This window comes from Athene noctua, chromosome 5 (genome assembly GCF_965140245.1).
Source record: "Athene noctua chromosome 5, bAthNoc1.hap1.1, whole genome shotgun sequence".
In the NCBI taxonomy this organism is placed as follows: domain Eukaryota; kingdom Metazoa; phylum Chordata; class Aves; order Strigiformes; family Strigidae; genus Athene; species Athene noctua.
In genome coordinates this window covers 30,408,249-30,548,533 of record NC_134041.1, presented here as the reverse complement: position 1 = coordinate 30,548,533, position 140,285 = coordinate 30,408,249, and the positions used below count along the sequence as shown (strand labels likewise).

Genomic DNA, 140,285 nt, shown 5'->3' with positions numbered 1-140,285 from the left:
TTCCAGAGACATGATTATACCTTCAGCACCTCACACACAGTCTCTCCTTCCCCAGAAATGCCAGACATACAGTAAACAGATTCACTGTTGCAGTGGTCCTACCAACTGCTGACAGCAGGCCAGGAGACTGACAAGTGGTCAGCTCCCTATCAGGAGACTGATGAGCTGCCCTAACTAGGAGACCCCAGCACCTCAACCAGCCTAGCTGCCCATTTGCAAGGCTTTAGTGAATGACAGTGGGTGGGAGAAAGACCCCAAGAATGGCCTGGGCCTTGGGGTTCTGGACCCCGTCCAACAGCTGCAGCACAGCAGGGTTTAGCTCTGTATTGTAGTGGGCAGCTGGATGGTCTCAGTTTGTAGTCAGTGGGATCTCAACCAGTTCTAAGGCCTGAGCTCATGGTTTTGTACCAAGTCCGAAGTGACTGAATCACACACTCCAGAGTACAATTGGGATGCACACACAGTCACATGGCATTGCACATGCACATGGCAACACCTTGCCTTCAGACAGCCAATACAGGGCACTGTCAAGTACATGGCTGAGTGTGAACCCAAGTTCCAGTACAGCACAGGATTAGGCTTAAGGGATAAGGCTCACATTGCAGGATCTTGCAGATGCATATCTGTGACCTGCTAACACATCTCCCTGCATGACTGTGCTGTCACCTCCCTGGATGAGTCATGCGAGAACAGTGGGCAGGGTCAAGAAGGATGCATAAAAAGGAGCTTTTAGTCAGCACTGATGACATCCCAACAGCTGAGGAGGCTGTGTGTCTGTCTGACAGCAGGAGGGCAGGCCACAGCAGTTCCATCACAGTGGAACAGTCCCATGCACACCAGCAGTCCCAGGCTGACGCACTGAGACATGCTCCTGTCGTCACAGCACGGAGGTCTGGACGGGATCTCTTAAGTCATCTCCTGCATCCTCAGACACCCTGCTGTGGCTGTCAGAGCCAAGCAGGTGTAGGGACAGTCCACACAGAACTGAATTCTGCCCCAGGAGTCCCCAAATGCTTTCTTAGTTACCCAGGAGACTCAGGTGCTACATCAGTGATCCCACTCCTAAAGGCTGCTTTGAAATGAACAGCATCTCAAGTCATGCAGAGACGAGTCCCTCCTATGTCAGCTGGCAACCCACAGCCAAGCCAGCTGGTCATGGGGAGTCCTAGAGAGGGATATTCTGGTTTCTAGGGCTCTTTGCCCCTAAAGCCATCACCCCAGTGCCAAGTACCATGAAGAGGCTCCATGCTGCACTGGCTGTGCTTGCACAGACCAAGATGTACAACCAGACTCCTTATCTGCATCATCCACGATGGACACCCTCACATCCAAACGCCAGGTCCTGAACAGATCGATCAGGCACTGCCTTCTGACTGAACTGCCGAGATGCTTCGCCTTGCCCATTGCACCTTCCCTGCTGGTACCTGCTGACCGGCAGTGGCTGCTGTTCAGCTGATGGCACAAGGCTGCTGCCACAAGGACAGGTGAGGACACAGCACGCTCAGTAGTCACACTGCTGCCTCCATCAAAGGAGGAATCCAAGACAAGGCAGAAAAACCCCCACTGAATCCTATGAGACATAGTGCAAGGTGCTCTCCATTGCTATAAGCTGCCCCGGGTGACATTCTGCACTGGGGAGGAAAAGTTCCCTGGCTACTTTGCTTGCAGCAGCACAGCTCTGTGCTAATTCCAGTTCTGCTCTGGTCACCGTCACCTGCCTCTGCAACCAGCTGCCCAGATCAGTTAAGTGACACTTCTGTCCCTGCTGCACAAGGTATGCTCACCTCTGCGGGACAGCCGGGTGTCTGCATCCGTGTCTACAAAGAGCTTCATGCGGAAGAGATCCCGCACCTCCTGGCTGTAGAAGGCCAGGATGCCTTCGAAGAGCACCACATCGGCAGGGTAGACAGTCACCGTCTCCTCTTTCCTAGCAGAAGGAAGGAGAATCAAAATACGCTGGCGGCGGGGAAACAAGCCAAGAGAGGTAGGGGGAAGCAGCAGTGCTCCTAGGCACTGCTCCAACCCTGGGACATCACTGCTGCACCAGGGGAGCGAACAAGGAGAGGGCAGACCTACCCCACCGTGGTGGAGGGAATCCAAGGCATATGTACACTTCCTAGAAGGACAAACGGCAGAGCAGGAAGCAGCCTAGCTCTCCTCCCCCCCCACACACTTCGGCCAGCTGCTGCTTGCAAGTGTTATGTGCTAAGCCAGAAAACCTATGCATGGGAGTTGACCCACAGGAACCTGCATGGACCAGCTCTGCTCCCCTGGAAACCAGGCAGGCAGCACCCCACTGACACCACTGCGCTTTTGTGGGAAATGGAGCAGGGTCACACCATCCACAACCAACACAGGCATGAAAAAACAAGCTGAACACATGCAAGGGAAGAGTTACAGGAGCAAGAACGGCTGTCCTCCTCCTTTCCTGGCAGTGCCAGGCTGTTTGAGCTTGAAATACTTGTTAAAGCTGCAAACAGAATTTATGGGGAGAGAAGTGTGGATGGGGTAAGAAAAGGAGGGGGGGGGCATAATCCCCCTCTGTTGATGCCTGTATGTTGCTGGATGCCACTGCATGGCTGCGCAGCTTTCCAGACCCTCAGACTGCACCTGTATCTGCTCTGGATCCTCTAACCAAGGGGTCTGGAGTAGTTAGGATTGGAACTTTCGGTTGGTATGTTAGGTGCCTAAGAGCAGGCGCAAGCAGAGGGGCAGGTGGTTTGGGCTGGCAGGGCTGCATGCGGCACCGCAGGGCGTTAGCAGAGGCACAGCAAGGCAGGAGCAGCTGTTAGACCTGGAGTGGGAGACAAAGTCATAGACAGGAATCTGGACCGTCTTCCCTTCTGTGATCTCTTTGAGCGTTTTCACGATCAGCTCGTTGTCAAAGGCATCTGAGGAGAGAGGAAACATTACCCAAGGCAGCTCTGCAACCTCTCCCACCCACCAGATGCTGAGCTTAGCTTAGCCAGAGCCACTGTCACCCCACACTGGGGACAGACTCAGGAGGAAAGCGGACGTAGCAAGGCCCAGCTCTCCCCAGAGCCCCTGGGGCTTCACTGCTTTGCACCAGCCTGGGATCTGGCCCGCAGAGATCAATACCGCCCTTGTACAGTGGCATTGACAGCCCGGGCTTGGGAAGACATCTCCTCCAGGGCTCCAGCCCTCAAAGAGACTGCAGCAGTGTTTCAGTCTCGAGTTGCCAGACAGACACGGCTCTGTTTGCTTGGTGCTCACTGCCTCCAGCCATTGTCCTCATGGGGACGAATGACAGCAGCTCTGGAATTTCCCCACCAAGCCCAGAGATAGCTCAAAGAGGTCCTGTTGCAGCAACACAGCACAGCCCCCTCAGGAGGAGTTTGCAGAGCAGCTACACAAGATGGTTCCCTCCTTGAAGGAGGGACACGGAGCTGTTGGCTCCAGGGGGCTGTGCCAGGCCAGATCTCCCTGGTCTTGACCCAGCAGCACCAGAAAGGTTTACAAACCAGGGGATGTTTTCACAGGGAGAAGAAGAGCAGCTCAAGGAGTTTAAGGGATCACAACCTGCCCTTTCTCATCCCAAACACTCCACCCTAGAGGTAGTTTCCTTCCCAAAAGAGACAGAGGCTGTACTGCAGGGGACATGGGTGGCCCCCAGCCACCCTGTCAGGGACGCAAATAGCTTCACAAGAGCTTAACTAAGCCACCCACTCCTGCCCCATGCAGAGACAGAGTCCCAGTGTCCATGCAACACTCTGCTGGTGGACTGGGGGAATTCTGCTCCAGCCCTCACCCCCCCAGCACATGGCAGAGCCCCGATGCTGTTCTCCATTCACCTGGGTGGTCAAAATTGAACTGGCCTTTGAGTGCTTTGGATTTCTGCTCTGAGGTGAGGACCCGGTAGAAGCTGTCCTGGCTCACGATCACCACCTGCTTCTGGCGATAGTCCACCTCGTTCTGGCCCAGCAGCTGGACGATCTTGGAGCATACTGAGGACTGGGGAAGGAACAGCAAAAGAGGCAAGTGAGCAGCAAGTGGTGTCTGAGCTGCACTGGGATAATGTGCCCTGGTAACATCCACAGTGACTGGAACGCTGCTTGCTGGACATCCAGACAAGAGTTCATGGTCCCCTCAAAGGCACAGCCCAAAGCCATGGAGGGAAAAGTGCTCCAGAGGCACCACCGTGGGGCCCTTCAGTGTGAAAGCAGCACCAAGCTTGCTCCCTGCCTGCCTCTCCTCCATCCCCATGGCCTACTCACAGCTCCTATTCTGGGCACGACAGGAAACCAGTCGGCTGCTGCCCAAGTTCAGCTGCACCCCCAGGGCCCCGTGGCCAGCTCCAGCTTGCCCAGCAGCTCCCCAGGGAGCAGAGCTGCATGTGGCACCAGGGCTGAGCCTCCACCCTGGGAGGCAGCCACAGTGCCTTGGTTCCCCCAGCCCTGGTCCAGCCCAGAAACCCCACCACAGCTGGCACAGGGAGGGAGAGAGTCCTCAGAGAGGCAGAACCAGGTTGTCTTCATACCCTAAACAAAGCCCAGGATGAAAAGACACTGGGAAGAGAGCCCTGGGACTTTATCAGTGATCTCTGCCACAGCTGCCAGGGCTAGGAGGAGCAGTCGTGAGCATATCCTGGTGCCTCTTGGCACAGCAAGGCTAAGAGCACTGCAGAGCCAGCGGCTGAAGAGCCACGTGGCTCTGACTGCTGGTGCAAGATCCCCACGAGCGCTGCTGGCACAGGGACCGGCACCTCCCACACGGTGTGGAGTGGGCTGGGTGCCAGTGGCCAGCAGGGACTCTCTGCTTGCCAAGGGTCATGCTGGACCCCGCCATCGCGACACAAACCAGAGCACAGCTTGGAGGACAAATCCCAAAGCCTTCAATTGCTTCTCCTTAGTCATACGAGTCCTTGGTGGCTGCGCAACACAGCGGTGTTAACTGCATCACTAACTGGCAGCCAGCACGCCTGCACCGGCCAGCGAGAGCCAAGGTCAGGCCAGCGGGGGAGTGCTCTGCTGCCTGTGGGAGCCCTGCATGTCAGCCCCATGGCATCCACTGTTTGGGGAGAAGTGGGTGCTCCTGGTGCCAAACTGAGCTACTCCACCTCCTGCAAATCAGACTTGCTGCAAACGCCCAGCTGAGCCACTCTGGGCCTCGGTTACCACATATACTCTCTCCACTGAGTGTTCTGCTTCGCAAAGAGAGGTTTGCCTGCCCCAGCCTGCCTCCCCCAGCCTGCTTGTGGCTCTTTCCATGCTCCCACCTCCCTGCTGGCTCAACCACCCACTGTGTACCTGACTAGCAACCTCCACATACAGCACTGAAGACAGTGGTGGTGAGAGGGAACAGGGAGGGGAATGCATGCCTAGTAGAGGAGGTCACCCCAGCAGGCAAAGGGCAAGGCTGTTTGCCTGAGAAGCTGGAAGACTTGACGGCATTCCTGTCCCCAGAGACTGTTCTTCCCCTCCAGGCCAGGCTGACCTGACTTGGCTGTGACCGCTGCGCTGTGAGTCAGACCCAGCCTGGCTGGAGAGCCTCCACACGCAGCACTGCTGCAGAGTGAACCTGCTCGGGCTGCCTGACAACAGTCCCTGCAGCCCTGGGCACAACTTTGGGGTTTGCGTCAGGGATGGGGTCTCCCTGAGCATCCCACCTTCTTCTCCTGCCTCTCAGGGCTGGCAAGGTGTGCTTCCCCAGCCATGTCGGCAGCCCTGCCTGCAGGAAGCTGCTACCGCCCAGAACAAAGCACTGCAACTCAGTGCCAGCCACTTGCCCTTCAGCACGTGCAGACACAAAGCCCGAGTCCATTGTCCGTTTCCACTGTTTTCCCACTCCTCACATACTTCTCCAGCCTGTGTCAGCCCTACTGCTTACCCAGCTGTACCCCATAGGTTTCACAAAAACAGGGGGTGCACAGTGCCTCTCCTCCACTTGTCCTCCCTACTCTCTCCCCGGGATGCTGCTGCCCTCCCATGCTGCAAGGAAATGCAGCACAGAACCATTCAGCCTTGGCCACAGCTACCAAGGACACTAAACTTCCCAGGCCCTTTGCAATTAGGAAGAAATCACCTTCCAGCACAACCACACAGATCCCCAGCCTGTAGATCAGCAGTAGAAGAAACAGATCTGCACCAGAAACTGCTTTCCCCAGCCCAGGGGAGGAAGCAGGGCTACTTTACTTTGGACCAGTGAAAGCAACACACCAGTTGCACTCACACTCTCCCCTTGGACCTCAGCATGCAGATGGTCAATAAAATCATTGAGGGCATCAGACAGTTCCCGCTAGTCTTCGTTTTGCCTTATGCACACTTATGTCTCATCTACTGATCTTGGAAAGTGGAGAAAAGAGTCCCCATCAGCTCTGAAAATCACCCTCCTCTTTCACAACCCACAGCTTGAGACACGGTGAGAAAAACCCAAGGAGAAAGTAGCTCTCAGCAGCTGGAGACAGGAACATGTTCTCCCACCAAGGTCCAGGATGAGGATCAGAGCGTATCCTGGCTGCATTTACTACCTAATGTTCTGGGGTAGCAAGCGCCTCTTGTGAAAGCATCCAGGCAGATGCTATGGACCTTTCCCTTTTCTCTGGCAAGCTTTGGAGAGCAACCAGAAGTGGTGGAGAAAGATGATCACAAGGATGTCCTGCTCTCAGGTCTGAGCTCAGGGTCTGTGTACCGCATTGCCCAGGCAGGGCAGGAATGTCATCTCTGGGCTCTGGGAAGAAGTATACGTGTCACCTTGGTCCCACAGAAGGCAGAAGATGTGAGCCAGGGCACTGCTCACACATACCTGCATAAGTGCAGCAGGACATAGGGACAGCGGGGACATGGCATGCTCCTCCAACCCAAGGGTTGCATTCAGCTTGCCTTAGTGGGGCAGCAAACCTCTGCAAGGTCTAAGTTAAGAAGGTTTTTCCTTTCCTCACAAGCACTTGTGATGGAAACAAGAATGGTTCATGAGGGGCATTCCCTGATGTCAGTCTGAATGCCTTCTACAGCTGGACAGACATTTTTTCCCCTTGGTCGATAAACACCCTATGTTAAGGAGGAAGAAAAACCAAAACTGCAGAGGTTACAAATTCCCCTACGCAGTGGGAACAGAAAACTCCCAGTCTCAGGAAGCGTCCCTCCAAATGAATGACATGTCCCCTGCTTAAACCCCTTTCTCCCAAACCAGTACTGCATACATATATATGTGACTTATGTTAATCAGAACCATGAAAACCCACCAATAGACAAAAATTTTAACAGTTAGGCTCTGGGGAGGCCTGCAGATGCCCAGAAAGACCAAGACCAAAGCATGACTGCAAAGCACCCTGCCAGGGTGCAACCAGCCTGAATGCACAGTAACCCAGGGGACACGTAGTGCTGATACATGCATTCAGCACCCACTCGAAGGGACAACCTGGACTCAGATTCCTTCCTTTGCCAATTCATAACTGCTTCTCCCAGGGAAGAAGATGACAATTGTTTCTTCTCTGAAAAGCCCAGGACTACAGAGGCAAATGGAGAATGACTTGAGGAAGATGACATGATGCTATAGATGAATCCCAACACAGAAACTCTGGGATTTGAGTCTCATCCCTAGCTCTGCCCTGCCTGAAAGATCTCATCTGCAGGAAGATGAGAGGCATGACAGGGTTTCTTGCCTCTGCTCGGCCCCTTCCCCAGATGTACACTGTCTGTGCACACCTTGCCACGACCCAAAGTGAACACTGATGGTGATTCAGCTGCAGCACGCTCCTGGCAACAGGATGCTTTCTCAAGCAAAAGCCTTCCCCTCCTCCAGAACTTGTTTAAAACTAAATATAGACAGGACGCAGCAGCTTCTGAGCCTCCATGGTTGCCAAGCAGACCTTTCCCATGTTAGCCACATAAAACCCATGCAGGACTTTCCAAGTATGCAGGCAGGAAGTCCGGGCCTCTCTGCTGCTGTTCATGACTTTCCACATGCTGCAGTAAGGGGAACTCAGCTCCAGGTTTGAGCAAACTGGCTGCGACCCACTGAGCTGCACTCCCCCAGACTTTGCACTTGAGCTGCTCCCTGGGAAAGCTGTGCAAACCAACCCAAACCACACAGATGGTTGAGAGGGAGGTATCTGCACATCACAGAGCAAGAAGCAAGCTCAAGAGATGTTATTCCTGAGCAGAAGCAGCTGCAGCTCCCCTTGCAGGATTCCTCTTTTGAACCAAGCACACAAATAACCAGTGTTTAAGGAAGAAGTACAGCTTTATTCTGCTGGGAGGGTAAGACACAGAGGGCACCTGGGGAAAAGCTCCAGTTTATTTTCCCAAAATGAGAAAGGTGGTGCACAAGGGAAGAAACTCAAGAGATGGGTGTTTTGAGCCCTACCCCTGACATTTATTTGTAATATGTTAATTACATATTTAATTCATATTCACTTATGGCCTATAGCCAGCTGCTCAGATATTCTTCAGGACTTGACTAATTCCCCAATATTATTATGCAGATTATCCCACGATCCCTCTTGGGTAGCCTCTGATCAGCCAGTGAATTACGATTTCAGATGGGTATTAGAAAGCTGATGGGACAGTGCTAAAGTTAACCACCATGTGAAGGTACCGGGTAGGACACAGCCGATGTTTGGCACAGGACCCAGGTTTGCTGCAGCAGACAGGGCACTATAGGTACTTCTGCCCCTGGCTGTTAAGGCCTGTCCTGGGCTAGGAGGAATCCATATGCCTTGTGCATGTGGATATGCTAAAACCCACTTGCTCAGAGCAGTCCATCCATCCCCAGGGAGCCTGGTACTGCACAGGGACTTTCACACCAAGCTGCTCACTAGGCTCCCAATACAGCAGGAGGGAGGATTGGGAGGACGTCCCACCCTCTCAAGGACTCTAGACTAGACACCTAGCAAAAGTGACTTAGTCCGGATAAAGGGATTCCAGACTTACAGAAATACGGAAGTTGTCAGTCCCCTGGGGAGCAGGTAAAGGGGGAAGGGCTGTGCCAAAAGCAAGACCTACCAGGATTGGGGCATGTGCTGGGCTCCAGTGTGGAAGGAAGAGAGGCAGATTCCTGCCACTACTGCAGGCAGCTCACCCTGATCCAGGATGCTGCTCACCATGATGACAGTGCTTGCCAAGAAAGCAACATTACTGGCCCACAACAAATGCTACAGCCAGGACAAGGACAGACAGGCTGACTACAGCAGCCACCTCCCACCAGTGAGAGAAGCCCAGAGGACACCACTGCCATAACATAATCCCTTTCCTGTAGGATCTGGATGTGAGCAGGCTTGGCAGGGGCTGTCAATGGCTTTGCATCTGCAGGACCCTGGTTGGGGCATCTTCATCACATGCTTATGAATAAAACAGTCTCCAGTTTTGGGATCTGACAGGGTTTTCCCTAAGATCACATCAGGGACCACTGGGATTACTTGTTGCATTTCTCTGATGTCACCTGTAGCATGGTTCCCTTTCCAGGCATCACAGGGGACTTTTTCTCAGCAGTATCCCTGAAGTCAGGGGCCATGGTAATGCTGCCCTTCTCTCCAGCTCATCTCCTACAGCACACTAGTCACACATTTCGGTCCCTTCTTGTAAGGTTATGTTAATCATAGGGTATTAGGAAGTGCTTGGTGGACTGGGGTGACACACAGAACAGATACCAAATTGGAAAGGGTCCCAGACAATCTATTAACTGTCTGCCTGAAACTGCAGAGAGCTAGTTCATGACCCACACAATCCTTTCCAGTCCTAATGGAGCACATCCGTATGGCAGCACTGGGACTGGAAACTTGCTATTCTTGTACCAAAAGCCTGGGCCTTCACCCAGAGCTTTCCCAGGCAGGTTCACCATTTCTGCTTTTCCCTTTGTGAACCACAGGCCAATCAGTCTGGGACTGGGATAGCCAGGTTTCTTTTCCACTCACCCTGGGACACTGCGCATGTGATCAGCAGTCCTAGGCTGGAGCCTAAACAGGCACACACAAACACAGAGGATCTGAACACAGATTACGCACGGGGAGGAAAACAAGCCCTCTAACACAAGCCCTCCCAATCCACCGGTTTTAGACACAGGATATTTTTCTCGAGTCCCTGCTGCAAACTCCCTAGCCTGGAGCTGGCTGAGCCCACACGACTATGGCAAGTAGGCTCCATAGCAAACTCGCACATACTCAATCAGTACCAGGAAAGGGCTGATCCATCAAAATGTCCTGTGTATCAGTATGATCAGGAGCTGGCACAGAATAATGTTCTACTAGAAATTTTGACGAGTCTCTAGCACATATTGACACCAGTGTTTAACAAGTCAGACCTTGTGATTCAGGGCTCCTGCCAGCCACGAAACGAACGTCACCATGAAATGGTGCTGAACCGACACCAGACTGCTGCAATCCCTGCTAGTCCCCCTCCCATGGCTCCCCCTTGGGTCACTGCTGGGTCTCTCCTGGACTTCTTTGCCTGGCATCCAGCCAGTGACATGGTGGCAGTGACCCCAGGCTGCCTGGGGGGGCCTCAGCTCTTGCTAGTGAAGGGACTGAGCTCTGTCATGCAAGAAGCCCCACGTGGAGAGAACTGCCTCATGTGGAGATGTGCAGCGGCTGGGGCCGCTGCTTCTCCGGGGCCAGACTTCTTCAGCCTCCTGGCTAGCTCTCTTTGGCACTCAGCTCAGCCTCAGACAGTGGTTTCTGGCATCTAAAGCAGAAACGCCTAATGGATTAACAGCACCGAATACACCTGGCTGAACACATGCTGCAATTTTGGGGCTCTGCAGTATGGAAACTCTCAGGCTGCATGTTCAAACAGACATTTTCAACTTTATGTGTTAACTCAAGATTCAAATGATGCAGCCACTGGGCGAGGGTGGCACCCATATTCAGCCCTCACTAGTCTGAGGGCCAGGCATCCAAGAAAAGCATTCAGTCCTTTGTAAATCTGTCTTTTCTTGCTGCCTCCTGTCAAAAGGTAGCAATCAGCACCTCGCTTTGCAGCACGTGAGGATAAGCAATTAATGCTTCAGCCTGAATCAAAGAGCTCTCCCCACCCCTGCAACTACCCCAGCATCAGATGCTTCCAGTGCTGCTAGGAGTGAGCCACTCCAGCATTGCCAGCAGAGCTGCAAGGTCCGAGGAGCTAACCTGGTGGGAGGACACATGGAGAACTTAAGGATGCATCCCAACACTTTCCTGCTCATCTCAGTAGTCAGTTTGCTGAACTTGCAGCCTGGCTGCCTGCCTTGCATGCTGCAGTCCTTGGTAGTCTCTTGCGGGAGGGAAGAAGCTGCTAGCACAAAGACCATGGGTGTAAGAAGGAAACAAGAACTTTAAGATAGCACTTCAAGGCATATAAGGTGAAAGAGAAAATGCTACAACCAGTATTGTGAATCCCTCTGAGGAAATAAGGCAGTTGCAATCCTCTCGAGCTTTGGCACAGGAATGGGTCTTAATGCCATGTCATCTCCTCCACATCAGGAGACTGCAGCAAGCTTTGCCCAGGCTGCACAGTGCTTGAATTTCAGGGGACAGTGGGAGAAATGTTGCCTCCCTTCAAGCTTTTGTGAAGAGCCTGTCCCAGCTGAGCCAACACAAAACAGCCACCATGCAGCTGGCACTGCCCTCGTAGAGGCTGCAGCATCACAGTCTGCCCAGGACCTCTGTGGCTCCTGTTTTTGTTCCCAACACAGTCCAGATGTCTTTTAAGAGCCAAAACCAGGAGAGTGTTCAGGTTTCTACCCCCTATTTGTGTACTGGAAGTTGCTCAAGACTCTTTTGCTCACTAGGGAACAGCAGCCAGCCTTTGATTTTGAGTTCTCACCAATCTGCCTTTAAGAAATACCAGCCAAACACTCCCCCCAGCTCTTTGGGGAAGGCTGCCCGCTTCAGAAGCCAGCCTCCCCAGGGCACCACACAACACAACAAGTTGTGGCAAGCTACAGACTGGATCCCTTCCTTCCACAGCCTGACTGTGCTGGTACATCGAGAGGGATGGGGCAGGAAGGACTGCAGAGCCTTTTTGCCCACCTCAGACTCAAAAGAAGCAGTGAGAGGATCAGGGGGAAGGGGGGCTTGGAAGGCAAATGCCCTCTTATCTTTGGGCTGGTGGCTGCCAAAGGGGTGTGTTATGAGAACAACCCTCAATTGGTGTGAAGGCGACTTGGATGGAATTGCCGCTTTCCCAGGGGGAAAGGTACAAGCTTCACTTTCCCTCGAGGAGCATTTCATTTTCACCCAGAGCAGCACACTGCCACAGCAGCCTCTGGGACTGGAATTTAGCTGCAGATAAGCCCCTATCTGAGCAAACCACATAGGCCCCACCATTGCTTTCCCTGAGCACGTCTCAGTACCCGGCATCACCCAGCACAGGGTACTGTCACCAGCCAGATGGGGGAGAGCTCAACTGCACCCCTGCCTTCCAGCTCCATCCAAGGTGAATTTGAGGGTCTGTGTGCAAAGCCCCAGGTATTTTTTTTCCTGTTGCTTCTCCTCGAGAAAACTTTCCTTCCCAGCATATTTCTTGCAGTCTTTTCTCACAAACTTTGTACTGATCTGCTAGATTCCCTTCAATGGGCAGCGCTGCACAGAGGTTTTTAGCAGCCAGCAATCATTGAAGGGGGGAAATCAAAGCTGAGAGACAGAAAAATCCAGTTAGTACATCTCCCTTGCTAGAAGAGAAAATAGGGAAATGGTTCTTTCTAAGGCAGCCTGCTGGTACTAAGCATTTTCACTTTAAAGTTGAGAACAACTGTGTCATATTGTACTGTAATCACTGCTTTTACCTTGTGGGCCAGAGACACAGCGTTCAGAGACATAACAGTTCAACAGCGCCAGACACAATGTTATTGGGACAGCTAGAGAGAGGCAGACCCACGCATCAGAGAGCAGGCAAACCCAACGTGTTTGAGTCACCAGGAGCCATACTGCAGGAGCAATCCAGCTTTGGTTCCCAGTGGAGGAGATTGCATCCTCTCTCACCATCCCTCCCCTGTTATATCTGGATTTTTCCCTCTTGCAGTAGCAACAGCAGTCCAAGAATCAACAGGGTACGTAGAAACACATTCTTAAAACACTGTTACTATGGGCTGAGGTACAGTAGTTGGGTCAAGCCATCCTTCAGGAGAAAAAGGGCCTCCCCTCCAAACACGGATCAACCCAGAGATATAAGGCTCTGTCTTCCTCCTGGGGTGGCCCACATTCAGTTTCCTTAGCAAGAAATATTTCAAAGATCTTGCTACTTGCAAACCTATTCATGCTCTCTGAAAAGCCTCTTGAAAATGCAGGCAGAGTATCTGTGCTGCCCTGAATCGGAGGGCTGATTAGCTGTGGATCTGGTTTTACTGCTCTTCAAGAAGAAAAAAAAAGAAAAAAAAAGTAATTTTCTTTTCATATTAGGATAGAAAGCAGCCTACCTCAAGTTAAACAAATAAAAAGCCACCGTATTAAATAACTAAAAAAAAAGCAGCTGTAACGTTGCCGGAGTTGCCCTGCGCTGCAGTTTGGGTGTAACAGCCTTCCAGAAAAAAGCCGCATTACCGCCGGCCGGCGCGGAGCGGCTCCCCGGGGCGGCGGGGCTCCCCCAGCCCACCGCCCCGCTCCTACCTGCCGCCGCCGGGGACTAGCCCCTCCCGGGCGCAGCCAGGAGCTCCTTCTGCCGCTGTGAGTCAGCATTTGCTGCGGAATTTCTACTCCTGCTTCCCTCAAAGTTGGCCAGGAAAGGGTACACCACCTCCCCACCATACACGACCAACACTATTAAAAAGAAAATAAATAATTGCACCGCAACCAACGTGGCTTGCGGGTCTGCCGCGGGGCGAGCGGCCCTGGGGCACACCGCAGGTGAACGGGGGACGGTGGGGAAGAGCCCGGTAAAGCCACGGGAAGGAGGATTTCGCAGGGGGGATGCCACCTCCATCCCGGCCGGGCCGGGGCCCCGCACCCCCCAGCCCTGCCCGCCGGTAGCCCCCGCCGCCCCCGGCGAGGCGGAGGGCAGCAGCAGGGTCCCAGCCCGAGGGGGGTAAAGCCTGCACCCCCACCCTCCCCCTCCACGTGTCTGCGGGGCTCCTGGCCGCCGAGCCCCTGCAGCCGCCGCCCGGGCAGAGGCCTCGGCGGCCCCGCTCTCTGCGCCGGCTCCTCTTTCCCCACGCCGCAGCGTGCACCGCCGGGGCAGCCAGCGAGCCCGCCCGGCCCCGCCGCCACCTCCTCCGGTACGGCCCGGCCCGGCGGGGCCCCGGGGCAGCGCACGTGGCGGAGCGGCCGCCCGGCCCCGCCGCGCTGCCATGTGGCCGCCGCGCTCCCCCCCCCGCCCGCTCCCAACCCCCCGGGGCTCCGCCGCCACCCCCCGGGGCTCTCCCCAGCACCTTGCCGCTGGCCGTGCCGCCGCTGACCCCGATGAGGAAAGGCTCCCCGCCGCTCGGCTGCCCCTGCTCCTCCAGCCGCTGCTCGCTGTCCCCCGCCATCCTCCCCTGCTCGCAGCACCGCCTCGCCTCCTCCGCCTTCACCCTCTGTGCGGGGCTGGATTTATCTGATGAGTCAAGGGCCTTCCTCCCCGCCTGGTTCACATCCCCGGCGCTGCGGCTCCCTGCCAGGTGCCTGCCGCAGCTGCACATGCTCCGGCCCAGCCTGGCGGCGGCGCGGCACGGCACGGCGCGGCACGGCGGCCGCATGGGCCCGCACCTCACCGCCACCCTCTGCCGCCCGGGAACAAAGGCGATGCGGCCGCCCGAGGCACCGGCCCTTGCTCCCTCTCCCCACCGGCTTGGTTTGTTCCTTTGTCCTGTCTGCGTCCTGCTGCCCACAGCCTCCTGCAACCGCTGGCACCGCACCGAGGTCGTCCCCAGCAGGACCCCCATTACATGTCCCCCACTCTGGCTTCCCCCACCCTAGCCAGGCCCTGGTCCTGCAAGCACTTAAGGAACACTTATTAACGACCCAAAACCAGGAATAAAAATTACGCTTATGTCTTTGGCAAATAGGACCTATCTGGGAGGAGCCGCAAGCGCTTCCAAGGCCAGGATTCAAAGTCAAAACGCTCTTGACAAAATGGAAAAAGGCTCAGCAAAATATAGGGTGCAAGTCCACGTGGGCCAGCGCCAAGTACTGTACGTACGTTGGGGTAATGATCCATGAAAATGCAAGATGGGAACCTGCTGGCCAGCCAGCCCCTTTACAAATAACGATCCGGGAGTACAGTGCATCAGAGGCATCGCAGTGCTGCTGCAAAAAAGGCAAATGTCCCACTGGGACATACAAAAGTCAGCAGGACACAGTAGCTCACCCTCTGCCGGGTACCAATGCCACTGCCCGCCGTGTTTTGAGAAAGGTGAGGCCTGATGGAGAGACTCCAGCAGGGTCTCGGGGACAGCCTGGGGTCTGGCTTTGCAGGACTGCAGGAACTGGGCGTGTTTAGTTTGGGGAAGAGATGGCTGTGGGGACACACGATAACCGTTTCCAAAGACATAAAAGGCTGCCACAAGCAGGAAGGGAATACATTTCTCTTACCCATGGGGATTAGAACAAAATGTTGCCAGCTCAAATTGCAGTTAAGGGCACTTCAGGATAGACAGACATTCAGGGACATTTTCTAAGTGTGAGAATGGTTAAATCTTGGAATAGGTTGTTTAGGGAGAGTAAGGACTCTCCACCACTGCAGATTTTAAAAAAATGCACTAGGAAAGCTCCTGTATAGAAACTTTTTAGGAGAGTTGATCATGCGTTAGGGCAGGGAATGGCCTAAGCGGTGTCCTCAGGTTCCTCCCAGCGCTGTTCATAAGTTTCAGCAGGGTTTTTATCTTCCCACTTCAATATAGTGAAACAGGTGTGGAAATGTTTGCCAGACGTCCCACGTTCCAGCCCTCACCACACAGGATGTGAGAGAGGATCTCCTGCGAAGGTGTGGCCCCTTTCTGCCCACCGCTCCCCATTCCCCTCCAACCATGCCCCCGCGGACTGCGGCTTGTGGCACGGGGGGGGGGGTGTGGGGGGGTGTGGGGGTGTGGGGGGTGTGGGGTGTGGCACCATGCATGGCTGCTGCTGGGCAGGAAGTGCTGTATGCCAGCGACAACTTCCCCCGGGGATGAATTCCAGTGAATTCGCACGGCCTCGAGCCAGTTTCCAAGCGTGTGGGCATGAGGGCTCACTGCGGGGCCCCAGGAGCTATTCACAGATCTTTTTCCTTATCCCCCAACCAACACCCCCGTGTCTGAATGACAAAACCCCCTCAGGACGTTATGACCTCCAGGGGTTATTTGGTTCTCCTCATGCCTATGCTCACTTCTGCCAGCCTCTCTGCTGCCATGCTTGGGGACAGATCAAAACCTCTGCTGTGCTGAAGCTGTTTCAGATTGTGCTGTCCGTCCCCCTCAGAACTGAGCATCTCTGCAAGATACCCATCATGGCACTTCATCTCCAGTTCCTCTTCTAAACCAGACCCTTGACACGTGGCAGGAGCAGTCACACTTGTAGAGGGAAGGATGCCTCTTGATGGGCCCTCAAGGGGTACAAGCTAAGGATATTCAAGGCTTATTTATATATACAGAACACAAGGAGAACTTGCAAAGATGACATTAACAGCTCTTTCAAAATCAGGCCAGGGCTGTAAACAGGAAGTGAATCAAATCCAAGTCCCAGTTAGTTTCATCTTTCTTCAAAACTTATCTGAGAATTTTACACACCCTTATTCCTAGCTGCCAGTCACTAACATACTGTGCAAAGCAACTTAATTTTCAGCTTAAGTCTGGAGACTTCAGTCTGTGAAATCTGTTTGGACATGTCTCTCTCTAATCTGGTTTTGAGGTTACCTCCGTAAATATTATCTCTGCTGTATCTAGAATGTTTGTAGGCTGCACTGACCTCTAACTCACACATCCAGATCTATGTATTACGCAAATGCTTTCCTTTTTCTCATATCCCAGGCTTGTTAGATAGAATCAAATTGCACCCAACTCTTCATCTGTCCTTTACATGTTGATCAAAGCACAGAATGCTGTTTTAAAAAGGAAATGCCATTGAGAGTAATATGCCTTCTGTTGTCTCAAAAAAACCTGCTGATAAGGATCCTGGTGTGATTCAAAATGACAGGATGAAATTACAAAGAGCCCGTGTCACCTCTACCTCCAGTTCAAAGTGCAAATACTAGAGAGGAAAAAGGTTCATGTCATTGGCCATCTCCTGCTGGCGTGGCTTCTGCCGCGTAGGTATTCTGTAAAAGACCATGTTCAGTGTTGATAACTGATCTTGTGTGAATCATTTCCCATAGCGGTATAAAAGAACTATTTCCAAACATTGCCTTGGTTACTATTGATACATCTCACAGCCAGGAAAGCCAGAGAGAGGGTGGAGGATGGCATACAGCACAGCCAAGTGCATGAGGTGGCACATAGCAGGGCACAAAATATTATCACGGGTCCCGCCACACCATCATCCATTAACATCTTCCTGCTCCTCACCCTAAACTGAAATATCCATCCTTAATTTCATCCCTGTCTCTTTGATGGCTCTCACTCCCACTGGACTCCTTGTTGCTCACAGCTGGGTTCGGCAGTCAGTTCCCCCACAAATCCTGCAGAAAGCTCCCAACGCCTGGAGACGGAACTGGGACTTTCCTCAAGGCACAGAGGGTGCTTAACTGCAACTTTCAGTGATGCCTGAGTCATTGCTTTGACACCTGCACACATCTGGCTTGCGTGTTTCCTGGTATGCAAATGTCACCAGGCTCCAGAGGATGTGTTGGCTGTCTAATCTCACACCCTCACTTACTACTTGCACTGCCTTCTCTGAACTACGCTTTTGTCACTGTCTAAATGGAGTGTTTAATTTAAGGGTGATGGTGGGGCTTTTCACCTTATTCTTCACTCAGCTCTGTGCATGTAATCCCACAGGGCATCACTCTTCACTGACGGCAAACTCCTCCGTTGTGCAAGGACAGGCACAAACCTGCCTGTCCTGTTTCCTTTTCTTTATTTCTGCTTTCTAGGTCTCCTTACCCCATTACAACTTGTGGATTTGGTCTAGTTCTGTTGCTCCAGGTGTAACCACAGGAGCCTCAATAAAAGTCAATTAGTCTCTCTGCTAAATCCTTGCCATTGTATCACTTTCCTTGTTAGGTGTTCTTCTTAGCCTCATCCCACCTGTGAATATTTTATACAGGTAGATCAATGTACAATTTACTTACCTGCTTCCAGACCTTTGAATCAGTACCCCGCTGCTGGCCATACGAGGAGCGTGTGGGCCAGCAACAAATCCTGGTCAAGGGTGGGCAACAGTATTTGTAAATACTGAATTCCAGAAAATGCCTCCTGCTGCTGTATGCTAAGAGGGTGTTCACGCCATTGGCAAAATAACCCAGGGCACAATTTCAGAAACCAGGAGGTCTGCTCCAAGCCAACCCCTTCACGACTGCGAAGAGTATGTTCAACCAAAGCAAATGCCTTGTGCATCTTCCCCTGGAAACGGCCTCGGAGCAGCTCAGTGGGAGCCGTGTGGGGCACCACGGCCAGGCAAGATGCGGGAAGGGCGGTGGTGGTGGCTGGGACCCCACCGCGGGCATTGCACAGGGCCTGGGCACCACGAGGCACAGGTGTGCGGGACTCGAGGGGTGCTGGGGCAGGAGGACGGCTGCCCCCACGGCCGCTTGGAAGGCGTCTGGTCCCGGCCCCGCTCCCCAGAGAGCGCCGTGCCCGGAGACCCCTGCAGCCATGACACGGTGTGCGGCGGCAGCCGGCCGCGCCCCGCGAGGCCAGCGGGAGGGGGGGGCCCCGCCGGCAGCATTGACAGCTGCGTCACCCAATCAGAGCGGCGCTTCCTCGCGCTTTCCCCGCCCTTCTCTTTTCCCGCGGCTTCCCTCCCAGCACCGCGGTGATTGGCCGGCGTCTGCTCCCGGAAGCGCGGGCGTTCGCTTCCGGCCGTTGCTAGGCGACGTGGTCCCCGGTAGCTTCCGGGTGGCGGGGTCTATTTCCGGCAGCGCGGCGGCGTTACCGGGACACTGGGGGGAGGGGGGGGTGGTGGTGGTGGTACTATCACCATGAGCACCATGTTCGCTGACACCCTCCTCATCGTCTTTATCTCCGTGTGCACCGCGTTGCTGGCCGAGGGTGAGTGCAGGGCCCGGTTGTGGCAGCGTCCCCCCCCTCAGCGGGGCCGGTGGGGCCTGTCCTGGCTGGGCTATGGCGGAGCGGGGAGGCCTTGGGGCCGGTCCTGGCCCGGTGGTGCTGTCCGTGGGAGGCGTGGGGAGTGCTCGGTAGTAGCCGGAGGTCACTCCTGGCCTGCGTCGCATAGGCCCTGAGCGCTGGGAGGGATTTGCGTTACTGGGAAGGATGGGCGGAACGGGAAGGGGAGCGGGTGTCGGAGGAAGAGCAGGACAGTGAGGGTGTGAAGCGAGGTTCGGTTGCACAGGGCCCCCTGAGGCCTGGTGCTTGGAGGCTGACATAGGTACCCTAGAGGATAGCAGTGAACAACTCTTGAACAAAGCAGTCGGGATTGTTTCCTCTAAAAGGAGAGAGTCTATGGGAGGATGGGCTAAAAGTTCTTAGTGTGTCTAAAAGAGGATGCTCGTGGTTTTCTATAGCTATTGTAGGAAGGATCTGAAGAAATTGCCTGAACTTGCAATGGTGGTCACCTGGGCTGCTTGAAAAGCCTTTTTAAATGGTAGGGTAATGAGATAAGTGCAGCTTTTTAAGGATGGGTTGGACAGATACCTTTTGGGGCAGTCAAAGGTAAGGCTGCTCCCTCTTCCTGGCACTCACCTATATCCCCAAATCCTCTTCATCCCAGAGCTGCAATACGCTGTCTTTGGGCCTTCAAGAGCAGGGAGAGTCCTGGGTAGAATATGAATTTTGCATTTTAGGAGCCTTATTTTGTTGCATTTGGGCTTAAATGCAGTTGCCTTTCACAGCACAAAACTGTGACCTCAGAAGCATCTACAGCATTTCCTTCTCGGTAGCTGGTGATCTCTGGGACTCAGCAGCACAGCCCTGTTGTCAAACCAAAGCTAAAAAAAAAGCAGTTGTTCACAAACCACTGGTTCTGCACTTGTGGCAGAACTTGTTTTGGTCATGTTTGAGTGCAAGGATTTAGACTTGACAGTCTCTTGAGGTCTCTTTTATTTGTCTTTTCAAGATATGATACTGTTAATGGGCAGGCCCTGGTACGAATGGGAAATATTCCTTAGGCCTTAATTAGGTGCTATGAAAATGCCAAACAAAGATTTTTGTCATGATTTATTTCCTTAATCAACTCCTAGTTTTAAGGTGAGCAATGGGTGGTAAATATGAGCATGAAGGTACTGAATGAGTCCTACAAAACAGCAGTGCTCAGTAAGATAACTGGTAACTTCTAAAGACATTTATTTTATAGGCACCATTGCTATATGGAACTTGAGAAGAGAGTTTGAATGAAAGTGATGGACATAGCTTTCTGGTGATTTGTGGTACCTTTAATGTGTTATAATGTGGTTTTGTAGACAAGATGTGTATTTTTAGTGCATGTATTTGCTAATTTGTATCCCTGTTATTGCAAGAGGTCTTTACTTACCTAATTACTTGCTGAGTATTTATTTCAGGTATAACTTGGGTCCTGGTATACCGAACAGACAAATACAAGAGATTAAAGGCTGAAGTGGAAAAACAGAGCAAGAAATGTAAGTACTTTTCAGACATTAGTGAATGTGTCTTGCTTCTCCTGTTACATCCTGCTTTAGCAGATGCCAAATTGAATGGTCTGTGCTCTGAGACATTCCTGCTGCCTCTTCTGCTAAGGGAGAAAACTTTCTTCTTGGATGTCGTAGGAGCCTAATTTTACAAGTTACACAAATCCATACTGAGAGGACTTATTTCTGTCCTTAATTCTTCTGCTGGAGGGAAGGCTAGTACAAAGACCTGTTGTGTTGTCTAAATTGCCCCTCCTCTTAATGGAGGACAGGAGGGAGTAAGAAGTCAGTACTGGCATCTTTCTCTTTCTGAATATGAGTAGCTGTTGTCTGTATACGTAGATTCCTTTCGATGCCTGAAATAAGTTCAGAGTTTCTGCTTTTCAAGGGAAGTGGAGAACTTGAGATGTGTAATAAGGACGAACTAGGGTTGAGTAATGAATGCCACGAGAGAAAAGCAGTAAAGAGTGATGATTAAGGGTGAGGGATGACTAAAGACAAAGTCATGATAGAAAGGTCTGAGCTGTCAAATTATACTAGTGTAAGCTAGAAACAAATAGAGTTGATTAGAGGAAAAAAAAGTCCCAAGTTACTTCCATAGAGAGGAGATCTGTGAGGCCTGGGGGCGGTTGAACAAAGGACAAGGAAGGAAGGGAAAGGGGAGCAGAGGGTGAGCAGACAGAAGACATGCATCAGATATTAAGAGGAATAGTAAACAAGAGGGTCTGAGCATGGAGTGCTTCAGTAGAACTGTCTGTACTGGAAGCCAAGGAACAGAGGAGAAATTCAGCTGACCTTTCGAGCTCAGTTGTATGCACCCTACACAAGTTGCAGCAGTAAGAGACAGCACAGCACACCAACAACTCGGTCCAAACCTGAGCTGGTTTTACCTTAAAAATATGTCACAGTTATGTCAGTGCTCTCAGTATGTGAGCGAACAATATTACCTAAGCATGTTCTTTCCAGTCTAGTTTTTCCAGCCTTCTCCTGGACAAAATAAACTGAAGAGCTGAAGTGTAGTCATGCTTGTGTCACAGCTCCTAAATTAGGGGCTTTGGTCATCACAGCAGTATCAAGTGGGGATTGCATCTCTGCCTGCCTCACTTTATAATCCCAGTTGGTTGACAAAAATGTGTAGGGTGAAATTAGCCCCAGAAGAGCAAGTTGGAGTAGTTGAAACCCAGCTGAAAGTTTAGAGTCAGTGTCTGTAGTGTTTGTGCTGTGGAACTCCAAAAGCAGTTAGCACGGTTTAATCTCTGGGGCTTAATGATTGCTGTAAGAGTTTAATGCTGTTTGTTTTTATAGCTCTCCTGATAGCTAGGCTATAATCTGTGAAAGGGAAGATGTGAGGTTCATGCATCTCAATTAGTTTCTAACTTTCCTTGTTTGATTCCTCATCCCTAACAAAAAAAAAAGTAAAACAGACTAAGGAATCGCTGAAAATTCAGCTTTGATTTTTGTTTTTGTTTGGTTTTCTCTTTCCTCCTGTGCTAAGGACAGCTGGCTGACCTGATGGTTTACAGACAATTTGCAAAGTAGACCACTTGAGCCACACCTTTCAACTGTTATCTAACACATCTGAAACAGGAAAAAACACATTTGAGATCTTTAAGCTCTCCCATGAGAGTCCTAGCAATCCTTAGGATTTGCAAAAACAAATGGACCAAGTAGTGTGTTGGAGCACACATTGTTACTCACAGTCCTTAGTTTCATCTCTTCCTGTCCTCTCAATAGAGTCGCAGCTTTTTCCGAGACTGCTGCAGACATTATAGTATGTGTTCCCAGGTAAACACAGTGGTAAATTTGCAAGGCTGAAGGCTGTCTCTAGAATTGCTGTTGTGTTGTTATGTATGTTTACAAGACTCTTGACAGTTATTTGTTCTGCTTGAACCATAAGAGAATTAGGGCTGTAGAGTTTCTCTGGGACCTGGAGGAGCCCTCTTGTTAGGTCTGGGAGCAATAGGTGGGCCTGAATCAAAGTGTTCTCCAGTTGAGTTTAGAGTTGGGGGATGTGGGGTTATGTGGACTAGGGTAGGGATAGACTGATCAGGATCCCCCAGCTGGATTTGGCATAAGAAAGGTTATAGAGAGAGCATTCTGTGAGCGTTGGGTGTGTTGTGTCATCTGGCACCTCTCTCCAGCATTCCCTCTGAGCAGACTTCCCTGTTTTTCCCCTTGTACTAGTCTGCCCATCAGAGATATGCTTGTTCTTTGGAAAAAAAACCCCACAACCTTATCATGGAAGAGGTGATATTTAGGTATCTTGTCTGTACTAGTGTAGTTTTCTTAGCAGTTGTGACTGACACACACATCACATGCATTTCAGAAGGCAGTGCTACAAATCCTTGCGTGGCTTGGAAGTCTGGCTGACTTAATTTCACCTGTGCTTTGAATTCAAGGCTGGAAGATCTGTGCTGAGTACTTTGTGTGGGATAAGTCCTAATGCTCAGGTCTCTAGGCTGGTTCAGTGAGCTAACAAGGAGCCAAGTCTATTCCTTGGTAGAGTCGATATGGTACAGATACATAGAGTTCAGAGTAAAAAAGGGCTGCTATCTGTTCGACCATAGCCATGCTTTATCATCCTCACTTCTTGTAGTAGTCTTGTTATAGGTCTAAATTAAAATGTCTCTCTGAAAAAGCTTTTCTTGCTGTCAGCAGAAGAGCATTTGGAAATGAGCAGCCCATTTACTGTGTTGTAGGTTCACTATTGCTGGCTTTACGTTTGCCTTTTTGCTGTGGTGATAGTTGTTTGCAGATGATTGGTGTCTGATTCGGGGTCTTAGTAACTTGGAGCTTAGGCTCCTGCTTTTAAACTATTGGAAATGCTTCAGTACTAATGAATTGAAGAATGGACAGACTGTGGCTGACTGTTTGGACAGCATTTCCCCTGAGAATGTCTGCCTGTGAAGAAGGGATGTACGAGAACACAGGCTTTCCTGTATTCTGCTTCCCACTGCAGATAATCGGGAGCAGAGCTTGCCACAAAGCTCTTTTCATTACACTTGCTGAATCAAAAGTACTGTCTAGTACTAATGACAAATCAGCAAGGGTCACTTGTGCCAAAATTGTCCCCAGACTGCTCGGTTAACAATGTAATGGGCTCTTGACAGAGTTTAAAATTAACCCGTTAAATATTCTGATATCCAGGGTTTTGAATTTTTTTTAATTATTTTTAAGTGTTTGATGGAGTCAGCCTTAGTGGTTTATAACTTGTTGATTCTGAATTATTTTCTTAGTCATGCCTTACCTTCCTTTTGTGCCTCTGTTCTCTGAAAGAATAAAATGTTTTGTTTGGTGTGTGGAAAAGGAGTGGTAGTATCCCTCTGCAGATATAATGGAATTTCTTTCTTTTCACTTGACAGTGGAAAAGAAGAAGGAAACGATAACTGAATCAGCAGGCCGACAGCAGAAAAAGAAAATAGGTAAGACTGGGAAAGGAATATAGTGCCCCAAGAATAGGGGAGAAAACGAGAAACTTATGGAACTGATTATCCTTTCCTTCCTTTCAAAACCCTTTAAAGGGGTACTAGAGCTGATTCTTAGCATGATGACTGGAATAGGAACACTTTTGCCTTACTCTTCAAAGACAGGAGACGTTTAGCCTCCTGATGGTTTTAGTCAAATGCAGAGAAGGGCAGCATCACTGAGAAGAGCAGCACTTATTGCTGAGCTGGTTGCCTTCCTTTTCAATTTGAGCCTTTATCTGTGACTGTTACTGACTTCTGTTGTCAAAGCTCTTTGCTGCAGTGCACTGTCAGCTTGCAATAGCTATTTGACTGTATGATTGTGATTCTTTTGGATCTTTCTTTTTTTCTCATTTGAACACTTCCAAGCTGAAAGTGTTTGCCTGTTAACTGTAACTGCACTTAGATTTCTTTCAAGTTTGATAAATTAATTTTGCTCAATTTTAGACAGTGATTTATTTTTCCATTCTTCATTGTCACTGAGCTTAAGTCTTTCTGAGTAAAGGTAACTCTAAGTACTGAACTATGCAAGAACAACGTGGTAGATCTTTAATGGACATGTGCTTTAAAAAGTTCTGTTATCTGCAGGACTCTAAAGTAAAATGGGCAGCAAAGTTCAGTTAAATTATTACAGAAGTCGTGGCAGGAACACTTCTGAGAGCTCCTGGGAGTTGGTTTCCTCATTCCTCTGTAACACCAGGTAGCTGGATTAGTCATTTGATCTGTACAAAGCTTCGGAATAATTATAAACAGATCTTCAAACAGTTCTTCCTAGGTATAAAACCTGTTATCGTTAGACTCCTCAAGGGACAGGAGTCAAAATTCTTCCTCTTTCGCATTTTCAGTTCTTAATTTTGAATAATCCCTGCATAGGCTGAATACTACTTGGTGGATAAGGCAATTTATTAATTTTACATGCTCATTACATATAGTCACTTCTGAACGTGGGGCAATAACATTTTCACATGGCACCATCCAAGCTATGTTCCTAGCAGAGAATATTTTACTTGTGCTTGGACTAAACTAATAAACAGTAGAATCTGAGGAATTCAGATTCTCCACCAATTTTTTTATATACTGAAATAATCTTGTTTTGCAAATGAAAAACAAAGCGTAAAGGGACTAAGAACAGAACTTAGGAAATGACCACTGATTTTGTTTGCTGTCATGCTTGCTGGTCAAGCCTAAGATACTGAGACTGATATTTTTTTTTTGTTTTTTTTTTCCCCCTCTCCAAGTGCCGCATAACTTCAGTGTCTCATTTGTTTTCAGGCGAAGCTGAATTCTTAGTGTTTCTGAAAAATCAGGCCCTAAATGTCAAAAGTTTGACATTCAGAAAATGACTCGGAGCATTAACTGCTTTTGAAATCTCTGATCCTTGTAACTTACTGCATGTCAAATCATTCTGCAAGATGTAGCATTGTTGTAACAGCAAATTTAGTTGTGCTGGAAGTCCTTTAAATTCTACCATTCTAGTTTAAAATAAATAAATAAAAGAGCTGAGACTTTACAGATAAGTCACAGGCGTGGTACAGACCTGCCTCAGTTGCCATCTGTTCTGTGCACAGGATAAGGCAGGAGGTGTGTGTACGCTATTACTTGGTTACACAAGGGATGAATCATGCACAAGGAGGTAGGGTGAAAGTTTGGAAGGCTTAATTTGGTGTCTCTTAGTTGTCAAACTTCGTATTTTTAAGTGTAAAGTGAACCAACTTCAGTCACGCTATGTTTAAATCACCTTTCACACTGCTGGAACAGGACACCTTTAAGATTGCAGTGCAGCCTTCAATCATTTCATCTTAAGAAGTGTGTTTGTTAGCTTAAACTTTGCTACTGCTTTCTGTGTCCATGTGCCCCTAGAAGAAAAGACGATGACACTCCCAGTAGTCCATGTGAGTGCTGAGTAGACTGCAAAAGAAACAAACAAAATACAACAATGCTTGCAAATAATATTAGTGCTGTATCCTTGTGGTTTGTGTTCCGATGAGCAGAATAAGATGATTTTAGACAGTAGAGTGCTGCTTGTTGACCCAGTCCTCTTTCTCTGTGCCTCTATGCAGCAGTATAGCAAAGTACTTAAATCCTGCTTATGTAAGACGGGCAGGAATAGACCATTTATGTAAGGTGGTGTGACACCTGGAGCCTGTTTGGTTTGAATTTGTAGAAATAGGTGAGAACCAGCTCAGGTGTATTGAGGGATCAGGGCTGTGTTCTTTGTCGCTATGTAACCTTTAGCCCATCAAAATAGATGGTCAGTTATGTAGCAGAGGAAAAAAACAAGTATTTGTGCCAAATGCGATTCCTGAAGAGCTGGCCTGTGGTTGCTGAAATGTCCCGGAACAAAGCTCTCCACCTGGGTCAGGAAGCAGGTGCCTGGAAAGTTCCTGCCAGAGGGGATGGTTTGTAGTTAGAAGCAATTGAAAATAGCAGTGAGTATTCTAAGAAATTGGACAAGGGTGTTGCTATTGCTTTTCATAACACTTGAGAGTCCCTGTATTTAGCAGGGGCTTGAAAGATACTTGTTGAGATTCTATGCCATGGGCCTCTTCTACTGAAACTTCAGCAGGGATCCACTGGTCAACGCACATGCTGGACAGCCCTTCTGCATCCCCACCCTCCCCTTACTTACGCTGTTCTTTGGGTACGTCTTCATTGTCCACATCCTTACTTGAGCTAGGTGTTGCTTCCAAGCTCTAGCTGCTCCTCTGGATCCTCAGTCTGAGAGGAGCACAGTGGACAAGGAATGATGGGGACATGGGACAAGAAAGGTGACAGGTGGTGGATAATGCTTGAGGCCAGAGCAGCCTTCCAGTGAGGGGCACGGAAAAATGCCTTCCCAGAAAACTGGGCATCTTTTAAGTTTGTGATGACTTAAGGACAGACTAAATTTCCCAAAGTATTCTCTGCAAGGCATAGTAATACATGTATTACTGAAATTGAGGTAGAAAACATCTTTCCTCTTTGGAGAATCTTTTAGGTGTGGCAAAGGTCCAAAATTCATTACTAAAACCAGTAGGATGTTAGCCTTGGTGAGGTGCAGAAGTGTGTACAGTTTTGGGAGTCCCTTCAGACACCTCCAAAATGAAATCCTTATATAATGTATTTGTAATGGTGATCCTGGTGTGCAGCAAATTGATACTGCTGTCTTTCTGAAGTGTGATATAGAGGCACTGTCTTTGTTTTCTGGCAGCATTGCTCATGCTACTGTGTTAGTTGGTTGAGTTAGCAAATTTGACATTCTGTGCATTTCTTTCAGAAGTGCTGAATGTGTGATTCTAGCCTCCTCCTCTTTTGTGCCTGCTTTGCTACATGTGGCTGTGATGGAGGAGCAGTTGGCTACATACAGTTTTTCACTTTATACTGTCTGGCTGGAGAGCTGGAGTTGGTTTTGGAAGTGTTATTTATTTGGAGAGCAAAGAAGGTTAAGTCTTCCTGGAAATGAAAACACTGGTTTCTAGGTTGGTATAAATGATTATAACTGTTGTTGGTTTTGTCTTTCCAGAGAGACAAGAAGAGAAACTGAAGAATAACAACAGGGACTTGTCAATGGTAAGAAAATTAAAACCGGTTCCCGATTGCTAAAGATTTTGTTCAGTTTTCCGACAGAAAGACTTTGATCAGTTGGCAGACATAGTGGCTTTTCCTCCTGACAGGTCCTTCTGGATGATCTCTAATTAGAGATTTTAGCATGAGCCACAGAGTTCTCCAGCAGTTACTGCCTCATCTCATGCCCAACCTTAGCTATTTTCATCTTTATAAGCCTCCATGATGTTTTCAAAGTAGAACTAACTTTTCTGACTTCCTCTTGTAAGTTCTGTCTTCATAATGGTCCCCTGATGATTGGTTGGTTTCTGCTTAAGGAAGAAAAAATTGGTTGACTCCTGCTTAAGGGAGAAAACCAACCTGTGGAAGGTAACAGGACAGTTCTTGAACTTTTTTTTTTTTTTTTTTTTTTTGTCCCCTTGAAGCATCTCTTCACATCAGTGGTCTGCACTGTGACTGCCTTTGTTTCTAGTTGTTGACCAAACTTCTCTTTGGGAGTTCTCTGCTCATTTCTACAATCCCTCTGGCCTTCTGGGTCATCTTTTTCCTTCTAGATTTCAGTGATGCTGTAAAAAGCTTGTTCTTAAGGGTGTGAGCCCATGATCCCTCAGTGTAGGCCTGTTTTGATTATCTCTAACCTTTCTGCTTGCAGGTTCGGATGAAATCCATGTTTGCCATTGGCTTCTGTTTCACTGCCTTGATGGGAATGTTTAACTCCATGTAAGTATCAATTTTGTGGATGTTTCTTAAATTTTCATGGTGAATATATTCTGCATCTTCCCTCTATCACTTGAATTGTTACTGTGTGTGTGGCAGGGAGTTTTAGTAGCCGGGGAGGGGAGGCGGGCAGGCTGGCAAAACCCCCTGCCATACACACACAAACTCAACACATGGTGACGAGTCTCTCCAAGAACCATAATTAATCTGCATAAAAGGGATTGATATTTCATGTGAAGATGCAGTTGTTTGGTCACCACACACGTATTCTGCTCAAGAGGGACCACCGTGTGCTGAATGCCATCAGACTGAACAAATTGCATTTAATCTGGTAACAGATTAAATAACATCCTTTCTGCTTGGGAACATCTTGATCAGGGCAGGTTTGGTAGATGTCAGGCAAGCAGCTAGTCTTCAGCTTATTTGGCTTTGCTGTAATAGTGTGACCAAAGAATGCTCCTGCAGTCAAAACTGGGTCAGCTCCTTTGCCCTTAGAAATGAGCTATAATTGCAGTTTGTTGTTGCCCTACTTAAGGTAATCAGAGTCAAGATATTAACAGGTCCAGGCATGGGCACTCATCTTCTTTTGCTTGAAAAATGACCTGGGATAGGTCTAGGTTGTGTTTTTTTTTTTTTTTTAAAAAAAACCCAAAAAACAGACCAAAAAATCCCTAACTGCATGGTTATAGACAGCTTTGTTTCATATATCCAAAATGTGACTTTTTAATAACTTGATTCAGTCTTGAAATGTGAACTTCCCATTGGCTGTTAAAGCTGAAGATGACGTGAGTATGGTTAGTATAACCTTCAGGAGGCTGCTTAATATCTGGGCAACGTACTTGTCCTACAAACAGGAATTTATGTTCTGGGACATCAAAACCTTTGGCCTCTCTGCTGACAGTGTGCAGGATACAGTCAGTTGTTATTTTACTGAAGATCTGTGGGTGGATAAATTGCAAACACGGGGTAACATAATAACAGAAGTGCTACTGTGTGGACTCCTTATGTATTCAGCTTAGTCAGACTTCAGCATCTAGCATTCTCTGGAATGCTGTGAAACTGAGCAGAGGGGCACAGTACTACAGGACTCTAAAATTTGGATACAGCCTTGAGTCACTGATGTCTCATTTCACTGCAGCCCTGAGCAGGGATGGAAGCGCATTGTGAGTCGTGCCCAGCAACACAGCATCCGTCAGGCATTTTTAGTGCTGCACCAGAGGCCTTCAAGTGCTTGCCTAGTGGTTTGGGTGCAGTGCAAACACCACCACCTCTGCCCCTGAAACAAACTGAAAAACGAAAAAAAAAAATCTCCCCACTTTCCTAGAGTGGGAAGAGTCAGTTCAGAGTATGCTATAAGTTCATCAAGAGCTTCAGGAAGGAATTGATTTTGGTTAAATCCTGTGTGGCTCCTCCTTCCATAGATATTAACCTAAAAAAAAAAATCAGTTAATTGGTTTCTTCTCCTTTAAGGCCACCAGGGTTACTTGTCTTGTTCCTCTTTAGAGGATTCCTGCCCACAGAGACCATGCTACTAGACATAGAGTTGACATGAAGCTTTTGGGCATCTCTTTCCTTTAGAGGGATCCTGAATGTGAAACACAGGAGTATCCAGACAGCTCAGTAATAGTTTGAAGTGAAATAGTTTTCTTGCTAATAGTGGAGGCTGTTGAATTGTCTGGCCTTTGGGGCTAGATAGTTAAATTTTTGCTCCTGGTCTCAGTACAAGGTAGCTAGTGCATTTGTATCTGAATGGCAGCTTTTGTGGGTTGTGTCTGTGTTTGAAGCTGATAGAATGGTTTGGTGGAACTGGTTCTCACTTAGGCACTGTCATTCTCTTGACATAGCATAAAGAACAGCTGTGTGTCTCCGGAGGAGAATAATTTGTTCTGAATTCAGGAGGCTCTTAGACTCCCTCTGGGAAGCTGCTACTGCCAGGTCATCCATGGAGGCACTGTGGGTGTGGTATGAAAAGGAGGAAAAGGGTGGCTGACACCTGCAATGGCTGTGGCCTCATTTGCTTGCTTTTCCTGTTCTTGAATGAGTTCATTGCTCTGGGGAGATAAAAAAGAGTGGGAATTGCATGGAATTAGCATGATGTGTCACCCTTTGGACAAGTACTATGCAGAGGCTGTTGCTCTGTGGCTGGGTACCTCACTTTTGCCAAGCACCAGCTTAGCCAAAAATGGAGATTATTTTGATGACTGCCTGTTGTGATTTAACCCCAGCAGGCAACTCAGCCACTTGCTCACTCCCCTCCAGTGGGATGGGGAAGAGAATCAGAAGGCTAAAAGTGAGAAAACTCATGAGTTGAGATCAAGACAGTTTAATAGGTAAAGCGAAAGCCACTCACACAAGCAAAGCAAAACAAGGAATTCATCCCCACCTTTCCATGGGCAGGCAGGTGCTCAGCCAAGTCTAGGAAAGCCAGGTTCCATCATGTGTAACAGTGACTTGGGAAGACAAATGCTGTCACTGTGAATGTCCCCCCATCCCCCCCTTCCTCCTCCTTCCCCCAGCTGTATACACTGAGCATGACACTGTATTGTGTGGGATATTCCCAGGGTCAGTTGGGGTCAGCTGTCCCAGCTCTGTCCCCTCCTGACTTCTTGTGCACCCGCAGCCTGCTCGCTGGTGGGGTGGTGAGAGGCAGAAAAGGCCTCAGCTCCGTGTAAGCACTGCTCAGCAATAACAAAAACATCCCTGTGTTACCAACACTGTTTCCAGCACAAATCCAACACACAGCCCCATACTAGCTACTATGAAGAAAATTACCTCAGCTAAAACCAGTACACTGGTGCTCTCTCTTACTAGAGTGTCGGTACTAATGGGGCAGCAGGGTGTACGATGCTGGAAGGATATGTAAGTGTCAAGAAAGTTGGTTTGAACCTGAAGAGCAGAATGCTGAGTTGAAGATGAGCAACTGAATGAATGTGGATTAAAAGGTGTGCTAGAGCAGTGAGATCCATAGTGGTGGTGGCCTCTAAGCAGATGGGATTTCTCCTGGGAGAGAAATCAGCTTCTGCGTGTCTCAATTTTCTCATGTCAGAAACCTTTTAATACAGTCGCTTCTCGGTCTTGCTCTGAGTTGTGCATTTCAGTACCCTTTCATGATATCTGTGAAAAGCTGTTGGAATTAAAAGCAGGTACCTCAGGGTGCTACTGCTGAAGTACTTGTCATTCCCACAGCAGGAATAACGCAGAATTTTAAGCCACTGGGGGATGTTACAGGGAGATAAACATCCGTTCCTAGCTCTTTTGCCAAACTGCCTGCGAGATGTAAACAAAGTTGGTGTGTGTTTGAGCTGTAACTGTGTGAACGCATCTCCACAGGAAAGAACGCTCATTTAGGATCTCTTGAAACAAGAAACACCTGTTAGAAAATCAGTGCATGCGGAGAAAATAACATCCAAATATACACATGCTGATGAGGCATCATACACTCTTACTTCAAAAGATTGGGTTGACTGTCTGGGTTGGGAGAAATTTTTGCAAACTGGCCAGAATTCACACTCTGCCTGATGCCCTGGAATGTGGACCTGGAGGAGTTCCAGGAGCAGGACAGCCTGCTTGGAATACATGGTATCATCGTGGCTCTGCACTGCCTTTGTCTTCAGAGCTAACGCAGAGAAGACTGTTGGTGTTAAAAAGCTTTCTGTCGGCTTTCTTAGGCATCCTCCTTGTGCTGAGAAGTATAGCTGCTCTAGGAAAGGAAGAAGTGTCACTTAAAAGCAAAGAGCCCATTTTCTTGCAGTAACTGCAGTAGAGCAGGGCAATAGTCATCCATCCTTTATTTAAGTGCTGACTGTGTTCTGGGAGGTGATTTGCTAAATTTGAATAAATAAAATTTAAATAAAATTCACCCGTAAGCTGCAAAACGCCAACCAAGATTTTTATGAACCAACAGCTGCTCCAGCTGATCACTTAAATCACTATGAAACACTTTGACGGTGGCAAAACTCTTACTGAGGGCAGTCTCCTTGCTCTGTGAATGGTTGGGTCTGGAGGGCTTTGGGAGAGAGGTGTATTTAGCCTTCTTGGTGTAGTGTATGTAGAGGTGGGCTGGAGAAGGCAGCGTGCCTTTTTAGCCTTTCATGTGGTCTTATCTGCTGTGGTGGTCTGTTGAAGATGCTCCATTGTTCTTTCTATAGCCAGAGACTCTTTTACTGTCCCCCATTGTGATCCAGTGCTTTCTTTTTCTAGATTTGATGGCCGAGTGGTGGCAAAGCTTCCATTTATCCCCCTCTCATACATCCAAGGTCTCTCCCACCGCAACCTTCTGGGTGAAGATTACACCGACTGCTCCTTCATCTTCCTCTACATTCTCTGCACGATGTCTATCAGACAGGTGAGTACATTGTGGTGTCTCTGGCAAAACACATCTCCATCCATGAAGGGGAGTCTATTACTGCCGTCCAGTCTTCAATCTGTTCATGGTTTCTGTGTTTGTTTCCATTCCTGTGCTTCATATTTAAAGTGATTCGAGGATGGGATCATAAAAAACAGCCGCTATCTTCGACTGGTGGGGAAGACTTGACTGGAGACTTGCAGCAGGGCATTAGGACGGAGTTGGCAGAAATGGATTCCTTCCTTGTTTGTGTGTCTGATAACTTGCCACGTCAAGAGATTGTCTTTATTAGAAACCAATCTAAGTACAGCTTCTTAGTAAGCATGACTTTTACAGTGCTATGAGAAAAGAGAATTGTGCCACCTTCGGGGGGAACTTGCTTTGTGGCTTGAGGTTCTATAAAGGTTCCATCAGTCCATAAATTTGCTGAAATAGTGAGGAAAGAGTTAAACCTGTTCTTTTGGGTTTGTCCTTCATGTTTTTGCTGACTGACTGATTTTTTTTTTCAGAGTCTTAAGAACTTTACCTTTGGTGTGGAGTCTCTCCCGGTGTTAGGGTGTGACACAGCCAAGAGTAGGCTACATGTAGTTCCCCAGAACAGCTGATTAGTCCCATCCTTTGGAAAGAGAAGCATCAGTGCAGATAAGGGAAGTGCCTGTTCAGGAAGGTTTGTTAGCTGCTTAAGTGGCAGAATGGCTGGTGAGGACGAGTGGGCCTTCTCAATGCACCCAGAAGCCTACTTTGCCAAATTTCCCCAAAATGTGCTGGGGATAAGTTAATAAACTCTGGGGACTGGATGAAACTAGCTGCGAATTATCTGCTTTTCTGTATTTATATTTCCTTTTTCTTTGATTCACTTCCTGAATTCTTGCTGCTTTTCTCCTTGACTGACATGCTGCTTTTCCTCAGGGGATACCAAAGGACTTAGAAAGACTTAAAGCAGATAAACAAAGGGAAGTGGTGTATTATGCCAGCTGCTGTCAGAAGTTTGGATGAGCTTGATGGAGCAGCTTAATAATAGAGAGGTTCTTTAGTCACAAAGTGCATGCTAGTGAATTGAATTCTCCATAGCTCTCTGTACTGGATGCTTGTGTTGAAATGGATCTGTGTCTGGTCCTATGTGAAAGCAGATAATGAATTGTAGAACAATTTATGTTGAAAGGATCACCTGGAGATTGTCTGGCCCACCTCCTCATTCTAAGCAGGGCCAGCTTCAGAGTACTAAAGGCCAGGGGCTTCCTCATTCTGTTTGCTGCAAGACAAATATTGTTTCACTTCCTAGTAGCTGGAGCAGTGTTTGCTGCTGTGAAATAAATGAGACCTTGTTAGCTCTTAGGATCATTTTCCCGAATTCCCTGGGATGCTATGGTCTGATGCTGTTCCTTCAGGCAGTCTTGTCTGGTGCTGCCCTCTGTTACTCACCTGTTACATGGGACTTTCTTTCTTTCCAGTGTCAGAGATGAAACTAAATAGCACCATCAGCAAGATTTTTCTGCACCCATTGGGTTGATTGGGGAACTCACTTTCTGAAAAATCCCCCATGGACTTTTTTGGTTGAAAAATACAATTCCTGTGGTTAGTTCTAGTCCTGGGCATTTCCTGATATTTCCTATTGTGAAATCAGTACACATGAACTGAGTGGTGGTCCAGTCTGGTTCTGGGCAGAAATGCTGAACTGTTTGCAGTAGGTTGGGCTTTTAAAAGAAATTCTGGAAAAAAAAAAAAAAAATGCATCTGTGCTTGAGAGTTCACGCTGATGGCCCTGTGGAGGATGGGTGTTGCTTTACTGTTTTGGAGAAGGGTGGTTTTGCTCCAAAGTATTAGACTGCAGTCTTCATAGTGCTGCCTTATCTACGTGATCATACCTGTCATTCTCTAGCTGTTAGGCAGCTCAGTTTCTTTCCTCCTTGCTACCTGAAGGGAAGGGCAGAGACCAGCCCCATTAGTTTGTGCAGAAGCTGGGAACTGAAGCTGTGATTGCTGGCATCCTGCTCTTAGCTTTATTAGTATTTGTAAAAATGTAGGTGATAACAGCATTGGGAAGAGGACTTTGAAGGGCTGTGACAGGCTAGGGGAAAGGGGAAGAAAGTAATTAAGGGCCTAAAATGGTGCCAAAGACTTGCTTTTAGTGCTTTCCATGACCTTGGAATGAAAGCTTTGTGATCCTTTGTGTTTCACTGTGTGCAAAGGGGGAAATCTCGCAGGCCAGCTTCAAAACAGCTGTTAGGCCAAGGGGGAAGAACTGCTCTGGGAGCTAGTGTCTGGCTTGGTGCTGCTGACACAAGAGGAGGAGTGGTGATGCACTTAAAGTCAGGGAACAGGTTGTGAGCAAACTAAGGAGGCCACATATTCCTCAGCCTTCCCTTAAATCCTGGAGCTGCCTGTGAAGGGATCAAAGACAGGGAAGAGACATCCTGTGGAGCTCATAAGTAGAGGAACTCATGTGTGTGAAAAAATTGACCTGGAGGGAAATGCAGGGGAGTAAGTGAGGGTGGGGACACGAACTGGACAGTTACTAAACTGACATTAGTGGGATGGGCAGTAGTAGCGTTAGGCAGTCTCTTCACATGGTCCTCAGGCATGTGGGGGTGATAAACTCTTCAAACACTGACTGGGAAGCTTGCTGTCTGTGACCTGGCCAGCATCTCCCAAAATAGTCAGCTCACAGTGAGTAATTTCCTTTGCGCTGTTCCCAGCTCTCCCTGGCACGTAAATCCTGTCCCCTAGTTCCTCCTGCCTTCCTGTTTGGAGAGAGGAGGGTTGCTGGGAGAGGCTTTCCAGGGGTCCTTGAGTGGTTGGGTCTCAGCTGGGAAAGTCTGCTGCTGGGTTGGGTGGGAGGTGTGATGTCAGGATTACATCCTCTGTCCCCGCTCCTGTTTCTGAGCTCCTAGCCTTCACCTGTGCTGTTTGTGAAGAGGAATATGCTGCTCTTCCTCAGGTGTTTGCTGGTCTTCACTTCCTTTTCACACACACCTAAACTGTAGATTAGGCTGCTTCTCTCTGAAATGTGTTCCCAGAGGGAATGGGAGCCAGCAATTATCCCTACTACCAGGAGTCCACTTTCCTGCACAGCCTGACCTTGGGGCAGGGAGCCACTTGTTGCCTTGTCTTTGAGGCCCCTTTTGGGTTTGAAGACAAAAGCAGAAGCAGCTCCTGTCCTTCCTGCAGTCATCTGAGGAAACTTCAGAAGAGCTCAGATGAGGAATTTGTATCTTTAAGTCTTACAGTCTTCCCTCCCTGCTCCTGGAGGTGATCATCTTGTTTGTGTTGGAAGTAATCTCTGCAGACTTCTTTGTGCAGTGTGGCTCACAGCAGACAGGACAGGCTTCTGCTGGACCTTGCCTTAGCCGTGGTGTTTCCAGCTGTGTAGACTTCAGGATTGCTGACCAGCAAAATTTGTTTTGCAGCTAAGTGCAGGAGTCTAAGCTGCTGTCCATGGCACGGTGGGGACTACTGTGGAAGGATAATGTTGGAGAGTGACTGTAATCTTGAATCCACATACACGCAAGCTGTCATCTCTCTTCCCCTTGGAATTGTTCAAGCAGATGGAGTAAACTTTAGCACCACAGGTCTCCTCTCTTGATACTTAAAGAACAGGGAGGAGGCAGTGCACACATCTTTGCTTTCATGGATGCTCTGCTAGGATCTACTCTGCTCCACGGGTGAGCCGGTATAAAGCTGTTAGGATCCTGGTCCTGACTGCTGCTGACTCTGCAGCACCCTCTGGTGTTGCTGAATCTGTCCCTTTGCTACTTTTGTTTTCTCCTTTCTGTCCATCTCTTGATTAAGGAAGCTCTGAGAAAGGAAGCACATGAAGGACTCTCCCACAGTGAAATGCTCTCTTACATATTCAGTTGTTGAATATCATCAACCAGTGGCTGATTTATGTAGGCCATGGATTAAACCTGATGTAATTCCTTTTGAAGTGTTCCCCTCTACTTTCATGCTTGTGTGGGGGCTGAAACCTTCCTTTGCATAGTCTCCACCTGGAATGACTTACTGATATTTTATTTTTTTTAATTTAGCTACTGTGGAATTATGAAGCTCAATCTGCCTTTTGTTTTTTTTGTTCTCCTTCCATGATCAAAACATTCAAGAACTATGACCTTGCTATCTAACCTATCCTGACAGTTATTTTGGAGAGGACACTCGGGTTCGAAATGAATCCTTCTTCCTCCTCTTGTTGTCTTGATAGCCAGGACTCAGCTGGTGACATGAGGAGGACACAGTTGTTTCTCTTGCATCAGATGTCCCTGTTTTGCCAGCACTGCATGAGCAGCATCTTGAGCTGTAGTTATTTACAGTGAAGGATGAAACTGAAAGAACTGCTAGCTCTTTGTAGTTTGCACTGTTGCAATATTTAAAAGGAATTTCACAAAAACCAAGAAAACCATCATATTTAAATATTCTGCTCTGAGTTTTTAGCTAATGCCTGGCTCTGCTACTTAATTCTTTCCTTGTTTGTTGTTTTCCACTGAAACACCCTGCTCAGATGCAGATGAGGTCATCCCAATAGTCAGTTTTCGGGTTTTGCTACATACGTCCTCTTATACTGCATGTCTCCACCGAACCATTGTTCTGTCTGCATCACTAGCATTCATGTTAATTCTGTGCCTAAGCTCCTGACTTTAACTTGGCACACACTCTAGTTGCCATGTTGCTGACCCAAATTCCGTGTGCATTAGGAGAGAGCCTTCCTCGCCAGCTTGCAGACCCTCAGGCTCTGATGGCCACCATCAACAGTGGTTTCTGGAACCTGTGAAAACTGAGGGCTGCTTTGGTTCTGCCTATGAACAGATGTTAGGAACCTGCTCCTGTGTTGCACTGCAGTTAAATTTAGGTTTTAAACCAACCTGTGTGCAAAGACATTAATGAGGTACCTGCCAGCTGACTGCGTGGTGTTGTAGCTGGCAGTAGAAAAGAACTCTTGACCAAAATGTGGATTTAATGATCAGAAGACTTTTGCTGAGGTGGGGAAGAGTGGCCCAGCAATAATTGTAGCTGTTGTGGATGGTTGTCTGGCTCTGTGCATTTTTGAATGCATAGGGCTAGAGGTCCAATACATAGTAGCTGGATTGGTAAGGCTGTGTGGGTGAGAACCTGAATCTGTTGAAACTAGTAGGAAGGTTGTACTTGTAAGCAGTGTTGGGATTTCTTCCTCTGTCTCCTTTTGTCACTGGTCTGACACTGTCCTGCTCTTCTGTTCTTTTTTTGCAGAACATTCAGAAGATGCTCGGTCTTGCTCCTTCCCGAGCTGCCACCAAGCAAGCAGGAGGCTTCCTTGGTCCGCCACCTCAGGCAGGGAAGTTCTCCTAAAGCACAGTGACAGCCTTCATGGAAGGTCTGACGAGTGTGCAAGACTGCCTTTGGGAGGTAACAAGCTGGGATTCTGCACCAGGCTTCACATGTCCAAGAACAGCCTATGCAGTATTGACCACAGTCTTGGAAACACTTTCCATTTGGAGTATTCTACCAGCAGTTGTTTGCTCATCAGACCAAGAAAGTTCTCAGAAGATAACTTGACCTTTTGTTTCTGGTGTTTCTGAGAAATAAATGGCATGGGCATGTGTTTATTTAGGTGTCTCTTAATTGTGCTGTAAGACAAGTAAAAACATGTTCATATAGTGCAGTTGATGTAGTTTACAGTGTAGGAATCAACTTGGATAGTGAGAGTGAGATCTGCAAAGCAGACAATTTGGAACATTCAGAATGTTCATGCTGTGAAGTGACTCTCGTGTCTTAGCCATACTGGCCAGTCCTGTGAGGTAGGGAGCTGGGCAAGTAGGTGTGCTTAGTTCTCCCTTTGCAAACATTGCAGCCTGGAAGGTTTTTTTCACTGGCTTGGGTGACTGCAGGCACTGGAACCAGCCCCTGTGCCAGGCTGCTCTTGGAGGAGACATGTGTTTCTGGATGTACTGTCAGCCTCTGTCTTCCTGGCAGAGTACAGCCCCACAGAGATTTTTGTGGCATTATACAGCTTCTGTAAAAATTGCTTGCTTAGGCAGAATCTGCTCAATTACAGAAACAAACCTGGCCTTTAAACTTGAGTAAATTGTTAAATTACGTCAGTATCATCCTCTGCTACTGAACCCTTTATTGCCTGAGTGGTTATGACAGCAGGACTTTTGTTCATGCTCCTTAGTTTACTGCTAAACAGACTGATGATCGATATGCATTTTAAAAGGCTTTCTTCTTAGGCCAGGGAGCTCTCTAGACTGACTTCTGCTTCACCAAATAACTATCTGGATCAGTCTTGTAGGCTGGAACCTGCTCACCTTGTTTAAAAGGGCTGAATAAGTCCTCCTGCCACTATCAAGTTGTGCTGGCAGTTTTCCTGCAGCAGGCAGTGCCCCTAGGGGCTGTTGATTTCTTTCTTCTGTTACCAGAGCTTTATCATGCAGTACCTCTTACAGGGAGTTTTTGACTATATGTACGGCAAGGGGATAAATCTGAAACACCTTATGGCAGCATGGAACACATGCAATACCTTATTAAATACTAAATATTGGATTAATTCTCACTAATAAGTATGGGGCACTTTTACAGGATTATTTAAAGATAAATCATGATTGGGGAACCTCTATTCAACGCTCTACCTCTCAAAAAAATGAGTATTTGGCAGGTAACGGAAAGCATCTGCTGTATACTGATGCTGCCTGGCTCTAAAGCTGCATTTCTTTACTTACTGTTATGTCTAGTGTAGCTACAACCTTCCCCAGGGAGCAGCCCCTGTTTCCCTTGTGTAGCCTCTCTTAGTTCAAGGGCCTCACACCGCAGCAGAGCCAGAATCACCCCAGTGTGTTACCTGCGTGGCTCAGCCTTGTTGAAATAGTTTATGCAGCAGCATGTGGCTGCTGGATCCAACAGGATCGCGCTGAGGCGGCCACGTCTCATCCAGCGCAGCGACAGACTGTGCCTCTGTGGCTTTGGATGCCTTAGGTGCAGTACAGTAACCTGCCCTGCTACTGTCAGAAACTGCACCCTCAGCAAATCTGCACATGTTGCATCACATCATGCTTTGTCGTCTGGGGAGGGAAGCATTTGCAAGTCTAAACATTATCTGAGAATTAGTGATCCGTTGTTGTGTGCTGGTTGCGTTCTGCTGTCGTTTGTTTGATACAGTAGTGGTTCATCATTGTAACAAACTGAGGCGAAGAGCTTTCCTAACCTTCACCGCTGAAAGGACTGAAATCTAAGAATGTAAACCAACTTTATGACCACAGGAAGACTGGTTTGGAGGGAAAAAGGATGTTCTTGGTTCTGTTTCATGGATAACTTAAAAAAAGGGCTGCGTGTTTCAAGATAAATTGCAACTGCAGTCACATCTTTGAGGGAGTTTAACTACTGCCAGCTGGTGATGCAGTGAGTGGTGCTGCTCATCCTTTGTTCCACTGATCATCTCACAGCCATAGCCCTGTTCATTTCTGCTTCTTTTTGTCCTTTACACAAATTGCAGTGTGGTCTTGTGTCCTGTCCCTGGCCGCACCTGTTCGAGGAACTCTTCAGAAGCTCTGTGAAATACTTCCGTGGTAAAATATGTCCGTGGGCGTTTGCTTTCCTGCGGCTCCGCCTTTCGCTTTTATGTATCGACTTATTCTTTCCGAATATTAACAGTTTTACCAAAACGTTCAAACCCCCTGGGTGGGGTGGGATGCTACGACCCCCGAGCCGCTAGGGGGAGCCCGAGCGCTGGGCAGGGCCGCGGGCTCCGTCCCACCCAGGCGGGCACGCATGCGCATGCCCGCCGGGGTGGGGCGGGGCCCGCGGCCTTGAGGTTAAAGGCCCCGGTGGAAGCGGGGCCCTACGGGTGTGTCGTCTCGTGTCGCCCCACGGGGAACAGTCTCTCCCGTGGGGTTTCCCTAGCCCACCGCTTCCCCTCACCCCACCCCGCCGGCCCAGCGGATGCTGGCGCGGTCACGGTTGCTGAGCCTCTTGCCCCAGCTCTGCGCCCTCCAGCCCAGCCTCGCCATGAGCAGCGTTACCGGTACCGTCACCATCCACCAGCCGCTCAACTACCGGGCGGGCGCCCGCGTTCAGCCCGCCGACGGCGGCCAAGCCGAGGATGTGTACGAGCCGGCCACAGGTACCGCCCCGCTGCCTGCTCGGGGTTGGGGGTTGGTTAGGCCTGCGCGGAGGCGCAGGGCTGGCGCCCGGCCCGGGAGCTGCCTCCTTGGGATTTACCTGCAAGGGCCGGGTGCCTTCGGCTTCTCCCAGCCACCCACATCGGCCTTACCGAGCAAAAGGCGTTTGATGCCGCATCTGCAGGCGTCCTGAAGTGTTTTGGTGGCTGCGTTTTGCCTCCTGCAGCACAGGCCTGTCATCAGGGTGTTTTTGGTAGAAATCAGCTCTGGCTCCCAGTCAGACATAAAATTGAGCAGTGCCAGATCTTGGTGAAGGACATGATTTAAACATTTCTAAACTTAATTATTATTTTTTTAATTGGAGATACGTAGGTTTCAGCAGAATCACTTCAAGAAAGTGTTGCACTATGCAGAGGAATGTGTAACAGAATCCTGAAGCTGGTGATAGAAGTATAACAAACTCCAGTGGGAAATGAAGGAATTTAATAACAAATGGAGCTAATCAGTAACTAGAACATGACTATGGAGAATGGCAGGTCTTTTAATTCAGACCAGCTGAATTGCAGCACCTCTCCTATAGCCAGTTACAAACCATTGATAACTATAGCATGAAGTTCTGTAGCCTGGTAGAGGTGGCTGGACTGAAGTCTTGGGGTTTGATGCAAGATAAACCATATTCTTCGGTGCCCCTTTTCTGAAGTTTATGTCTTATTTAAAATATGCCCAGGTCGAGTGATAACCAAGCTGCTCTCCTCTGGGGAGGAGGAGGTCGATCTGGCTGTGCAGAGTGCAAAGGCTGCCTTTAAAATATGGAGTCAGATGTCTGGCATGGAGCGGAGCAGGGTGCTGCTGGAGGCTGCCAGAATTATTCGGGTATGTTGTGGGAGCTCGCCTCCTCATTTGGAGAGGGGTGGTTCTGTCTCTGAGCTTTCTTGTGGGCTACTGTGGTTGTTGGGGGCTTCCAGCAGGACTTCCAGAGCTCCAGGAGGAACACAGGCGTTAACACCTGCCTTTGAACAGAAGAGAGTAGATTGCCTTGGGCAGGGCTTTAGTGTCATCACTGTATTCAAGGCCAGTGTGTACCTTCTCTGCTTAATTCTGTTAGAAGACATAAAACTGAAGGCATCCAGTTGAGATCTTGCAGGGCTTGTACTTCTTTTCACGGGTCCAAAGATTAAGTTTCACTGTACGTGATTGCAAAGCTGAAACTGGCACATTTTTGAACTTTTGACTTGTTGGACACTATTGTCACATGATTGGAGTGTGTCTTGTTTTAACAATAAAAAAAAGGTAGGAATGATGTTTTTTATCTTAGGTGCCAGATCATACACATGGGAGAGAGAGGATACAAATAAACTAGCTTTATGATGAACTGCATTGTGAGATAAGATGTTCTTGGACATTGAAGTTAATCCCCATGGAAGCACAGACCTGTAACAAACCAGACCTTCTTTCCCCAGTGCGTATATGTGATGAGAAAACTATTTTCTTTCTGCCAGATTTCTGCTTTTGCCAGATTCTGCAGCAGGGTAATATTTCTGCCTGGGAGATCATCTGTTAAGGGATGTTTCCCAGCTACGTTGCTTTGTCTATCCTTCCCTAAGTCATCTGGATCCATTTTGAATTTTCTGTTTGCAGTTCCTCCCATTTTAGTTTGGTGAATTCTAATCATTGTTTGCCATCTGGCTTCTAAGTTCAGGTTTGTTCATCTTTTGGATAAACAGGGATGTTAAGCAAGACTGGACTAGCAGTGAACCCCAGCAGCTGTCTGACATTCCCATGGGATCAGTCACCACTGGGCAAGTGAAAATTAGCAATTGGGACTGTGCCTTTTAGAGATGACAGCCTCTCATGGCAGAGCCTGGCTTGCTGATGGCACAGGCAGAGCCTCATTTGGGACTTGCGTGCTTGAGAAGCAGCTGTCTCCTTGTGAGTTCTACTGTGGGCTTCTCTAACATGGTGTCACTGTCCTGTGCCTCTCACAGGAGCAAAGAGAAGAAATTGCAACCCTGGAAACTATCAACAATGGTAAATCCATCTTTGAAGCCAGAGTGGACATTGACATATCCTGGCAGTGCCTGGAGTATTACGCAGGACTGGCAGGATCTCTAGCTGGTGAGAACGTTACTGGAGTTTGCTCTTTGCTCTCTGTCCTGCCACTTGTGTTACCTGGTAACTTCCATGGCACAAGATTGTCTTTGCTGTTGATTTCTCCAAGAGACGAACTAGTTGTTTTTCTGAAAATCTTGGAAGGATTTTCAGAGATCTCTACCTAATACTGCCATGCTCTGTGTTGTTCCCAGTCAAAGTGGGATCTTGCCCCTGAGGCTCTAATAAGACAGGAAGGGGCTTTGCTCTACCTTCTGGCTGCTTTTTTTTTTCTTCACAGGTGAACACATCCAGCTTCCCGGGGGATCCTTTGGGTACACTCGAAGAGAGCCCCTTGGGGTGTGTGCTGGGATTGGAGCCTGGAATTACCCTTTCCAGGTTGCCTGCTGGAAGGCTGCCCCAGCCTTGGCTTGTGGTAATGGAGACCCTCTGCCTGTGCAACCTTCTTTTTAAAGCCAAACGATCCTGAGTGGGTGAAGTGATTTGGAGAATAAAGCCTAGTATTACTTTGAAGGAGGTGCTGAAGAATCAGCAGGACCTTCAGGCTGTTACTCTGGTGGGAAGGGAGAGGAAATGGAAGTGGGAACATAGCAGATGTGAAAGGGGCAGGGAAAAGGCTGATTGCTTGGCTTTTTCCCAGATGAGGAAGGTCTCTGGAAATGTCTGCAGTGCAGGACCAGCAGCCCAGCTCCCCCAGCCCTTCTCAGCAGGAAGGTGTAGTTCCTCCCTTTCCCCAGTTGCAAAATTCAGCTGAAACTGTTTCGTCCTCTCTTGAGGGGATCTTCTAGGATCTGTTGAGACAAACTCATTGTGTGGGGTGGGTTTTTTTTCGTGTTTTTTTTTTTTGTTGTTGTTGTTGTTGTTCTTCTCTCTAAAGCAGTTTGGCTGTTAACCCCACCTTGCCTCTGTCTGGATTCCCCTAGGCAATGCAATGGTCTTCAAGCCCTCGCCCTTCACCCCCCTTACGGTGGTGAGGTTGGCAGAGATCTTCACAGAGGCCGGTGTGCCCAAGGGGCTCTTCAACGTGGTGCAGGGTGGAGCAGCCACAGGCCAGTTCCTCTGTCATCACCCAGATGTGGCCAAAATCTCTTTCACTGGCAGTGTGCCAACTGGCATCAAGGTAAAGGCACCTTCGCACTCAAGGACACAAGGGGTCTGTAGTGCCAGCCTTCCAGCTGTGCTGTGGATGTCAATACCTCCTTGAGCTTTTGTGCATGAGGCTTGTAAAGATAGAGTGCAAGTCAGCATTTTTGGGTCTGAGCAAGGAGCTTGTGCATGTAGGGTTACACTGGGGCTCCAGTTGGCCTGCTGGGTACAGGCTCAGGCACTGGGTCCTTTTGGGGGAGCCCCTTGGTCATCTTCACTTGTTTAGCCCTGATTGCAGTGAATTGTTTGATCTGCTAAAGTGGGGTATCTGTATGTGGAGGAGGGTACGTAAAGCAGAGAAGCACCAGGAAAACGTGTGAGTGTTTCTGGCAGTAATAGTTCAGTTTAGCAGCATACAACCTGTTTTTAAGCAGCAGGTTAGTTTTTGTGAATTTCTTGCCCTCAATTTATTCTTCAGAAAATGAGAAGTCTCTAAAAGGGCTTTTAAAAATAAATTCTGATTTGAAAGAGGGGAAATAGTGCTCTTTGAACTCTCCTTACATGTGTGTACTTGTGGGGTGCATTGACACAAGACACAGTTACAGCTGTCGTCTGGGCTTATGCTGAGCACGAGACTTCCTGCAAATGACTCCTCAGGTTTTGTTGTTTTTATTTTTAAGAAATCAAACCCCAGACCCTCTGAGACTGTCCCCAGCTTGCCCTTCACACTGCTTATGTTGTGGGTGAAGGGCCCTGCAGAAGCTCTCCCTTTGAGGGTCTCTTACCTCCTTCCACCAGCCTCCTCTTTGCCAGTGGGTCACTTGTCCCTTCTGTCCTTTCCCCCAGATCATGGGGATGGCAGCTAAAGGGATCAAACCAGTCACCTTGGAGCTGGGGGGCAAATCCCCCCTTATCATCTTTTCAGACTGTGCCTTGGAGAACGCCGTGAACGGAGCCCTCATGGCCAACTTCCTCACGCAGGGCGAGGTTTGTATCTGCGGGGCAGGAGCAGTTCTCCCCAGTGTGGCGGGGTGTTTGAGAATTGGGCAGCTGAGCCAGCCTGTGACCTTGCATGATGAGGGGTGCCCTGAAGCTCCCATCTTGCCATGCATTTTCCTGTGCAGTGTCACCAGGGATCAGAAGATCCTAGCAAAAGCCAGTGCAGGGCATCCCAGCAGAGGGTACCTTAGCCAATGCCCTGTCCTTCCCAGAAGTGGAGCCTCTCTGACACCTGGTGCAGAGCTCGGAAGAAGCTGTGCTTGTGTCCTCTGGAGGGGCAGCAGGTTCCAGTCGTGTGCGCTGAGCCACAGCCCTATGGAGCTCTGTCCATCCCAAATTCGAGATCTTCACAGGTGCTGCAGGTTTTGTGTAATCCTGCTGACAAATTGGTTTACTGGGACTATCTCTGTGAACTGAAAACTCAGCCCGAGTTCTCTTCTGCTGGTGACTTGATGCATTTTTGCCAGCTGGTGGCATCAGTACCACTATGTCCAGCATGGACTGTTCAGTGGAGTCATGAGCAGCAGGGTAATTGAGTCTTCTTTGTTCCCAGGGACAAGTTAGTCGTTTTAGCAGCTGTGAAAGGGCCTTTCTGAGTGCCTCTGCAGCAGGACACAAGCAGGGAAGGACTCTGGAGTGCTGTGTGCTGTGTGTCTTACTCTGAACAGCCTGTCCTGTATCCCAGGTGTGCTGCAATGGCACACGTGTGTTCGTGGAGAGGAAGATCCTGGATGTCTTCACGAAGGAAGTAGTGAAACGCACCCAGAAAATCAAAATTGGAGACCCGCTTCTGGAAGACACACGGATGGGAGCCCTCATCAACCGTCCCCACCTGGATCGTGTCCAGGGCTTTATCAAGCAGGCAAAGGAGCAGGTGAGATTGCGATGCTGCCTTGTGACTGCCCTGAAATGTCTTTCTCTGTTGTTCAACACGAGACTGGCAGCTGCTTTCCTGCCCCACATCTTCCCAGTTAAGCTGTTTTTTTGTTATGGTTGAATAATTTGATAGGTGTCTTGGGCTGCTGAATTAAAAGTAGCCCACTGCACATCTCTGAATCAGCAGCAAAGGTGACATATCGTGATGTTGCCAAGTCTTAGAGGTTGTGAGATACCCAGCATGGCAGCATGTAAAATGGGATAATCCACAATGTTCGGGCTGGTTCTAAGTTGTGGTGACACCTTGTGTACTTTGCTGTTGTCTCATTTGGGTTCCAGTTTTGTTGGTTGAAGAAGGAGCTTCCTAAGGATCAAAGGCCAAATTTACAGGCTGTTGGAAACAGTCTCTCTAAGAGCAGTAAGATCTACCCAGGCTTTTTCATTTTTTTTTCTCCAGGTTTTATTATAAAGTGTAGAGATGCTTTAAATGTCAGTGCTAGGTATATGAGTAGATGTAACCAGCTTGAGGATGGCATGGAGAAGGGGATCTATGAGTGAAAGCCAGGAGAGGTAGACAAGGATTTGGAAACGGATGTGGGGTATGAGAGGAGAAATCCCCATCTCTGAAGTTGGGTGTTTGATAGAGGTAGGTGCTTCTTGACAGGTGGTGTGCTAAGGGATTGATTGATTTGCTAATGAGGCAATTCACACCGTGTGAAGATGTGGAAGTTAATGGGTTACCACCTGAGCATCTGCTCCTGGTTGTAGGTGCTTCCCATCAACCTACAGTGGCTCCTGTGGCAGTGGCACCCCAAACAGCATTGCTTGGACTTAGGTCTCGCCCCTTGACCCTGATCTGTCAGTGATGCTGTGTCAGCAGTCCTGTCCTGGAGAGGCTCCAGGGAGAGCGTGGGCACGGTTTGTCCGATAGGCCTGTAAATCCATCGGGGAATATTGGCCAGCTGGAGTCGTGGCAGCTGGGCAGGATGCCCCTGGACGTGCCTGCATACTTTCTGCCTGGCTCTTTTTCAGGGAGCAGAGGTGCTGTGTGGTGGGGACCTGTATGTGCCAGATGACCCTAAGCTGAAGAATGGCTATTACATGCAACCCTGTGTGTTAGGTATGATCCTTCTTATTCACGGTACTGTGGCCTGTGTGGATGTTACTGAGTCTCGTCTAGAGAAAGCTGTGTTCAGAGTAACCTGTCTCTGTACGTCCAGAGTGTGGACAGGCACTCATACGTGTGTACTTGGGAGCTGAGGCACCCAAGAACCACATCCAGAGAAATCTCTGCTGTTGGAAGGTCTGACAGGGCACGTACAGTTTGTGCCTTGGCTGTCTTAAGATGCAGGATGGGACTTGTTGCTCTGCTAGCCAAGCCAGGCGGGCTGTGCGGTGCTGAGTGCTGTCCAAAGGCTGTGTGGGTTGCTGAATGCCCAGGCTGTGCTGCTGGCTCTTCCTCCTGAAGCACATATGCTCTGCCTTGCTTCCAGGGAACTGCACGGATGACATGACCTGTGTGAAGGAAGAGATCTTTGGGCCTGTCATGTCCATTCTGCCATTTGACACGGAGGAGGAGGTTGTGGAGAGAGCCAACAACACCAAATTTGGCCTGGCAGGTGGTGTCTTCACCAGGTATAATTGAGTAGTGTGGCTGGTGTGGAAGTGGTCTAGGAAGGGGAGGAGAAAGGAAATACTGCAGCATCTTGATGCTCCTCTTGCAGTGCCTGGCTTGGGCATGGATATCGTCTCCCAGAAAAGTTGAAGCAAGGTATTGCCAATAGGGAACGTTGTAAATGACTGCACATCTCCTCCCAGTTTTTCCTAAAGGGTTAAGTGGGCCCAGCTCTCCTTCAGACTCCTTCCAGCCTGTGCTTGGCCTGCTGCCTGCCTTCCTGCATCTCTGGGAGACGTGCACCAGGAGCCTGCCACGCTGCTGAAAGCGCACAAAGATGGCTGCTGGCCGCTTGCCATAGCTGCTTTAGCGGTGTCATTGTCCTGCCCTCTCAAATCAAATGCAGTTTTGAGTGTCCTTGTGAAAAGGTGCTGTATCCTTCAATCAGGCAGAGAGAGCAGGGCAGGTTGGGCTCCAAACACTGCTGTGACCTGCTGGCCTTTCTCTATGGGATGTCAGGTGGCAGAGGAGGAGGTGATGAATGGGAAGGGATCCAGCTGATTGCCCTTTTCCTGCAGGGATATCCAGAAGGCTCACAGAGTAGTGGCTGCTCTCAAGGCTGGGATGTGCTTCATTAACAATTACAACATCAGCCCTGTGGAGCTGCCTTTTGGAGGATACAAGGCATCAGGTGAGCTCTGTTTGACCTTCCCTGGTATGACTACATGGTGGTTACAGGGGGTATGAGGGGCACCTGGCACTGCTTGGAGCTGTGTTCTCACTTCTGGCTTGTCCCTGCAGGATTTGGCAGAGAGAATGGGCGGGCAGCCATGGAGTACTACTCACAGCTGAAGACTGTCTGTGTGGAGATGGGTGACGTGGAGTCTGTGTTTTAGTAGCTCTGGAGCCTGCTCAAGGGAGCATCAGCCAGTTCTAGCCTGTCAGCTAGAGATGTGGATTTTTTACACAGCAATAAAGTGCTCTAAAATTGTAAGTGCTTGGGGGGGGATCATGCTGGAGCAGCATTTGGCCATCCTGCTCCTTCAAGGGGGAACGTATACACAGGGCTCAGCCTGGGGGCCTGCTCTGTCCTGTCTGGTGGAGGATGGGAACCTCAGAGTAGGAAGCAGCACTACAGCTTTCAGCAGCAGCTTGTGGATGTTTGGCACCACTGGAAGTTTGTGTGCCTTGAACCCCATTGCCTTCCACCCTCAGTCAACTTTGATTTTGGCTTCTTAACAAGTATGACCCTACTCAGTGCACATATGATATCTTGGACAGATCAGCATCATGTAGCTATAGGCTCTGTCTGTTCTCCCAACTATGTAAAAGCCTTAAGGGTAGGGTTGTTTGTTCCCTCTAGCCCCCTTGTAAACACAAGTTTTGTTTTTTCTATCTGTACCTTGCTTCAAAAGTGGGACAAAATACTGTGAGAGTGGTTAGCTTATGCTGCCTGGGACCAGGATGGCCTTGAGAATTGTCTCCACACACTGAATATGGAGCAGAACCAGAGTGGTAGCAAGCATAGGATAGAGTGCTGCTGCTCTTAAACAAAAGCTATTTGACTTCCTTCCTATAGACCTACTGTTCCTTTTAAACATGATGAAACAACAACTTTAAATGTTTGTCTACATCTCTTTTTAGCAATCAAATAAACATTAACTCTGGAATATCTTATTGCAGAGTGACATGAATTGAGGGGTCCAGAAATAGGGCTGCTGCCATACGGGTTAAACAGGTTGCAAGATGGCTTTTTGGTCACTAAAATCATAAAAACTAGGACATTGCTGCTTGACAGACAGATTGCTGTAGTCTTACAAAACCAGAGTTGTCTAGCATTCTGCAAAACTGCTTAAGAAAGCCCTCTATAACTTCAGAATGAAAATACAGAATTGACAACTTCATTTTATTGAATGAGGAGAAAAGAAAAAAAAGGAAATGAAATATTCAGAAAGAAAACAAAAATCCCTTTAGTTTCCCAGGCAGCCATGGTGCTGGTTCAGTTAGTCCTGGCAGAGCCAGCCGAGGTGCTGGCAGGCTGAACACACACCTGTGCCCACCAGCCCAATGAGTGCAACTGAACCAATGGTCCCTCTCCTTCGGTTTTTTGGATCTGGAAAAAAGACATGTTTTGTAGTTCAGCAGCCCATCACTGAAAGATGAGCCCATCCCAGAAATTAAAGACAGAGCAGGAATTAGAGATTAATCTCAAGGCAAAACAGCAGGCACCGGCTCAGGCCATGTACTACCCTCAGTCTGTGCTATTATTAGACTAGTTCTCTTCCTTAGAGCAGGAGAAGCATACTGCAGTTACCACTGTGGCCTGGCACCCTTCTCTCCACACCCTGAGTGGAAGCTTTATGCTACCTCCTTGGTGGGAGCTGGAGGAAAGAGCCCTGAGGCCACTGTAGGAGACTTGTGTTTTCAAGCACCTTCCTGTGCTGCAGGGTAAAGACTTACCTCCCGTATAGTAGCCGTAGGCATAAAGGATTCTCCCCAGGATCCAGGCGATGCCAAGCCCTGTGGCAGCCCGCTAGAGAGAAACAATAAGCATTAAAGGTTTTGGAGACTTGCCACTTGCATGTGCTTAGCTGTTAACAGCAGCCCTGCTTCAGAGAAGTGAGCACCCATGCTAGCATGGGTCCTGACCTTGCTGGGGCAACTGAGTGTCAGCCTGGGGGAGGTGGGTGGCTGATGGACGTGCCAGGTGCACGGTGTGTAGGAGGAGTCACTTTCATGGGGAGGAAGCATGTGATCTGCTGTAGAGCCTTCCTCTTCTGCAGCACAACTCTTCTCAAGCAAGAAATGGTTAAGTCATGCAGGTAGGAGGTATAGAATCTCATTTCACCGCTGTCTAGTTGGTGAGCTAGACCAGTGCCAGGATTTCGGAGGATGAAAAATTCCACATTGAAGTTAGAGCTTGCTGCAACGTGGCTCCAGTTTGCCAGATTTGCCTATGTTGCTTCCTCCCCTCTTCGAAAAGGAATATTCAAGAAGGACCCAATTTGTCTATTGGTGGCAAAAAGCGAACTACTGCTATTGGCCTCTCCCACATGCCTGCCTCCTCATGAGTCATCTAATCTTTTAATTAAAAATAATCCAGGCTTCTTTGGATCCTTTGCACACACCTCCTTGGGTGGTGGAAGCGAGTGGGAAGCTCACCATCTTCCCCATCTATTCTCATCAGATAAACTCTTCATGAAGGTGCGCTTAGAAGGGGGGGAAGGGCTCCTGTCCTACTCCCAGCCAGCTGCTGAGCAGCACTGTTGTAAGCCCAGCAGGACCCTGTGGGACTTGAAAGAACCTGCAGGGTCAGAGGGACCCTCCCCACTTGCAGATTGGAGGCTGCAAATGCTTCAGGTTGTCTGACCAGGCACCCTTAGGAGAAGGGAAGGGGTCTAAAGCTGAAGCAGCAGTAATGAGTTTATTAAATACTTGTGATTCCCCTGCACAAAACCTTCTACAACTGTTTTCAGGAGGGGCACAGTTGTGAAGCGTGATGTGGCTAGTGAAGCAGCCTGCTGCCTCCCAAGGGGCTAGCTTGGCCTACTGCCCCTGCCCCCTCCCCAAGTCAGGGAGCAAGAGCAGAGTTCAGTCATGCAGGCCCACACTGTAGCGTCACTTACCGGATGGTAGAGTCCACCGGTGGCTAGAAAGAACAGGAAGGCAGGGTAAACTTCCAGCCTGAAAATAAAGTGAGGTGGTCGTGTTTGTGCTCAAGGTGCTTACAAAGAGGAAGCTCTAGAAACGCAGAAGCTGTGAGCAAACCCTGACAAGGTCTCTCTTGGGCCTGACTCTTACGAGTCTCAGTGCTTGATGCTGTGGTGACAGATGGAGGAAAGAGGGAATCTGAGCATGCACAGACTTTTAGGGACTTCCCACCATCCGTGCCTCTCTCTGAGGCCACCCACCTACTCTTTCTGTTTTGTGCCCAAAGCCATTGCTAAATACCACTTACCACCAGCTAACTCGGGGGCAGTTGTTCCTTCTAGCACCCTGCTAATGTTGCAACCTGGTCCACAGCAGCTGGGTGGACTTAGGCCCCTCCCCAGGGGAGACCTGGGCAGCACACCAGATCGCAAGCCCCCAGACAGGCGCTTCTGGAAACAAGATTTCCAGTGTCTTAAGATCCACCCATGGAGGCAAAGAACTGGGCACTGGGAAGAGGAGGCTGCTTCATAGCCTAGTCTTGTAGTTTAAGGCTTGGTAAGGAGCCAGCACAGCCTTGAAGTGTTACATGGTTGTGTGTCCTTCTCAAGCGTTGAGCCTGAACCTAAGCACTTGGCAGCAGCGAGTCTCCAGCTGTAGGCCCTGCTCTGCTGACCTGTGTGTTTTCAAGGCCTGCATTCATATGTGTTACTCACGTGTTCTGGTGTGCACGCTGGATGCAGTTGAATATATGCCCATGTTCGGGATCAGTGCTGTACATGGTTGGATACTGCCAAAAGAAAAAAAAACAGCAGCAAAACATGAGCAAGCACAGTCTGGGCTCAGGAGCCTGGTGTTTGCCAGCAGCAAGGAGCGTGCCCTGCAGCACCTCTTCCCAGGGAGCTCAGTGCTGCCCGAGTGATTGCAAGACTGATTTGTATTGGCAAGTTGGAGCCCATCTCCTGCCCTGTGGCCCACAAATGCTTTGTTGAAATTGCTGCTTGCCCCAGGCCCCTTCCTGAACTCCCTGAGCAATCTGACTGTCCCCCGGAGCTGGGGACAGAAGATAGCCAGGCACTGGGTGACCTTCCTGTTTAAATCCTACCTCTTGGGAAGGGAGAGCAAGGCAACATTACCAAGGATCCCACGTCTCCTCCAGGGAGCTAGCAGCAGCCTGTCCCCCAGGAACAGCGTGGGAGGCCAGTGCCTGTCTCCCCACCACAGAGCTGAGCAGCCAGCCAGAGCCGCTGCTAGGCCTCAAGAGGCTTCTCCGAGTCTGAAATCCAGCACTGGGCACACCACAGGCGGGGGGTGTGTTTGCTGTAATCCTGACTTCATGCAGCAGGAGTGGGGTCACCCCAAGAGGCACCCGGGGGCTGCAGCACACCCCCACGGCTGTCCTTGCACCCACCCCTGCCTGTCAGGTCCCCGAGTGACATGGGGAAAGGGCAAAGGAGTGTTTGTGCTCTGAGCCGAGCAGCACAGCCGCCTCTTGTGTGCCATCGCCATGACTCACCTACAGGACGCCGCCTTCCCCTGCCCTGCCTAGTCCAAAGGCTCCTCAATGGATGCTGAGGGAAGGTCACTCTGGGGTAACTAGTGATAGGGCTCACATGCTCCCCCTGAGTCTAAGAAACCCTCCATTTTTCTTTTTGTTCTACTACAGCCCCTTTGTCCACAGTGCTGCATCAGTCACCTTTGCAGGGAAAAAGGGCTGGGCAGTTTCTTGCTCATCACTGTTTCCAAGCTCAAAGCCTTGTGCTTTCACTGTCTCAGCTTGTTGGCAAGCGCCTCATGTCCCAAATGAGCTCTGCCGAGCTGTCTGCTCCATTCTGGAGAGCCAGAACAGCAGCTCCATCCTTTGTGCATCTGTGTGGTGGGGCAGGAAATCTCACCAAGTCACCCCAAAATAAGCAAGGTGTCACCTAGCTTGTCTGCAGCATCCCCCGCAGACCATCTCCAACCTTTTCATTCCCTCAGCCTCAGCACTCACCTCCACACGGTACTTCTTGCGGGCCTTGGCCACTTTCACTGCGAGGTGCGTGACCAAGATGAAGCTGGCAGCCCCCGTCAGGATGACATAGCCATACTCCTTTGAGAGAACAGCCATCTTGGTGCTGTCAGAGAAAGAGAGCCCATTACTATTTTGGGGTGTGACTGGGTAAAGAGCAGCTTGCTACTTGCAGATAGGTGTGCGTGGAAGAGTTGCTGAGCATGGACCCAAGACCTCCCAGCACAGGGACTGGCTGAAGGGAGAAATGCTGAGTTGGGGAATTTTCACCTCTTGGCACCTGCTGGGTATTGAGCAGCACAAACCAAGGGCACTCTGCTCAGTTCTTGTCAAGTAAGCCTTAAAATCACCTACATGTTGGTGGGAGGTGGTGGCTGGAGGACCCTAGTCCAGCCTCTGTCTCAGAGCAGGACTAAAGCCAATGGTAGGTCCCAGCGTCTCTGGCTGTGGCTGGCTGAGCCCCGCAGCCTCACCGACACAGGGCTGTGTCTGCAGGGATGCTCCACAGGGCTGGATGGAAACTGATTGTTCATGGCCACTTCCAACACCAGAACTAGGGGCCACCAAATGAAGTCAGATTGGAAAGAAAGCAAAAGGTGTTTTTTCTGCAGTGGGGAACGGACCCGTGGAACTCCCTGCCGAGGGGCGTTGCAAATGCAGGCAGTTTTTGGAAATTTGGGGGGAAACTGGGCAAATTCTGGGAATAAGAGGCAAGTTGGAAATTGTAATACAGACAAACACAAACTGGCTCAGATATCCCCTGAGCTGAAAGGAGTCGGGCCACGTGAATGGTTAGTCTGTACCACTAAGGTCATCCTTACATAAAATAATAATAAAACCCACCACAATAGCAGTAATAACTGAACCTTTTCAGTAAAGAGGCACTGGCCAGATGAGTGATGCTCACCGCCACAGCTTCAAGGAACCCTCTTGGAGTCACAAGTCAGTCAACAGCCCCCAGCAACGTGCAGCTCCTGGTGTTTACCAAACACCTGCACAAGCAAGCCTGCTGGCCAGGAGACACCAAGGCCCATGTGGTTTGCATTTAACAGTTCTGCGCCTCCTCACACAGGCCTGAGATGGTAGCAGCAGCCTTCACCATGTTGTCCTGCAGCACGGCCGCATCGCACACGTCTCCCTCTTTCCTGCTTCCCGTCTGCTGGACATGCCATCAGCCTGCACTGCTGAGAGCTACCCAGCACCCTCCCTGGCTGCAAGTGAGCACAAGGGCCCTTCCCCATAACCATCTGGCATGGTTGTTCTTGCACAATCCCAAACCTCAGATGTCTGCATGACCGAAGACGGCACCGTATCATGCATCGCAGCAGAAGACAGCAGAGACCCCTCTCCAGCACTGAGGTGATTCCCTCTCCAAACCAAACCCTGCCAGGCCCTATCTCCATCTGGTGCCTCCACCATGTAGGGAGGTTTTGGTGTCTCCTGCACTGCCCCACCAGCACAACCTGTCAGTGTGGGGGAAAATGGGCCACCTCAAGGAACTGCTGCAAGCAGCCCACCTACTCCAGCAGTGCCAGAACCCCTCACAAGAGATCTTCAGGGACTAGAGGTGTTTATTTCTCATTTCAAAGGGATTATTACTGACGGAGAAAGGTGAGCTCTGTCTACATGAACTTTGGTAAACAAGTATCAGTAAGAAAACCAAAAACCTAAAGTAATGCAGAAAAGTCAGCTGCACCCGCGTGTAATAGACAGTGCCTGACACACTGAAAATATAACACCCTCCCACCCAGTAGAGCAGGCTGATGGTCACATTTCCCCCTTCAAATTACAAGGTTGGTGAAGAACACACACCTGCCAGCAAAGACCAGGCATTTTAACTTCACAGCACTAAATTATAATCTCGGGTTTTATCTTGGCAGCAAAGAGCACAGCAAAGCATTAAGCCAGGTGTATTATAAAGCTACTACTCTTACACTACTGGTATAAAACTGTACCTCAGGCCTTTGCTCTAATAATCTGGAGCCATATAAAGCCCTGCAAAGTCAACAGGACTTTCAGCCCGTCTCCGCCCGCACGCCTTGTGGCTGTTTCCAGATTCTGGTGCCTTGTTTCAGCAACCTTTGTCCGCAGCTTCAAGGACTTTGCTGACAAGCACTGGCTCGGTGCACAAGGCTGAATTTCTATCTTCCTTGTAGCAATGTTTCAGGCCAGAGCCACATGAGCAAGAAATTGTGGAGCATAATGCAGCACAGACTGGGAGCTGTAGCAGCAGAGCTCGCTGGGGTGGTTTTAGTCCAGAACAGGCGTTCTTACCAAGCTTGCCCTAACACTAACAGTTATTATGAGTCAGCAAAACTGACTGCGTATCCTTGTGCAGACCCACGCGTGGATTCTGACTGGACTACCAGGCACAAAGCCAGGCCCTCTCTCCAGCCCGGAGAGCCTCCGGTCCGGCCCAGGCTCAGCCCCGGCGGCTGAGCTCCCCGCCAGCCTTGCAGGGCCCAGCTCTGCCCGAGCGGTCCGGGGTGCGGGCAGGGCCCCGCCGCGCCCCGCAGGTGCCTTCCCCCGGGGCCCACAGCCGGAGGGACAAAGGGGAAGCCAGGCCTCCGCAGGGTCACAGCGTTGCTGCCTTTTCTTTACCCTCTCCCCGACAAGCACCCCAAACATGCACGCGGAGCACTCGCTCCGTCCGGGCCATCGGCCCCGGCCCCCGCAGGGGCGAGCCGGGGGGGTCCCCGGCCCATACTCACCCTCCGGTGCGGCCCAGGATACAGCGGGACGGAGCCGGCTCTGAGCTCGGTACCGCCCGCAGGCGGGGCCCGGCGGGGCGGGGCGGGGCGGGGCGGGGCGGGGGGAGGTCGCGGTCGAGCTCCCTGGGGGCAGCTACTCGTGTTTTGGGCTGAATTTGACGGGGGTTGCCGCGGCAGTGCCGCACCCGTGTCCCCAGCACGTACATACCCTCAGCAGGCTGCGCTGCCATGTCCCCCTCAGCCGTTTTATCCGAGCAATTATACCCAAGACAAAGATTACAGTTTTGATTTTCAGCCTACAGTTTAACAGCTCCAAGGCAGTGTGGTCATTTATACCATGCTTGCTGAAATCTTCCCTTGCTTTTCCCTTTTATTTCACCAGACCCTGCTAGTATCAGATGAAGAAGCCAGTGTTTCACACATGGAGCTGCTGTTCTCAGTCAGGTAAGCAGATACTTCTCCTGGCAATTACCAGCGTTAGTGATATGAAGGATCTTATTTACATCTCTCTTTATTCTGGCCTGTATATGCAACCCTGGGACTTTGGCATTGAAACACAAGCCATTGCCAAGAATACTTGGAATGTGTGTAAGCACTACTTTTTACATTTAAAAAAATTAGGGATATGTGATACAAACTGTAGCACAGAGACTTTCTTCTTTTGCAGTTTTATTTCACTTCAAAAAAAATAGCATCTAGAGTGGGACATAATGTGGGAAATTGGGCAGGAAGGGCCTGCCTTTAGTTCCCACAATGGGTGTTCAGTAGGATTTGTCGAGCTGATCCTAAGTGTCTGTGTCTTCCTCCTCCTCCTGCTTTGAAGTGTGGACTTCGTAGATGACAGCACAGATGCCAGCCAGCCAGGCTGCCACAGTGCCAGCAAAGAATATGCAGAAGCCAATGAGACACAGAAAGATGTAGTCTTGCTTGTACAGTTGGGTCAGGCAGTTGAAGTGGAGCTGTGCCTCCACTGCAGGCATTTTCAGGGTACGCAAGCCTTCTGGAGTGTAGCAGGTGATGTTTTCAGCATCTGGAGAGAGAAAAGCAGAAGTGAGACTCTCTTGCCTGTGTCTTAAGTATTAGTGAACAGGAGTTCTGATAGAAAAATAATGGAGGAGTTTATCAAACTCCTGAAAAATGTTTACAGACTTGACACCTCTCTCCCTCTGTGGCTTAGGTAAAATCAGACAGGCAAACCCTTGCCAAACCACAGCTGCCAGGTTGCCAGAGTGATTTCTGTAGTGTTGCCTCCATAGGAAGATATTGCCCGTTTATTCATGCCACTGCGGCAAACTGCTGTCTCTGCATTGTTCATCTCTGCTGACTGAGCACTTATTTTAATATAAGAGCACTTGTGTTTGTTTTTTTTAATCTCAAACACCCTCTGAAGTGATACAGCCTAAATTATGCTGGAATAATGAGGCTTGTGCGCACTTGACAGCTTGGGTGGTTTGCAGTTAGACATAGCCTTGCCTTCTCTGTGAGGGAGGAAGAGGAAACTCATCAATGATTCAGTTCTACTGAAATAATGACTATACCCTGTTGTATTGTAATATATGCAGCGATAAAACAGATGCCAGCTTTTCCCTCTGAAGTTAGCGAAGGCCGAGTGTGGTCAAAGCACCACCCACTTTTGGTGTCTGTAGAAGTACAGTGTGCTCTCAGCCCTGGCTCTCTCCTTCCTCTGCAGGACCAGACACCAGACATGGGCTGGGCACTGCTTGATGTGCTGGATGGATGGGCCATAGGGAAAGGCAGCAGTGGAGAGGAACAAGCTACAGGGGATTTATATTGTATTACATTATATCATATATTACTGAGTGATGTAGCTGCAGTGGTTGTTCATGCTGGTATCTCTCATTGTTCTAACTGGAGAGCTCTTATCTCTCTGCTACCCAAATCCATCTTGATTTGGGAAACTTCATATCAACCCCTAAACTGCACAGATCCAGTTGACCACAAAACATGGGTGCAGAGCTGTTCTGTGAAGCAGCAACAGCTTTTTTAAGGCCAGGATGGGGATCTGCTTGCATCAGATTTCAGGGCTCTGTCCCAAAATCCTTTTTCACTGGAGCTGTCAGCTCCTATCACAACCCTCGGTTTAGGGCCGCCTAGTCCCGATGAAGAGGCAGCTGCCTTTCTCTGACTAAAGGCAGGTGGGCATTTGTGACATGAGGTGTCCAGCCTGTGTACACTTGCCATCAGCGTGAAGGCTTTGCACAGTCCTCACACCTGTCCTGGGAAACACACGGTCTCCTGTGGACTCGCCCACAGCCTCCTGCCAGGACACAATGAAACCCAACAGAGCAGGGAAGTGGAGCAGCCTCCATGGGCTCCCTGGTTTCTTTGACTTTCACATTTTCCAGAGCACAGTACAGGGATCTGTACTCAAACTGCTAGTCTTTGCTACCACCACCTTTCCTACTCCTAACGTCTCAGATGGTCTGCAATGAGCTTTGTTCTCCTGTGCCAGGGCTCAGTGTGTTATCTCCAATCTTACTGCTAACAACAGTACCTTTTTACACCGTTCCGTAACTGCCTGTAACCTGTATGTGGAAAATAAAAAACTTTATTCTCTATAGGCAGCTTAGTACATCTAGTAAGATACAGAGGTATCCTTAATTCGGTCTGTCCTAACACCAGTTCCCATTTGCCCTTCACTTTTCTCCCCTTGGGCCCTTTCTTACTTGCTGGACAGACTTTCTCAATTTCTCTTTTGCAGCACTCTCTCACCATTGTGTAGTGCATTACTGAAAACCAGTCTTTCTCTGTTAGTATGGGCTGCACTGTGTTCCTCCTCTTTAGTTTGGAAAAATGGAGTTTCTGTGCTGCAGCTGCAGAACAACACTTTGCCCTTGGGGCCAGTGTTTTCCTGGGAACTGGTGATTACCCTAACTCATGAACACTCGGTGTCCACGGCCCAGTTGTAGAATCTCTCAGTATGATAGGAAACAGCTGATTTGGAGATCCCAGATGATGTAAGGAAAGAAGTTTTGGAGACCCTGTTTTCAAGAAACGGCTTTTATTCAGAAGCAAGCTGCACTGTGCTGCCACAGCCCATGGGACTCAGTGCTCACCTGCACTGCACATACATTCCTTATTTCGAAAAACTTTTTTGCTCTGTGGTGCTGGAGGAAGAGTGGGAACAATTTAGATCTTCCCAGCCATAAGGATACAGATGCTTTTTTGAGTGCAGCTTGTGTTCTGTCAATCAAATTTCATCTGGGATCCAAAGCAGAGGTCCCGTGAGAACAGCAAACTTTGCTGACTTCTGAGCATTGGGTCAAAGTGTGATAGAATCAGTCAAATGTACCTGCTCTGAGGGCTGAGGAGCACCGTGACAGCTGGAGGCTGCAGGTTTTGTAATTTTTATCTGTCCTAGCACGATGTACAGAAGTGGGTTGGTGGGGAGCAGGGTGTGATCACAGCCCCATGCAAGTCAGTAGCTAAACTCTCGGCTGGCTTCCACACCACCCAGACTTTTCCCAGAGACCCTGACAGTGGGAGATGAGAGCAGAAGAGCTGACTGGCTTTCAACCTGGCTTTGTGTTCAGCATTGAGCAGCGTTGCTGCTGTAGAGGTTGAACAGATGAGGTCTGGCGGCCAGGCATGTTGTGCAGGAAGAGGCTAGCGAGAGGTTCAAGGTGAAGGGGGCACTGGAACAGTGGAGAGCTCAGGGCTGGAGAGGCTGCCCGAGAAGGTCAGAACAGAGGCAGGACAGCATTTCCACAGAGAGAGGAGGGTTAACTGATCACTACAGACATACTGGTACTGTGGCAGCACCAAAGGATCAGAGCAGATGGAAACAAGGCAGGAAATTCAGAGCAGCAGCTTTCCCAGCACAGATCTCCCCAGAGCCACGTTGGGCTCCTTGCTCTTGGCACTGCAGCCATGGGGTGCTGTGACTCGCAGGCACAGAGACACCTCCAGAGGCTGGAGCCAGGCATTTCAGAGCAGTAGCAATGTCCTAGCCACATGCTACGCCTCCCTGACTGTCCTGAGGATGTGAACAAGTGTGACTCTGTGGGTGGAGTGTGTGTAACCCAGCTGCGCTGATCTGTTTTGTGCAACACCAGAAGATGGGACCTACAGTTGACATGCAATGGCACAGCCCGGTGAGCTGAAGTTTTGGGAAAGAGAACAGAGGGCCCTCTCTGCTCCACGCAGACGTGCAGGAGTAGGGAGGAGAGGGGTCCTGCTCACACAGCCCTCACCTGAAAAATGCACGTTGCTTTCTGTCATCCAATTGATGAAGTCCAAAAAGGAACAGTTGCAGTGCCACAGGTTGTCACTGAGCCCCAGAAACCTCAGGTTGGGCAGGTCCCGGACAGTGCTGGTGTCCAGGAACGTTAAGCCTGTCCGGCTCACATCCAGATGCCTCAACCAGGTATTATTGGCGAAAGCATCCTTCTCAATGGCCACAAGGTTGGGATTGTCTGAGATCTTCAGCACCACCAGGCTGAGGAGGTGGGAGAAAGTGCTGAAGGTGACCTGTGTGAGGTTGTTGAAGCTGAGGTCCAGATAGACAAGCTTGGCCACACCAATGAAAGTGAAATCCAGGTCATCCCCCAGGAGGTTCTTCCTGCAGTCCAGATAGACTAAATCAGCCAAGAAGCTCAGTTGCACTGCTGGCAGGTACGACATGTTGTTTGCCGCCAGAATCAGCTGCCTGGTGTCCAGTGGGATGGCTGCAGGGAACTCCTGCAACTGCTGCCCTGTGCAATTCACTTCCAGGTACTGACAGCTACACCTGCTCGGGCAGTTGGTCCTCTCCGATGCCATCCCCATCCCCAGAAGAAACATGAGGCTCAGGGGCCATGATCTACCTGAAGAAGACATGGTCTAACACCTTCCAGACCGCTCAGCCCTTTTGGGGACTGCGAGCAGCCCTATGCAAGCTGCGTTACTGTCACAGTCATGCCGAGGAGGAGTCCGGCTGCAAGGAAGCGCTTTGTGTCCGTGACTCGCCTGACTCCTTGGCAGAATGCCTGGCTAGAAACCGAGCCCGGTTTCTACATCAGCAAGTGCAGAACCGTGGCTGGAGTGTCTCCATGTCACGCTTGCTGTCAGGTGACACCTCTGTGATGTCAACAGCTTGCAAAAGCTGCCCGGCTTTGGGACAGTGCGGTGACCTCACTGGCTGAGTGGCAGTGCAGGGAAGGCATGTATCGGGTGAAAGCATCAAAACGGCGCAGGGCAAGGGTAAACGGTGTGAATTTTGTCAGAAATGGTGTCAAACTGCGAGACGTGGTCACTTGTACTGATTAAACAAGAGAGCCCTGCGCGATGCTGGACTGGGTTTGTGTCCCTTCACGAGGCAGGAGGAGGCAGCTAAGGAGATTCCTGCAGAGGCATTTTTACTGAGGACAATTTTCCCAAGCCGCCTCAGCTCCCGCCGCTGGCTTGCCGCGGTGCTCCTCCGCCTGCCCTGCCCCTGGCAGAGGGCCGCTGGCTGTAGGTGTGGGCGCAGCGCCCAGCAGGGCCAGCCGGCCCTCCGCAGCCCCGGGAAGCCACCCCGCGCCCGGCCGACGCTGTGGGCAGCGAGGAGGGCCGAGCGGCGCAGCTCCCCGCGGGCTGTACCAGCCGCTCCCAACGCCATTGCTCCCCGCCAACGCCCCAGGCGGCCCCGCCCCTAACGGCCAACGGCCGGAGTGGGGCGGCGCCTCGCCTAGCCCCGCCCCCCGCCAGCGCAGTCGCCGATAGGCCCTCGGCGGGCGGGCGTGTGACGCGAGCGGGGCGGGGCGGGGCAGGGCAGGCGCCCGCCCGCCCGCCAGATTCAAGCGGCGCGCGGCGCGGCGCAGGGGGGGCGGTTGGCGGCGTGGCCGGTGCCCGGTGCCGGGATGGAGCTGATGACCTTCCCCCGCTACAGCGCCGATGACATCATCAGCTACCTCCGCAGCCACGTCCTGACGGGTGCCGAGGCCCGGAACCTGGTGAAGGGCGACGTGTTCAACAGCCCCAAGGTGTGCGGGGGGGGGGGCCGTGGCCTGCGCTGGCGGGGAGCGGCGCTCGGAGCCCCGCCGCGCTCGGGCCGCTCCCTGCCCTTCGTGAGGGGAGGCTTCTGCGAGCCCTAGCACCAGGGGTTTTCTTGCATGCCGGTTGGTTTCTTGGGTGATCTCTCCTGCGGCTTGCACGGTCTTGGGCGTGCAGTATCTCCTTCCACGTGAGGCGATTAGTTTTTCCGGTGTGGTAGATCAGTCTCGTAGGAGTTTTACAGGGCTGAAATCTAGAGCTTCTCCCTTCAGCTTGAGAGAAGCTTTCTCAAGCCTCACCAAAGGGTGCGTGAACAGACAAGCGTGAAATTACATGGTCTGTTTTTCTCGGTTCTGTGGGGACTAGGATAAAACAGTCCCTCTATTTGGGACAGTGTCATAGTTTCAACAGCTTAGTTGATCAATTAGTGTTTTTAAACGAATTTTGTTAAAAGCAACCCCTCCCTGTTCCACCCCCTTTTTTCTTCTTTCAATCTGACCGTTAAAGCTGGTGCAGACTTGCAGTGACCTCAACAAACTAGAAGTGGTTTAAAAGTGTAACTGATGCCTCAGCGTGGTTCCGTGTGCTGCTCTGTAAGTGCCTGTGGCTGCTGAAGGAGGAGGCTGCCCTGCTCGTCTAGGGAACGATGGAATGGATGATCGCTCTTAAGAAGCAAGATTGATTTGAACTGATCATGGATTAGTGCTGTAAACAAATAACTGTTTGGCTTGTAGGTGTTTCTTGCCCCTCTGTTTTAATAATGTGATGAAGGGCACTCTTCTGTGGGATTATAATTTCTGTGACCTTTCTTAGATTTTGGTGTCACTTGGTTTGAAAACCGCTCAGTGCGCAGCAATGTAATAAAAAAAATGCATAGATGTGGTAGGTAGGACTGTAGTTGTCTGAGCTGATTGCTGTTTCTTATAATTGTATTATGAGATAGTAACGCTTGAACTGCAAACTATTGGGAAGTAGAACTTGTTGTCTTGGTAGCTTACTGAAATCAGTCTTCATGTGTTAAAGGCAGAGCTACTTTTATGACCTAGCCTGGGAGCCCTAAATAACCAATCATATGGAATACTGATTTGTGTCCTCTCTTCTTGCAGCTTGAGGTTTTACACATGGTTTACATGAGACTACTGCAGAAGGTGTATGGGATCCGCCTGGAGCATTTCTACATGGTACGTCTGTGGTGGCAGGTGTAACTAAATGTGAAAGGGAAAAAAAATATTGCATTTAAATGTCAAAGTATCTCTCTCTTAGCTGCTTGCAATTTGATAATGAGAAGACTGCTGTTTTGTCTGTTTTAATTGCATGAATGGGAGCTTAGAAATTCTGCCTCTATTGCAGAAGACTTGTGTGTTAGATGCTGTATACCCATGGGCGTTTGTGTTTGTGTTCAGGGAGACAACCAGTGTGTTCACTTAGGCAGGAATGAGAGTGCAGTACTGCAGTGCAGCCATCAACATGGATTGTTTACCAGAGGTAAATGAACCTGGGAGCATTATCTGTGGGCTGTTGCTGAGGCCTTGCTGATTATGTTCTGAGAAGTTTCTTTGATCATTGCTCCTGGTCTGGAAATTGGCTTCAGCTCAAGATACAAGATACTTGTAGATACAGTGGAATAGTGGTTTTGTGGGTGTGCTGTCTCTGGGTTTGTTCGTTTTTGTTTTTTTTTTTTTTTTTAAATGGAGAGGAGACTTCCTTCTGCACTATAGGAACTAGTGGATGTGAAGAGGAGCTCACCACTGTAGGCTGTAAGGCAAGCCTCTGTGGAGAGCCCTTTCCTTCTGCAGTTGAGGTGTGAATCCTGTTCTTTGAGATTCTGGGGGTGATAGAAATGTCTGTAAGGTCAAGTAGGGATTGGACCAGTTTATGAAGGGACACCATCTCTGGCCTTAAAAAGATGTACTGTTGTCTTGGGCATCTGCCTTTGGCTGTGGCTGGAGGAGCGTCTCTGCTTAAATGTTGGACTGACCTAGAAGGAAAGTAAATGTTTCTTTTAATGGAGAAGTTGAGATGATCAAACATTAACTGAGAGGAAAGTAAGGAGAACTGCAGCTGGAGGTTAACTGATACCTTGTTGATTAACACCTGATTTATCTTTTGTCTCTTGGACAAAAAGTGATTCCTGAAAGTGAGAATAAATAGTATTGTCTTGTGCCATTTTTGGGTAAACTGAAAAGGAGGCTCATATGTGCACCAGGTAACTCATTTCTTCACAGGCGGTGACATTATCTGGGATACTGTATTAAGAGGCTTAAAATATCAGAAAAAAATGAGTGTACTGCTACCTTCTCATGTTAGGTGTGTAATGCAGAGATTATCTTTCTGCACCAGTTAGAACAAATTAAAACAGAGGGTTTAGATTGAATTCAAGAATTTGTAATGTTGCTGCTTTAATTATTGTTGTCTTTTTATATTTTGACCAGCCAAAATTAATACTTAAAATAGTCTGCTGATTAACCTGATGGTATTCTGTGACCTCTAGTGTGTTTCCTGTGGATGGGGAGACCATCCTCAGTGTGTTCAACCTATTTGAACTACCTTATGTTGTGGAAACAAACCTGTGTATTTTTAAGTATTCTCTACTTATGCATTGACTCTCTTTACTCTAGATGCCAGTCAACGTTGACATAATGTATCCACAGATATTTGAAGGCTTTCTACCTGTTTGTAATTTGTATATTCACATGTAAGTAGAAGATGCTGCATTTGTTCAGTTGATATTCCTTGTAAAGGTCCAGATTACTCTAAGTAGTGGGGCTTTATGCCTTTTTCCTGATGGTGGTTTCGCTGCCTGTTGGCTCCAAGCAAAGTGAAATTTGTGTATGAGCAGGGGACAGCAATGTTAATGATATCTCCCTGCTGAGAATTTTTGTCAAGATGAATGTTAACCAAATAATCCAGCCTTACTAAGATGGAGCACAAATCTATACTTTGAGTGGCTAGAGGGTCATCATTATACCTGGAAGAGGGATCTTAAATACCCATTGTGTAAACTTGCTGTCTGAATTCTGTGGAGATATCTTTGTTGGAATGAGGTGAGTGTTAGACTTTTCAGCTTCATTTCAGTTGTAAGGGTAGAACTGACTAACAGTTAAGTCTAAGAGTTCCATATTTAAGCTGAAAAGTTGTTCTACAGGCTGGCATTTTGTCTATAGAAGTCTTTGAGATGCTGTAAGAATACAAATATTTTTAATTTGTAAAGTGTGTGGAGTCCTACTGTCTTAGTCTCTCAAGACTTGCTGTTTTGCACTTGCTGAACATGTTCTCTGGGACAAGAGGAGGTCTGTTTTGTAGCAAATGGATATAGCACAAGATCTGAGTAAGGGTCATTGCAGGTGAGGTTGTATTTTGTTTTCCTTGCAGGGAGCGTTTACTTCCAGTGTGCCGGATTACTGATTTTCAAATTGCTGATGTTTTAAACCCAAGTAAGCAAGTGCATTGTAATTCTCATGTTTCCTGGGGTGGTGGGTGTCACTTGATATCCAGGTGTTTTTTCTCATTTGGCACAGGCAGATGGGCATCTAGTATGGAGAACTGTCCCTGGCTTCCAGCTACTCTTCTGACCCTTGCTGTGGCCCTTAGACAAGCTGGTTCTAATGAGTAGTTCTCCTCTTTGTTCCTTAGGTAGGCTAATCCAGTTAAATAACTGAGGGGAGTTTTGAATGCTACAAATCTGTTGAGCCACTGGTCTGGAGAGTGGACTGTGACATGCTTGAAATAGCATAAGAACAGTGTAAGATAGTAATGAAAATTATCCTGGCAACTCTGGAATGCTATAGAATTTCTTATGCTGATGCCTGTGTAGGAAGAAACTGAATTTTTTTCTCCACCCTTTTCAATATGCAGCAGTGGTGATTCTGGTACAACACAAACAACTTAGAAAAGGCTATTCTGGAGAACCCTGTCACTTCTGACTGTGTCTTGTCTAAGGCATTTGAGGCCTCTGTAATCATCTTTAACAAATATTGCTTGCAATAGAGCTGGAAGGTCCCTGCAGTTCTAACTGCTGTCTTCAGTTACAGAATCACAGAATTGTCTAGGTTGGAAAAGACCTTGAAGATCCTCTAGTCCAACTATTAACCTAACACTGACAGTTCCCAACTATGCCATATCCCTCAGTGCTATGTTGACCCTGCTCTTGAACACCTCCAGGGGTGGGGGCTCCACCACCTCCCTGGGCAGCCCATTCCAATGCCTAACAACCCGTTCTGTAAAGAAATGCTGCCTAATATCTAGTCTAAACCTTCCCTGGTGCAACTTGAGGCCATTACATCTTGTTCTATCGCTTATTACTTTGTCAAAGAGATTCATCCTCAGTTCTCTGCAACCTCCTTTCAAGTAGTTGTCAAGGGCGATGAGGTCTCACCTCAGCCTCCTCTTCTCCAGACTAAACAACCCCAAGTTTCCTCAGCCGCTCCTTGTATGATGTACTCCAGACCCTTCACCAGCTTCACTGGCCTTTGGACACGCTCGAGTAATTTGATGTTCTTTTTGTAGTGAGGGGCCCAAAACTGAACACAGTAATTGAGGTGCGGCCTCACCAGTGCCGAGTACAGGGGTACGACCAATTCCCTGTCCCTGCTGGCCATGCTATTTCTGATGCAAGCCAGTTAGTCTGACTGAAGACAGAATCTCACTGTGAGTTGTAGTTGAAGATTGCCACTCTTTCTCTCTGACTTCTGTTTTAATGAGAGGCTGTATGTTGGTAGTTTTTCTCCTAGGTGCCATTTTCATTTGTTAAATTGCATAGAATTGTTAAGACACTGTATGTTCATAGCTTAATACTATTTTTTGTATAGTCTGAGAAATCTTTGCCAGGTGAGCAGGGGAAGAAACTAGTGTGGATTCTGTTGTTTTGTAATTTCTGTCTCCCCTGAATTATGTTTTGCCCAAGGTTTCCTAAGCAATTTCAACACATGTGGAAACCAGAATAGCGATGGCTTGCACTTTCTATTTCAGAAACAAAGAGGACAGCTCGCTTCTTGAGTGGCATTCTCAACTTTGTCAATTTCAGAGAATTCCGACGTGAGGTCTACTTGGAGTTACAACTGAACTATGTAAGACTGGGTGCTGGTTTACTCCAGATACCTATTTAAGTATGATTAATGTTAACCTTGAGCTGGGAGCCGTGACGATTGTGGGTTTTTTTAATAAAGTGTTGAAATAACACATTGGAATCTTACATGTAGCCAAGTAATGCAGGAAGGTACCAGTTTAATATGATGTAAAACTTGTATGGCTATATTACATATTATAAGAATACACAGCTACTGTAAATGGTTTAAGAAAAGCCTTTGCAAAGCCCTTAAGGAAACATGTCAGTTTAGAAGAGTGGATGAGCTTGTCAATATCATAAAGGTTTCTGTATGACTGTGATAAAGTTATTTCTTAAGCTATTATCTGAAGTTTTTTTCCAGTAACTTATCTGATAGTTTAGCCTGGTAAGTGAAGGTTTGACACCTCATGTGGTTTTGAGAAAGGACAGATGTAAGTCAGTGGGCTGAAGCTAGAATCGCAGGTGGCTTCTCTTCTGAATGTCTCAGTAGTTCAGAGATGGTGCATTTCATGTGAAAAAATGATGAGCAGGGCTCTAATAAAGCCCAGAGAGAAATCACCTTCTTCTAAAATAAAAAATTTTTCTGAATATTTAATTTGCAGAAATCGGCTATGGAGAAACACCAACAACTGGAGGCTGCCAATCGGGAGGCAGTAGTGAAGCTGGAGAAACTGAAGTGAGTATGAGGAGTAAGCCCTGAGATGCACTACTTGACTCGGTTGACTTTTCCTGTTCAGTGCCCATGATCTGGACAGGCTGGAGGCCAGTTGTAGGAGGTTCAACAAGGCTCAGTGCAGAGTCCTGCACATAGATCACAACGACTCCATGCAGTGCTACAATCTTGGGGAAGGGTGGCTGGACAGCTGCCCAGCAGAAAATGACCTGGAAGTGTTGGTTGACAGCCAGCTGAATGCTGGCAGTGTGCCCAGGTGGCCAAGAAGGCCAACAGCATCCTGGCTTGTATTGGAACTAAAGTGGCCAGGAGGACTAGGGAAGTGATCATCCCCCTGTACTCACTTCTGCACTGGTGAAGCTGCATCTTGAATACTGGATTCAATTTTGGGCCCCTCACTACAAGAAAGACATTGAGGGGCTGGAGTGTGCCCAAAGAAGGGCATCAAAGCTGGTGAAGGGTCTAGAGCACAAGTCTGATGAGGAGCGGCTGAGGGAACTGGGGTTGTTTTAGCCTGGAGAAGAGGAGGCTGAGGGGAGACCTTATAGTGCTCTGCAACTGCCAGAGAGGAGGTTGCAGAGAGGTGTGTGTCGGTCTCTTTTCCCAAGTAACAAACAAGCAATAAGATGAGAGGAAGTGGCCTCATGTCACACCAGGGAAGGTTTAGATTGGATATTAGGAAAAATTTTTTCATCAAAACAGTTGTCAAGCATTGGGACAGGCTGCCCAAGGAAGTGGTTGAGTCACCATCCCTGGAGTTATTTAAAAGCCATGTAGATGTGGTGGTCAGGGATGTGGTTTAGTAGTGGACTAGGCAGTGTTAGGTTAATGGTTGGACTCTTATCTTAAGGGTCTTTTCTCGCCTAAACAATTCCATGATTCTATATGGCATGCTTAAACAGGAACTGAGTAGTTGAGCTGTGTGACTTGACAAAGTGGTTTGATAACTACTGTAGGAACTTTTAATTTGAGCTGACTTGACTTCTCCTTTGGCCCTTATCTGACTTGGCTGGTTAGCCTCCCTGGGAAATAAGCCATTAAATGTAGCGATGTTGCTGTTGGGCTGTGTTCAGAATTACAGAAGTAGCTCTATTGGTGATAGGCTGGAAGAGTTGCTGGCAGAAAATAAAAATATGAATTCAGGAGTGTATGGCTGCTTTGAGAGGATACTGTATTTTGTATGCTGGGGACTACGGTAAAACTTTTTGCTGTTATAGTTTGTTTTTAGTGATATGTCTTTATCTCTTCAATAGCTGTAGGAAGTCCATCTTTAACTTAATAGATGGATAAAATTGTCTTCCTTAGCTATTTGACATGTTTGCCCCATTCTCTGTTTCAGGCCATTTAGTCCTACTGCCTGTGTCTTTGCCCCATTAAGTTTTGCTTTTGCTTGTGGATAATAGGATGAGGAGATGACTAGTTTCCGAGATAGCTTTCACAGATTTCTCTGGTAGCCGCTCTCGGTATGTGCTGGACAGGAGGCTCTCTAGCTAGCTATAGGTGTACACTAATACAAGCTGTTTCTATGGCAGGCAATAGTATGTAAATTTCATAAATGAAAATCACCACAAAAACTGGTAGAAGTGTTGTTCTTTTGTGCTTTGCTTAACATGATCTTTAAACTTAGTTCTCGGTTATGCTTGTACCACTTCTTGACAAAATAGCTCTGTAGATTATGCTTCAACTACAAAAAGCTTAAAGCAAAGGAAAATACGATATATTGATTTGAGACTGTCTTGCTCTGATTACTAAAGTTACTGATTGTAAACTCTTTGGAGAGAGTGATTGTTTTATCTACTATACTCCAACCTGACTATAATGATGCTGAAATTGTCCAATATCTTTATTTTTTGTTTAGCACTGTTCCAGCTGAACATCAAGCAGAGGTCAAGCAACTGACAGATAACATTCGAGAACTGGAGCAACTACTAAGGCAAGAGTATCGTCGGAAACAAGTATGATCTTGTTATATATTTCTTGAAATGCTGCTATGGCTTCTGATCATGGGTGTTTCTTCTGTTGATTTTGTTCTTCTCTCCTTACATCTACAAAGGATAAAGGAGACACTTCTGATTTTAAAACAAAGGTCATTGCAACACAATGTCTTGTCTAATCTCTAGCACCAGCTCTTGTTTTCACTGTAGGAATGTGAAACATACTTGAAATGAGATTTAGGGAATGCAAAAGTGTGTTCAGCTCTCTCTTTTTGAAATGCATTCCTGCAGTGACTTGAGAGATAACTGTGTTATTGTTCAGAAGTGTGAGGTGTATGTTTCCCTTTGTTTTGCACCTGAATTCGAAGAATTGGAACTGAAGGTGAGCCATGGCAGGAAATGGGGCCTAAGAAGGGTCAGCCAAGGGAATGCCGGGCAGAAAGAGTAGGACTGGCTGCAGGGGTAACTTTTCAGCAATAACAACTTGCCTCGAAGGTCTAAGGCAACCTTTTCAGCTGCTTTTGGAAAAAAAAAAGAAGAATCTGTAGTTAGGATTTTTTTTTCACATTAAGTTATGTCTCTATTAATATTATTAACCATGTGTGTGCTTGGTGTCTATATTATTGAGGACCTTGTATTAACTTAGTTTTCTCTCAAGAACGGTGCCTCTGGTGAAGAAGGGGGGTTGTGTGTGTATAATGCTGCCAGGGTCAGTAAGGATAGAGGTAGTCTGTGTCTTATCCCTGTTCCTAGTTACCTACTGCTGGCTGCATCCCTAGCGCTCCCAGTGGCTTTTGTGATTATGTTCTCCTTCCCTGTCTTTTAAATCTTATAACTACAATTTTGTCTGCTAATTATGGCAGTCCAAAGAAACCATAAATGGGATTTCTCTTGCAGATCTATGATAGAAAGGTAAAGGAGGTAGTAGTTGTATAGATGCTGATTTAAAGTTTGTTGCTTTTTTAAAGACAGCTTTGCAAGAAGTGATTTCACAGAAGAAGTCGGATATTGCAGAGAATACCCGAAAACTGGTAAGTAAACCTCTGTGTAGGTGTAGGCTGTAGCTCTCATCTCGGTTCAACTAATGCATCATCTCTTCTTCTAAAAGCAAATTATTCTCAGAGCTAGGTAACATTGAGGTGGTGATTATTAGTTTTTTAAAAACTGTTTTGGTTTAATTTTTTTCCCCCATGGAAGCTTTACTGCAGTAGCTTGTTTTGTGAACTTGAAATACACGTCTCTGCAATGTAAAGCTCTGTCCATGTTCAGGAAGCTGATCTGTTAAAGGGCAAGAAATCGGGACTTCTCAGACACTATGGGCTTACCTTAAGTGTGTAAAATTGCTAATGAGGCAGCCACTGAACCTGGTGGGGACAAAACAGGAGGTTTTTGAGAGGTTGCACAGGAAGCTTGTTGCTCTTCTACCAGGCTGATAGAACTGGCCCTGAAACCCTGCAGTGGCTGCCTGGGTTGCCCTAGGTGAGGGGTTCTGAAGGAGAAAGCTGCTATTAATATATGTTTTCTGGCAGGCTTTTTGTGGACTAGTAGCTAAATGCTGTTCTTGTAACTTAGTATTGCACCCCTGTAAGCATGTTCAGGGAGCAAAATGGAATATTATCTGCTTTGATTGGGTATGTTAATGCTGTTTAGAGGAATTTATTTTTTTAAACAACCTTCCTAATGAACAATGACTTACAACAGAGGAAAAGAACCTATCTAATCATAAGATCCTGGAAAACCATGCTTCACAGTTTCTCTTTGTTCAGCTGATTACTAATATTGAAAGTGTGTTTGTCTTGTTAACTAGAATGAGCTTAAAGTGACAATGGCTACTTTGAAAGAAGAACAAGAGCACTTGAAATCAAAAATTGTGGAGAGTCCAGAGGAACTGAAAAATTACAAAGAACTGATGAAAGAGACTGTTAAGAAACTGAAGAAATCCAAGGTAAGGTTTTTCTTCTTCAATAAAACATTTTACTGAACTGTCATCATCTAGAATGTCTTCTTGAATGAGTTCTAGTCAAAAAAACCCAACAGAACAGTGGTTAGTCTGAAATGAAATCACAACTTCAGAGAAACTGAAAGTTGGTTGTGTAGCAGAGTGGGTTTTTTGTCTTTTTGTGTCGGTGTCTTTTTTGAAAAACAGGATTGCAGTCACTGCTGCTTTGTCCTTGATGAGTAACTATTTGTGAAACTAGGTGTGCAACTTCTGAATCTATACTGTACCTGTCTGGCTGTTTGCTCTCAAAAGGTGACAGTATTTTGGCAGCTTGCAAATTTCCTTGGATTTAGAACATGTGCTTCATAGTGTCTCTGTTATCATTCACTGTTTCTGGAATTGATGGCTGTCTCCACTGTATGCTGAACACTGAATTCTCTTCCTAGTTTTTTGGGGGGTTTTGTGATGTCCAGTTTTTAAAGGTTTGTAGTTCATGTTTGTGCGTACATCAACGCAGCTTGCATAACTTTACACCTTTGGAACAAAAATATCTAAGGAGATAAACTTGATTGCTGTAATTCCAGACATGCATTTATATGATGCTTTATGTAACTCTTGTTTTAACAGTATAGAATTTCTTCACTGTACAGCTCTTTTTTTCTGTCCTGAAAGCTCTTGTAACAAGCTAGTTAGTTCACTGTAAAACACTTGCATGTCATTTTTCCTGTGCTTTCTAAACAAATGCTGTTTTTACAAACTGAAGATCTCATTTCAGTAACTACTAAATATTAATTCTAGTGTATGTTAAACAATGAGGGAATGGGTACAAAAGTCAATATGCATTAATACTACACAAAGTAACTGCTGAACTCCAAAGCTATTTTATTAATGTCTTTTCTCTTTAAAGCAAGAAGTTATTGAGAAATATGAAGGTTATAGAGACCTAGTTGAGGTTCTGCCATCATGCCAACTGGAGGTGCAGTTATATCAAAAGAAGATGGAAAGACAGGGAGCAAATGTGGAGAGACTGGCCAGTGTATTATCAGAGGTTTGTATTATCCAAATAATATCTGGTTAGGGAGAATTTAATGTCTAAGCAAGACAGGTGATCAACAGTAAATTTATTTTGAAGTTCCTATCTCTCCTCTTCCCCAAAAAGAAAGAAATTGGGTAACTTCAAAATTTTGTTCTTAAAAACATCGGTAAAACATAGCTGCTGCTTTGCTGCATGCCCCTAGCTAATGTACTATTGACCACTTTTAATAGTCAAAGCCTTTGTTACCGTAGAAACCTGACCTAAAATAGTTTAAACTGTCTTGGGGTTGTTGGTAAGTAATGATGGAAGAAGAAAAGTGAGATCCAGTTTCTTCTGCCTAGAGAGCAGAGACTAAGAGCAGAAAAATTACAATTTCAGGGAGAATCATGTTCTGAGTGCCCTTAACTTTATTTATAGTAAGCCAGCCTTTCCCTGATGAAATGTTTGTCACAATGCAATACCTTGTTATTTGCTAGTCTATTTTGGGAGAATGCAGTATTTAGGAGCATTTGAAAAATGGTATGCAGTCTTTTTGGGTATTTGTATAGGATATTTTCAGATTACCCTTGGCTAAGCAGAACTCATAGTAACTTCTGAAAATCATTTTAAGTGACGGAATCTTGTCCATTTGGATGTATTTAAAATCAGATAAGGACTAGGGAACTGCAATTTAACTGGGAGAAATAGTTAGCAATCAGATCTTCAGAAAGCAGGAAGCTGGTTTTGATTTTAGTTTACTAATAGAGTATGCTGTTTTGGTTATTTTTCCCCCATTTATTTTAATATTACTAATGTACTCTAGGTCAGAAATCTGGAGGACCAGCTTGAGAGTGCTCAGATAGAGCTGAAAAAGGGGAAGACAGATGAAATGTCCTTAAAGAGACTGGTCACTGCAAAACATGAGAAGCTGTCTACAGCTGAAATAAGGATAAAAAAGAAGCGAGAAGACGTTGAGCAATATAAGCACACTGTATTTGAGTATGGATGAGTTGACATTTCTGCCTGATGTTACTTTATGTCTTTGTTATGTGCTACCAAAGTTCGTGTCTGGTACAAACATGTAGCTTAGCAGTGAGAAGAAAATGAGCGATGTGGGATAGCTTTGTATGAAGACCAGTAATGCTGCAGGCAGGGACTTGGGGTCTCAAATCAATAATTGCAATGTGACTTGACAGCAATTCTTTTATTGGAGCGCTAATTTAATTTATAATGCTTATTCTTGATTCTTTTATCTTCTTAAAGAGAATGTCACATTGGGATAATTTTCCAACTTATCAGACTTCAACAAAGCCCCATTTGCCTTTCATGAATTTTTCATAATTTCCCTTGCCACTTTTGCTCATTATCAAAGATGTTCAAGACCCATGGGGAAATGGGGCTCGTATCTCAGAGGAGTATTATCCTGACATGATGCTTCTAAAACAAAAGGAAAAGTGTCATTTGATCAAAGCCTCTTAGCCCATCTTTCCTACCATATGCTAAAGGCAAGTTGCAAGGCAGTGTTTACAGCACAGCAGTCACTTCTGCAGCAGCCAACCGCAGTGTTGTAAGGTTGTGGCTTCACTGTGAGATTAGAAGTGCTGAACCATTATAGAGAAAGCTTATTATATAACTTTTTTATTTTTGTACATGGATAGGAAAGGGAATGTGGAAAATTGTTGGCTGGGTAGATTAACCATTATGGAAGAGAGCTGCTTCTGCATAGCTGAGAGAGTCAACTAAGATTTAGTCATGCTGATAAGGTTGTGTGGAATGAGGAGCAAAGGAAGCCTGGGAATCTTGCTGCCATTTAGTGTAATGTCCTAGCTAAAGGAGACTAATTAAAAGCTACTTTTCCTTCCAAATAAAGAATTAATATAATCTAATGCTCCTTTATCTTAGATGTTGATTCCGATTTATTTGTTGTTAATGTGTTAAATATTTCTTGAGTGATAAAATTAAATTCTTTGATAAGCAAGAGGGGAAGGGAGGTAACTTTGGTTTGAAAATGAGGTTTTTTTCTGGTGAATAAGATAATGGGTCCTGCTGATCCCTTGAGGTAGGAAATGTAAGAAGACTCTTGCTATGTATGAGTGACTTCAGCCACTCTTTAGAGAAAGCAATTGCTACAGTTCCAACTAATTATTGTACAAATGCTTAGTATAAACTGGTGGTTTTTGCACTTGAAGTCAGCATATATGTCCTGTTCCTATGCTAGCCCTTTGCTGATTACATGGCAGCTCACAGCTGGAGCTATATGAATTTACCTGCAAACTGGGGAAATATTTGGTCTTTGTTTGGGATGCAGTGAAATGATGGACTGGAAGTTGCAGATAACATATGTAGATGTATGGGATTAGAGCTCTAACTTGGTTGGAGGGCATCTAGGGCTAAGGAAAATATGTGACTTTCAATTATGCTGAAACATCAAGTGCAGCTATATTGCTTTTAACCTGGCCCAGTGGATGGCCTCTAGGCAGGACTCCCCTGACTCCCGTACTGCATTACTCAAAGGCAGGAAGATGCAGTGTCCAACTGTCTGTTGGGTTGGTTCTGCTGAGTTGCCCTGACTGACAGCAACTGAGGATTTTCAACATACTCCTCTAATTCCACTCTGAATTTCACTTCTTGTACTTAAGTTCCAGTTTAAGAATTGGACAGATTTCCAAGCAAGTCAGTTCTATAAAGTGTTGTTTCTAGAAGGTGTTAGCTTTGTGCTCATAAAAATGTAAGCTTTGCTTTTGGTGTGGTTATGTTTTAATCTGGAATCGGTTGACTCAGTGCTGATATTTTCTTCTGCCTTTAGATATTGTAACAGAGTTCAGGAGAAGAGGGGTGCTGTATATGATAAAGTGACAGCAATTCACAAGGAAATCCAACAGACAAGGTTCAAAATTCATCAGCTGAAGGAAAATGCTGAAAAAGAAGAAATGAAAGCCAAGGTGAGGCTTTTTCCTAACAGAATCCTGTTTGGTATTCTCAAAACTGATTTTTAACTTGCACTGTGTAGCTAAAGAAACACTTACTGGCCCTAAAAATGAATAGTGCAGGTGGTGGTTTGGGTGGATAGTGGGAGAGCACTTCCTGCTTGTGGTTCCAGTGGGTTGCTAGGCCTTATTCTTGTCTCTGCAAGCTGTATGGGTGGCCTATGGGAGAAGTGGGCTTTGACCTGAGAGAAAAGACTGGAATGGTGTGATTGCCCAGTATTGTAGGAGGTGAAATGAAACTTGTCTTCCCACCTGTGTTTGTAGCAGATACTATGCTAGTTCCATGATATCTGGTTTTGTATCATGGTAGTTCCAGCTCTACAAAGTTTGATTTTTTTCTTTTTTTTGTTTGGCCCCAGGGACTTGGCATCTGAGCCTTTATATTTGTGTTGTAGTGATGGGCAGTATTGTAATCCTCTCAACAGTCTCCCACAAATACAGGATCACTTGCCATGTCACAAACACTTTGTTCTTAGGGTTTCAGGAAGATAACTGTCCAGCTCAGCTTTGGACAGAGGCAGAAATCCTGATGGGTTGGGAGTAGGGGGTCACAGTCTGCCTGTACTATCATCCTGTCCATTATGAAAGTACTGTCTATGCTGGGAGGACAGTGGCAGCAGTCACAGTAGCAGAGACCTTGGTGACTCATGTTAACATGGAACAGGGCAGTAGTAGTGTGAATACTGGGCTGGTTGTTTGACCATCTTAGTATTGTGACCACCAGAGTTACAGGAGAGTCATAATACTGGGATTTTGCTTATGTCTGCTCTTACTCTTCTGATGTTTTGTACCTTCCTTGTGTTCTGTGAATGCTGCTTCTTAAGCCAGGAATGAGGCACCTTTGAAATCACTTGAGACTACCAGATGACTCACTTAAATCCTTATAAACCAAATGTTGACTTTGCTGATGGATATTTTTTTCCCCTACTTTATCTCCTCTTTCTAGGAAATATACCTAAATCTGAAGGCTGGGTTGGAGAAGCATCATGACTCTCTCATTAAGACAGCAAAGAGTTATGCAGCTGCAAGAGAAGATAAAATTGCTGAACTGAAGAAGGGACTTCTTAGAGTTCAGGCTCCTGAAAGTAGTTCTTAAACCTGTCTTCACTTGTATTGCCCTTCCATTATGTTTATCCTTACATCTGAACTCAAGAACTTGTGCTTTGCATGGGATGGATAACTATTCCAGGCAAAAGCCAGCTTTCTCAAAAACCATGTCAGAACACATTTAACTTTCTAAACAGATTCCAAAGTTGTGAGCTTGCTAATGTGGATAAGAAAACATTTGGTTTAGCCTCTTTGTATTGTTTCAGTCAGTATCTGATTTTAGTGGTAATAATGCAAGTCTTGCTAACATTTGAATTGCTTGATATTTAGACAGAATCTTGCTTTATGTAGAAGCTGCTCTGCAAACTTTGATCTGGGAAGACCTGGCACTTTGGTCTGGTCTGAATTGACACACTGTTCAAGATAAGTCATTAATAGGTGATATTCCACTGCCATTATTCAATTAAGCTTAAATCCTGATGGAGCAGTAGCGTCCAGGTGAATGCCAACTTAGTCTCATCATGAATATTAGTGACTGTAAACACTCAAGAGTATAATTTTAGTTAATAATACCTCTAGATGCTTCAACTCACTGTTTCTGCTCTGTGGGGTATTGAACCCTCATCTATGTTTATTAGAAAGTCTGTGTTTGGGTGCTTAGTCCTATTAAAAATTACATAGATTACTATTTTGTACCTTAATTTGTGATGGCACTCAGTTTGCCAGTGTTTTTAACTATCCCCCCCAATTAATTTAAAAAATAGCTGATATAAGGATATTTAACCCTATTTCTGTTGTGTCTTTCCCCTCACCACTCTCCCAACTGACTTGGCATAACTTTCCAATTTAAAAATTTTGACTTGTACATCTGTAGGAATGTGTACTACTAGAGGTTTTTTATAATGAAGGGACAAGGATTCAAGCCTGTATGGATAATATCTTTCTGGTTTTCTTTAATCCCTCAACTTATTAGCTAGAGGTGCTAACAAGTCAGGAACAGCAGGTGATCATTGCTTCTGAAGTTCTTACTGAGGCATCAGACCCTTCTGATGTTTTGCTTTGAGGTTTTTGCTTACACTGTAGCATGAGAGACATCTCTGTGAAAGTCCATGTTAATCTTCAAATCTTAACCTAGTACAAAGCTTCCCATAGTTTTTCCCATTTCCACGTAATACAGCCGGTGTGGTAGGTGTGTGTGACACAGTCCTCTAATGCTGTGCAGCAGCTTCTGGTGTAGAGATGAATGAAAGTCTAACTGCCAGGGTAGATTTTTTTTTTTTTTTTTTTTCCCCCAAAGAGCTAAAGATGTTAAGTAAGTACAAGGCACAGAAAGTTATGGATTTCATGCAGTAGGCCATGACCATGAATAATTAGTGATGTTCTGGGTATTGTGGTTTGTAAGTGAGTTTTTTAATGAATCTCTACTTTTGTGCTGTGTGTTAAAGCATTATGTTTTTCATGTGCGGGTGTGCTCTGCTGCCTTTGCCATAGCTTGGTTTCTAGTGTGATACAGATATTAACTGTGGGAAGATGTTGCCTCTCATTGGCAGTACTTGCTAATGAACCTGATGTCTGTGTGAAACTGATAATCTCTAGGTATTTCCAGACTTAAAACACTATGAAATTCCTGAAATCAGATGGCAAGGCTTGTGTAGTTTTCCCTGAGCTTTCTTGAGATATCCCTGCTTCTCATACCAGTCTATCCCATATCCCAATTTGACAAGATATTGGAAGCCAAGCATTCCTTCTTTTAACTTCTCTGAGAATTTTGGGTTGTCCTAATTCTTTTTAATTGTGATTCTGTAAAGATTCAAAGTAAACTCATGTGACTTGATATTCTAGAAATATAGGAGTAGTATCTGCCTTCTTGTAAAGACCATTTGGAGGCTGCGTTCTACAGCCTGGATGTTACAGCAGCTCTTGGGAAGGATTCCCAAAAGTTTCAAATAGGTGCTGTAAGGCATTACTCCAGCCAGCAGATGATTTTGGTGGGATAATCTTACTGTTCAGAAAACTGCATATAAAGATCAAGATTATTAGGCTATAGAGATCATGCTTGTGTAGCCCAGTGATTAGGAATTTGCAGGACAAAGAAAATGCTAGATTCTGGTTCCTGCTCTCAGGGGTTTTTGCAATACCAGCTGTTGGGTAAAACAAAAGGCCATAATTCATGAAGAAACAAAACAGCTGACTTCCAGGGACACGTTTATATCTTTCCGATAGGTCCTTGTCCCTTCAGAGTGGCCTGTTTTTTGTACCTAAAATACCTACAAATAACACATAAGCAAAACTAATATTTTTATCTAGAGATAATTGATTCCTAGGTGTGAGTCGTCATCTGCTTTTCAAGAACTTCTACTCATCTTGAACTGTATGGCAAGGCAGTGGGTGTAGTTTTAGTGTGACCTGAATAGCAGTGAAGGGAGGATGGCTTTTCTAAGGCGATACAGCTCGATTTCCCTCAAGAGGGCAGTGTTACCCAAAATTTTCTTACTTGGATTTTTTTGTTAGTATAATACTTATGTCTAAATGCCTACAGCCCTCTGCTAAGGCCTAAATCAAACAAAACTGCAGAACTCTTATTTTGAGACACTGGTGTGAAATAAGTGAATTGTAGATGGACACTTACGAAGCTGATAGTCTAGCCTGGCTATTCTCTTCTTACTGGAATGAGACCTTCACAGCCTTTCCTGTAGTCTACCTGTGAGAATAACTGAATGTCAGTAGCTGCTATACAGCTTGGCATAACACTGTTTAAATGTGTTAAATTTTATGTACTTCAGTAATTTCATATACTACAGAAATTTTGTAGCAAATTTGCATTTTACTGCTTGGGCTGCAAGGCTTTCTGGTCTTACTTGTTTCAAATGTGTTTATTTACAGAATATTCTTAGTAACTAATGAAGAAGCTGGTCCTTGAAAACAGCAGTCTTGTTACAGACTTTTGAAAAGGTTATGCTCAGTTCTGTTTTTCTATCAAACAAGCATAAGTGATCCTATCAGTATTTCACTCATGTTGAGGGTATGTGAATCTCGGATTCCTTGAAAGCTCTTGTTTGCCACCAATATTTGCTTGTGTAGTATATCAGAGCTTTTTTAGGATGTGGGGGAAAAGCATTTTAAGAGAGTGTCTAGGAGGGCTCTGATCTAATGTGTGTGTTTCAGTTTAGCTTTGGTATTGCCTTTGAGAATTCCAGTCTTACCTCCTTTGTGTTGCCCCATCCAGCTTGCTAGTGCAACTCTTGGTAGGTTATACTGTGGGAGCACTTTATTCTTTAAGGCTGACAGCCATACCCTGATCTGGTGGTGTCTAGTCTAGCTGTGTGTACTCTGCCTGTAGTATCTGGGTCAAATTACATTTTTGAGAAGTTTTTAAAACAATCAAAAAACAAACCCCACAAAAAGCCTCTAGTGATAACAGTGGTGTTCATGACTGTTATACCCAGCACATGGATTATTTCAGGGTGAGATCTTTAGCAGTACAGAAATACAGACTGCATGCATGAGTATATTTACAGCTAGATATTAGGTTTAAAGAGTAATATGAAAAATATTCTTAAGTAACAATCCTGTAAGCAAACATGTAATTTCTGAGGTGAGAGTGCTCCATAGGAGTATATTAGTCTAGTAAAAGATGTATAGTGTCTCCTCTGAGTCCATATGGCATCAAGTAATTTTAGATGCCGACCTGGGCAAGAACAGTTTGTTGTAGCCATTTTAGCAAAGTCCTTAACTCTCTTATTGTATCGATGCTGCTTATTTTATTTTACCGTTACTATACTTCTTTCCCCACTTCTTCCTTCTAGCACAACTCTTATGTGAGGTAAGATACCTTGTTCTCCTTTGGCCATAAGAGCTTCTTGCTTCCTACAAACTTCCCTTGTTGAAACAAAAAAACCCCTCTAATATTATAAGCAATGTTTATGTTAGGGAATGTGCTGTTTTGTGTATTGCTGAATTGAAAAGTACTTTTCTGATAGAGGTGTCTGCTACATTTTTAAGGTAAAGGCTCAAAGGGAAGCAGGAATCTTTCCAGTGGCCTTGTGAGTTGATCTTGGTTATTCACTCAGTCTGGGAAACCTCCATTTCAGCCTTCATGCTTACCACTGGCTTACTTCCACTTTTAACTTCAGAATTACAGCAAGATGAAGTCTATTCTTGGATAGAACAATGAAAGTATTTTGATGTGAAGCACCATCAGTAACATATAAGGTTAATAATTCATGTGTGCTCTTAATGTGGCTTTATACTGTATCTGTATTCTAAACATCCAGTGCATACTGGCAAGTCCTTGTTCTGAATTTCTGTAGCTAATCTAATATTGGCAAGACCTCTTTCTTTGTTTAGGTGTCATCTAGGTATAGTTACAAATGCTTATCTTTTGCTTGGGCTACTCATAGGGTCAACCTGAAGATGTCAGGCCTTTTTTTCTTCAGAAGAAAATTAGTTTCCTTGTAGTCATATGTATATTATGTGCTGCCTATACCTTCTATATATCATAGCAAAAAATTATTGTAGCTATATAATGATCCAGAATGTCTTTTTAAGCAGTAACCACTTTCCCTCTGATGCTAACAATTGTCAGATCTCTAAGATGGGCTTGTTTGTTATCTCGCTTGTTCATAATTCTTTTGTTGAGCCATATGTGTGCATCTTCCATATGTGTACTGCTTATGGTGATCTTTGGGAAACGAGGGCAGGATATAGCCCTGATTTGAGCATGCTAACCTATGTGGGAGATTTAACATCTACTCCATCTTTGTATAAATATCCTGTAAACTTGGTTCTGTACCTCTGCTTGTATCCTTGAGTGACCAGGTAACACTGATGCCAAATCAGGTTAATACAGAGCAGAGCCCAGGCACTTGCTTTGTGCTCTACTATATTATGGTCTGGATCTTAGAACTTTTCTTTAGGGAACCTGCATAGATCAGGCAGTAGCTTAGATCACCCAGAAGGTCAGTGAATGTAGATTACCACTCAGAAGGTCACTTTACAGGAACAAGAAGCTGAAGATGGATTGTCCATCAGCTTGTCCATATCATGTCCCCAAACCTCCTTTCTTAGAGCTGAAGAGTTTTAGCTTAGAAAAAAAAAGTGTATGAGGGAAGTGGGTAGAGGAGAAGAGGGCATGGAGCTTAGCAGCAGAGTTGTCATGCTCATGTCATGAGGGAGACAAAAATACTTTTTACATGCTCAAACATATGAACAGAATATATGTATGGACAGGACAGCTTGAACTTCCAGTTACTTGTGAATATCCTTCCTTCACACAGACTCCATGCCATAAACTATTAAAAAAGGAAGGTGTCTCCTGCTCACAAGGATGTGTTGTCTCAGAGGGAGATGGGGCTTCATTCCAAATTTTTGCAGAGTTTAAGCCACTTTTGGTATCTCTTCAAATACAAAAGTAGTAATGGATAACAGGGAAATGGGTGGGCAGCTTAGATTATGGCTTGGCACAGTATGTGAACATGAACAAAACTAAGAGCTTGTGTGATGCCTTGTATGTCTTACTCTACTGCTTTCCTTGTGGAGGAAGGAAGCCTTTCTTTCACTCTCCTGTCTTGCCTTTACTCCACAGTCTTGCCAGAAAGAAGATACTCAGAACTGTCTCGGAAGCCCTATTTCTCTTAGGCTTTGGACAAAGTGAGTACGGTTGGGTTAGGTGAGCAAGTTTTGTATTTTTCAAGTGTTTTGTGAGATGTTTCTGCTTTTGTTGTAGGATGAACTGGAAGAGGAGCTGTAGGTCTGTGTGTGTGGCCACTCGGTGGGGCTGTTGGCACAGGTAGTGGTGGTGGATTCATGTTTTGTTTCTGCACAGCTTTGCTGGGAAAGCCAAAGGAAACTTGCTGAATCTGCAGCCTCAGAATAACAACTTTGCAGCTTGACATTCATATATTCTAGGACTAGCCAGGACGAATTAGACTATAAATTAAAACTTCTTTTATATAAAGATTTCAGACAACTGATGGTCAGTTTTGTGTGGCTGTGTCCTTCTTTGGTGTTGTCTTTTGACAGGAGGGTATGAGGGGTGTTTTGAGGTCGCCAGTATCTGTGAAACATCTTGCATTATACAAGTAGTGGGACTCAGCTTTGAAGTACCCTTTTACCTCTTGTAAAGCTTTCTCAGGCACTGGAGCCACCTTTAGCTGTCACCAAGTCTCCAAAGCTCACGGACAGACCTTTCCATCTAAGGATATGACCCTTTATGCTGCAGAAATAAGAGCTAGTCTGGAGAAAGGAGGTAATAGAGCTTGCACTTGGTAGTCACTTCCCTCTAGTTTGTGAAGGTGATTAGGAGTGACTGTGAGAGGCTCATACGTGAGGCTGTGTTTTGATGTAGAGGTGAAGAGTTTGTATGTGTAAATTATGAGGTGGTTAGGTGCAGAACAAACAAATGGAATCTGGCAGATAAATGCTGTGTGTTAAAGCCTTGTATTTGCAAGGACACTTACTTTTGGAAAGTCTCTTGATGTTTCCATCAGACTCATTGAGGGCAGTCCTTATTATAATAAGGTAAAATAAATGGCTAGAGATACCTGGGTATAAAACCAAGGAAAAACTGAGCTGAATATCCAGATTCTCTTTGCCTGTGAAATGCTTCACTTTTCCAAAGCTAAAAAGGGAACACTACATTTCTTGAGACCTAAATGGGGAGAAATAAATATGGCATGATGAAACTTCATAGCCATTCATACTTAGTTGGTGTCTTTTCTGTAGCATTCAAGGACCCTCTTAATTTGTGGTATTTTTAGTGCTAATACTTCTATGAAAATGTTTGCAGAATATTGATTATGGTGGACTTTCTTGATGTCAGTGGATGCAAGAAAATAAATGGTAGGTAAGTATCAGCACTGGTGCAATACACTTGTTTCTTCAACCCCAAAGGGTTTGGGTGCTCTCTTGCTGTTCTACAGTCCATTGTTTGATATCAGTAGGGTGACTCGAGTGTCAAAACCTAGTAGCAGTTCTTACAAACTGCACTGATGTCTTGTAAGATAGAGACCACATTTTTATTTTGTCTGTGTGCATGACATGAGGCTTGGGTTGGGTCTGTTCTTCTCACTGTCACCTTGTGTCACTTTTGTTTTTGTAGTGCCAATGGGTCAGAATCAGATTTGGCTCTTGCTGTTATTGTCTGACAGTCCCTGATGGTGTTTGCCTTACAGTGCTGACAATTTAAAAGCCACAGTGTTACAGGAAGTGCCCCTCCCAGGTTGTTGCCAGTGTCACTGCCTGTATGTGATTCTTTGCCCAGTTGTAGTAGTATTGCTACATTCTCATCTGGCATCTTCAAGCTGTACATGTCACTGAAAAGCCTGGGCTATCTAACACAGAAGAATTCACAGGACCTTATTGTTTTTTTTTCTTGCTATGTTCCTTGCTTTGTGGCTTTCTGACCCTACTGCAAATACAAAGACCATTTCTAGGGGTTTTAGGTTGCTTTTTGGGTTTGGTCTCATTTGCTCTATGGAAAGTTAGTGGGCAGAACTGTTGCAATTTGAAAGTAAACACCTGCAATGCCTAGAGTGAGGCAGGTCCTTACAAGTACTAAAACACAATTGCTTGAGGTGGATGTAACTGTCTGGGAGAAAGGAGGTTGTAGATGCGTTTTTTTCCCTGAATGAAGGCCAGGACGGCTTAGTTTTATTACCATGAGGCTTTCTTCCCTTTTTCCCCAAGCAGAACGAGCAAGGTGTTTAGGAGCTGAGTTTCCTAATGGGTAGCAAATTATACAGTACTTCTTGCAAATGAAGAGTTTGGAAGTTGTGACAGTGATATTGTAAAAGGCAATGTACAAAAAAATACATTTGCAAAGAGAAGTGACATTAAAAAAAAAATTTGGTTTTGCAAGCCCAACTGGAGATGACTCTGAGAGGCCAGTGTTTGTAAAAAAAATGAACAAACAAAAGGAGGGAAAACCTAGGTGATGTTGAGGTTTCCATAGCAACACAATACTTTTCCTGGAAGTATCAAATGATGAGATCTAATATATCTGCTATTTAACTCTTGCATGCAAAGCCCTCTCTTCTCAACTTACCTACTGCCTGTCCTTCACAGCATCTTCTCTAGTGATGGGTGTACTGTCACTACACAGTGTTTGTCTGCATGGTGAATGATGGTCCTGGGATAAGGCTGTCCTGATCAGTTCCCCCTGTTCCAAAGCACATAGAAAAGGAAAAGCTTATGAGGCAGAGGCAGTGTGTGTGATGGGCTGTGTGTAGGAATGACTTACCAGCTGCACTGATCTTGGGAAGCTTCTGTTTCCTGCAGATCCTAGAGAAGATGGGCTAAGCTGGCACTGAGAGCAGAGCTGCCAGGCAGGTACATTGCTGAGATGTTCCATAGCCTGCAGTGTTTACTATGTAAGGATGTCTCCTCCTTAGAAATGATGTGGCTTAGTGCTTGTCTGAGATCTGTAGAAAACTTTCTGTGACTGTTTAGAGAGTTCACCAAAGTATCTTAGCAGTCAGTCCTTTTAAGAGCCTCAGATTTGGGAAATGGGAATCGTTGATGGCCCAAGAAGTTTCTTATGAAGGAAGGTGGAAGGCTGGCAGTTCTTACCTACTAAAGAGAGCAACTGAGAGAGTGGGTAGCATGACAAAAGTCCATGAAATTACTAATGGTCTGAAATATGTAGAAAGAAGTGTCTGTGCTTTGCTGTGGAGAGAAGCCCTGAGTGGATGTGAAAGACCTCATCCTGGTACAACAGAGAGGAAACAGATTCTGTTCCCTGCCTTCTGCCCATAGCAACAGCACCCTTTGCTCCATTGCCCTTTGTGCTGATTTTAGCTGGGGTAGAGTTAATTTTCTTCATAGTAGCTAGTATGGGGCTGTGTGTTGGATTTGTGCTGGAAACAGTGTTGGTAACACAGGGATGTTTTTGTTATTGCTGAGCAGTGCTTACACGGAGCCGAGGCCTTTTCTGCCTCTCACCACCCCACCAGCGAGCAGGCTGCGGGTGCACAAGAAGTCAGGAGGGGACAGAGCTGGGACAGCTGACCCCAGCTGACCCTAGGAATATCCCACACAATACAGTGTCATGCTCAGCGTATACAGCTGGGGGGAGAAGGAGGAAGGGGGGGGACACACTCAGAGTGATGGTGTTTGTCTTCCCAAGTCACTGTTAATGTGTGGTGGAACCTGGCTTTCCTGGAGACAGCTGAACACCTGCCTGCCCATGGGAAGGGGTGAATGGATTCCTTGTCTTGCTTTGCTTGTGTGTGCAGCTTTTGCTTTACCTATTAAACTGACTTCATCTCAGCCCATGAGTATTCTCACTTTTATTCTTCCAATTCTCTTGCTGTCCCACTGTGGGGGAGTGAGTGAGCAGCAGTTGCTGACTGGGATTAAACCATGACACCCTTCTTGCCTCTGTAGTTCCTGGCAGGCAGTGCAGGCAAGCTCTGCACCAGGGACTGCTGGTGGAAGGGAGAGCTGTCTGCAGCTGGAGAGAGGATGGTGGGGTAGTGAAAGGTGGAGAATATCCCCTTGGCCCCCCATTGTATCTGAGGTCTCCTACATGGTAACTAGTGTTAGATGGAGAGGGTGGTGAGAGAAAGCAGGTATCCCAAGTGATGCTGTATATATTATGTCTGTACCTTTATAACTGCATTTGGGGTGTAAGAGTTCTTAAGCTTCAAAGGAGTGAAACTGGGAAATTAGCTTGCAAGCTGCTGTTGTTTTACTCCTTTCTAGCATGGTATACAAGCTGAGGGTATATGAAGATTTGGGGAGACTTACCTATTTCTCTGAACAATTTTCTGTGTTTGTTGTTGAAAGCTGGAGTGCTGGTGATGCTTTGTCACATGTTATGGCCTTTGTTTTTACTGCAGGCCTTTGACTTTGGGTGAAGTGCTGTGGTGTGCATGTAGCGTAGGCTATTTTCAGTCCCTTCTGCTAGAGACCTGTTGCCTGGCTGGCTGTAAATGCAGCAGAGGGAGTTCAATAGCCTGTGTGATCACTGTGGTTCTGTGTTTCTTTGTGGCTTTGAGGGGAGAGTGGAGCCTATGGAGTATGATGTACAGTATGACACAGGACTTCTGTATTTAGATGTATTGTGTTACAGCCTCGTTAAGGGCCTGAGTGTAGCCAGCCCCCACAGTATTCAGCAAAAGCAATATTCTGTTTTAACAGGTGGGCTTCACTTTTTTTTTTTCTCTGACTGTTCTATTATTAACCTGTTAATGCTTACTGAGCCCTCAAGATTTATGGCTAGGAAACAACCATCATTACAGTATTTAGAAGAAAACCAGTTCAGATGGGTTCAGAGAACCAGGTATGCGCCAACAAATAGCAGTACTTTAATATTTCTTAAACCATCCTCATCTTTAAACACTTATATTTCCTCATATTTCTCCTGACAGCCACCTGTTCAACTTCTGACCTGTTTGTAAAAATCTGCACACCATCTATCAGAGGGATACATGCACTTACAAACTTCTGTTCTATGGGCATTAAGTAAATTATTTCTTTAAGATCATATGGCAGATCTATAATTAATTAAACCCTCCATGATATTAGCGCAAAATAATTTAGCCTTTCTAAAAAGGTAAATGTAATTTGCCGATCTGGTATTTGGAAGAATGCTTTCCCCAAAATCAATTCCTTTAGTTTCCAGAGAATAGAAATGAGAAGCAATCTCATTTTAATTATATCTCTTTATTGCTAACAAAGGAATGATTTATGCAATTAAATTAACTGGCTAGAAAATTATTCTCAGCTGGGCTGTCCTAATTCTTTGCTTTCTGAATTGCAGGCTCTTACACTTCTCTATGTAGATTAATTTTTCTGATATGCAAACAATGCTCCTTGTGTTCATTTTTAACATTTTTTATTCACAGCTCCCCTTTTCTTAGTGTCAATGACATGAGTAATATTTGTGCACTGCTGGGCTCTGATTCAGGCCTTTTTATGTAGAAAGATTGGAAAAAATCTTTTCTTTTGAATCTCATTATTGCCGGTGTAGAGCAAGGTTTTGAAGTTTTCTTATCTGTTGCTGAGAAACAGCAGCAGGAACATGGAGAGACTGCAAAGATGTCAAAGGATGCAAACTTTTGAAGGAAAATGTATCAGTATTGAGGAGACAGGTGAATTTGCAGCTAGTGTTAAGCAAGCATTTCTTAAATGCATTCCTGTTAAACTCCTGTCTTCTTGCAGCCAGGCAAAGAGCTGAAACTCAAGGGGGGAAAAAAAAATCTGTCTTATGTTGTATGCAAACTTAAACGGGAAAGAATTTTGGATTTTCTTTCTGTCTGGGATTACTTTGCAGTGGCTGGCCAGAATGTAAGCTAGTGATATTTGGGCTGAGGGGAAAATTACCCTATAGCAACACATTGTGACCATGTGCCAACACAGTCTGACATCTTCTGAATGGGGCATTGGTGTAATCTCCCGTTTTAAAACGGTGGTGAACATATTGCGGAGCACGTGTTAGCTCTGAGCTGTACTGTCCTGTATCAGTAGAGATGTGTCAGCTGGTCAGTGTTTGCTCTGTTGGCACTTGCACTGCTATCAGATGGTTTCGAAATTAAAAAAAAGCAGAGTTTTGTTTGGGTTGGTATGTGGTGCTTTGGGTGTGGAAAGGTCTATGCCACTGGGATTCTGAAGGCTTTTGAACTACAAGATAGGATGGATCAAGCTATGGCCATTTGGATGGGAAAAGAAGCACTCTGAGCCTTTTTCCTTTGAGTGTGGATCATTCAAGGGGAATCTTCCTGCCAGGCTGGATAGCTGCTGGGTGGGTGAGTGATGGGATAGTTAGTATAGTGCCTGTTGACTTCAGTTGTTGGTTTTAACCTTGAGGACACCTCTCTAAAAGCAGTACAAACTGGATTTAGAAAGTAGGATCACACTTACTGGAAGAACCTTTCTCAAAGAACAGTTGCCCTTGGCTTACTGTCAGAGTAATTTTTTCTTTTTTTTTTTTTCCTTCTAGTCACGCAGGCTCTCTGCACTGGGTGGTACAGTTTTCCTCCCTGAATACCTTGGCTTGTACAGGAAAGGATATCTTACAATGCCTGGGGAGGATGCCGTTGGGGGCAAATTTACAAGCAGTCTGTAGAGCAGGCTTTGAGTTCAAAATGATCTAGACTGAAGGAATGGTTAGAAATCAATAAGATGAATTTAATGAGAAAAGCTATGCTACCTTTAGGGAGGAAACATCTGACTTAAAAAAATGAGAAACAACTGCCTAGAAAAGTAGTACTGCAGGAAAGGATTTGAGTTCATAGGGAGTCACAGCTATGTGAGTTGAAGTGATGCTCCTTTAAAAAGAAATCTTGTTCCTGGAAGTACTGATAGAAGTGTCATGTGTAAGTTGTAGGTTCAGAGGAGAGATAGGACTACTCTGTGTTACATTCTGCCACCCTAGACTTCACAAAGTATCTGGCTTTGTATGCTGCATTTCAGAAGCCAAAAATGGGAAGAACTGGGAAATCATGACCTGTGGGATCAGTAATGACAAATCTTGTAGAGGGAGAAAAACTTTGCTTGCAGCAAGGGAGAATTAAGCCAATACCTGGACAACCTTAACCATAAGCTTAAATGCTTACATATCAGCCTGCCAGAAAAAAAACCCACTTGAACCCACTGGATGTGTCCTTTGGTTGCCCAACTCCACCTGTTTCTGTTTACACTCAGCAAAACTGAGCTTTCTCCTACCCTGTGGTTGCCCTTTGTTCCTTACAGTCTGTGTGGGTAGATGGTTTCATACCTCTTCCTCATCTTCACTCAGCTCCTGTGCCCTGCTACTTGTTTCATTCTACTTTTGCCAGCAAATTCCAATGGGTGTTGGTACGGAAAGCTGCTTCTAGTGATGACGAAGGGAATGGTTTCACTTCTCAGTGCCAGAAATCCTTCATTCCTTTTGGAACAAGCAGTGTGTGTAAATGTACAAGGAACAGAGTAAGCAAAAAGATGTGCTCATATGGGAAGGGAAAGAAAGTTGAGGAAGGGAAATCAAAAAACAACAAACAAACAGAACAACTGCAAACATAAGTCAGCTGCTTTCCTACAGTTGATGGCAAGGTGATGCTTCACTGGCATCTCAGATCAGTTCTCTTACACTGCCCCTCATTAAAAGCTTTCTAGTGGTCCCACTATGCCCTTTGTAAGTTGCTAAAACAGGACAGTCCTTTGTCTTATCTACTGAAATAAGGGAGGTGAATGCTGTGGTACAGGAAGCGTCCATGGAGCTACTATGGGAGGAACAGCCAGAGCAAAGCTCTCAAACTTCCAAAATGTTAGGAAATGCAGAATTTGAAGTGCAACTCTTACAAGCACAGCCATGTAATCGTAACCCTGTCAATGAAAGTGACAGTTTCAAGGATCAGCTCCAGAAGAAACTGCTACAGTCTGAACTGGACTCCTTTTCTGTTTCTTAACAAAGGAAATAAGAGTGAGTTCCCTCCAGATCCTCTAATAGAATTAATCACCTCTCCATGGACCATTTCCCAAATGTGTCAGGATTTAATTTCACACTGAGTGATATCCAGATGAAAAGCTGTCTCTGGTAATGCAGGGGATATCTCCTTCTGTAAAGTAGATCTCTATTACAGGGTGGCCATTCTCACAGGGAGAAGATCCCTGCCCCCGTGTGCCTCACTTGTTGGTTGATCCTACAGAGATGGCTGCCTGGGAATGCCTTTTCTCTCTCAAATAAGGTTTAGTGCTTTGTGAAGCTACGGTAGATGCATGCTCTGTACAGGCTTTTCTTCTAAATCAGATGCTACTGAGGTATTAGTAAAACAAACAGGGGTTAACCTGGTATGAGAGGTGTGTGGACCAGGGAGGTGTGTGGCTGGTTCTGTGCTCTCTGGAAAACTGGAATTTGAGGACCTTGTCCATTTGTCCATGGTTTCCTTAAAATAGGAGAAAAATCACTAGAAAGCCCCATTTTGCTCTTGATTCATTCTTTACTTGTGGTTTACGTTTCAAAAAAATTCTTGGAAAAAAAATTTAACTTCTACTTTTATTTCTTGTCAGGTTCTCGTGAAGTAGGACCCAGCTAGGTAGAGTTTGGACTTGCTAGCATCAGAGCAGTATTTGAATAACAATTTTAATGTTATTTTGTTTCATTATATACCACTAAAAATTTAATGAATTTTTGACTAAATATTAAACGAATAGTTACTATTTCATTTTAAGTAACTGATACTATTGTGTCAGATTCTAGATATGAGTGCTAAAATCGGAAGTCAGAATCTGGCTCACTATACTGAAAGAGATGCAAGCCCTGGAAAGCTTCATGCTGGCCTTGTATCTTCATTTCTTCTGACTTTTCATTTCTAGTCTTAACCAACTCCCAGTAACTTACTGAGAGATGGCTCCTAGCTATATCTTATGAACAGCAGAACAGCTGAAGCGATGTAAAATACAGATAGTATATACTGAACAGTACTGTATGTAATTGGACTATATAGTTGTGCATGTATGTGCTCTCTGTCTCACTGCATTTCATAGAGAAATGCTGTGTAACAACAAACTGAGGCATTTTATACTGTGACCATTTAAAATATCTTTTGCCATTCTTTAACAAGATCTAGTTTGGAGCTGGATGATCTCCTTAAGGTCCCTTCCAACCTGCCCTACTCTGTACTTCTATGAAGATCTGTGTGGCTATTGTGTCCAAATTGGCAATAGCTGCATTGCTTGTGTGAAGCTTTGTACTGAAAGACAAAAACTAAACAGCTCAGTGAAGGTATTTCAATGTCATGAGGTTCCTGTCAACTCACTGGACTCTCTCTGAAAAACAACCTTGTTGTCTAGTGTAGGAGCCTGTCCAGGCTCTTTTGGTGCTGTCTGCCCACCTGCTGAGACCACTCTGTCCCATCAAGGAGGTGGTTAATGAGGCTATAAAACAATATTGGTCCCAGTATCCATACCTTAGGGATGCCACCAGTAACAGACAATCAGTTAGACTTTGTCCTGCTGATCTCCAGGCCCAGTCAGTTTTCTATTCACCCTGAATTTTCTTCTTGATTTTTGTTTACCCCTTTTGATCTGAATGAACTTTCTACAGGAATCTTAAAGTCTAGAGCTGTCTTGGCAAAGAACTGGCTACTCCACTGATTGATTCTAAAGGTCTTTTACAGAATTTTAAATATGCAAATAATAATTATTTTTGCTGGTAATAATGGGAGCAGCATGGGATTTCTTTTTTTTTTTTTTATTTCTCTGTCCTCTGTAGATGCCACTTTAATGCAAATCAAACTTTGTGGATTCTGTTACCTATTGAAAAATAGTTTCAATTAGAAATTCAATTATACTGTCTTGGGGGGGATGGAACTGACAGTTTCTTTGAATTTTGCATGTTATAGAGGGCTCCAAAGTGCCATAAATCTGCTAATTGATTTCTGTACCTGTAATGTTTGATTAGGTGTATTTTATTGTCTTCTTGGTTTTAATTAACCCCAGGCTTGTCAAAATGCTTCCACTGACAAAGGATATACGATGAACTGAGATAAACTCTATTAACAGAGGCTGACTTTTGTCAGTAATTGCTATCATGCATAAGAGTTATTAGAAATTATCACACACAAAAAGAAACTGTACTTTTGGTAACAACTTTTATGGGCTGCTATAAATCTGTTGATTGCCCCCTACATGCAGGAGATAAGCAACTGTGAATGACAAGGGGTCCGAAGGAAAATCAATCATTTGCTAGATGTCTTATAAATATTGAGTGACAAAATGGGAAGAGTTATGAAGTCTAAGTGCTGAAAATTGAATGGATGCTAATGCACCTAAACCTGTTCCCTTGAGACAAGGGCACAACTACCACAGGAAGCTCTTGGTTTTAATGGAACAGACCATGTTACCTTGGCTGTGGAGCTCTGAAGGACTAAAGCAATACCAAACCTTGTGCTTCTAGGCCTGTGGTCAGAGGCCAAGTCTGGGCTGTTCCCATTTGGTGGTTGTCCATTGCTGGAGAGGGCAGGCATCCACCAGGGTCACATCACTAGTGTTTGGGCACAGAGGCAAGCAGAAGGATTGATGGGCTGATGATGTACAGGTTTTACTCAAGAAGCAATTGCAGAGGCTGCAGTTGAGATGTTTTTGCTGAGCACAGAGGTACTTAGCAGTGCTGTGTGCTGTTTGTATGGCTGCGGTTAGAAATGTTTTATCTAGGAATACAGTGGTAAACCTGATGAACCATCTCCTAAATAAAACAGGAAAGAAGGGTTAATATCACTTTTACTGATGTATCCACCTGTAAGGACCTGGTTTATGCAAGATCTTTAGACAGTAACATATAAACATATGCAGAAGTATGTGCGTAAGTAATTTTGGTTGAACTGCAGCTTCATCTGTTGCACATCTGCCCTTGTTTGGTCTCTGGACCCTATATTTTTCTGGAGCTCTGTATGAATGGGGTGTTGATGAAGTTATAGTCCTATGGACACAAGAGATACAATATTGTGAATATAAACAGAGCAGTAATTTAAGATATACAAAGTATGAGACAAACTTTCTGCAACATAGTTGATATGACTACTTCCTAGAAACACTGCATAAACTTGTTTTGTATTGGTAAGGCAATGTTTATAAACTTTTTTTAAACTATATGTGGGGAGAGCACGTACAATTCTCAGGAACTTGAGACCTGTTCTCTGGTTTTTGCCAACTTCTGTCCAAGCTTTTTTGTCTTGGCTGCAACAATTTTAAAGTTGCTTAACAGATCTTCTGTCTTACTCAAAACAGTTAATGTTAGCTTGTTTTTTTTCTATAGCTCAGCAGATATTTTAAACTGACCTTCATTTTCTTTGCTGCTTTTTCTAAGAATGGTCACAATAACTTAACAGTACAGTTGTGTGAGTGTGCACAGAGAAAGGAAGAGCGGACTGGAGCTGTCACATGCAGTCCTAAAAGCTGTTTGATGTAATAGTGTTAAGATATTTAGCTTATTAATATTTTTGGGACCTTTAAAACATTTCTGGAGCTTGCAAGGTGTGAGATTCTCACTTTGCTGTCTTAGTTTAGCCCAAAACAGATCTTCATGCATGAGGCAAGAAACCACATTGTTCTTGAATCCCAGTTCCTGTGGATCATTCGCATGAAGGACATAGGAAAGGGATTCTGCAGCATGCCAGGCTAAGGACCATGTGTCTTCAGGTGAGTTGCTAGAGTGAGAACTGCATCACTGGTTTCTGCAGCTCTGCAGGGGTCTTGATGCTGGACCCCTGGCATGACGTAGGTGGGATTTCCTGTGTGATTATCCCCTCTCAGCTGCTGTGAGAGTGGGGAACTCTAGTAGCTGAGATTCGTGATCTGGCTTGATGTCACGTGGGCTATCAGAAGAGTCCTAGACACTCCATAGCTTGTGATGTGGGAATGTAAGTTGAGACCAGCAGAGGAGAGAGGGCTAAGGGTGCCCTGCATTTCAGAGCTGACACGGATCTTTCAGCCTTAGTACATCAGGGAATGGCTCTGCAGGCTGGACAGTGCAAACTGACTTGCTGTATGTGGTACTGGAATGCTGCTTCACAGTATTGCCGCTCTCCTGACATACTTGTTAATTCTCCCAGCCTTCAAGGGCCAGTTGGTGTGTTAGTAGCTGCACCATTCTTTTTGTTTGTCTTGGTTAGGTCGCTCTGTCTAACAGTGTCTGTGTGAGTCTTATGTGAGTGCACATATATCTATATTCCCTCTTGGGGTATGCTGAAAACAATCCATTTAGAAACCAGGTGTCCTTGTCTCTCTTGGCATCTGGTTAAATATCAACCAAGGAGGAGAAGGTAAATCCTAGGATGCTTTAACAACTGCTCGGGCTGTGAAGCCCTCGGCTTCAACTGATGGGATTTGAAGGTCACGGTGGTTGCCCACATGTGAAAGATGTGTTCTTATTCCTCATAGATAAAACAGACCAAAATGATCTGTCTTAAGGTGTCCCTAAACCGAGCTGAGAGCCGTGTGCGTTTCAGTCTGCTGAGACCAGAGGTCGCTGTTTAACTGGAAATGGAGACCCCCTTGCTTCTCTTGAGCCACCTTCTCGCTATTGTGTCCAGAACCTGCTCTGTAATACCTCGGCCTTCTTTTCCCTTACAAAAAGATCGTTGTCTCAAAACACACTACTATGCTTCTGCAAATGAGGGACTGAAGAGATGTAGCTAGAGAAGGTAGGACAATGCAGCTGAGCTGTTTCTCTGCAGTTCACTCCTGCCCCGCACACCTACCAACATGTCCTGTGAATACCCTTCAGTTGTAATTTGCACCTCCTCTGTTTCATTCCTTCCTGGTCCCTGGCATAGCCTTGTTCATAGCTGGCATCTCTTTTTTAGCCCTGCTGGCTGCCTAGGAAAGGCGAAATGTGTATAGTGTTGAGCAGCACAGTAGCAGCCAAAGGAGTGTGACAGTGGTGGTTCAAGTCTGAAGGAATGAGACTGGTCAGAACCAGACACACCTCTGGGTAACGTGGCGATCCTGAAAGTGAGATGGTATAGGAGGGGAGAACATACAGGAGCAATGCTCAGTGTTTGTGTTTAGGTGGGCCATACAGTATTTTCTAACGGTGGGGTATGAGAGGCTATATGCCATGGCCCTTCTTTGTTACACAGTTGAACTGTGCATGAGCAGGAAGTTTGGTGAGGCTCAAACCTCGTTGCACACAGGCTCTGCAGGTGCATCCATCTCGGCCACACTCTGCCAGAACAGCAGCGTGTCAGGCATGCTTTATGTGGGCAAGTGGTGGTCATGTGGGTCCTGGTTAAAACTTGTTCTGAGTAGCAGCACTACAGGGAAACCCATTCTGAAGCTCACTGAGCCCCTTTGGCCTGTACCAGAAGTCAAAATACTTCTTCTACACACAAGGGCACCCCTCTAGGGGGGGGTATCATCCTCTCCTGGGCAGGCCTCTGGCAGGAGGCATAGAGCTGCACCCCAAGCTGATCCTGATCAGGCTGTGAGCAGGTCTGCACCAAGTCCGTTCCCAGTCAAGGAAAGCAGGCTGAAAATGCTCCCCTCCTTTTATGAATCTCCATAAAATCCCATAGATCACAATTTGCTGTAAGTTGTACAGGTGAATTAGCATCTTATGTCAGTGTTCCTTACTGCTTGAAAACACCTTGGCTTTTAACTTCACTGCTGTTCTCTAGAGAAAAAGTGAATGAGAGCTTCCAGCAGAGACAATGGACACTTCTGCCTTTCTTCAGGAGAATGGTCAGGAATGCCCAGGCTTGACAAGATGGGACATCCATGGCAGCAACAGCCTGGGAAACAAACTGTGCTTCACAGGGCTCTATTAATTCAGTGTTCACAGCAGACTGAGATCCAGCAGTATGTTCTCAACTGCTTTATTATAGTCAATACTTATTATTAATAGATATGAAACAGGCACGATCTGAGCCTTTTGATGTTGTAAATCAATATAGATCTGTTCTACTACAGTCTATTCTCAGCAGAGCCACAAATCCTTAGTTAAAAATTCACTCTTTTGCCTAGACCTCTAAACTTATTGTGGATACCTTTGTCTCGGCAGAAATGGGTCTTTCATTAATCCTGATATTCCAGTACATGTGGGGAATAAGCTATCCAGCAGAAGGCACTATTTGGCTGGGAAGATGAGCATGGTGTGGTTATTTTGGCAAATGCCATGCAGCTAGCCAATACAGTCACAGCAGCGCAGCTGTCACACTGAGCATTATCTGTATTTGGGTGCACTTGAATTGTGCTCCTCTTTCCTTGGGAGCAGAACTCTCCATTCAAAGCAGTGGGAGTGTAGGAAACATTGCAGTGTCTAAATAACTTGCAACATCCTGTAATGTTACTGCACAAAAGGTCTTAGTTAATGATCCAGTTGATTTACAAGTCAACTGCATGACAACAGAAATTAATATTCACTGATGAGCCAAACTGAGAGGCCTTGACTATTTTTTTTCTTTTCCTCTCTAATGGTTTTGTGTCAAATCTGTGGCTGAGTTCATATACCTGTGTATGGATCAGAGGATGTCCTGGGGATAAGTAGCATTTGATTAACTTTTGGGTTATTTTGGAAAATATAGTACAAGAAATCCTGTGTGAAGCTGCTCAAATACTGTGCTGTTCTGAAAATATCTCCTAGTACCAGTGAATTAGTACATGGAAAAGAAGATTCCTGATCAATTATGTGTCTGTTTAGGGGGCAAAATGTAAGTAGCTGAGGCTAGATTCTGCTCTCTGATTCATACCTGCTTGAGCTTGCGCCACTGTAAAATCACAGTGAGCGAAAAGCTGTGGCCTTTAGGGGAAAAAAGGTGGCATTCTAACTTAACTGATTTTAGTTAAAAACAGGCTTGCTGAGTGAAAGCTGCTGGCTGTGGCAAGTCCCACAGAAGTGGGACTTGTCTAGCATACTGACAGTCAGAAGTGGCTACTCAAACTTTAGCCCAAAGAATCCTTGTGTCAGTCACCTGCCTGATACACGGATGGGTGTTGGCTGGCTGAGAGCAGTTCCTTGACACCTGCAAGAATGGCTTTTGGACATCTCCGCTTTTTAGGTTTTTCTCCTTCTCAGGCTGGGCTGGGCTGAGCTGCCTAATGTCCTGTGCTATGCCTGAGGCCAGAGGCTGCAGGAACAGTTCCTCATCAACCTTGGGCCATGTGGGAGATGAGGACCTCCAGGGATGCACCATCCTTCTTCCTTGCACTGAACATGCCTTTTTCTCAGCAAAAACAGGGAGATGACTTGTCTGACTTGTATGTTCTGCTGCTCGGCATTAGCAGGGACTGGGTGCAGATGACTTGTCAAAGGGGCAGATGATAAGAAGCTCCTGGCCCTGCCTTCTGCTCTCCAAGGCCCAGTAAGGTCTGTAACATCCCCAGGCTGTGCCTCTCGTGTAGCTTCTCTTGCTGAGCCAGTACTTAACAAAACTCCTCTAATAGCCTTTATGCTCTTAACCCAATTTCCTTCAAAACTGCCATATGCTGTGAGTTTTGGGAGGGATTAAGAACGTGAGAAGGCTGCTCTTTTAAGCAGAAAGGAGGAAATGTCACATTTTGAGTGCCTGCAGGCAAGGAATAGAGGAATCTCATCACTTCTGTTTTGGGGCAGAAGAAAACTTATGCTGTTACCAAACTTAAAACTGCTTCCTTCAGCAAGAATTTTTCCTAATCAGAGGAAATGTGAGGGAAGTCTCACTTGCTGTTTTGTCTTACTGGGTGATGCTCCAAGATGCTTTTGAAACTTGTGAATAAAACAAGACCATGTAGAGGATGAGCTCCAAAGAAGAACCAGATGCTGCAGAGATGGAGTTGAGCCTCCTGCTGAGTAACCACTTCTATCCATATCAACATGAGATCTATCCCAGCTTTAAGGGAGACACTTGCAGGGTGGTGAGCCAGCCAGGTGCTGTCTTCTGAATCTGTTGTGGCATGTGATGGGAGGCAATACCTAATTTGGGAGTTAAACCACCCAATACTAGAGATAACCCTTCAGACTGGACAAGACATATTTCAGATGCTGGGTCAGACAACCTGCTAGCAGCCACATTGGAAAGCTGGTGATCCTGGAGTTAGGATTGGAGGGCCTACATGTGATAGGCTTAACCTTTTCAGGATTTGTAGAGTCCTGGAATCCTGGGCTGTCACCCTCCTTTCCAGATGGCTCAGTGCTAATGTGTGTGGGTCCTTGGTACGGATCAGCATGTGAGGCTCTGGTGTGTGCCACCTGGAGTTATATCCTGCCCTGGTCATGATCAGAAGTCCCCTGTGGCTAGAGTGCTTCCATCTGGGTGAGAAAGAAGGCTGTCTCTGTAACTATGGGTAGACTTTATGCAATGAAGCTGAAATACCAGGAAGTAGGCATTTCTTATGTATGTGTAGATAGATGGTCTGTGCACAGTGCATAAACAGATTAAAACTGGGAGTATTTTTTCACCTGAAACACCTGATACTTAATCCTGTGGTTTTTCTAGCCCTGTGCAGGGTGTGTTGCATCATAGCACTAGGGTAATGAGCAAGGTGGACCCTTTCTCCTGCTTTGGAGGTCTACAATATGAGTTTATTTTGCATTTATAGACTGCCTTGAGATCCTTTGTTGCAAGCTGTAGTTGAAGGACAAAGTGCAGTGATGGAAACAGTTCTGAGAAGCAGGATTCTGAGGTCAACTAGTGAATGAGCAGGGATAAGAAAACGGAGGTTGAAAAAGACTCAAAGATATTTACAACCTGCATGGCCTTCCCTCTCCTGGTGCTTTATTTTTAATGGCTTACTGCTTTTACCTCTCCTCTTTGTTTAATGAATATGTTGCTGAGTTATTGGAAGCACAAACTGCATCCAAAAGCAGGACACTCAGGGTTTATTATAATCATATAACTCAAAACCAGCCAAATTGATTTTTTTTTTTTCTTTTCCTCCTTCTCCACCTCATCTTTAAATCCTGCAGTGGGTTTAGTGGTAGTGACAGGTGTGAGACTGACAGCACTTGAGACAGAGAAGCTGTGTTTAGGTAATGACCCCAGCTGTGGGGAAAGCACCCTCTTCTTGCCTGATGCTTGCTTTGCCTCCAACCACCTCTCCCTGTGGCTTGGGGCAGATGCAGTCCTTAGCTGCCTGCTTGATATTCTGGTCTCCACTGCTGCTGGAATGGCTTTGAGAAGCTGGGCCTGTCTTTTGTCTTTTCTACCTGGCTATCAGCATGACTTCATGCCAGTGTGATCATCTGCTCTCGTATTACTGGAGAGCAGAGGTAGTAGACATCCTTGGTCATCAAAGCACGTGAACTTGCAGCTCTGCAAAGGCTGTTGGACCTGAAGTCCCTCCGGTGGCTTCAGCTCACCTTGATGTGGGAGATGAGTAGCATGTGGGAAGAAACGTATGAAACAGTTGCTCTGGGTGGTCTTTTTATCTAAGCATCTATGGGAGTCTCCACTGATTGTCAGGCTCAGTCCAGGTAATACTTTCTATGAAGTGGCAGAGGAGGTATATTTGGTAATTTCTGCCCTCTTTAAATCAGCCTGCATGGACTCGTAGTCTGCCTGCCCTCTCCCAGGGGCAGTCCCCTTGCTAGCACAGAGGTGGACCTGGCAGCAAAATGTAGGGCAGTTCTTGGAGTCCCAGTAGCTGCCAGACCCTGGGAATTTGGGCTGCAGTACCTGACCTGTCTGACAGGAGCTCAGCACTAGTGGGCTTCAGAGGCACCCCTGCCCTGTCCTCCCAGGATAGAAAAGGGGAAGAGGAGAAACCTGGGGGGTTGGTAGATCTCTGCTGCTGGGGAGAAATAAAGGACCCCACCCTCAATACGAAACAGCAAGAGGTTTTCATCTCAGCCCTGGTTAATGAGGGCATTTTGATCTACAATTGTTGACTGCAGAAAGAGCCTCCCTGATAAAGGGGGAAGGGATGTCCTGGGGGAGAGGGTCGCTGAATATGCATGGCCCCGGGTCTCTTTGTTTAGCTGATATCTGACTATATTTATTCTTCTAGATTACACATTCTGACTGCGGAACAAAGGGCTGGCAGGAGCTGCTCTCTTGTGCTTAATAATTTGAGTGAATTTACATTTCAATGCAGCCCTGTGCCACTTCCCACCCCCAATGGAAAGAGCAGAATTTCCCTGTTGCAGGGAGGAGGAAAAAAAATTCCCACCCCAGTGGCCAGGCTGGGAGATTTATTGATATTCCTCTCTGAATTTATTCCTCACAAATCCGGTTCGTGTGTGCCCACCCGTCTGATGCGGAGATGTTTTCTTCCCTGCCACCCTACTTCATGACTTGCTCAGATAACACTGTTTGCCCCACCTCCCTGCTGAGCAGTGTGATTCATCCTCAAGTAATTAACCATCAGCAGTACAAAAAGTACCTGGCTAGGCAGAAGTGTGAAAACACATCTACACCTAAAGGGAACTGGATAGAAGATTTCCCGTTTGAGTGACACCCGGGGAGCTGCAAAGTGACAAAAAGACAGAGTTAGCCATTGCCAAAACTCCCCAAATATGCTCTGGTTTCTATCTACTGTCTTTTGCACTCCACTTTGGGGCCTGAAAGTGTGAGAAATCATTTGCTGAGTCAGACTTAGAGGCATGAGAGGTCTAGAAGTGGCAGTTTCTCATTTGTCTGTCTGACCAGGCTTGGATCCTTGCCTGTAGTGAATGGTTTAACCATGGTTTGGCTCATCTCTTGCTTTTGAGATGAATTTCCTTTGTTCTGCATTCCCAAGCTTATCTACAAATACGATTTTGTGTCTCTGCATGGGACCCTGGGCCTTATGTGCATGAGTGTCCTGTGTTATCTGCCACCCAATGCCTACTGAGCCGCAGTCCTGCAGTTTAATGTTAGGACAGTTGCATACTTTCTCTTGCCTGCATTATAACCTCACAGGGAGGGGGATTTTGTCCCTGATAGCCCCTGCATGCTACAGGATTCGAGACTTTTACAGCTGCTGCTCTGCATTAGCCCATTCTAACAAACATTTGATTATGGGAGCAGATCCTCATTGCTATTTTGGAGGATACCTCTGCTTGTCTCGAGCCTCTTAGGAGGTGGGTTGTGAGCCCATGAGCATGGGACTTTGCTGGGTGGGCTCTGTGTGTTGAGGTGTGGATTGAGTAATTACTTTTTCCCATTTGCTCCTCCTCTTTCTGGTCCCATGTTTTCTCACCTGGTGCAAAATGAGATGGACCCCTGCTGCTCTCAACACTGAGGGAGCAGGATGTGATGGAAGGAGCAGCCTCAGACATGCCTGAACCTAGCAGCCACCTCTTCATAGCCTTTGCACTGACTCTTTGGGCAACCAGGGGACAGGTACTTTTGTTCTGAATGCTTTTCCTGCAATCTTTTCCTCTCTTTTGAGTCTGAAGACCAGTGTGTGGTGTGGGGGAGATGAGAGTTCTTGACTTAAGCTGCACAGTGACTCTATGTACAAGGGAAGCCCACTTCTAGCTAGCTCCAAATGTGTGATCATGGGCCTTTAACACATTCATTGCAGGCTGCCTTTCCAACCTTGCAGAGCAACTTGGTGATGGGTTTTATAGCCAAGTTTCACCATTTCTGTGTACAATGGCAGATATTGAACACTGTGGATGTAGTTCTTTGTGCTCTTTAGAGCAACAAGGTTGAATTCTTGCTCTTGCAGAAAGCAGTGCAATGATCCTAAATCAACCACTTGTCCTGCTTATGAAGTAAGAGCTTGTGTGATGCTGCTTTTCTTATTACTACCCTTTCTAGATGTAGATATGGTTGTTCAGCATTACAGAATGCAGGATATAATGCCCAAGGAGCATGGCCAGCACCAGGACCTTCTGTGCGTCCTGCTTGAGCACAACAGAGGGAACTTCCTGCCTTGCAGTGCTTTGATCTAAAGGGTGTGAAATAGTGGGTGGTTGTCAAAAATTGTCTGAAACAGGTAGCTATGTTTATTTTAATGGATAAATGTATGCATTATTTTTCATTCATTTTGCATTGTATACATACATAAATGAGGAAACATACATATGTATGTTCCATATCACACATATATACACAATCTGTAATATACATGAACACAATGCAGCATTAAATCAGGGGTTTTCACTTCTTTTAATTACCTAATTATATTGATTTTTACATTCTGTACGTCTTGGTTTTATCTGAACTTTACAGAAGGTGTAAGCAATACACATCTTGTCACATCCCATTTTCACACTAGCGCTGTTGCTGTATGAACCATTGCTAGAAATAAAACACGACTAGAATAGTCAGCCATCTGTCTGGAAAGCACATGCGGTCCCAGATGGCAGTTTCTCTCCCGCTTGCTGGTAGCGAAGTCCTCTGTCTAAGGAACACAGCAGAAATGTGTAACAATTCATCAGGGATATGTATAATGTGCAGCCCTCCCCCACGCTGGGGCCAAGGGCCCTCCAGCAGCGGAAGAGGAGGAAAACTTTGAGCGCAGAGTCCATCCCTAAGTGGGGCAGCTGTTCACCTCCTTCCTAGCTGAGGGATCAGCATCCAGAGCTGCGTAACTCTACAGCAAGCCCCTCTGCTGCTCAGCTCTGTGTGACCGAAGTTCCTCATCCTGTCTGTCTCCATGTGTGACTATTCCTTTGCAAGGATGCGGTGGAGAGCAGACAGAAGAGTGTCAGCAGGATCTTGGCAGGTAGAGGGAGATGAAAGCCTATTTGTCTCTACTGGAGAGCTGGGTGCATGCATGGTTGGCAGACAGCTTGGCCACCAAGAGCTGACACCCACCTCAAAGTCTCCAAACTACCTTCACAACCTGTTTCCCTTAACCAAGGAGTTGCTCTGTTGTTCAGAGCAATTGCAGTGTGGCATTGCTGCCTTCTCCTAGTTGGTGCCACTTGTGAAAAGACAGCATGGGAGTGTCTTTCCTGCCAACAGAGGTGAACGGGTGATGAAGCGCCTCTAGCAAAACATGATAATTTCTCAGTCTTCAAGGCTTGCCTTCACTGATCAGAATGAGGCGGAGGGGTGGGTGGGTGAGCCCAAGAATGTGAAAATCACTAAAGTCTGGGAGCGACTTGGTGAGAATGTAGCTTCACCATCCTTTGAACTCTCTGCCCCTTCATGCAGTTTTGTATCTGGCCTGCGGGAGGGATAAAGGATAACAGGACAGGTTTCTGCAGAACTGAGGAATAAAGAAGAATTCATTACAGAAAGAATGACAGCACTCTGTGCCTTTGGGAGAGGCACCCAAAACCTTGGCTGTGGCTTTCACTCCAGCCTTTAGAAGAGCTGAACAGTGGTACTCTGAAACAATGCTGAATTTCCTGATCACCTGATTATTTTGCATTGCAAAAATTTCTCCTTCATGGGTTCCAGTTTTCTGGCATGTCTTTCAAGTCTGTCTCCATTCCCAGAAAAGTCTTTGCACCATCTGACTTTTTAACCTCATGATGCCTGTCCCTACATGCTGTTTTTCTGCTGAGAGGCTTGTGAATGCGGTGCTGTACTGCAGAGAAAGGCGTGAGCCCTTTTGTGCAGGGGAAAGCTACTGTGTGTGCTCTGTGAAACCTTCAAGAGATGGCAAAGTTTTGCTTCAAAACCTGCCCTATGCTGGGATGTTATCTCTCTCTCTGGAGATCAACCAGCTGTTTGCTCTCAGTGTTGAGCAAGGGCTGGCAAGGAGCACTGTTCCTGTGGTGGTACAGCAATGATGGCCTGTGCAGGAGGTGTAACAAGTGGCATGGTCCTCAAATGCGATGCTTCCCTTTGTGGGAGCATCAGTGATGCCCGACCCGTGCAGCCCCCCGGGCTGCTGGTTCCCAGCTATCCCCTTTGCACTCACACAGTCAGGAGGAAAGACAGAGCACATCAAGAAAAGGTCCTGCTGAGGCTGGGCAAAGGGTCAGATTGTTTTGGAGGCAGGAGAAAAACAACTGCTCTTTCCCTCCTCTCAGAAACAATTTTGCCTTGGCCCAGCCTTTGCAAAATGGAATTAGAAAGGCTTGCTGAGCATGGGGAGCTGGCGGGAGCCGTCACCCGGCCAATTCATCATAACAGGAGCCTGGTATCTAATAAGCAGGTAATAAATGCGCTAAGTGTCCACCTTTAACTTGCCTGTGTGCCTCCCCGCAGAGGCAGACCCTTGGCTGCAGCTGCTGACGAGGAGACGTCACCCTGCCTGATAAGCAGATGATGTCAGGCCTGCTGGAGCAATAGCTGTCTGGCTTTTCTCTCCCTGTCATGGGCATGGCGGGGGGAGAGCCCAAGCTCTGCAGGACAAGGTGCCTGGTAGGGGAAGCAGGTTAAGGCATGAAAGCCTCATCCTATGTAAATCAGCCCTTGAGGCAGTGGGGCCTGTCTGATTTCTGAAAGTCACGCAGCAGATTGTGATAGGGAATGGGTAAGGTTTCACTCTGTCATGAAAAACTTCACATCTTTGGTGGAGGTGCTAAAACTGTGATCTTTCTGGTTTTAAGTGTGTGAGGTGATGGACAAAGTACAGCTAGAGGGAGATACTTAGGAAGTACAAGAGGCTGTTGAGTAGAGGAGTATAGGGTGATGCTTGCCCTGCTCTGAGAAGACAGTTGTGGGGCATGCTGTGGTACCAGTGCTTGACGTGGGGCATGCTGTGGTACCAGTGCTTGACGTAGCACTGAGGGATAGGGTGTAGTTGAGAGCTGTCAATGTTAGGTTAACAGTTGGACTGGATGATCTTCAAGGTCTTTTCCAATCTAGATGATTCTGTGATTCATTCAGGAGGTGCCTGGGCCTAGGTGTGGGCTCAGAGAAGCTCCAGGGAAGTCTGTGTCCCAGGGAATTGCCCATCCCACCTCCCCTGCTGTGCTGCAGTGGGTGGCTGTTCTTGCAGGGGGATGTGGGTGGGGAGAAGTGATCCTGGCAAAGGTGAGATGTCCTGAGGGACAGGTCCTCCTCTGACCGGAGAAATGCAGATCCCAGGTGGCAGTCAGTGGGGACACATGGACTTGCAAGGCCCTTTGGTATCAGGTGGCAGGGACTGATGGTGCGGTGGTGGTACGAGGAACAATCCTGGTTGGAGGAGAATGCAGGAAGGAGAGGAAACAAGGACCCTTTTACATTTTCAGAGTGAGAAGGACCTGCTAGGATATAAACTCTGGGACCACCACCTGTGATTGACATCTCCCTGCGCGGTCAGTCTTCTATCCTTGCTGGGGCTCTTTGCAGGGCACCCACCAGCACATTGGGGACGCTGCTCTCCTGGTCTCTACTGGTCCTGCACCTCCAGGCTCCAGCTAGCCACTGGCAAGGAGGTCGTTATCGCAGGGCCAGGCTCAGCAAAGCAGGGAAACCCATCCCTATTTGTCACTGAGAGTCAGGGCCTTGGAGGTGAATCAGATGCACTGTATTAATAGATCTAATCATCGCAAGCCTTGGTCGTGCTGTATGTAGCAATCTGTTTCCTGGCTGACAGTGTGTTCGCTGCTAGCAGGAGGGAGAGGCAGAGGAAGAAGCATCGCCTGTCCGCAGCTCCGCGGGGTAGGACCTTCAAGGTGGCTGAATGGAGTTTCTTTCCACGTGTTGGGTGGGTTAAATCCTGGTCTCATGCTCGTGGACGGCAAATGTGCTGACAGGAGCAGATCACAGCCAGGCACGCTTTAGTTTTTGGAGAACTTCCCGTGCATTCAGGACAGGGGTTTCTCTTTTTCTTGGGTATCCTTGAAAAAGAGATTTGCTGCTCCTTTTAGTTTGCTGGCAGCCCCTTATTTTGCATTTGTCTTCCGTGCAAGTGCTAGTGGTTGGTGCCACTGCTGGCTGGTGTTTCAGACCATCCTGAGATCAATAGGGGAGCACTTGCTAGCATCAGATTGAGTCTTACGTTGAGAGCCCTTGTGCTGTTGATTGTAACAATAACTTCAGCTGGAATTTTGGAAGCACTTACTTGAAGTCTTAAAAATGAGAAGAAAGCAGAACGCTGGGTGATTGGATTGACTTCATTTCCAGTGGATTACACTGTAATAACTGCATATGTCCAGTCTGCTTTCATTACTTGTCCCTTTAATGAACAAACCAGGAATGATTTCAAATTTCAATATGCAAGATTACAGGGCTTACTTGTAGTAAGTACAAGAGTACACTGGACAGGAGCAACATGAGAGACTTTATCTTAATAACTGGCAGAAGATACCCACTCACTCTGCTGTCTGCCCCATTCACATCCTTTTCTTTACTTTCCTTCCTCTAAAAAAAGGAAACAAAAATGCCAGTTACTGACTGAGAACATGAATTTTTCATTGACCTCATGTAATTCCCCACAAAGCTGAGGAGCCTGGAAGGTAATGAAATGAGATTTCTTCAAAGAATAAATGAATGAGAGAAGATGACTGCCTGAACCAAAAGCCCGGTGAGATGAGGGCATTGTCAAGGGCCTGCCTTTGGGGTGAGGAAAGGACAGAGAGGCTCTAGCATCAGGAGGGATAAGAAGGGGTGGCTGGAGGCTCATCACACATCTTTGCTTTTCCTCCCAGCCCAGGGGTAGCCTCCTAAGCAACTGCTGAGGCTATGGAATGGTGTGGGACGCCCTGAAGAGTTGGGGCTACCTTAGCATGAGTGTGCAGGGCTGTCTGTTTTTTGGTTTGGTTTTGGTTTTTGCTGATGTACAGCCTTCCACTACTGGGTTTGATGCGGGGTGAAGTATCCTGAATGCACCCAGGCTGAGTGTGCTCTGGCTGTCAAATGTCTTAGCTTGTTTTGCAGAGCTTTGTGGAGGGGCCCCGCTTGCTCATGGCTCCAAGCTTCTGGGGTCTTGCTACTGTGCTGGGGCTTTCTAGGACTTTTGTTGGTTTTTATATGCTTCTTTGAAATAACCAGGCAAAACCTGCCCTCAAACGAATTTATTTTTTATAAAGGCTCCTCCCCACTTTTTTTTTAACGATGCTGTCAAATTGCACTTCTTAAGATTCATGGTGGATCTCCTCTGCCTGACTCTATTACCCAATTTAAATACACAACAGCAAGAGGGGTTGAATGCCACTATGTTAACACAGTGCCAAAGACCTCCGTGAGGTTGTTTGTTAAAAGCAAATTGTACCTGTTAAGGGGCTAGAAAGGGGAGCACAGCTGCTGTTAACTGCTTTACCAAATTGACTCTGACTCATTCGTTTCAAATGAAAATTGAAATGCTTTTGACTTCTTCTTTTTCTTCTTTTTTTTTTTTTTTTTTTTTTATCCTTCCAGTGGCAAATTTGCTTTACTTAACGCTAAGTGGGGATCATTTCTTGTGATTACTGAAAAATGCATCATAACTTTTGATTACGCTGCTATTAAGGATGCAGAATGGCAATTGCTGCTGCTTGCAGAGAGGGAGAGAGAGGAAACGCTGCTGGAAGAGCTGGTGTAACCCTTTGCTATGCTGAGCGCTGCGGAGACGGTGTAACAGCTGTTGATCTGGGGCTACAGGCTGATGGGGCAGGACCTAGGGGTTTAATTCAGGCTGGTTGCAAGTGAGCATGAACGCAGATGACCACAGAGGAATGAAGTGAGGGCTGGAGCATCAATGAACTGCCATGAATTCCCAGTTGTTTGCCTTTTTCAGAGGCTAATGATCCTCTCTTTAAGTGGAAACACCTTGGGAAGATGGGCTGTTGTCTGGAAGAAGGGAACATTTTGGGGGAGGGAGAGGGAATGTCCCTAGCAGCAGGATAAAGGACACACATCCCAAGGTTGTAGAGACCCTTTAGTGGGATGGAAGTTTCTGGCGGGGGGATTTATATTTACAGTGGAGGGGTGGGGACAGCGGTGGAGCCAGCCTGGGAGATGCAGCAGGAGGGGGCTTGTGGGGTGCTCAAGGACATTGCCTACAGTGCTGGGGAAACAGGCAGGGAAAAGAGGTGGGAGGGTGAGTTGCTTTACATTGCACTGTTTTTTCATGCAGGGATTTTCTTTTGTGTGTGTTTAGGGAGCACCTGCTTTGTCATAGGGAACATTTTGCCCTCCCATGTATGTAAACATCCTCAGGGTCTGAGTGGAGCACAAGGAGATGATGAAATGCTATGTGTTGGAATCGGTCAGCCCTGCTCCTGGGGCAGCTGGGCTGCAGAGCAGCAGCAAAGGCTTCACCTCAACAAGTGCCAGTGAAGTTGATGAGCATACTGGAGGTAATACCTGCTTGCATGGGGAAAACACTCTGGGCCACTGCAGAGAGCCCTTTCCTGGCTTAGGAAAGGTGTAATCAATGTTTTATTCCTGCTACTCAGCATGGTGTGCTATAAACAGAGCACACGTCAACTGATGTAAACCTGTGTGTGTCCAGTGCTGCCCAGGATTTGGGCAGTTACCTGACGTGGGTGTTGAGGAAAGGGAAGGAAGCACTGATTCTGCACTGTCAGCCATCAGAAGGGCTGCTAGGAGCAAGTCAGGGGGTTTTGATGGCTGGTCCCTTAGATTCTTGCTCCTTTGCAGACCCTTGCTTCTCTATTTTTACTGTCCTTCCGTAGCCCTCCCAGAGCACCACCTGCCATCTCTGGCTGCTTTAGCCTTGTTTTCCCACTGGGAACTACGTTTCCCAGAGTTCCTGCTCTTAAAGGACTGAAGTACTGTAACGGGCAGTGCTGAGCTGCCTCAGATGAGACATAAAAAGGAGAAATGTTGGAAGTGAGGCTCCACTTAAATAATAAGCACTGCAGAGCAGCCATAGCAGACGTTTGCAACGTTTGGAAGATGGGATCTCTTAAGAATAAAGGAAGGAACTCTTTCTTTCTGCTGCAGCCCTTGTTGCTCTGGGGAAGCGTGTGGCCAGCTGCAAAGAGCTGCTTCTGTCTCGGGCCTCGGAACAGCGGAGTTGCTAGTGGGGGTGAAAGCCCAGGCTGAGTTACCGAGGCTGTGTTTGTGAGTGAGCGCTGCGAGGCCCTCGGGCATAACTGGGAACAGGTTTCTGCCCTAGCAGTACTTGCCTGTAAGCCTCCTAAAACCAGGAGCAGTGCTTTGCTGATAATGCAAGGCTGGAAAAGTTAAAGATGTATCAAGGACAGAAATGTGTGGAATGATTGGATGCAGAGATCAACCTGCAGAGCTACAAAGCAGGGAATGTAACAGCTACTAGTATTGATGAGACAGCCAGGGCCCTCCATGGAGAATTATGGTTTCTGCTTTGTTTTCTTCCTCCTCTCGGTGTACCAAACTGAGCTAGACAGTGGAACAGACTTGGCTGGTCTATCCAGTGAAATCCAGTTACAGGAAGGGCCCTGCTTAGAAAGCATTGGCAGCTGTGTGCATTGCATTTCTTGGCTATAAAGCTCTTGGGGGAACCATACCTTTACCAGCTCACCCCTAAGCCCACCCCCAGTTGGAGGGGACCTAAACCAGTCCTTGCAGCCCACTCACCTGCCACCTCTAACACGGACAAGTAGGGGTTGGCTTTGTCTGGGGAGGATGGGGATCCTCGTGGCTGGAGGCTGTGGCTTGGCAATGCACTGAAGGTCAACCAGTCTCAGCACTCCTAGAAGTATATACATGCATGCCTACTTAGATATACATATATAAGTATATGTATGTGTGTGTATATATAAAATAATTTTATTTTTTTTTTTTTGCTGGCAGCTGAGATAAAAGGGATATAATGAAAATGTAAACGAAAAACTTTACACCAGGCATGGCCTGACAGTGGGAAGATTGATATCCCATGATGCTTTGTCTTGATGAGACAATGAAAAATAACCACCACGGCAGCTGTGTCAATATCAGACTTGGTAATGCACCACTAGCTGTGGGTTTTTATTTAATCCGCTTTGCTTTAAGATGATAACGGTTGTTACTTTTCAATGCCTGTCTGTCAGCACCCTGGCATTGCAATATTCCTCCGCAGCTTTGCGAGCGGGTTTCATTTATTTTAAAATACCATTTCACACACTGCTGACTTTTAACAGTGTTCCATGTGAGTTTGGGAGATTGAATAGTGACAGAAACAACACTTTTTATGAGAATACAGAATATTAAAAATGGGGCACAATATACAGATGGCAGTTTTCACTACAGCTTGTTTTTTTCCCCCCAACCTGCTTCTGCTACTCAGCTTCCCACTGAATGCATTTGTAGTAACACCATAAATGTCACTTTCACTGACTGCCTTTTGGCATTTTATTTAAATGGGAATTCGGCTTTTGCTGCTGCCGCCACTGCATTGAGCTCGTGTTTTGCAGGAGTGCTGCTGTGCACGGTCCTCTTGCATCCAGTGCATTTTCGATCAGCTCGGCTCCGGGGGGTGCCAAAATAGCAAACCCAGCTGCGGCAGAGTGATGGTGTGTGCATCTGTGTGTCCACACCTGTGTATCTCTGGGAAGAACGGGAAGGTCACTGAAAGCCATCCAAGAGTGGTTTCTACTTGGTGAAATACTTTTCTTTCTGCTTGGCTTGTCTAAGATTCTCATCTTGCCAGCAAAATGCAAAATCATTTGCTGCTGTGATGACACCAAGAGGCAGATGATATCTGGAGATAGAAACTCTTGGTTTTAACTCATGGGGCTCTTTTGGCTTATTTCTGCCTGAAATCTGGCTCTTTGCTTTATCTCAGTTTGTGGTGTTGGAGGAGCCTTGACCCCTTGGGGTTTCCTGGGGCAAATAACAGTAAAAGCTTCCTACAAGATGATGTAGTCACATGACACAACTCTGGGCCTGGCTGGTGCTCCTATAGCTGTGTAGATCTCAAAATAATCTCAAAAGCTTGGTGTATGAAGAACTTGGCAGTCCTGATTTGTCTCCTGTCACAGCACAGCTGCTGGTCTGCAAGTGCTTTCCTGGGGGACCACATAGACTGAAAAGCAACAGTGAAAGGGGTAAACTGAGGACTTGCTTTGATTTGCCCTCCAAAACATTTGTATGTCCAGGTGGTTGGAGATGACCAGTGACCTCCTGAAGCATCCCTCCTCAGTAGGAACAGACATTTTGCTGGCTTTTACCCCATCATGGCCCCTGAGGGAAGAGAGTGTGAACCGCTGCTTGTGTCCTGGATGCTATGGCTCATCATGCTGCCTTAAGCAGCTCTGCTCCCTCCCTTTCCTGCACACTGTTTTTTTTGGCTATGATGCTGTAAACGCAGGAGGACTCTACACGTGGAGCTGTGCATATCCCCTGTTCACACACAATTCCTCTAGTGTGGGGAGAAAAAGCTGGGGCAAGCCTTATCCTTGTATTTCTTGTTCCTGTTCCAGCTGCCATCAGCCCTATTGATAGTCTGCTCTCTGTGATAACTCGCTGTCCTCTCTAAACACAACTGCAGGAGGATGGGTTGCACTCCTGTCTTCATCTTCTAATTCTATATCAAAGTGCTTTTGAAGACATGTAGTTGCCTGGTTCCCCCTGTTCTTTGCATACCTATTGGAAATGTCTAAGCCTCTGCACACCTAGGCTGCAATGGTTTGATTGAGTTGTAGGGAGATGATTGTGGCAGAGCCAGGAATCCTGCAGCCTGATGGACAGAAAAAATTTTTGTTTGATAATGGAAATATTTATTTTGCTTAACATGGGTAAGAAGATTACATAAAAATTTTTTTTAGTCTTTGTCATTTTTAGGTGGTGGCTGGTTATGGAGAAGTATTTCTTTGTTTCCTACCTGTGTACCCTGTAGACGTCCTTGACATCACCAAATGCTTTGGAAGAATAAAGTTCTTTTAGTGCTTTGGAAAATTATAGATGTAGGATTATTACTTTCGTGTCTGTAAAATGCTTGTATTTTAATCACTGAGCTGGAGTTTCTTTGTACAGGTATACAGGGACATTATATAAAATATAATGACCTGAAACAATATTGTTCCATCCTCCCTGTAATGTTTTTGCTGTTACAGATTCTGTTACTGCAGGACTAAGTGCACCTGCATACCTTGAGTCCTTCTGGGAGGCTGGAAATTTGTCCTTTTCTATTCCACTGGGACAAAGCTGCTATTTCTGGCTTTGTAGGTTGCAATAGCATCAGACTCGCAAGTGGTGATATTTTAATGTACATAAAGTTGTTTTCCAGTGCAGGCTGAATCTTTTCCCCTCTTGGCCCCAAGGGAGCGCATAGCAGGGGGTGGGAGGAGCAGGATGAGCCATTACTGAACAGGTTGACTTTTTAAAGAAAATGTGAGCTGTTTGAAAATGCTCTTACATGTGCAATGTTCTAAGCAATCCTGGGAGATGGATGAGCAGGGAGAGTGCAGGTGAGGCAGGCAGCGGCACAGGAGAAAATGTTGCTTTCGTGTCTCTGTCCCAGCAGGAATAATTTCCACATAAATAGCACCTATTTGTTATTTAACACTTAAATCATCAAAGTGTCCATCAGCATGGGGCTCTTTTGTGCTGGGTGCTCCACAAATATAAAAGTGTGTGCGTGGGGAAGTGTGAAGATGGTTTATGGCTCCTGTTTTAGGGCAAGAAGATGGTTCAGGTGACCTCTTCAGAGCCCTTACACCCCATTATCTATTCATCATCTATTATAACTCTCCTTCTTGCACGAAGTTTAGCCTACATTTCATCAGGAAGGAGCCTGGCGCACACAGATCTATGGTCTGGTTTCCTAGAGAGTTAACCTGGGGAAGCTAAACTTTCCTCCTGATGTCCGGGTAAAAATCATTCAGCTACACTTGTGTACATGATGGAATTGTGTAAATCAATAGTAATGCTCTATTTGCATGATTCATCAGGAAAAAAAACAAAAGAAGCCTGATTTAGCCTGATCCTCTCGGGGTTCTTTGACAGGAGGTGAGATGGGTAACGGAAAACAGTCTTCATTATAAGACTGATGCCAGCTCTGCCCTACTCTAGCATTTCCTAAAAAATGTTGCTTTCCTGTTTTCCAGAGTCATGGTGTTTATATAGCACAAATGGTTGCCAATGTTAATTTAGTTAGCCCTACCTGGCATGGCTGTGCCAGGGGATATTGCTGAACTCCAGCATGCCATGTGTTGTGTATGACTTGCTCCTCACAGCTCAGCAAAGCAGCTCCTTGAACAAGCAGAATAGATTAATTAATCTGAGATAAAGAAAGGAGGCTCCTTAACATCCCCCTCGCTCTGCTTTCTGTGGGGCTGGACAGTGACACCTTATGTGAAACAAAGGGGGAAGTGTGCTGGGTAAGGGGATGTTGTTAAGGCTGGATGAATTATAGTGACCTGAGAATCAGAGGTCACATATGTGTTTCAGCTATCCACCTAAGGAATGTGTCTTTCTAGTGATGGACGGCATGCCTTGTGCACCTTGGAAACCTGTCTCTTAGCTCCCAGTGTGGTATTTTTTGAGCACTGGGGAAGCAGGAGGAGCACCGGACAAAAGGATTTTCTAGGACTGAGTGGAAGGGATGTTACGGAGTCTCCCAGTTTGAGCTCTCTCCAGCAGTAGGTGCAGCCTTCCCTGTATCTTGCAGATAGGCACAACTTTGCTGTGTTTTGCTTGTCGTGCAAAGGCCCTACTTCATCTCTGAGGATGCTCATTCTCCTTGGAGGAGCCTTTGCAAGTAGCAGAAGACTTTGTCCCTTTGTATTATTTCTTCAACAGGAGGCAGGTTTTTTTTTAGTAGATGACTATTGGTGGGAGGTTGGGATTTCTGAAAGTGGGGCTCAGCATGCCTTCTGCATGAACTGCTGGGTTTGTGGCTATAGGATAATCCTGACAAGCTTTGTCAGGTACTTCTGGCACCTATCTGACAAACATCACACCTCATGCGGTGTTCTGGCTGCCTGGCTATTTCTGCTTATCCATCCCAGCCCCTTTGGTGTATAGAGTCCTGTGGGTTGTTAATTTTCCACAGATGTAGTCCAAGACCATTTAGAGGTCCCGAGCCATCTAGTGACAGTGTCTGCCTGGGTGACAGCAGCAGGGACAGCCAGCAAGCTCTGCACAGAAGAGCCAGCTGCCTTCCTGTCATGCAGGTATGCAGCTGCACTGATGGATTCCAGCTTTTGGGGGGCTGTCAGAGGGCATTTTGACTTTCCCTGGTGTTTCTCTTTTCTCTAGTAGAATGTCTTCAGGGGGACCCACTGTGTCAATCTACCACAGCTCTCAAGGATTTAGGTTTGTGCCTTCACTAGGTGGGAGGAGGGACTTGCTTTCCAACTTAGTGTTTGTAACATTAACATAACGCTCTTGTGTTTCCAGTGGCTGAGTTGGTGGCTGGCTGGCTGCTTGCCTATGTTGTGTCCAGGGCAGATGTGTGTTGTGGCTTCTGTGTTGTACCACCTAACCAAGCTGTCTTGTTTTTTTATCTTCCTACAGTTGGAAATAGCTCAAGCCTGCTGCTGATCTGCTGTGTGCTATGGGGCATGGCACAGCTGGCTCATCTACAAGTCTGTCTGTATGCCTTGTTGAGACATGTCTCTGCTATCTCTGGGAGAAGATGGCTTCATCCAAGGAGTAATAGCCTTTGGAGTGTGGAGAACCTCAGAAAGAAGTGAGTAGATCCCAACTGTGTTTGTGCTGATAGCATGGTCTGCCATGTTGGCCTTGGTCTCTACTGTTTGGCACTGACACCAACTCTGAGTGATAGTAATACCTGCTTTTTTTTTTTGAAGATGATGATGAAACCCATGCTGGCTGAGGTGAATGCAGAGTTAGGCTCTCAGGGCAGTAGTCTTGGATGTAACTGGCCTCCACTAATTTGGACAGTGAGGTAATATCTGGGGAGGCGGAACGTTGTGTGGAAGAATGACCCGTGTGATTACTTGGAGCTGCAGGGGCCAGGAGGTCACTTCAGTGTGCACACAGGAGTGGATCTAGGATGGGATGTGATTTTTCCCTGATCCCAAGGCAGGACCTGTTCTGGGATTTCTGGGGCAGGAAGTGGCAATTTAATTTCAGGCCTGGTGCTGCAGCTGCTGATTTTCCATTACTCCTTCACTTACGCCCCCTAATTTTGCTTGGGCCATGTAGACTGTAGGTGCCAAGCCTTGTGTAAGGGGGATAGAGTTGTGAGGAGATCACTGAATGAATTGTGGGTGGTCAGTGGGTTGGATGGGTGGGATTAACCCTACTCGGGTGGTTTCCATGCATTATCTTTGCCAGGTGAAAGAATGGTAAATAACTGTGGAACAGATCCCCAGCCCTGAAGGGCTGGCAGATCACCTGCACTGTGTGGTCCTTCCACTGCTTCTCACCCTCCAGCATCCCACAGGAACCTGCACACTGACTGTCACAACTATAATGTGTGGACAAGGACAACGTGCAAGAGTCCTGAGCTGTTTGCAGGGGTTACCAGCTCTCTGTGCGGAGCACTGAATACTACTGGGAGTTTCCAACACTTCCATCTTCTGTTGCAATACTGTTGTTATTATGGATAGCAATATCAGTACCTGGTAACTCTTTCGTGGATGTTGCTGTTTCAGAGGCTATTAAGCTTGCAGATGAACAGTTCTTTGTCTAAGTTAGCGCCTAATCTTTCACACGACAATATCTTTACAGCTATACCCATCTGGAGTCTGAGTCAAAATCAGATTCACTTTCTGTTAAAACTGCAGTTTTGGAGAATTACACTGTGTCAGCAGGGGAGGGGGGAGAGATTTTTTTGGTAAGATGATGGAGGAGATGTGGATACAAAATGGCAGCATTAAATCTTTGTCAGGGGATCTTAGGAAGGATAATGTCTTGCTACATAAAAAAACCCCAAAACTAGAGATAATGGACATTTATGTGAAAGCAAATGATACATGATTTTTGAGCGTGCTGGAATTTTTCCCAGGTAATGGACCACTTGTTCAGATGTCATCTTTTAAGTTCATTAGCTTTGTTCCACCCTCCACTTGGTATTTTAGTATATATTCTAAACCACTACTTGCATAATTTCTATCCCCGTGTTTCAAAGTATTGGCTGGGACAGCTTTAGTTAGCCTTGTATTATCTCTTGTTTGAGATCTGAGTATTAATATGATTTGGAGGATGAAATACAGGTTCACATATTTTCCATGCTGCTCACTGTAGGGCTAGGAAATTACTAACTTGACACCTTCCGTTTGTCTCTGCGTTTTCAGTTGTGTGATGCTCCCTGCCAAACGGGAGAGTTATAGATGGGAAATGCTGGGGTTTTAATCTTTGATGCTGCATGCTGTAGGCAGAGTTTTCAAAGGGCTCCAGTCCTGTATTTTTTATGAGAGTTTTGCTGTTCAAGTAGGGTTGTGCTGGAGAAATACACCACTCCCCCCAAGCTGTCCTTAGACTGCAAGTCTCTTTTTCTCCAAATATTATTTTTCTCTTTTTTAAACTTCTTTCTTTCTCTCTCTCATGCCCCATGATCTTCCAGTTGTAACCCTCCCACTCCCTGAAACAGCCTGCTGGCAGCCACAGCAATGCTCCTGGAAGGAAATCTCTGTGTTTGCTCTGTGCACAAAACTGTGGGGATGCATAGATAGGATGGCACTGGAAGGGAATTAAGCAGTGAAAGATTGCAAACAGTTCCTGAGTGTGAATAATTCCTCCTTCCCTTTGTGGTTTCTTTTTCTAGCTTGATTATGTTCAGTTCACTTAAAAACAAAACAAAACAAAAAAAAAACCCACCAAAAAACTACTCCCAAAATACAGGGTTTCATACTCCTCCTTGATCTCTTCATCACTCATGAATCCTGTTTTTTCTCATTGTGTTTTTGCTGTCTATTTTAATTTCTATTAATGGAAAGAATTTCTACATGGTGTAGCAAGGTCTTTTTTTCTTATGAGCCTCTATTTGCATTGGAAGACACCTTGTAAATGTGATGTGAAAATACACTCATGTTTTCTAGTTATGCTATATCTGTCTTTTGCTGTGGTGACCCTCTGACCAAATAATATCCTTAGTCACTTACAGATCCTCATTATAAACATAAGTTTAAGTGCTAAGGACAAAATATATATATATACTGTACCTTAAGTTTCTAATCACAATGCAAGAGTTTAGACTGGCATTATCTTTTTTTTCTTAATGGCAAGCAATTCAGTTTCTTGGATTAGGTGGTTAATTGGTTCTTTATTGTCTATAGCCCCAGCAAAGCTTTTTTTTTTTTTACTTTGTGAAAACCTCTTATCCACTACTTTTAGTGTTATCTTTTTTTGTAGGGAAAAGGGAAAAAAAAGTCTATGAAATGCATTATTTTTTGGTAGGGATTTTGATGTCAGAATAATTTTCCCAGTGCAATGAAAAATCCCAATGAAGCAAGCATCTGTAAATGAGTCTGAACCTTCAGCTGAGCTCCCAGTCATGACTCTAAGTCCTAAGTAAGGAGGCCATTGGGGGTTATGTGGAGAAGTGAAATCTAAGGAAAATGCCATTTGAGACTTGCCATTTGTTTGTCTGCTGGTTTCAAGGACTTCACAACCACAGAGGTTAGAAACTTGTAATTATACTTCAGCACAATTATGATTCTCATGTGATCACTTTGCACCAGCAGCTGAAGCTTGGAAAAAGCTCCTAAAATATCTGAAGACAAGAAAATCATGAGGATTTAGGAATTTTGCATTAGACACCTAAACTTTTATCTGCTTGGAAGTGTTGGGGAACTGCTGCTATTTCATGTATTTGGCCTGGGATGCCAGATGAGTGAGAGGGCTCAGACAATTGTATACATGGAGTAACTGCAAAGCAAGCTGTTTTCTACTGAAGTATGGGTTACAGAGTCACACCATATGCTTAGATGTGGAGTATGGTGTGTTGATTATCTAAGAAAAAGCTTGTAGGTAGCAGAACCTGCAGTCAGATGAGCTGAACATGATCTACTGTTCTTGCAGAGCTGGGGAACTGAAGGCAGGTATGGACATGCCAGTTAGTGAGCGTCAGCTCAGCTTAATGCCTGAACGCCAATCTTGGCAACCTCCAGTTGCAAAAATCCCTCTGGTTTCCTTTGGGCAGAGGAGGAGGGTTTCAAGTGTTGAAGTGCCTGTTTGATTGAGAAGGTGACGCTGGGGACACTGGTTTGTTATGGACTGCTGAGTGCAGGAAATGCCAGGGCTGCACTTTCACCTTTCAGAGTCCAGGTTGTTTTCCTTTCTAATCAAATTGAGGCCATCCAGGTCTACTCTGAGCTGTGGGCTCCAGCCTTGAGAAATATATTCCATATGGGTCACTACTTCTGGGGAGGAGGGAGCCTTGCATTGCTTTCCTGGAAGATATGGTGGAAAGGTAGTGTGCAAACCAGGGAGAAATATATTTGTTTCTTCTTCCAGGTAGTCATTTGGTGTGTAAGCACTCCTGTGCTCATTTAGCACATGTGTTTATTGATGATGAATCTAGCCCTTGGAAGTCTGTTCTGTGTTAAGTCTTTGGAAAGAGTTGTGAATGGGTTTAGGTTCCTGCAGAGACTATGGTGAAAATATGGTGAGTTCTCAGAAATATTAATCCAAACCCTGAAAGGACTTGGTTTGCTAAGAGTCTAAGTATTGGTGCTGCAGCTGTAATGAGCCCTTGTAACTCAGTGAGTTTGTCTTGGGACTTACTGATAAAGTTGGATTGGAGTAAAGTGATGATGGAATTGGTGTAAGACATGGCAAATCACTGCATGGTGTTATTTTAAAGAGAAATAGTGTAAGATGAAGTGTATTGTAAAGCATCAGCGTCCTGGGGCAGGTTTCGAGGAGGACAGTGTGTGAGGAGTAGGCAGGGAAGAAACCTTGGAGGGGGCCAGAAGCATTAGCAGAAGCAGCCAGCCCGGCTGGGCTGCCGGTGAGAGCAGGGCTGCCCGATCTTCCTTGTGCCCTGGGCTGGCCCTAGTGTTCGGGGGAGCCTGATGTCCTCCCGTACTGCTGGAGAAGTGTCCCTGTAGCTGTGGGCAGGTCTGTGCCTCACAAGGGAGCATCTACGACATGGAGAGGACCTGCCTTCCAGGCAGGCTGCTTCCTCTGTGGTCTCTGTAGGAACTTCTCTTTGCATATGTAAGCCCGGGGTGGAGAAGCTGGTTTTCAGTCATTCTTAACCCCACAGGGAGCTATGAACACTTATGTTAGCTGTGCTTACAGCACGTTATTCCTTAGCTCTGCACTTACACAGCACCACTAAGCACCTGCTAATGCTCTGGAGGATTTTTAACTATGCATAGCTTGATTAAATACAAACTGAGCCACATATGCAAGGAAAATGTGGCTGTAGTCACACAAAATCTGCATGCTTGTAGTTAGATGTGGGTGTTTTGTATCCAAGCAAGCTACCTGTGATTGTCATTGTTGGAACTGGGTAGGGCAAATGCTTCCTCCAGGCATTAAAATTTTCCTTGTTGCTTTACAGAGATTAAACAAAAGCAAGGGATGTGTTTCCTGATCACAGGCAAGTCCCTCTGATTTACAGCCGTGTGGGCAAGAGCAGAGCCACTTACACTTGGAGAGCAATTTACAGAAGGAGAACAACAGCGATGAAACAGCTTGGGACTCTGCAAGGCGCTCATGAAATGCCTCCCTTGCACCCTGTTCTCAAGGGGATCTGCTCCCATAGCTACCATGGAAGTTGTTTGAAAATCCTACTGGCTTTGTGGCTTAGGACTAGGTATGTGCAAAGGGCTGGTGGCCCCAGGCTTGTAGGGAAAGGGGTTGTTTCACTGGAAGTGCCCAGATGCTGGGATCAGCCTGCCTCTGGGCTCTGCTGGGATGGCAGGTACTGGTGAGGCTGGGCTGGGGATGTTCCTCCCTGGGCAGAGGCTGTCTGAATTGCATGTGAGGGCCAAGGTGAGAGAAGAGCGTCATTCTGAGTAAATTGTCAGCCGCCTTTCTGTGTGTCCTCCCCTTGCTCCTGCTTTCTCCTCACCGACATATCAGCGATGTTTATTAAGAGATGACAAGTCTATCAGGCCTCATAAGCAGCCTTTCACAAGGAGGAGATCTTATATCCAGAGAGCATCATCAATCTTGTCTCTGCTCTGCTCTTCTGAGCAGCTGATAGTGAACAAGGCTCCATCCTCTTCCCCCCTCCTTTCCACCCCTTCCCCTCTCCTCCCCTCCGCCAACCCTCTGCAGCACAGCAGGAGCCAGCAAAAAGAGATTTGATTTGCATAAAGTGTTTCTGGTAAAGAGATGGAAGAAACGGAGAGAAACCCAGCTTCTCTTAAATGCAGCGCTGCTCTGGCAAGGCATCCCCCACTGCCTGAATCAGGGGTGGTCCGAGGATGCATGGTGAAATGCACCCCCATGTGCTGCCCAGGCAGCGTGCAGATTAAGGCTGGTTAATTCTGGGGGGGGATCAGCACTGTGCAGGATCAGCGGATACAGGTAGAGACTAGAAAATCCCCCTCTTTAGCTGAGGCTGATGCTGTGCCAGTGGGGGCAAGGTGTAGGAATAAGGTGCTGTGTCCTCATGAGACTGTGTCACTGTTGTCCGAGGAAGGGCCATGTAGATGACTGCTTGTGGCACATCTCTACAGCTCAGCAATCCCTGCTGAGGGCTCTTGACTGGGACATGGGCTGGTGGCAAAGGTATCCTGTGCAGGGCAAATGGATAGAGCAGATGTTCTAGCCTTTAATATGCAAGAGGAATGGCCAAATCCGGGAAATAATGTGCAAGGGGTCAGAAATCCTATCTCAGAGCAGGAATCATCACTTCTGTTTCTATTTTACAAAATTCATCCTGTCATAAATAACTTTTTTTGCATGTTCTCTACATTTGACGCTTGTACTGAGCTGATGTGTTGAAAAACCAAGGTTACATTTTTTTTCCCTGACCAAATTAAGTTTCTAGTTCTTTCCCTCCCCCGTTTTCCTTTTTTTTTTTTTTTTTTTTTCTTTTTAAAATTCCCTTCCTTAGCTCTGCTTTTGTCTAAAGATCCTGACTGTTTAGGACTAGATTTTGTGTGCAGATCCAGTCCCGAAAAGTAACAATATGTTAAGAAAAGCCATCCAGTGCCTTTTTGAAATCCTTCCTCCACGGTTCTGCACATGCTGGCTATGCTTAGGTCTCTGGGAGAAGACACGGATTTACTTTTGGGAGCTTGTTCAACAAAGATTTTTATTCCCCTGTGTTTCCAAGAGTTTTGCAGTGGTGTTTATGGCAGAGAGAGGGGGGCTGAGTAATCTGTGGGGGGAAGTGGGTTTTAGCCTGTGGCAGCTCTGAGCTGAGCCCTGTATGTCTTCAGCTCCTTGCCTCCCATTGCAGGAGATAGCTACAAAATCACTTTTATCAAATAGCCTAAATCCTTGGTTGTGGGATTATATATATCAGGCTTGCAAGTGTGAGACTAATGTTGGCACATCGTGGTTAAAAATGTTACTAAAACTTGGATATCTGATGTGCTTTCTTTTTTAAACTAAAAATGGTAAACAGTGCCCCAGATATAATCAGGATGCACCTCACCAAGTTTTGCATAGACAGACAGTTTCTGTCTGAAGATGTATCAGAAAAGCTGGCAATTTCAAAGAGTTCCCATTAAAACTTTATGATGAGAAATTGAACACAAACATCACAGAATATTCAAAGCATTAAAGCTAACCCTGTGTGAAATTTCCCACCAATCCCTCTAGGAGGATGTGTACTTCCAGAGGAGGAGACAGGAGTTTATGCTCCATTTTAATACTCCTCGAGCACAACCCTGACCAGGATGGAAGCAGAAGCTGCCTGTGTTAACAGATCCTCATGGGACATGCAGTGGAGAGAAATATGAGGCTTTCTTGGAGGCATTTGAAGTCTGATCTCGCTCCCTCGGGCTTGGTGGGAAATCTGCTAGCACGTGTAGTGCAGACTGGAGGATGATGAGAGCTGGAGGGTGTGGGGGTGAGTGTGCGGCTTGGCACATGTACCTGTGTGTTGGCGCTTGGACCCCACACTGCCAAACTGATTTGACTTGTATTGAAAAAATGGTTGAGACAAAAAATTGAGAAGAGGTGGCAGAAAACAGCTCTCCATTGAACAAAGGCCTGTTAGAAAGGAAATAATTTGCCATCTTAATTATTTAGTCATGGGGATGGCATGAGTTGCACCAAGATCCATTTGACTGTCTGGTTCGTGATGGCTCTGGCACTGAGTGTTTTAGTGGAAGGTACAGGAAATTGTAGAGCAGGCAGCTGTGGGGGTGAGTTATTCCCATTCTTCTCTGTCTTTCAAAGGTCATTTGAAGCCCAAGGGTTTATGTCCCTTCCAAAATTCTGTAGCATTATGATTAAGTGTCATTAAAAACTCACTGCCTATAATATGCCAACATTACCCTTTTAATGCATACACATTCCTCTCCTGTCCTCTTCCTGTGAACAGCCTGACACATCTTTCCTCTGTCTCGCTTTGCCCTGTGCTCCCTGGATCCAAGGGCCAGCTGTGCCAGCACTGCCAGTCGAGGTTTACTTGCTATGCAAGGGAGGCAGCACCGATGCTGCAGGCTTTGTTTTTGTGAGGTCTGTATTTTCCCAAAGGAATCTGCTAGTTATTAGTGGACCTTTCGGAGGCGAAGATGCTCATTACTGGCTTTGTGGGAAGAACTAGACTTGCACTTTGCAGCATTGTTTCACCAAGAGTGGCATGCTCTGTCCCCTGGCTGGTTGCTCCATTGTGGCTCAGCCTGGGCCACCAGCCAGAAGGGCAGGTAGCACTGAGGGAAATTTATGTATTGCAAGTTCTCCACTGCACCTCCGTTCTGGTGTTCGAGAGACTTAACATGTTTCACGTCTTCTCCCCTGGAGTAAATGGGCACAATGCTTTCTTTACACCGTGCAGAACTTGGCCATTTATGCACGTCTCCCTGCTCCTTTGCTGTTCAGGACATTTATTTCCCTGGGCCAGGCCCTTGCTAGGAAGGGGCTGGTGTGGCTGGAACAGATCACCTTTTGCTGTCTGTGTCTGTAGTTCATGTCCAGCTGGCAGTTTCTCTGTCTAACAGGCTCAGTGGCTCAGCCCCCTTGGACAGCAATCCATCACAGGGGTTTCACAGCCTCCCTGTGCAGGCACGGCTGGGGAGATGAGCAGCAGCAGCTTGGGAGAATGGAGCTGGAATTACCTTCCTGTCCCCTGGGATCAGCAGGTTGACAAAGGTCGCTGCCAGAAGCAGCCATTAGAGAAGCATGTGGAGGACACCCCAGCCAGGGCTGATGGGTGGATGGGGACAGAGCTCAAATCACTGATGCTACAAGTCCTTTGGTTGCAGACAGATGGGGTGCTGCTGTGCGCTCGTGTTTCCCTTGCTAAAATTGGATGCCTGAAGTGCATTAAGGGTTGTCACTGGAAACATGTTGAAGATACCCAGTGCAAAACTGGGAAAGGGCAATACTGGGCTGTGAGCATGGTGGTGGGAAGGAGGTGCAATACATCTTTTGTTGACCTGTGGGCTGTGGGCAGGACACAAGCAGGAGTGCTGGTTCCATGCTGGTGCCAGAACTGCAGGACTTGGTAGTGCAAGGTGATCCAACATTTGTCCTGAGGGCAGCAGCCACCCTCTGGCTGGGGGCTGAGCTGGGGACCTGCTCCTCCTCTAGTTAGAGTGATAACAGGTCACTGTGGGCCAAATCCTGCTCCGAGGCTGGCATATAATACACATGTCCTTGGGCAGAAGTTTGTCTGCCAGTTAAAAGCTGCACTTTATTAGCCTCAAGGCACAGGAGGGGCTGTGCCACACCAGCTGAGCTGACTTACTGGGTGGACCTTTCTGTCTTTGTGCTGCTGCAAGTTTCTTTCCTTGATAGCTGCATGGCAAGGGGCTGTCCTGCCCTGTGGGAGGGGAGGCTCTGTAGGGCACAGGGAGACGGTGCCCCATGTAGACAAGGTCTGAGGAGCATGTGTGGCCACAGGGAGACCCTGATTTTTATGAAGTGTCAGTTCTCTTGGCACGAAGTGTCTTTTTACCTGGGTAGCATCACTGCTGCAGAGGTTGGTACAGCTACTGAAGCTGTTCCCTACCTACTGTGTGGAATCTTACAGTTTTTGTCTTGCTGTCATTAATGAGGAAGGGGTGAGTTTGCTCCATCACACATTGACTCAGGAGAAAGTCCCTTCCCATATTAGAAATGCCACAGCAACGAGCAAACCAAATCTGTGGCTGGTTTTTGCTCTGTCTCTGAAGTTTGAGCACAACGTTGGGGCTCTGGCTTCAAGCATCAGTGTGGCTGTGGTTGTGCTATGGCTGATGGACCCCACAGTCATTAATGAGCTTATGGGAGCACTCCTCCGAAATGCTGTGACTCACGTCTGACCACAGAGAGGAGCAGCTGCAGCCTCCAGGAGAGCCCGTAATGAGGCCAGGATCTCCAGCACGGGGCCTGCTTTCTGTCAGCTCTTGGAGGAGACCGCGGGTAATTACCTCCCCTGTCTGCTCTTCTGTGCTGCCGGCTTCGCTACAGGTTCAAATGCTCGCTGACAGGGAGAAGGGTTTTCAGATAAATAATTTAAAATTCTGATGGCATGTTGTCAGGTCAACATGCTGCAACATGGGAAGAGATTTTTACATCATAAGGACTCCAGTGTCACTCTTGGCTACGCTGCTCATCTGGTGCGTTGCTACCTGTTTGAAGGGTACATGGTGGGTGTATTTCTGGCTGCCTTTGGGTTTCCCTGAAGTGGGGTTAAAGCTGTACATTGTTTCTTCTTGACAGACCTTTTGAGGTCTGTGGTTGCCTCCTCAGTCTGGTCTCATGTTGGGGATCATGCAGGATGCTTCAGTTTATTGGGTGGGATGAGCTGGTTGTTGCAGGGCCATCTTGGAAGAAAGAAGGTTGAGAGGAAAGAAATCCAGGCTAGAGATCACTATAAATTGCTGTAACCCTTCCTTTACCCTATATTAGCACCTTTACAGTGGGAAAAACCTTTTATAAGGGTTCGATATGATGTTTTATCAGTGGGGTTTTTCAGTGTGTGCACAACCTTGGCTTAGAGTTAAATCTGTGCTTCAGTTGGCCTCTGTCTACACCCTGTGCTTCCAGAGCTGGGTAATGGACACTTTGTGCAAAGTAGCATCAAGTCTGAAGGATGTTACCTGGTCATCAGAGAGAATGATCTTGGTGGTAAACTCTTCACCTGTCTTTGGTAGGATCAGGAAGGACACTTCACCTTGTAAACTGTCTTGTTCTCCTCAAGGCAGCTCAATTGCCTAGATGTTTTGCACAGCCTTGCTGGAAAACAAGCCTAATCAAATAGCAGGGTCTGGCTGTGTGGACCGAAATAAATTTTTCCTGTTCTGTGTTGACAAACCAAGGACCTTTCTTTGGGATAAATGTGTCTCCTGTCCTTTCTTCTGGCCTGGAAGGGAGGAGGTCCTGGCTCTCCCAGTGTGACTTGAGCTGAGCAGAGATCTTCAAAGAAGGAAGAGCCCTGGTGTAAACAGATGCAGAAGTGGCTGAAACAGAAGAATATTTTAGGTTGGGGGAGTAGTAGGGTTGGTCTCTGCCACCCATGAGACAAGTGCAAGTGGGAGACAAAGGGAGGAAGCGGTGGGGGAAGGAGAGTGCTGGACTTTGCATGCCTGAAGACAAAGGTTCAGCTTCTGGCTCGGTGTTTTACCTTGCCTGGTGCCAGCTACCCTTCCCTGACTCTGCGTGGTGTGCTGGGCACATACTGCAGCGTCTCTGTCCAGCTGTCTGTCTGTGACTTGAGGCATCTGGATGAAAGTCAGGGGTGAGCACATGTACCCTGGACATGCCTGCACTGGAGCCAGGGCAGCAAGGCAGGCAGTGCTGCAGGCAGAACTGTCCCCAAAGGTAGGATCCCTGCACTGTCCTGGATTTGGGGCCATGCTTAGGAATGGGAGCAGGCTAGTGTCTCTGTCTGGAGTTAAGTGATGCTGGAACCTGATATGGGGGAGCATCGCGGCTGTAAATCAAATGACTGGGATTTGGGGTTGGTGTTTGGGTTTGTTAGGGTTTTTTTTTCCTTTCTTGCTTTTCTCCAGGACTGTTATCCTTTCAGCCAGGAGGTGGCTCTGGAGCACGCTGTGGAGCTGTGCACAGCTCAGCGTGCAGTAGCCAAAGCGACGGGGAGAATCTGCGACCGTCACCAGTTCCCGATGAAAGGCAGATGGCCTTTCTTCTAGCTTCCAGACGGGATGCGTGCGTGTCCTCTGACACACATATGCAGAGGCAGCTTCAGTGCATTTTCAAATGCTTCTGACACTGTGTGCTCTGATGCAATGTTTAGGAAGTGGGGAACATGCTTCTGGTGCTGGTAACATAAGCTTGGCTCAGACTGTCCTTTGGGAGCCGGGATGACTCCAAACACAGCGTCATACCAGATGTAGGCTGTTCTCAAGAGCTCCAGACCTGCAGAGAAAGTTGTTGTGCGAGGCAGCCATTCGGAGATGTGGAAAAGAGGAGCTGTCTTTGTGCTTGCCACAGTCCCCGGGGAGGATGTAGGTCATGGGAGGGCAAAGCAGGGAAAGCCTTGACAGAAGAAGCACAGAAATGCATAACTGCTATCTAGGAAGATATCAGCATCCCAGGCTTTGGGGTCTGTGCCAAAACTCATGCCTGCGATGTACTGGGCTGCCAAGACTAAATGACTTTCTCTTTGTCATCCTTAGGCAGCACTATGCAGAGGAACACCTGACATATGGAAGACTCTGGGCCTTAGTCCTCCTGTTTAAGGAGAACAAGATCACAGTAGCCCAGAGGTCTCCTCATGATTGAAGTTTTGGGATGCCCTGGAAGCAGGGAGTCCCTGCTCTTCTGTTCTTCTCCCTGCTTCGTATGGCTTCTAGTGGCCTCGTCTATGTTTAACTGTTGCCTGGGGAGCACTTGGCAAAACAAACCCACAAAACCCATCAGACACACACCCTGATACATGCCCTCAGATGTGCTACCCATGGGTGTGCTTCTGCAAGAAATTTAGAGGAGTTAGCCTTGGAAATCTTACCTGCTCTCCACTCTGATCCTCCCTAGATGCTCATAGGGAAGTTGGAGGGACCTTTGACTGTAAAAATTGGAATTTACATTTTGAGGAGTAAGAAGGGTGGTGAAAGTCAAGCAGGTCAGGGCTCTTCAAAGGACCTCTGAAGTAGCTTTAGAGAATAAATGGACCTAGAGCTCACTTGGGCCAGAGCAGGGATGGGTTCACTTCAGTTTTTTTCACAGAAGCACCTCCTGGTCTCTGTTTGGAAGATCAGAAGAACCAGAGATTATGGTGCTGGTACAATTGGTTTCCCTCATCCCATGGGGAGAGAGGGCTATTAGGTGGGAAGCTCAGTGCCATGACAGAAGGGAGAAGGATGTTGTGGGAGATGGAAAGGTCAGAGGAAGCGTTGGCAGCTTGAGACTAAGGTGTGCTGGCAAGAGCTGAGCTTTCAAGGATTTTGAAGTCTCCCTTTCCAAAGCCTTTTGATTCCAGTGACCTACAGCTGTCAAGGCAAATCTTGGCACTTGCTTACACAGGAAGCAAAATATTCTGACCTTGTGTTTGGTTGAGTGGGAGGAGATGGAAGACTATAAGGATATGTCTCTGACACTCACTTGGCATGGTGGCTGTCCCATCCCCATAGGGTCTGGCCAACCTGTGTGGCAGTTCATGGGTCTCAGCATGTTGCGCCCTTGGCTTATGTGTGAGATGCTCTTGGTGTTTTCTGTGTGTGCTCTGAAGACCTTGTCTCCTCTGACAATGGCGCTGGGTCAGGACAATGCCTTGGGGGAGCTGCCTTTGCTGGCAGAACAGTTGCTTGTTCAGACAGGGACAAGTTGTGCTCAGCGTTGCTGTCAGCTGGTTGTGAGGAACCCTGTGGTGTGGCATCAGTGTCCCTATTCCCATCTGCAGTGTTGGGCTGCTGCAATTAGCATCCGATTTGTGTGCGCGCCCTGGTCATGGGGATGGCCAGAAGCCATTGGGTCTGTGTTAGGTGGCTGTGTCATCAACAAAGCACAGTGTGATCCCTCGGGCAAGATATATGAGTTTGCCTAAACTTCTGTAGCCTGAGGAGACAACCTGCAGCAAGCAGAGGAGGGCAGAGCATGCTCACTTAAACCACGCTCTTATGGAAATGCATAATAAATACAGTGCTGTTAGTGAAGTAATGGGAGCCTTGCACACTGGTTGAGGGCTTGTCATACTGCACACAGAGACTGTCCTGCCCACGAGAAGGTCTGACATAGCTTTGTCTCTCTATCTCCAGTGGCCCAACTGTGCTGTTGGTGGTGCAGGCTGGACATGTGGTCCCTCTTCCAGTGTCTGGGATTAATGGGGAACCTTGCACTGACTTTGTGGACTTGGAGATAAATTGTTGATCTGCAGAAGTCTGTGGCGGGACCAGGCACTGCAGCTGAACCTCAGCCTTCTCTGCTGATTGCCCATCCGCAGCCAGTCTAGTTTGGCTGGGAGCCAGGGCCTGCAAATGGGCCCTGCTTGAGCTACTGATTGTTTGCTCTTCATATCCTATTTATGGAGGCAAAAGTTGAAGGAAGAGTAAGGGCTTTAATTCAGCTCCACAGTTTCTGCTGTCTACTGACCTGTGCTTTGCCAGTGCTATGTAGAGTGTAGGAGGGTTTTTTCAGCACCACTGGTCCTAGTCTTCAGTCTGAGAGACTTCTGAGGATGGGCCCCAACCCCAGACCCTCCCTTGCTAAATGAGTTGGATCTAGAATTATAGCTGTTTTGTTTTTTCATTGAGGTCTATAGGGCAAGACCTACCTCTGTGGTCTGAGATAACTTACAGGTATTGAACTGAAAAATCCAAACTTGTTGCCATATTTCAAAATGTGCAGTGAAGCCTGTCTGATTTCTGCTTGTCTGACTTCTTTCAGAGCTACAGAGAAAGAGAAGAGATTCCCCAGGCTCCATGTGAGGTGCAACTGTAATTTAGTCTGGGTTGCTGGACGCAGAGTCCATTGTGGGCTGTTGGAGGAATACGTGCTCTGCTAGGGTTAAATGCTTACATGAAATCAATAGAAGTTTTATTGCCACCACGTGATTTCAGCTGGAACTCTGCCACCTGTAATAGAAGCCATATTAGGTCTCCCCCCCCCCCCAACTACAGGACAGATATATTAGTCTAGACAACTGAAAAATAGTGGTATATTGGGAGGCTGCGTTTTCATTATGTAAATGGAGCTCTACAGGAGGATTAATTGATTATTCAGTTACTGTGGACCTGTCTTGGATGTCCTGGCAAGATGAGAGAACCTGATGGAAGCTCTCCAGTGATGCTATATGGTAGAACAAAGGAGTCCTTGAGCATCCCCCACTCCCTTCCAGACAGTGCACAGCATGGGCACATTGCACGTTGCTCTCCCTACAAGGGGACTTTCTTCCCAGAATGGCATAGGTGTCTTCGTGCTTTATGACTGGTGACTACATCCTAGTACAGGCAACAGGTTTTTAAGAGATAGTCAGAAACGACCTATTTCAGCCTGCAGCCATGCTGTTTGGAGGGACTCAGCTGTTGACTAGGTCTTGCTGATGGCAGATGGACACCATCCAGAGGGCTTATGAGGAAGTGCATTGCTGCAAGTGCTGGAAGTTGTGTGAGAGAAATCCACTTCTGGACATTAGCTCCTAGGTGAAAAGGAAGTGTAGTGTATTGTTGTAGCCTCAGCCCAACAGGTGAATGATACAGAAACAGATGGGCACTAATTTGGAAAGATCAGTTGGGGGAAGGAGGGCACTGTGATGGGGATAGGCCTGAAGACATATTTCATGGGCAGCTTGAGAGCTCTTAAGAGGAGGTCTAGTGGACAATGTGACACTCCAGGTGAATGTAGCACCATTTAAGCATCGAGGTCAGTGTTCACAGCTGAATATTTTGGAGCAGGGGTCAGCTGCTAATAGGAATGGCTACTGAGTGAGTGGTGCTGTTGTTCTGCTCTCCTTTCTACATTGCATCCATACGTGGCATTTTGAGGCAAGAAAAGAATAACTTTCCTGTATGCATGCTGAGGTCTCCTGCTGTCTGCATTGGGCAGTGTGTCCAGGTGTGGGGACAGCTCTGGAGCAGCTCTGCGCTCTCCCTGTGGCCTGGAGGGTAGAGTCTTTTTGTAGGTAAGCAAACGGGGCTACCACATCTTTATAACTAGATATGTCCCTTCTAGCCAGGATAGCACATTACAGTGTAGAGGCTATTTTCTGAATCAGAAATACCTGTAGTGCCTTCCACAGTGGTGGGAAATACATCTGCACAGTCTGTTGGATTCAGGTTGCTGGAGGAAGAAAGGACAGCTGTGGTGAGATGGATGCACTCACTTTTTGCTGTCCTGCTGCATAGGATATAATTGCTTTATCGTTCTCTGTTCTTTCAAACCATTTCAATACTGCTGCCTAGATCAAATTTTGTGAAGAACATTTTAAAACAAATCTTAGCCTTTGGCCTGAAATATATCACCTGTGGAAAGTTTTACAAACAATCCTGACATTTGGAGACTGGGTGTGGAAAAGCTGTGATATTGGACAAATGGAAATTTAGATCCTGTTTCTGATGTGTAAGCACAGATAACTGGAACTGAGGGCAAAGTATCCCCAGAGTTGGGTGGGAAACAACTCCTTGGGTGTTGGAAGTTCTAGTATTTGAAAGTATAGTGTTTTCAGAAAGGCCTGCTTATGCTGGTGAAAGAGGAAAAATTGCCTCTATTTCCATGTCTGTAAAAACAGGAAAAAAAAAAATAAATTCAGCTATCTCATTAAATGTAACACACTCTTCCAGAAAGTTTGTGAAGCACCTTGCAATCCTCCTGAGAAGAGGTCAAGTGACCTTCTGGAGACCAAAGTAAGATCCACAAGTAATGAAATACTCCTTTTTCTATGAGAAGAGTATGAACTATGGTCAACTACCCCCTTCTCATTAGTGACAGAATTGCACTAGACTGCTATCATAATAGATGTGACTTGGCTTTTTACATGCATGTCCTGATGTTGTGAAGCCAGCAGAGGAGAGACTAATTGTTAGACTGGCTGGTCTTTATGTCAAAGCTTCCACCAAAGTTGGAATTTATATAATTTATTTAATTATACTTGCTAATGCTTTGTTCAGTATTGGCTATCTAAAGGCAGTTCAGTACACTGTGTGTGTTACTGGCATGTCTTATGCATCGCTAGGTGTCTTTACTCTTTGTGAAGTCACCAAGAACTGGTTATTTAAGTGCAGTGCAAAACTTGTTTGCAAGACAGAGATGCATTTCCACATCCTGTCTCATGGATTCCCGAACAAAGATGTTTACAGGAAAAAAAAAAAAGCACTAATGCTATACTGGGAGGGGGGAAGCATAATGTATTCTTCAAATGTTTGTATGTCAGCAAAATGCCTGCAAACCATTCGATAGATTAATCCTGTAGATGGCCTAAAAGGAATGGATTTCTAGCCATAACTGAGATTGGGAAAAATTGATTTCCATGTTCTTGTTGACTGAATAAGATAAAACAATTGCCTTGGCACTCATTACTGGGCCAAGAATTCAGATTTCTGCCACCGAACTGCAGAGCTGAGTTGAATACTAGAACCCACACAAGGCCTGATGAAAAGGGCCTTTTCAGCAACCAGATCTTAAACCTTTCCCATTGTGGAAGTGGGACTTGCAGGAGAGCATGGCTGCTAAAATACCTAGTCACTTTGTACAGATGTACGGCTGGATGCTTTGGCCTTTCAGCCAGAACTGTGAAGGCACTTCTAGTAATCAAAAATGAGAATGGGCAGAGGACCTTAGCTACATCAGAGAGCTGCTGCTAGAGATGATGCATGCCTTGCCACCTGGAGCCTGGCTATTCATTTGAGCTCTTGAACAATGTCTTAAACTCTTTGGGATAACTACTGCTCTTTGGCACTCTATGGTCCATCATGTCTGGATTTGGAAGAGGGAAATCATGGCTGTGTTACTGGTGAAAGTGCTAGAATGCATACCACCCCGTGGACTTCTCTGAAGTTGTTTCCTCTAGCTCTAGATATACAAATTCTATTTCAAAACGCAGTTCAAAAGAAGAAATTTAAAATGCGCTCATGTCTCAGGGAGGATATTTGCTAGTTTTACCCTTAAGCGACTCTTAACAAGGGGAATAATGAGTTTATGACATGACTGGGTTGGAAATGCTCATTGTTTTCCCTGCCTCTGACAAAAGACAGTAGAAAAGAAGGGAGGAAATACTGACTAGGACAGAAGTTGAGATCTGCAGAATGGACAGCTGTGACACACACTCTCCTGACCCATCCATGTTCCCCATGTGTGGGGAGTCACCAGCTGTGCTGGCCTGGTCTTTCCCAAGTTGTTCTAGGCTGGATGGGCTGTATCCTGCTGGGGTGCTGTGAAGGAGAGCTGACCTCCAGCTCCAGTAGGGATGTGGGTGGCCATGGTGCCTGGACGGTTCTGGCTCAGCAGGATACAGCTGGTATCATCACATGAAGGAACTCCTGTACTCAGGAGAAGCATGAAGTCCTTGAAGTGCAAGAGGTGTCACCTGGGAAACACAAAAAGGAGATCTTTCCTTTTGTTCACCAGAAATGAGTAATGATCAGGGTCTTTTCAGTTAAGCCTAGTATCCAGTGCCTCAATTTTGATCAGTCTGCAAATGGGACCAGGGAGTAGGACATGTTCAGTTTGACCTAATTATTTTTCCACTTCTGTCTTGTTTTTAGTACAGTTGGAACATCTATAAAAATTAACCCAACTATCTCTTCAAGTGCTTGGGATCAAGGGAGATCTTCCATTCTTTGTTATTACACCATTTCAGGAGCCCTCTTTCCTCCTGGGGCTGGTTCCCCTTGGAACACCCTCATGCAGGAAGCAGAAGAGGTAAGAAAACTCAGTTTGAGGTCCTGCAAATCCAAACAAATGTGTCTCAGATTCTCAGTCTCTTGTGTTGTGGGTTAGACCCTTGGGAACTGGTAAATCCCTGTCCTAAAATTCTTCAGGTGAAGTGGGAATCATGGCAGTTTTTGACTGACTGCAAACAGATCACTTGATAAGTCTCAGTCTTACTGACATAACTCTAAAAATATGCTGCAAAGTGTAAATAATAAATGTGTAGTATCTGCACTGGAGCAAGTAAACACTGCCTGATGTTGTCTGATATTTCACTGGCAAGGTGTTCTCAGTGATGCTCCAGCAGAATAATTTTCCAAGCGAGTGGCTTGCGTGACAGGTGGATGTGCTGAGCTAATGCAGCCGTGCACGGAGCTGGTTCTGGGAGGCGCGTGGGGCCAGCACAGCTCTTTGCTGGAGACAGCCGCATGCAGACCACCGCAGGTCCCCTCCTGCTGCCTCTCAGCAGCTCGGCAGGGAGGTGCGAGAAAGCGCCTGGCAAGCTCGCCTTGGGCTTGCTGACATGGGTGTGTTGCTAAAAGCTTTTTTCCTGTGTGGTGTGGATATATCAGCTTCTGAGGCTGAATGACACGCTGATTAATAATTCATGCTGGCAGTATTGACTGTTGGGAGCTAATCTGAGAATGCCTCAGTGAAAGCCGTTAGTACATTTAACCCTGGGTGAAGAAGCTGTCTTCCTGCTCAGGTGCAGGGGTTATGCAGTAAAGGCAATCTCCTGATGGGAAGGTGGCTGCAGGTGTGCAGCCAAATCCTTTCCAGCCTGGCAATTATGGCAGCCAAGTCTGTGCTCCTTGTCACCCAGAGCATGCTCCTATTCTGCTTTCTGGGGTATCTCAAGGTGGCTGGACACCTAGGCTGTTAAAGACCTGCTTTTACCATAGTTCATAACTTGCAGATGGACTTTTGTGCCTGCTGTCCCAGAGATGCTGGGGTTGGAAATCCTTCTGTGACAGGATGGTCTCTTGGTCAACTCAGCTGCTGCTGCTCTGGTACATCATAGAATGTAGGCACAGTCTGTGATTTTTCCAGGGGGGTTGCAAGGCAGGAAAGCATACGCAGGCTGAACTTGGCTGGCCAGTCTTGGAGGACCCAGAGGGACCTCTGGAACTTGGCTATCAACATGACCCTGCTGGAGTCACATCCACCAAGAAGTGGATGTGACTTCCAGGAACTGGGAAACCACAGTTTTCATAAATGTGGATTTTGAAGGAATGTGTGGCTTTGAATGCTGCTGCTATGCTGGATGGAGGGTGCCACCCTTGTGCTGTGTTGTGCCTGGTTGGCAGAGATCTTCCTTTGTTGACCATATGGAGACAATGGAAAGTCTCTTAAGTTTCCCTGGGTCTGAAAACCCTAGGGCTGTACAATAACAGTCCAAGATGCCTGTGTTCGTGAATGACAGAGGAGACCAGTGATATGTGTCCAGGAGTCTGAGGGAAACTACTCTTGGCTACAGCAGTTGCAGAGCCCCGCCAACATCTGCCTTTCCTCTCCCCTTGTCCTAGTGCACTGACTTTTCCAAATAAGATGTAAAACTGAGCTGATGGGCTTTTGCAAGCAAAGCTCTGTTAACAAGAACAGAGATGCTAACCTTGGATCCCTGCCCAAATTGAAATGGATATAATCTCCAAATGGCTCATACCAAAATGAAATCCACTTACAAAGGAATGTTTCTTCTTCTCTCCCTTGTAGTGTTGATGTGTTGAGTACAGAGGGAACAGCAATTTGCGGGTGGGTGAATTTTGCGTTGAATGTGGTAGGGACCAAACCAGCCCTCTCTCCTTTCTGGATGGATATTGTTTTGTCTTCAGGAAGATTTGACAAAAATGAGCTGGAATCAAGAAAAAAAACCAACCCAGAACAGACCAGATCCTGACTGAAGTCTCTGTTCTGATGGACTCTGGATTAGTCCTGAGCTGTGCTATCCTTCATGGCAATGCCTTATGCTTGGCACTTTCTGAGGTACTACAGTCCCTGGGCCAGGGTTGTGCTGTCATCCAGCTCTTGTGATGGATAGTGCTCCAGGCTGGAGTAGGACTCCAGAGCACTTGGCTCAGAGATGGTGTTCCTCTGTTCACCCTGGTCTGGGGGAAAGCAGCTGGGATCCTGGGGGCTGTGGTTAAAAGGAGCACTGGAAACTACTTGCCATGAGTAAAGGCTGTGGACCAGGAGCCTGGGGAAGGGCAACTGATGGATTTTATTGGCTGCCTGCACACCAGGATCAGGTTGCTCCATCACCCATGAGGTGTCTGGTGCCATAGTTTGGAGATGGATGTGCTTCACTGTGGCTTAACATCTGGGTAATGGAGAGTCTCTGCCTGTGTCAGACACTTATGTATGGACTGTAGCTCCATGAAAAGGGATGCCATGGCAGATGTTAGCCACTGGAAGAACGTAGGCGGGCAGGGAATGTCACATGCTTCCTTTCAGAGGGTCCTGAGAGGGACAGCAGGATGGTGGGACTGAGCAGCGTTGGGGAGAGGACTATGGAATGAGCAGAGAGATGAGGTCTCACTGCCGTGGTCACACACAGACCTTGATGGGCCCAGAAGACTTCATGCTGGGAGGCAGGAGAAGTCAGGACAGCAGGCATTTCCATGTCACAGTGCAGCAGGAATCGGGTGGTGAACACAGCATTGTGCTAGGTAACACAGTTGAGTATATATGCGTAAAAAGATGGAATAAGCCAGGTTTCTGAAATAGTAACACAAGCACTTGCTGCTGGGTTCAGAGGACTAAGTGTGCTTGATGCTAGGAGATGTGCTGTAGCAATGCAGGATCTTGATGTGTCTCGGTTGTCCGGCAGGACCGGACCAAGTTCTGCAAAGATACTTGCAGCTTGAGCTTTGCCAAACACTTTCTCTCGCTAATGCAAATGTTGCTTCGGGGATGCTGAGAGGTTTTTCTCCCCACCTCTTAAAAAGAGCATATGTTCTCACTACTAACAAGCAGGTTTGCGAAGAGTCTATTTTTAAGATGATTACAGGGTATCAGTAGCTGTTCCAGTGTCAACTGTCGGTTTTGTTTCCTTGTCGGCAGTAAACTGTTGGCAGGTTTGTGCACCAGAGGTTTACTCCTTCCCAGCTATAATTGCACAGCACAGAAATTATCACTTGCTCTGTGCATGCCTCTGCTGGTTTCTCCCTGTGAGCCTGCTGTTCGCAAGCAGCTCCTCCAAGCACTTTCTACCCGGTGAAGAGCCGTGTTGTGGCATCTCCTGCTGGCAAAAGGCAAGGCCTTCGTAGCTCTAAGCAGCAGAGATAAGACTAAATGTGGCATTATAATGCATGTGTACTTGATGTCGGCAAATCCCACTTTGTTGCAGAGAGGAGCCCAGAACCCACTGCCTCTCCCAGTAAGCCAAATGCAGAGATTGGTTTTTTGCAGGCAGTTCTCCCCATGTGTTATATAAAATTATACCTACAGCTCCAGCTGGGATCTTCAGGGTGATGAGCATAGGTGATCTGGTGGTTGGGTCTCCGGAGAGCTCTTCAGCTTGTGCATGTGTCTGGCACATAGCTTGGTTTTTCTGCACCTTGGATTCCTGTTTGGCAGACAGAACAGCACGGCCAGTCTCCATCAGACTTTTCTCCAAATGGCCACAGAGAATTTGAAGTTCTACACTGCTCTCGCGAAAGAGGGTGTGAAGTCCTTCTGCTACAGCAAAAGCTGTGTTTGCTAGAGGGCACTGGAATGTAAACTCACACCATCCCTTTGTCCTGCTACGGTAGTACTAAACCAGAGGTGACTTATGGAGGAGGAAGCAAATAGGATCCTTTATTGAGAATTAAGGAAATCACATTGTAAACGGTTGCATCCCTTTATTCTTTTTAAGAGTCTAAATAAACCCATGATTTGTGACTGCAGCCCTGCACACAGAGGTGACAAGGGAGTGCAGTGAGAAGTGTCAGCTAATAGGACGAGGGCTAGGAAGTCCCTTTCCTTACCCCGTAGGGCATGTCTGGTAGGAAACAGCCACTTGAAGTATATTTGTTCCTTTTCCCTTGATAAGGTGGGTGGCTGGCATCATGACAATGCCTGGGTGTGAAGTCTGGTCCCTGTCCTTGGGTGCAAGTCCTTGGCACACTTCTGGGTTCAGACTCAGCCTTCTCCCCCACCCTGAAAGTTTCCAAGTGCTACCGAACCGATGGGAGAGAAACAATTGTTGTGTTTCCCTGGCTGACACCTCCCACTGAGCTGCCTTCCCTGCAGGAACAGCAGTCCTCTTGCGTTACTCTGGGGACACGATGCCTCAGTGCTGATGGGACCAGACAGGATCCATCACTGTGCTGATGTGTCTCCTTCACAAAAAATCTTAAATGACACCAGTGGCTGAGAGATGAGGAACAAAGAACAAACAAACAAAAATATCTGTTTGTTTTGTTCCCCTCTGGTCATCTGTCATCCAAATCTGGAGTGGGGACTGTGGGCTTTGCTTATGGAGAAGGGCTTGGGTTTGGGGGTTCTGCTGGGGATATGAAATGGTTAGCTTTTTTTCACAGGAGACCAACAAACCTTGGAGGCCCGAACACTGCTTCTGTTGGACTGTGTTTATGGACTATCTGTCCCTGGTTTTAGCTTGTTTCTAGAGTACAGGATCCTCTGACTGGCACCATAACCAGTCCTTTGCAGGATGGCCAAGAGGGGATGGAGCAGGTCTCAACATTGCTTGTGCTACAGCATAGGGCCACAGAAGAAGAGGCATCAGAAGCACCTTACCAAGGTTGTGTGAGTCTGTCTCCCTGCCCCAAGGTAAGATCAATTCTACCTATGTCGTTTCTGGAATAATCTGGTTTTAAAGACCTTTAGGGATAGAGGTTGCTCAACCTCTTGCAGGGCTTCTAATAAGAATAATGTAACAAGCATAGAAAGTGTGTTGGGTTTTTTCTTTCCTCTCCATCTGACTTAATCTTCCTTGCCTCAGTTTTTAGCCTGTTGTTTATATTCTGTGGTGGATGTGGCTGAAGAAACCTTTCCCTTCCCATTTCTGGCAGGTTGTTTGAAAGGCGCTCTTGGATCAATGAGGACTAACTGGGATGGTTGTGCTCCTGCACAATGTGTGTGATAGCTGTGTCACCCTTGGACTCACTTTCTTCAAATGGCCCGTTTTGGTCTCAAAACAAGGTGATCAAAAGCAGAGCACTAGACTTATGGTAAAAATCAGCCCTTTACAGTCGGAACCTGAGACACTCTTGCTTAAACGAGATGGAGGGGAACCTTGTCCAGCTGAACACACTGACATGAAACCTTCAAGCCTCAGCTCTTGAGGAAAGCATGACTCATTCAACTGAGCAAGGAGATTTCTCCCAGATGTGTTTTCTGGTTTTAAATTGGCTGCCAGATTTTTTCCCTCTTTTTATATAGACAGCTGCGATTTTCTAGCTTTAGCAGTAAAGGTACTTTAAATTTGGGTGGATTAGTGCTTGTGAAACAGTCTAGGCTGTTCAGTTTCACAGGATTTAAGACTGACTTACTGCTTGTGTCCTGAATGTGCTAGGAAAATTCTTCGCTTTGCCTGGAGGTCATTTCACACTTAAATTGTTGGCTTGACTCTCCCTTAGTATAAGTTGTTCAAGTTGAGAGTTGTGTGTTCTATAACGACCTCTTCTTGTCTATGATAGCAATATTTTGAGACCTGCCCTGATAGTAGTTTTGAGTGGCACCACTTCAAAGTGTGCTGGAGCTACTTGTTTTGGAGAGAATGGAGGAGAGAAGGCCTGAAGAGCATTGCTGTGGGAAATGGCAGTGCATCTATTTGAGGTAAGGAGACTACCAAGAGCAGGACAGCCAGCCTAGAAGCATACAAATTATGTAACAATAGCTGCACTAAAACCTTGCAAAACCATCTTTCTGCCCTTGTAGGTTATGCTTAGGCAAATGATTTTCTGTGGACCTCACAGAAGAGTTGTGAAGAACTGGCTGAGCAAAGCAAAACACAACTTCCATTAACCTGAGAAAACAAAACATCCAGTTCTTTAAAAATGCCCCAGTATAAGTAACCAAAGTCCTAGAAAACAGCCTTAAAAATAAATAACCTGTAGCTTCGACTAATTACACAACAAGCCCACCACCTTCCCTTCCACAGGCAGATGAAGCAGAATGGAAATTAAGGGTACTGGTGTGGTGACAGCAGAGCTTGTGATGAAAACACTGGGTCTTGTCCTCGGGCAGCCCCAGTTAAGAAATAAATACATCTGCAGGCACCATGTCTCCTGCCTGCTACTGAGACTGCTCACTGCTGATGACATCTCAAATATGTTTTAATAACCAGTGGCTGTTAATAAGCACTAGCTACTTCACCAGCTTAGATGCATCTCTTTAAATTTAAACAGGATTAGATAAGGTAGGGAGATTATTAAATACCCAAATGAACATTAAGCAGATATATTGGAGGCTTAACAACTCTGCAGCAGATTGCTAAATTGCTCTAAGTATTTCCCTACTAGTCTGGGGGTATTTAATTAAAACAACCCCTCTAGTCCTCTGTAATGTGCCTAGCAGGCCTACAAACCCTGCACAGGGCCGGACCCTAATTGGCAGCGTTACTGTAAAGCTGAGCTGTGCTTGAGGACAATTAAAAAAACAACAGCCCCCCCTCCCCATCCCACCCCACAAACCACCCCAAGCCCCTCTAATTAGTGTGAGAAATGACGACAAAACAACTCCGAGTGTCTCCAGTGACAGGTGCACAAATAACAAGGCTGATGAAAGATTTTGCAATTAAGATTGCGCTATGAAGATTAATGGGATATTTTCATAAACTGATGTAAGATTGCCTATAACCCACTTGCCTCCACATAGCTCCATCTCCTCCTCACCAGTCCTTATTTATCTCTTATTTCTCAGATTTTCTTTGCCTATATTTTCCAGGTTTGTGTGGGTTTTTGTCCCTGTCACTTTTCTCACGTTTCTAATGTTTCCTACTTCTTTTGCTCAGGCTGGTGTTGTCTAAATCTTGAGTTTCTTCTCCATTTAAACTTCCTGGGTGGGGGTGGAAGTGGAGGTGCCCACATGGGACATCTGTGTGGTGTTGCTCCATCACAGGCTGTGTTTGCAGAGTGCAGGGCGGTGGATGACTTGCAGACAAGGTAGCTCAGCTCTGGTGCTGTTCATGGTGTTGCCGCATTGTGCGGGAAGGACTAGGGCATGCCAAATTGTCTTTCTAGCCTGGCTTTCCAACACGGTGACGTTTCTTCCATTGTGCTCAGCAATTACTCCATTTTCCCTTTTATTTATTTTTGCGTGTGGTTTTGGAGCTGTTTGACTGGTTTCCCCAGCAGCGGTGGTCACAATCTCAGAGGGATTAAGCTCCTGCTAGTCACATGGCAACGCATGGCTGGTTAGCAAAGGGAGGTTGTTAACTCCCTACTGGGGAAGGGCATACGGTGTGTGATCAACCTTTATTAGCATCCTGAGGATCCAGCTGCAGAGCACAGGTCTGCCTCTAGAGCCACCTGTGCCTGTGGCTTTGAGGCCCAAAGGTCACACTGCCTGTGCCTCTTCCCAGCAACATCTCCACTGAGCGTGCCAGTGATCCTATTAACCCAGATTACATGTGATACGACCACTGCTTGATAGGAAGCATTAAACTGGTGGAGAACTAAACCGAGAGCTGGACCAGACACCCCTTCCCACACACTCCTCAGAGAGGGAGGGGGACTTGCACCTATTGCCCAAACCCACTCCTTTCGCAGAGATGTTTGCCTGTTGCTGCTGTCATTGATACTTCATTAGTCCTAATTGGCTGGTACTCCTGATATCTCCAAGTCAGGCTAGAGCACAAGGAATTTACATTTTTTAATCTAGTGAAAGCAATGATGGGACACACAGCCTACGGTCCTGGTTTTCTTCCTCTCTCAATTGCTGCCATGCACCAGGTTTGATGTCGGGTTTTCCAGTCTGTCTGTGCTTACCGGCTGCCCCCCAATCCTCTG

General features: G+C 46.7%; 6 protein-coding genes across 6 annotated transcripts in view; 3 read left to right on the top strand and 3 right to left on the bottom strand.

Moving 5' to 3' along the window:
- Positions 1-14,641, bottom strand: part of UCK2 (uridine-cytidine kinase 2) — a 21,470-nt gene extending 6,829 nt beyond the window's left edge. Inside the window, exons 1-4 of the mRNA XM_074906896.1 lie at positions 14,296-14,641; positions 3,813-3,972; positions 2,795-2,891; positions 1,785-1,927 (exon numbers count right to left, since the gene is read on the bottom strand). Coding sequence (XP_074762997.1) covers positions 1,785-1,927; positions 2,795-2,891; positions 3,813-3,972; positions 14,296-14,601 — 706 coding nt within the window. The 5' untranslated portion in view covers positions 14,602-14,641. The remainder of the gene's footprint in view (positions 1-1,784; positions 1,928-2,794; positions 2,892-3,812; positions 3,973-14,295) is intronic.
- A 4,250-nt stretch (positions 14,642-18,891) lies between these two features.
- On the top strand, positions 18,892-38,221 carry TMCO1 (transmembrane and coiled-coil domains 1). Its single transcript, XM_074906895.1, has 7 exons — positions 18,892-19,026; positions 20,493-20,570; positions 23,942-24,001; positions 27,546-27,592; positions 28,239-28,306; positions 32,504-32,648; positions 37,866-38,221. The coding sequence occupies exons 1-7, from the start codon at positions 18,957-18,959 to the stop codon at positions 37,962-37,964; spliced, it is 567 nt and encodes a 188-aa protein (XP_074762996.1). The 5' UTR covers positions 18,892-18,956; the 3' UTR covers positions 37,965-38,221.
- Positions 38,222-40,399: 2,178 nt separating this feature from the next.
- On the top strand, positions 40,400-49,084 carry ALDH9A1 (aldehyde dehydrogenase 9 family member A1). The gene is made up of 11 exons (XM_074906893.1): positions 40,400-40,731; positions 41,457-41,602; positions 42,715-42,844; positions 43,119-43,253; positions 43,762-43,958; positions 44,771-44,911; positions 45,609-45,797; positions 46,832-46,919; positions 47,293-47,434; positions 47,993-48,105; positions 48,216-49,084. The coding sequence occupies exons 1-11, from the start codon at positions 40,551-40,553 to the stop codon at positions 48,308-48,310; spliced, it is 1,557 nt and encodes a 518-aa protein (XP_074762994.1). The 5' UTR covers positions 40,400-40,550; the 3' UTR covers positions 48,311-49,084.
- A 222-nt stretch (positions 49,085-49,306) lies between these two features.
- On the bottom strand, positions 49,307-55,881 carry MGST3 (microsomal glutathione S-transferase 3). The gene is made up of 6 exons (XM_074906894.1): positions 55,785-55,881; positions 53,056-53,179; positions 51,779-51,852; positions 51,041-51,098; positions 49,875-49,947; positions 49,307-49,527 (listed from the first exon to the last, which is right to left on the bottom strand). The coding sequence occupies exons 2-6, from the start codon at positions 53,170-53,172 to the stop codon at positions 49,418-49,420; spliced, it is 432 nt and encodes a 143-aa protein (XP_074762995.1). The 5' UTR covers positions 53,173-53,179; positions 55,785-55,881; the 3' UTR covers positions 49,307-49,417.
- Positions 55,882-56,569: 688 nt separating this feature from the next.
- Positions 56,570-60,822, bottom strand: LRRC52 (leucine rich repeat containing 52). Its single transcript, XM_074907505.1, has 2 exons — positions 59,999-60,822; positions 56,570-56,814 (listed from the first exon to the last, which is right to left on the bottom strand). The coding sequence occupies exons 1-2, from the start codon at positions 60,621-60,623 to the stop codon at positions 56,570-56,572; spliced, it is 870 nt and encodes a 289-aa protein (XP_074763606.1). The 5' UTR covers positions 60,624-60,822.
- Positions 60,823-61,624: 802 nt separating this feature from the next.
- Positions 61,625-77,063, top strand: NUF2 (NUF2 component of NDC80 kinetochore complex). Its single transcript, XM_074908269.1, has 13 exons — positions 61,625-61,747; positions 62,864-62,938; positions 64,376-64,452; positions 65,130-65,191; positions 66,726-66,823; positions 67,425-67,498; positions 69,354-69,450; positions 70,398-70,460; positions 71,237-71,374; positions 72,276-72,416; positions 73,207-73,382; positions 75,190-75,325; positions 76,317-77,063. Exons 1-13 carry the CDS (start codon positions 61,625-61,627, stop codon positions 76,464-76,466), a joined length of 1,410 nt encoding a protein of 469 aa, XP_074764370.1. The 3' UTR covers positions 76,467-77,063.
- The last annotated feature ends 63,222 nt before the right edge of the window (positions 77,064-140,285 follow it).

Bases quoted from the DNA above. Each gene is read 5' to 3' on its own strand.
- TMCO1 (XM_074906895.1), top strand. From the start codon at position 18,957: ATGAGCACCATGTTCGCTGACACCCTCCTCATCGTCTTTATCTCCGTG. The intron at 28,307-32,503 runs GTAAGTATCAAT...TTCTTTTTCTAG, and splicing joins ATGGGAATGTTTAACTCCAT to ATTTGATGGCCGAGTGGTGG. The intron at 32,649-37,865 runs GTGAGTACATTG...CTTTTTTTGCAG, and splicing joins GCACGATGTCTATCAGACAG to AACATTCAGAAGATGCTCGG.
- MGST3 (XM_074906894.1), bottom strand. From the start codon at position 53,172: ATGGCTGTTCTCTCAAAGGAGTATGGCTATGTCATCCTGACGGGGGCT. The intron at 51,099-51,778 runs GTGAGTAACACA...CTTTATTTTCAG, and splicing joins CAGCGTGCACACCAGAACAC to GCTGGAAGTTTACCCTGCCT. The intron at 49,948-51,040 runs GTAAGTGACGCT...GTTTCTCTCTAG, and splicing joins CCGGTGGACTCTACCATCCG to CGGGCTGCCACAGGGCTTGG.
- NUF2 (XM_074908269.1), top strand. From the start codon at position 61,625: ATGGAGCTGATGACCTTCCCCCGCTACAGCGCCGATGACATCATCAGC. The intron at 62,939-64,375 runs GTACGTCTGTGG...TCTTTACTCTAG, and splicing joins GCCTGGAGCATTTCTACATG to ATGCCAGTCAACGTTGACAT. The intron at 71,375-72,275 runs GTAAGGTTTTTC...TTCTCTTTAAAG, and splicing joins AGAAACTGAAGAAATCCAAG to CAAGAAGTTATTGAGAAATA.
- ALDH9A1 (XM_074906893.1), top strand. From the start codon at position 40,551: ATGCTGGCGCGGTCACGGTTGCTGAGCCTCTTGCCCCAGCTCTGCGCC. The intron at 42,845-43,118 runs GTGAGAACGTTA...TTTTCTTCACAG, and splicing joins ACTGGCAGGATCTCTAGCTG to GTGAACACATCCAGCTTCCC. The intron at 47,435-47,992 runs GTATAATTGAGT...CTTTTCCTGCAG, and splicing joins GCAGGTGGTGTCTTCACCAG to GGATATCCAGAAGGCTCACA.
- LRRC52 (XM_074907505.1), bottom strand. From the start codon at position 60,623: ATGTCTTCTTCAGGTAGATCATGGCCCCTGAGCCTCATGTTTCTTCTG. The intron at 56,815-59,998 runs GTGAGGGCTGTG...TTCTCTCTCCAG, and splicing joins AAGCAACGTGCATTTTTCAG to ATGCTGAAAACATCACCTGC.